The sequence below is a fragment of the Emys orbicularis genome, chromosome 18 (genome assembly GCF_028017835.1).
Source record: "Emys orbicularis isolate rEmyOrb1 chromosome 18, rEmyOrb1.hap1, whole genome shotgun sequence".
NCBI lineage: Eukaryota > Metazoa > Chordata > Testudines > Emydidae > Emys > Emys orbicularis.
The window spans coordinates 23693261-23834071 of record NC_088700.1 but is presented as its reverse complement, the minus strand read 5'-3'; the positions used below and the strand labels follow the sequence as shown (position 1 = coordinate 23834071).

General features: G+C 52.1%; 4 protein-coding genes and 1 long non-coding RNA gene across 8 annotated transcripts; 2 read left to right on the top strand and 3 right to left on the bottom strand.

The window, feature by feature from the left end:
- The first annotated feature begins 38827 nt into the window (after positions 1 to 38827).
- Positions 38828 to 60098, top strand: BSPRY (B-box and SPRY domain containing). The gene is made up of 6 exons (XM_065418920.1): positions 38828 to 39094; positions 41487 to 41585; positions 43128 to 43358; positions 49832 to 49857; positions 53298 to 53422; positions 59572 to 60098. Exons 1-6 carry the CDS (start codon positions 38828 to 38830, stop codon positions 60096 to 60098), a joined length of 1275 nt encoding a protein of 424 aa, XP_065274992.1.
- A 4305-nt stretch (positions 60099 to 64403) lies between these two features.
- Positions 64404 to 70087, bottom strand: HDHD3 (haloacid dehalogenase like hydrolase domain containing 3). The gene is made up of 2 exons (XM_065418918.1): positions 70056 to 70087; positions 64404 to 65406 (listed from the first exon to the last, which is right to left on the bottom strand). Exon 2 carries the CDS (start codon positions 65373 to 65375, stop codon positions 64653 to 64655), a length of 723 nt encoding a protein of 240 aa, XP_065274990.1. The 5' UTR covers positions 65376 to 65406; positions 70056 to 70087; the 3' UTR covers positions 64404 to 64652.
- Positions 70088 to 71982: 1895 nt separating this feature from the next.
- Positions 71983 to 105619, bottom strand: ALAD (aminolevulinate dehydratase). Its single transcript, XM_065418592.1, has 13 exons — positions 105572 to 105619; positions 103800 to 103951; positions 92390 to 92527; positions 90257 to 90307; positions 88432 to 88528; positions 84839 to 84974; positions 84063 to 84146; positions 83584 to 83672; positions 83148 to 83203; positions 79057 to 79144; positions 77685 to 77771; positions 76857 to 76986; positions 71983 to 74694 (listed from the first exon to the last, which is right to left on the bottom strand). The coding sequence occupies exons 3-13, from the start codon at positions 92500 to 92502 to the stop codon at positions 74627 to 74629; spliced, it is 999 nt and encodes a 332-aa protein (XP_065274664.1). The 5' UTR covers positions 92503 to 92527; positions 103800 to 103951; positions 105572 to 105619; the 3' UTR covers positions 71983 to 74626.
- Positions 105620 to 121240: 15621 nt separating this feature from the next.
- On the bottom strand, positions 121241 to 128922 carry POLE3 (DNA polymerase epsilon 3, accessory subunit). Of its 3 annotated transcripts, none has more exons than XM_065418664.1 (5): positions 128880 to 128922; positions 127893 to 127974; positions 124917 to 125002; positions 123424 to 123542; positions 121241 to 122914 (listed from the first exon to the last, which is right to left on the bottom strand). In XM_065418664.1, exons 2-5 carry the CDS (start codon positions 127956 to 127958, stop codon positions 122754 to 122756), a joined length of 432 nt encoding a protein of 143 aa, XP_065274736.1. In that variant the 5' UTR covers positions 127959 to 127974; positions 128880 to 128922; the 3' UTR covers positions 121241 to 122753. The 3 variants fall into 3 exon arrangements, with proteins under 3 accessions (XP_065274736.1, XP_065274737.1, XP_065274735.1); XM_065418665.1 differs by having other exon boundaries at positions 128802 to 128884; XM_065418663.1 differs by lacking the exon at positions 128880 to 128922 and having other exon boundaries at positions 127893 to 127994.
- A 15-nt stretch (positions 128923 to 128937) lies between these two features.
- LOC135891177 (uncharacterized) lies at positions 128938 to 137202 on the top strand. 2 transcript variants are annotated; one of them, XR_010562259.1, is made up of 4 exons: positions 128939 to 129031; positions 132219 to 132447; positions 134823 to 135003; positions 137105 to 137202. It is a non-coding gene; the product is annotated as an uncharacterized LOC135891177 (long non-coding RNA). The 2 variants fall into 2 exon arrangements; XR_010562258.1 differs by lacking the exon at positions 137105 to 137202 and having other exon boundaries at positions 128938 to 129031; positions 134823 to 136066.
- The last annotated feature ends 3609 nt before the right edge of the window (positions 137203 to 140811 follow it).

Here is a 140811-nt window from a genome sequence, read left to right as displayed (position 1 = left end):
TGTAAACCCAAAATTATACCGTCTTGCGCTGCACAGGAAACTACAGTATAAACTCATTAAATTCGCCCCCTCCCTCAGTGTGGAGAGAGATATGCAACAGCTTTCTGCCCCAAGTTATAAATTCCACACACTGGTTTTAGACAAAACAAAAACAAGTTTATTAACTACAAAAGATTTTAAGTGATTATAAGTGATAGCAAACAGATCAGAGCAGATTACCTTAGTAAATAAACAAAACCAGAAACTGATCTTAACACACTAGATAGGTAGGATATGAATTAGCAAATTCTCACCCTGAGTGATAAGCAGGCTGGCAGATTCTTAAGGCACAAGCTGCCTTGGCTTTCCCAGGTTTTTATACACAGGCTAAAAATCCCTCTAACCTGGGACCATCACTTCCTACAGTTCAGTCCTTGACCCTCAAGTGTTTCCAGGTGTGGTGTTGCAGGGAGAGTGAGGTCCCATCATGATGTCATTGTCCCTTTTTATATCTTCTTCGCACTTGCTGGAAAACTCTTTTGCAGTAATCTGGGTCAAACAGTTCCCATTGTGTAGTGCTATCTCGGCGAGGTTTCTATTGTACACAGTTCCTGGGGTAATCCTGGTGCATGTGTGCATTTCCTCCATAAGCCATTAACATTGTTTGGCCTTTTTGTTGTTGTACCTGAAAGGCTGCTTGTGTGTGTTTTCAACCTCACAACATGTTTCAGTAACATATACATAGCCAAACTTCATAACTTCACACACGAGGATAGCACATACAGTCCAATGAGATATTAATGTCTAGCAGATCCAGACTTTAGAATGAAACCTCACAAGACATACTTTGTACAAAACATATCCTAATTACATGATAGTGGTGAATATTGGGGTGCCAGGGTGTCACACACCCCAGTTAGGACGGTGCAGGCAGATGCTCCCCTCTAGTGGCTGGCTGGCACCTGGGGAGATACACCTTGAGCGCAAGGAGTAGCAGCAGTTCACCTTTTTAGTTCAAACCCCACTGTCAGCCCAAGTGGGGCTCATTGTACATTATACAGGCCGACCCTCACTGTCCCCCATCTTAAACGTTGGTGCGAGGAGGGAGGCTCTTCTGTGGGTGGGTGCTGTTGTTGACTGGGGTGCAGCAGCTGCTGGTTGGATAGTTCTAGTGCTGGCGTCTGGGGCGGTGGCGGGGAGGGGCTGCTGAGTGGGCCTGTACAGACTCGCCAGGATGATTTCAGCTCCTCATGTCCCCGGCCCATTCTGCAGCCATTCTCCATGCTGGACAGTTTGGACTCCTCAGGTCTCTTACAGGGCTGGCTCAGCCCACTGCCCTTGTGGATCTTGTCAGCTCCTCTACCGCAATGGCTATGCCCCAGGAACTTGCCTGTTTGGTGCACATGGTGGTGCTTGTGCTGTGAAGCCCCTAAGCCAGGAAATTCCTGGCCCAGGAATCTACCAGCTCTGCCAGCAAATCAAGTAGAGCTTCCAAATGTCAGGAGAAGAATAGTTGGGGAGGGGCAGGTGGGGGAATCATTAAACTCCCATGCTCCTGCTCCCCATGTCTGCTGAGGAGTGAATGGGCAGGCATCTTGCTGCTCCCGTTCTCTGCATCTCACAGTTCTTCAAAGCTCTTCCCCAAGAGAAGTAATGATGTGAAGAGTGAGCAGAGGGAACAATGGGCTGCCAGGTCCTTAGCACGAGGGGGGAGGTTTCTGATGTCCTCTAAGAAACGTGAGGCGGGTGTTTGAAGAGCATCAGGGGGTGTCCTCACCTTGGAACCATCCAGTAGGTGGGGAAAGGTGGTGGATTCCACGGCAATGCCTGCTGGCCAGAAGCATTGGCCTGGGGATGAGCCGTCTCTGGCAGAGGAGAGTTAGTGATGCCCAGAGAAAGGGCAACTCCATCCAAAAGAGGGAAACCACCACGACCCTCCAGGTAACTGGATGGCAGAGGGTGATGCTGAAATACACCAGAACACCACAGTGTTCCCAGCAGGAGGGAAGACTGGATTCAAACAGCCTGTACAAATGTCAGTTAGGAGAGATGGGCCGCAGTAGAAACTGGACTCCACAGCTCCAGCTGTGGGAGGTCAATGCTGCCCAAAGGGCCCTGTCTTTGGGTGCCTCAACAAACGGCTCAGTAGCCCCCCAAACCCTCTGGCTGGCCCCCAACCAGTGGGCAGAATTTGGCCCTCTGCAAAGGGCTGGAGCAAGGGCTGTGCACCAATGAAGGCCCTAAGTCCTGTTTGGAAGGGTTAAGTGGGAGCCAAGTGCTGCCAGGCCTTGGGGTGCATGGGCCTCATGCTACCTGCACAGGGGTGAATTTCATGCAGGCGAGTGGACTTGGTGATGTGTTGGCAGGAGGCAGAGGACATGGTCTCCCAGAGCTACTAGGCTGCTGCAGAGGCTGGCACCCAAGATTTGGGCTTCTCCATGGAGCAGCATCTGGCAAAGTCAGTGACTTCCAGAAAGGCTGAATTCATATGTGAGGCAGAGATGAGCAGAGATGCGTCTGAGTTCGCTCCTTTGGGCTGGGATGCAGAACACCCAGTGTAAGATAAGGTTCCTGGAGCGGGTTTTGTCTGAACCTCTTTAATTTGGTGATCTCCAGTCCTCACCAGGCCCTGCCAAGCTCCCTGAACAGCCAAGGAAAGGGAAGAACAAGGCGAGGCCCATTTTCCTTTCACTGCCACCTGGAAAAGATTCCCTGGAATTTTCCAGCTTGAACACAGTGCAAATGTCCAGTGGGGCTTAAACCAAGCTGTCCTCCCTCTGCCCCCTGCTTCCCCTTGGGAACTGAAGAGACCGTCCTCTGTGCATTGGGTATGAGAACATTCACTGCGGTGTGATTAGAAACACCACCTCAGCTGATGCCAACAATAACTCTCTTATCTCCATGGTTGCACAACCTGTGAGTGGCAGATTGGTGGGTGGGTGAGCAGAGAGGGGCTGACTCTGACACCTGCTTTGGTTCTATAAAGCCAAGAGTTCCAAAGGAGTTGGTATCTTCCTTGGAGATCTTGCCACATTTCCCAGTCTTTGCTGAGACACGAGAGGGGACGACTGCAAGATGAAGGCTGTGATGCTGAGCCTGGGACTGCCCCTACTCTACTTGATTCATGCTGAAGCCCAGGACACATTGATCAAGGAGCAAGAGAAGGTAACATACATAGTTCCGGGGACGGGAAGGTAGCACTCACTAAGGTCTGATTGTTCTGGCTAAGCATAGAGCAAGCATCATTGCACCCCACCCAGGTGCTGGGGAGAGGATGGAGATGTATGCAGTCCCTAATGGCAAATACACCCTTGATTCATCTGCAGCCCCAGCTGAAAAGCCATCCAAGCAGCACACTATACAATGGCTTCCTTTAACACTCTCAGCTTATTCCTGCCTTTGGTCCCAGAGCTGGATCCTTGTGCTCAATAGGAGGATCATAGAATCATAGAATATCAGGGTTGGAAGGGACCTCAAGCGGTCATCTAGTCCAACCCCCTGCTCAAAGCAGGACCAATCCCCAACTAAATCATCCCAGCCAGGGCTTTGTCAAGCCGGGCCTTAAAAACCTCTAAGGAAGGAGATTCTACCACCTCCCTAGGTAACGCATTCCAGTGCTTCACCACCCTCCTAGTGAAAAAGTTTTTCCTAATGCAACCTAAACCTCCTCACTGCAACTTGAGACCATTACTCCTTGTTCTGTCATCTGACAAGACTGAGAACAGTCTAGATCCATCCCCTTTCAGATAGTTGAAAGCAGCTATCAAATCCCTCCTCATTCATAGAATACCAGGGTTGGAAGGGAACCTCAGGAGGTCATCTAGTCCAACCCCCTGCTCAAAGCAGTACCAATCCCCAAACAGATTTCTGACCCAGATCCCTAATTGGCCCCCCTCAAGGATTGAATTTATAACCCTGGGTTTAGCAGGCCAATGCTCAAACCACTGAGCTATCCCTCCCTCCCCATTCCTCTTGTCTGCAGACTGAATAATCCCAGTTCCCTCAGCCTCTCCTCATAAGTCATGTGCTCCAGACCCCTAATAATTTTTGTTGCCCTCTGCTGGACTCTTTCCAATTTTTCCACATCCTTCTTGTAGTGTGGGGCCCAAAACTGGACACAGTACTCCAGATGAGGCCTCACCAATGTCGAACAGAGGGGAATGATCACGTCCCTCAATCTGCTGGCAATGCTCCTACTTATACAGCCCAAAATGCCATTAGCCTTCTTGGGCTGTATAAATAGGGGCATGGGGATGGGGTGGGTGAGGCACGGAGGCTCCATTTAATCATGGTGGCTCAGCTAGAGAAAGAGTATTTGCAACTGTGGAGCCAGCAGGGGGCGCATTCACATTGTTTCTGTCTGCCCCTTTGAAAAGGGGCTTTAGCTCCTGATTTCTCTGCGCTGAAAGGCAATAAATGTTCAGTAATGTTCAGGGATAGGTTAGCAGATCTTAAAAGTAATGTGGGGAGAACTCCCCTTGTGGCCTTAGAGTGTTTGTTTCTTGACACACGGCTGGGTTGAGTGTACAGCAAACTCAGCCAGGCTCTGCCACTCTCTGGGGGTTTCTGGAGCTGTTCTGAAAGCAACCCGGTTTTGATCCATGTTCTTCGCATGAGGAACAGGAGAGGGTGCCGCTGCTGCTCTATGAAATATGGACCTAGACTTGCCATTTCAAATGTGACCTGGGATTTCGGGTGCCCAGTTTGAGGCACCTTCAGAGGGCCTGGTTTTCAGAGGGCAGGCGCTCTTTAAGTTGAGCATCCAACCCCTCCCGTCACTCGTGAAACTGCAGGCCCAGAGTCACAAAGAACCACTGTGTGTAGCTTGTAGGGAAGTGGCACATCATTGCTATCACCTCGGACTGTGAATGGCTTTAACAGAAGACGCTAAAGATGACGGCCATCACCATCTCCCTTATGGAGGACGGGGAGCTGAGGATCTCCATGGCCATCCCTACGTAAGTGCTGAGCATATGCCCCCTCCGCTATCGTTCACTTGCTTGAAACCCTGAACCAATGTAGTGGGACTAGAGATCCCACTGGAGATCTGCACCCAGAAGCCACAATGATGGGCAATTTTATGAACGCCTAGTTAGTTAGAATTCTAGATACAGACCTTTCTGCAGAACAGGAACCAACAGCAACTGGGAGCTGGATTGGCTAGCATGGTGCCAGGGAGTATGACTGTCAGACCTTTCCTCCCAGGCTGTGGCCCGGAGTGGACAAGGTTCCAAGGGAGCAGTCTCCTAGAATCCCAGACATTAGAGAGGACACAGGGCAGTTGGAATGGTCTCTTCCATTCACTTGCCAATAGAAGATTGATCCCTACAGGCAGCACATATCCTTTGCCCACTCGGGTCCCCTCTTTTAGGAGGATGCTGGTGACAAAGCAGCATCTTGAAGGAGAGACATTTTAAACACCCATCCCCAACCAGCAGCTACCTCAGAGAGTCAGACTCTGCTTGTCCTGTCCGGCTTGTCTGGGGCCGTCTTGTCCAAGGCTCACATGTCTGGGGCCATCTTGTCCAAGGCCATCTTGTCTGGCATGTCAGGGGCCAGGGCCGGCTTTTCCAGGGCCGGATTGGCTGGGGATGGCTTAGCCTGTTTCTCCAGGGCCAGATTGGCTGGGGCCAGTGGGGTCAGCCGGGCTGTGGCTAGATGGCAGTGGCCGGGGCTGGCTTGGCCAGGGCAGTCTTCAGCGGGGCCCAGTTTGGGCTGGGAACAGGGTTGGTGCCAGGGCCTGCTTGGCCGGGGTTGACTTTTCCAGCTTGGCTGGGGCTGGTTTTGTCCGCTTGGCTGGGGCTGGCATGGCCGCGGCCAGATTGGATGGCTTGACTGGTGCTGGCTTGGCCAGCTGGGCCAGCTTGGCCGGGTCAAACTTGGCTGGGGCCGGCGATTGGCTTGGCCAGATTGTATGGGGTCGGCATGGCCGGGGATAGCTTGACCTGCTTGTCTGGGGCCGGGGCTGATGGGGCTGGACAGGCTTGGTCGGCTTCGCCACTGCCAGCTTGGCTGGGGGTGGTGGTGCTGGTTTCATCGAAGCTGGTTGGACAGCTTGGTCGGGGCCGGCCTTACTGGTTTGGCCTGGGCTGGCTGGGCCAGGGCTGGCTTTGCTGGGGCTGTCCTGGCGAGGACCAGCTTGGCCGGGGTCGGGGTCGGGGTTGGGGTTGGATTGGCCGGGGCCGTCTTGTGTGGCTTGGCTGTGGCCGGCTTGCCAGGCTTGGCCGGAGCTGGCTTGGCCGGGGCCTGCTTGGTGGTTTTGGCCAGGGTGGCAGGTGAGGACTAGGGGCTGGTTTGGCCTGGGCCAGCTTGGCCCGGGCTGGTTTGGGACGACTTGTTCAGAGCCGGCTTGGCCTTGCCAGCTTGGGCCAAGGCCAGTTAGGGCCAGCTTGTCCATGGCCTGCTTGGGCCTCCTTATCCAGGGTGGCTTGTCTGGGGAAGGCTTGGCTGGAACTGGTTTGGCAGTGTTGGCTGGCTTGGGCCAGGGCTGATTTGGCTGTTTTGGGCCAACTTGGCTGATTTGGGCCGGGGTTGGCTTGGGCCAGCTGGGTTGGCTTGTATGGGGCCGGCTTGGCCAGGTCTGGCTTGACCTGCTTGTCTGGGGCCAGGGCTGATGGGGCCAGAGCAATTTTGGATGGCTTGGCTGCAGCCAGCTTGACTGGGGCCGGCGGGGCCAGTTTCGTTGGAGCCGGCTTGGCCGGTGATGTCTAGATGGCTTGGTTGGGGCCGGCCAGGCCAGGGCCAGCTTGGTTGGGGCTGGGGCCACATTGGCCCGGGCCAGAGCCAGCTTGGCAGCTGCTGGCTTCACCTTCTTGTCCGGCCAAGGGCCAGCTTGGCTGAGGCCAGGGGTGGCTTGGCTAGCTTGGCTGAGGCCAGCTTTGCGGTCATGTCCGGGGCTGCTTGGCTGGGGCCGGCTCAACAGGTTCGCCGGCTTGGCTGGGGCCTGCTTGGCCGGTGCTGGTTTCGCCAGCCAGGCCGGGGCTGTCTTCAGTGGGACCCAGTTTGGGCTGGGAATGGGGCCGGGGCAGGGCCATCTTAGGGCCGTCTTGGCCGATGCCAGGGCCTGCTTGGCCGTCTCGGGCTGGGGCTGGCTTGGGCCGGTTTGTTCAGGGCTGCCTTAGGCCCATTTGGCTGGGGCCAGCTTTGTTGGCTTGGCTAGAGCTACCATGGCCACGGCGAGATTGGATGCCTTGACTGGTGCTGCCTTGGCCAGTTTGTCCAGCTTGGCCAGGTCAAACTTGGCTGGGGCCGTGGCTGGCTTGGCCAGCTTGTATGGGGTCAGCTTGGCCGGGGATAGCTTGACCTGCTTGTCTGTGGCTTGCTTGGGCCTCCTTATCCGGGGTGGCTGCCCCAGGGCTGGCAGGGACACAGGAGCGTAGGGAGGAGGCGGGGGCCATGCCACGGGGTAGCCCAGTTGTCTGTGGCGCGCGGCCAGGCAGCAACCAGAAACCCGCCAGGCCTGCCGCTGAGCCTCCCCTGCCCCTCCCACCACCAAGTGATACGAGCCTCTGGAGGGAGGAGGTGGGGCGGGCCGGAGCGGCACCACAGTGGCTAGGGTTACCATCCGTCCGTATTTCCCCGGACATGTCCGGCTTTTGCGTCTCTAAATAGCCGTCCGGGAGGAATTGGTAACAAGGTTAAAATGTCCGGGGGTTTTTTCTCCCTCGCCTCCCTCCCTCCCTTCCATGCAGAGTGCGGCTGCTGATTGGTCGGCTGGGCCGATTGAGCCGCTCCCATTGGCCTCCAGCAGCCAGAGCCCTCCCCTGCTCCCCCCTCCCTCTGTCTGCAGCCCTGTGTAACACCCAAACCGACCCACCGGGCAGCGTGTTTTGCCTACACGTGGAGCCAGAATGGTAAGGGGAGTCCGGGGGGGGCAGTCAGGGAGCAGGGGAGTGTTGGATGGGTCCCCGGCCTCCACCTGCCACCCCCCCTCCACACGTCCCCGTCCCCCCCGTGGGGTCCCCCCTCCCTGCCTGCCTCTCCCTTGCCTGCTTGTACTGCCAGAGCCAGCAGCAACTGCTGTCTGCTGCCCCCGGGTCCTAGCGTCCCCCATCCACTAATGGGAAGACAGGCTGCCCTTACCCTGCCCTTCCACCCTAGCCCTGAGCCTCTCCAATGCCCCAAACCCCTCAGGCCCAGCCCTCATCCCCCCGCATCCTAATCCTCTGCCCCAGCCCTGAGCCTGCACCCAGCACCCAAACTCTATCCCAGAGCCTGCACCCTGCACCCCTCCTGCACCCTAATCCCCAGCCCAGGACCTGCACCCCAGACCTCCTCCCCCCACCCAACCCCCCTCCCAGAGCCTTAGGCAGGTGTGGGGGGGGGTTCTGGGCACCACCAAAATTTCTACAACCCTGCCACCCATGCGAGTGGATAAGGGTCGGGGCAGTCGGGGGACAGGTAGGGTCCTGGGGGGCTGTTAGGGTGGGGGGTTCTCAGCAGGGGGCAGTCAGGGGACAAGAAGCAGGGAGGGTTGGGGTTCTGAGGGGGGCAGTCAGGGGGTGGGAAGTGGGAGGGAGGGGATGGGGCGGGGCGGGGGCGGGGCTCCCCCCCCCCAGTGTCCTCTTTTTTGATTGTGGAAATATGGTAACCCTAACAGTGGCTGAGGGCTTCTCTCCGCCCCCCACTGGCAGGAGCCCTCAGCTGGTGACCGGCTGGTGGAGAGGAGCACGTGGGCGGGGAAGAGGCAGCCCTGGGCCCGCCGGCCGAGAGCAGCCGGGGGGAGGGACTGGGCCAGAGAGGAACCTGGCTAGTTCCCATCCATGCCGTAAACTCTGTTCGGCACTACATATCTGACTTAACTGCATGAAGTGGTTTGGTTGAGGTGAAGACACCACAGCCCAGATTTCTTCACTAGCCCTCTGAAGGGGCCCCTATGCATTGAACAAGAGCAGTGAGAAAAGGGAGCGTTGTGAAGACCCATCTGAATAGCCCTAAGGACAGAAGAAGTCTAGTACCACTGTTTGCTACCTCTGAGATAGAAAGGAGTAGAGCCACAGACAATTTTGTTTAGGACTGCTAGGGCCTGAGGCTGTGTTAACTGCACTTCATGGACAATGGTACTGGTCTAGGCACAAGCCCAGCAAGCAGGTGCTTGGGGCGGCCAACGGAGAGGGGCAGCACATCCAGCTCTTCGGCAGCAATTCGGTGACGGGTCCCTCAGTCCCTCTCGGAGCGAAGGACCTGCTGCCGAATTGCCGCCAAAGACTGAAGCGGCGGCGGTAGAGCTGATCGCGATCGCGGCTTCTTTTTTTTTTGCTGCTTGGGGCGGCAAAATCCCTGGAGCCGGCCCTGCTACTGGAGGCAGCTGGCAGAGCTAAAAGAATCAGCTGATTTTCATCTGCATCCAAATGACCATATCCCTTCCCCAGGACTTTGAGGGTTTTCTGGTGAAAGCAAAGGAATTCTCCCTTCAGTCAGACTCAGAGCGAGACTGTTAAAACAAGCAGCACTGGCAGAATCTCCTGCCAAAGGCCACCGGCTTCCAGGAACGGTCACCAAATGCTCCAGCTTAACCAGGTGCTAGATGCAGGAGTCCCTGGGTGAAGTTCTCTGGCCTGTGTTATACAGAACATCAGAATGGTCCTTTCTGGCCTTAAAATCTATGAATCACTGCAAATCTCACCCAGTGCCCTAACTAGCCTCAAATCTCTCAGACACCATCAGCTGCCCCTGCAGCCATTAATGACACAATATTCCTCCAACTGCAGGTAAGTGCCTGCAGCAGCTGCTGCCTCTGCCAAATTCCACCAGCTGCCACCAGCTACCACCAATTCTCATCAGAGACAGCAGAAACTCACTTTGAATAGGGGGCAGAGGTGCTCTGAGGGGGGTGCAGGGGAGTTGGGGTGTCAGGGGTAGGAGAGGGCACGGGATGGGTGCTCTGCCTCGGGGGTGGGGCAGTTGGGATGTTGAGTAGTAGATGGAGCAGGATGGGTGCTCTGTGTGGGAAATGGGGGACAGTTTGGGTGTCGGGAATGGGAAGGGGAGTGGGGTGGGTCCTGCGTGTGGTGAGCAGGGGAGTCAGGGGCAGAGGGGATGTTGGGGTGTCAGGGACGTGAAGGGGAGCAGGGTGGGTGCTGTGCATAGGGAATGGGGGACAGCCAGGGACGTGAAGGGGAGCAGGGTGGGTGCTGTGCATAGGGAATGGGGGACAGTCAGGGACGTGAAGGGGAGCAGGGTGGGTGCTGTGCATAGGGAATGGGGGACAGTCAGGGACGTGAAGGGGAGCAGGGTGGGTGCTGTGCAGGGGAATGGGGGACAGTCAGGGATGTGAAGGGGAGTAGGGTGGGTGCTTTGCATGGGGAGCATGGGACAGTCAGGGTGTAAGGGAGAGGAGGGTGAGTGGTTCTTACCTGATCCCAGACCCAATTCCAGCCTCCCGGGACCCGCTCTTGCTTCCGCCTGCCATGCACATATGCAGTTTACAGGAAATGACAGATGGGGCAGAAACACAGATCATCCCCCACAATATTTCCATGGCAGGGGTGCTAGACCCAACTGTGCTCCTGTCTCCCATCGCTCCAGTTCTCATCAGCTTCCAGGAAGTGCCACCAGATCTCTACAACTGCCATTAACTGCCACCTGCCTGTATCAAGCATCAAGTGCTAATTGCCACAAACCACTAGCCACTGCGCTTAATGGCTAGTAACTGCTACTAAATGAGGTTAGCGACTACTACTGCCAATACACATCACCAGTTGTAACCAAGCCAAACAGCTTTCACGTTCTCCTTAACTGCCAACAATAACTCCCATCACCACCTTCTCAGCACCATTTGGGGAAGTTATAGGACCATTTTCACACTTGACCATGTTGCTCAGACCATTACCTCTGAGGTAAGAGTCTCCCAACATTGGGCGAGTCCAGACTAGCAGCTACCATGTGCAATTCCAGTTACCTTGAAAGGCAAATTTACTGATTGGCACTAAGCTGAGCTCACTTATTAAGCCAGATGAAAACCTTCCATTTTAGAAAGCTCTTAGGCTGCTCAGAGCTTCAGGAACTTGCTCTGGCAATTTGTGTGTCATGTCTCAACAAGGTCTCTGTCCTTCCTGTCTCCCTGGATGCTGTAGATCCCCAGAAATGAAGAATTGCCCAGGGAGGTTTCAGAGTGGTAGCCATGTTAGTCTGTATCAGCAAAAAGGAGGAGTACTTCCCTTCCTTCTCTTCTGGTAAATATTTGTAACTATTGGAGCAGGAAATGAAACAAGAATATCAATTTGCATTTAATAAAAGATTTTCTGGCTCCGTTCCATTGACTAAATTTGACCATCAGCGTACTGCATACAAATTCCTTAGCATGTTGGTTTCTTCACATCTCTTGCAAGAGGATGTCTCATTAGCATGCGAACAGATAAGCTGTTTCCAGGAGTGGTCTGGAATTATACAGCATAACTGCCACACCTGCAGATACTAACATTTATTTAAAAATCAGAAGAAGAATTAACAGCCAGAACAGTACAAATCAATCACATAACTTCCAGACTACTAAATATTAACCTCATCTGTTTCTACATAGCGTAATTCATATTGGATTGTGGATTCTATACAGGGGGTTGGTTTCTGTGGCTCGGGGTATTTAGGTCAATTCACTCTCTTGCTCTGCCACTGATGTGCTTTTTAAGATCTGCATCTTGTAACTTTCCTTCAGTCTCATCAGCTGCCCCTTCTCATTCTTGAGTTAACTAACTGTACTGCCTTATTAGCCTCCTGATATACCTGCAGCTGACCAATCTAGCCATTTGCCAGCTGTCATAACTATAAAGGGAAGGGTAACAGCTCTCCTGTGTACAGTACTAAAATCCCTTCTGGCCAGAGACTCCAAAATCCTTTTACCTGTAAAGGGTTAAGAAGCTCGGGTAACCTGGCTGACACCTGACCCAAAGGACCAATAAGGGGACAAGATACTTTCAAATCTTGGGGGGGGGAAGGCTTTTGTGTGTGCTCTTTGTTTTAAGGGGTTGTTCGCTCTTGGGACTGAGAGGGACCAGACATCAATCCAGGTTCTCCCCATCTTTCTACACAAGTCTCTCTTATTTTCAAAATTGTAAGTAAAAGCCAGGCAAGGCGTCTTAGATTTACTTTGTTTTCTCAACTTGTAAATGTATCTTTTACTAGAGTGTTTATCTTTGTTTGCTATACTTTGAACCTAAGACAGAGGGGGGTCCTTTGAGCTCTTTAAGTTTGATTACCCTGTAAAGTTATTTTCCATACTGATTTTACAGAGATGATTTTTACCTTTTTCTTTAATTAAAAGCCTTCTTTTTAAGAACCTGATTGATTTCTCCTTGTTTTAAGATCCAAGGGGGTTTGGATCTGTATTCACCAGGAGTTGGTGAAAGGAAGGAGGGGGGAAGGGTCAATTTCTCCTTGTTTAAGATCCAAGGAGTTTGGATCTGTATTCACCAGGGAATTGGTGAGAGGTTTTCTAAAAGCTTCCCAGGGTAGGGAATGGTGGCAGCGGACCAGAACTAAGCTGGTAGTTAAGCTTAGAAGTCCTCATGCAGGCCCCTACATTTGTACCCTAAAGTTCAAAGTGGGGATACAGCCTTGACACCAGCACTATGCATCCTGTCACTTCTACCCTCCATACAACTGATTTCTCACTTTCTGAATCACTGTGTAATTACTTGCACCTCATTTTATAGCTGCATAATTAATTTTGCTTTCTTTTGATTCTGTGCACAATTCATTTCTTTCCCATTTGATCTGTTGCATAATTATTCTGGAATTTGATTGTTGAAATAAGAACATAAGAAAGGCCGTACTGGGTCAGACCAAAGGTCCATCTAGCCCAGTATCTGTCTACCGACAGTGGCCAATGCCAGGTGCCCCAGAGGGAGTGAACCTAACAGGCAATGATCAAGTGATCTCTCTCCTGCCATCCATCTCCATCCTCTGACGAACAGAGGCTAGGGACACCATTCTTACCCATCCTGGCTAATAGCCATTTATGGACTTAGCCACCATGAATTTATCCAGTCCCCTTTTAAACATTGTTATAGTCCTAGCCTTCACAACCTCCTCAGGTAAGGAGTTCCACAAGTTGACTGTACTTGATTGTAGTCAATCAAGAGGGATGAAACATTGGAACCAAAGCTCAGAAGAAAGAAGGAGAAAGCAGCTGAGGTGCTGAGCTACTTTCTCTGCAATGAGGAGTAGCTGAGGAGAAGGGACTCCCAAAATGTACTGGAGATATAAACTAGTGATGCGGGAAAGGAGGATGTAGTGAAAGCCACTGGCAACTACAAATTGTTATGAAGAGAAACTTAGACCATTGCACATTAGGGAATCCTTAACCTATATTCCGTGAGGCCAGGTGTGACGTTATTGACATAATCTGTGACCGTATAGATCATTGTTGCAACCAGGGTCCTATGGTTGCACCAGTTCTTATACAGAGGAGGCCACGTGGGGTGTCTATGGGAAGGTTGTAGTTTGCTGGTTATGATTATGCTGTCGGTACGTGTGTATCATTTTTGTAGTTGAAGTTATGAATATTGGCTATGTATTTGTTTGATTCTAAGTAGACTCAGTGAAGCATTTGGTCAGCTTCTTGAGAAAGGATTATTCTCAGTAAGTGCCCAATCAAGAAATACTTAACTAACAATGGACGTTGGGAGACGCCAGTCCACATCTGAGCTTTCCTGGGAACATTCAAACTAACATGTAAACAATGGCATTGGCCTGCAAAAAGCTGAATCATTCATAGACATGTGACTTGCCCAGGTGACTGCAAAACTCCACCTTTTTGAGGGGATTTTACACAGAACAAAGGGGTTTCCACCCACAAGAGAAAGACTATATAAGGCCCTGGAAACCCCTCCATTTTGTCGTCAGCTGGCTCAAGAGATGGCCTCTCCACTCCAAAGAGATGCCTGAAAGAAACTGGAACAAAGGACAGTAACTACGGGGGTGTGAGTGATTGCTGGACCCAGACTAGGAAGGAGTCTAGTCTGTCAAAGAAGCTTATTGGAACATTTCTGAGAGTGAGATTTACCTGCATTTAGTTTCCTACTGTATTAGGCACATATTATAGTTGCCTCTATTGCTAAGATTGCCGGAGGCTTTCATTATCAATGGATATAGTCAGTAAACTGGACAAAAGATGCAGTTTTCAGTGTGAGGGTAATCAATCAATGCAACAGCTCACCAAGGGCTGTGGTGGATTCTCCAATCACTCGACATCTTTAAGCTTGGATGTCTTTTTAAAAGAGATGCTCTAGTTCAACCACAAGTCATTGAAATCCTAGGGTGAGGTTCTCTGGCCTGTGTTATACAGGAAATCATACTAGATGAGCAGTATTGTCCCTTCTGGCCTCAAACATTCTCTGAAACCCCCTTATTTTCACAATCCTATCATCTTCTGAAATATTTTCCCTGGGGCTAAAATGTTCTAGGTTTGGTCTCATGCCAGAGGTGTTTATTTTATTTTGGAAAGATTGAATAAAATCCCTTCAGATGGAAAGGGGGGAATATTTTTCCCAATTTAAAATTACTTTTACAAACCTTTTTCACTCCTGTATTACTCAAATTACTGACCTTTACCATCTAAAATGGCCAGGTAGGCTTGTCCTTACTGATGCTAAGCCTTTTAATCTTATTCGGGTGGGGTTTCAGGACTGAGTTATAGAACTATTTGCAGATTCAGTTTTGCACATTTGCAGCAGTAGCTGTTGCAAATGATAAGAACCAGTGTTTGAGCTGCAGCTGTAAGGAGAGCTATGGGTGCAGTGAAATCGGGGCTTGTGCATGAGTTCACAGAGTTTGTGTGCACGCAACTCAAGCGCACCCAAATGCACATGAGTTACATGCAGTAGGCAAGCAATGCATCAGCATTTTCTCATCTGTACGTCTAAAACTCCAATGTTTACAATGTGTAGGAACGTGTTTAAGGTCTTGTGGGAGCCATCTAATCCCTCCTTGTGTGCACTGGGATGACATAGATGGGAGGGATACTCTGCCCTTCTAGAGCCACTTTCATCTGAGGCTGTTAAAGAGCTTTGCAAACATTACAGCCCAGATTGCAGCTGGCCATTATATGGGCATGCGGGGAGGATGCAGCTAGGAGCTTCCTTTCCTTTCCCTTCCCTTCTGCACCCATGCAAGAGCCTATCACAATGCAAGGGGAACACAGAGGCTACACATAACTGGATACTGGGGGCCAAAATTGAAAGGTTCTGGGGGGGACACATGACCATCCCACATGTTGCCTCTCCTCCACTCCCAGACTCACTTCAGCAGGAGGTCTGCAAAGCAGGCAGCGGGAAGCACTGGGGCATCAGCAGCAGGGAAGGAGAAGGAGCCCTATGCAGCGGGGGAAGCTCAGCCCGACACCCTGCTGCAGGGACACATGGTGAGTGCTGCTGCCAGGAGAAGACGCTGCCTCCCGAGGAAGCTGGGGGTGCACGTGACTCCGTGTGACCCCGCTGAGTCACCTCTGGGGAAGCATGAGGCTTGCCTGCTCCAAGTACTCCAGGGGTAGACCCCATCCCATAGGGAGAAGGCAGGATGAAAGCAGTGGCTGTGAGCCCGCCCCACATCAGCCCAGGCAAGGCATGCCAGGCTGTGTGGGGAAGGGAAGCAGGATGAGAACAGTGGAGTTCTCAGCTGGTCTAGCCCTGGGAGCCCCAAACTGTGCACCTGGAATTAAAGAACAGACCTGTGGACTTTCCAGTGTGAGCATTCAGCTGGCTCATTAGCAGCCCCACTGCTCAGCAAGAAGTCTCCTCTTTGAACAGAGACCCAGGGCCGGCTCCAGGGTTTGGGCCGCCCCAAGCAGCCAAAAAAAAAAAAAAAAAAAAGCCGCGATCGCGATCTGCGGCGGCAATTCGGCGGGAGGTCCTTCGCTCCGAGCGGGAGTGAGGGACCGACCGCCGAATTGCCGCCGAATAGCTGGACGTGCCGCCCCTCTCCGGAGCGGCCGCCCCAAGCACCTGCTTGCCAGGCTGGTGCCTGGAGCCGGCCCTGCAGAGACCATAGTACTTAGTTATCATTTGTAAAGAGTAATTACTACCATGAAAATGAGTCCTGTGGCACCTTATAGACTAACAGACGTATTGGAGCATAAGCTTTCGTGGGTGAATATCCACTTCGTTCACCCACGAAAGCTCATGCTCCAATACGTCTGTTAGTCTTAAAGGTGCCACAGGACTCTCTGTTGCTTTTTACAGATCCAGACTAACACGGCTCCCCCTCTGATACTTGATACAATGAAAATGTGGGTTTGGGGGTTAGGAAATGCAAAGCCCCTAAGCACTGGCTGTAGTACCAGAACTACAGGTTCATACATTTCTCAATGATGGGAAAGTCTCTTCCTCTGAGACACAGCTCCTTGGCTCAGAGCTAATTACCTCCAGGAGAGTAATTGGCTGCCAGCTTCTTTCTTAAACACTGGGAAGGGACAATGAAAATGTCTGTAGTAAATAAGCTAGCATCATTTTTCTCCTCGTGCTTAAATAACAACACAGTCAAATAAGCCAAGAGATGCTAGAGAATTCAAACAAGGGGCCTGAGCTCAGTCTTTAGCGCCCCCTGCAGAGCTGAGGAATTGCTGCAAATATAAGCAATTAGAAGAAGTTGGTAACAGATATTCTCCAAAATTCATGTGGAATTTATGACCAATTAATTTCATGTGAATTCAGCCATCCCCACCTCCCTCATCAAATGCAATCAAATAACATTTCTCTCCATGGAATTTCTGGAGCTTGCTCACAAGAATCTCTTCACATGAAAGTGCAGCCCCCACCCCACTTCCTCTGGATGGGCCAGGTGGAGTTAGAGTGAGGGTTCCTATTGGCAGGGCTCCCTGCACTAGAGTGAGGGTTCCTATGGGTAAACCACTTGGAGTTAGGGTTAAGGTTCCTATGGGTAGCACTCTCCGCTGTAGGGTCAGGTTTCCTATGGGTAAACCACTTGGAGTTAGGGTTAAGGTTCCTATGGGTAGCACTCTCCGCTGTAGGGTCAGGGTTCCTATGGGTAAACCACTTGGAGTTAGGGTTAAGGTTCCTATGGGTAGCACTCTCCGCTGTAGGGTCAGGGTTCCTATGGGTAAACCACTTGGAGTTAGGGTTAAGGTTCCTATGGGTAGCACTCTCCGCTGTAGGGTCAGGGTTCCTATGGGTAGGGCACTTGTAGTTCGGCTTAGGGTTCCTAGGGATAGTGCTTTCCACCCTAGGGTTAAGACTGCTATGTGTACAGCACTTGGAGTTAGGGTTAGGGTTCCTAGGAATCCCCACCCCAGTTTTAGAGTTCCTCTGGGTACGGCTCCCTGCCCTAGGGTTGGGTTCCTATGGGTACGCCACTTAGAGTTTGGATTAGAGTTCCTATGTGTAGGGCACTTGGAGTTAGGGTTACAGTTTCTATGGGTAAGGCTCCTAAGGTGAGGGTTCCTAGGGGTAGGTCACTGGAGTGAGGGATAGGGTTCTTATGGGTATGCCACTTTTAGTTATTCTTAGGGTTCCTATGGGTAGGGCTCCCTGCCCTAGGATTATGGTTCCCATGAGCAGGCCACTTGGAATTACGGTTAGCGTTTGTATGGCTACGGCTTCCCGCCCTAGGGTGAGGGTTCCTATGTCTAGAGCTCTCTGCCCTAGTGTTATGGTTCCTATGGCAGGGCTCCCCACTCTCAGGTTAGGTTTCATAGAATAGCAGGGTTGGAAGGGACCTCAGGAGTCATCTAGTCCAACCCCCTGCTCAAAGCAGGACCAACCCCAATATGGGTTCCGATGGGTAGGCCACTTGGAGTTGGGGTTACTCTAGGGTTAGGATTCCTATGGGTACATAGCTAGGGACTGATCTAAATGAACGGGTTTGTACTTGTAATGTCTCTGAAAGGCTCCCTGTGCCCTTGGTTAGAACAGTGGAACATTTTCTGGAAATCTACATAGATAAATACAGAGTAACCGAGAAAAGAGTGAGTATTAACCCTACATTACAGTCCTGCAAAGGAAGAATGATACTGTCACGGACCCACAGAACAGAAATATTTATTGAACACGGCTGCCTTTTCCGCATTATTAACACATTTACTGTCTCCATCTAGTAATGGGCCTAGGCCATTGCTAAGATTGTTTTTGTTCCTAATATACTTAAACTGCTTATTGTCTTTAGCCCTGCCAGCCACCATAGTTCTACACCCCCCCCCCCCCATCCCACCCGTCAGGGCGGACTGGCCAAGCCCAGAAGGAGCGCTCCACTGAATAAAGCTGCTCCAGATTTCTGCTCCCGCGTAGGGGGCTGGGGCCTTTTTTGTTTGGACTAAATTAGTCTCCGTCTGGTTCTCTTGCACCTGTTCATAAAGCTTATTACTGAAGCCAACTTGGCCTACTTTTCATTAACATTTGTTATTATAGATTATTGTAACAGTTTATGAACTTTCATATACTTTTTATAATTGTGCTCACAATTAGAGTAAATTTGTAGGCCCAATTATCACAACACCTCCTAAGTCACTTAGGCGTTTTTTAAAATGTTACCCCTAGTCTATCTTCCAAGTTGCACTGGTTTAAATAAAGGTGTGATTTTGATGTGAAATCTCTGAAGTATTAAACTGATATAGCTAACCCCAGGCAACCCTCCAGTATGGACACTCTTAATTTGGTTGAAACTAGGCTTATGTTGATCCTTTTCTGAATGAAGGTAAATTGCTATAAACCAGGTTTAAACCAAATTGAGATTGTCCACAGTCTTTTGCACTAGTTTAACTGAACTGGTTTAAAATCACCCCTTTAGCTAACTGATACAGCTTTGAAAATAGACAAGGCCTAAATTCATGGTGTGATAAATAAAAGTCCAAAGAAAAACCTGGATTTCTGAGGAAGGGGAAGTTGTCATCGGCTCCAGCTCTTGCAGCAGCCAAGAGGCTACAAAGTGAAAGAGGACAAGAAGGAACAAGAAGAAGGACAATGGAAAGTCAAGAAGATCTGGCTAGAGAGCAGCAGAGGAGAGTTCATTAAGGGCATAACCCACAAGGAGAGGAATAAATGAGAAAGGCTAAAAAATTAAGAGTTAGTGGCTCAGAATAAGATTAAGTGCAGTAGCCACAGTTAGGGTTGCCAACTTTCTAATTGCTAAAACCGAACACCTCTGCCCTGCCCTGCCCCTTCTCTGAGGCCCCGCCCCCTCCCTCCAGCCTCCCTCCCTCCATCGCTCGCTCTCCCCCACCCTCACTCACCTTCACTGGCTGGGGCAAGGGGTTGGGGTGTGTGAGGGGGCTCCAGGCTGGATCAGGGGGTTGGGGTGCGGGAGGAGGTGAGGGCTCCAGCTGAGGGTGCAGGCTCTGGGGTGGGGCCAGGGATGAGGGGTTTGGGGTGCAGGAGCGGGCTCTAGACTGGGGCAAGGGTTTGGAGGTGGGAGCAGGCTCAGGGCTAGGGCATGAGGTTGGGGTGCAGGACAGGGTTTGGGATGCGGGCTCCAGGAGGGAGTTTGGGTGTGAGAGGGGGCTCAGGCCTGGGGCAGGGGTGCAGGAGGGGGAGCAGGGTGCAGGCTCTGGGAGGGAGTTTGGGTGTGAGAGGGGGCTCAGGCCTGGGGCAGGGGTGCAGGAGGGGGAGCAGGGTGCAGGCTCTGGGAGGGAGTTTGGGTGTGAGAGGGGGCTCAGGGCTGGGGCAGGGGTGCAGGAGGGGGGGCAGGGTGCAGGCTCTGGGAGGGAGTTTGGGTGCAAGAGGGGGTTCTGTCTGGGCAGCACTTATCTCAGGCGGCTCCCAGTCAGCGGCGCAGCGGGGCTAAGCTCCCTGCCTGCCCTGGCTCTGCATTGCTCCCGGAAGCAGCCAGCATGTCTGGTCCCTAGGCGGAGGTGCGGCCAGATGACTCTGCGTGGTGCATGCTGCCCACACCCACAGGTGCCGCCCCCTGCAGTTCCCGGCCAATGGGAGCTGCGGAGCCGGTGCTCGGGGCGGGGGCAGCACACGAAGCCTCCCTGCACCTAGGGGCCACAGAGTCTCCATGTCTCGCTTCTGGGAGCTGCATGGAGCCAGGGCAGACAGGGAGCCTGCTTTAGCCCCGCTGCGCCGCTGACTGGACTTTTAAAGGCCTGGTCAGCGGTGTGGACCAGAGCCGCCAGGGTCCCTTTTCAACCAGGTGTTCTGGTCGAAAACCGGACGCCTGGCAACCCTAGCCATGGTGTAAGGTCTGAGGCCTTTTTCTGCAGCCACATTAGGACAGCAGCAGCCATGAGCGAAAAAGCAGAACATCACATCCTCACATTCCAGCTAAATTACATTAAACCAATGACATATCAGGCTGTTAAGAAGCTGCTTCTGTCCTAATGGTACCCAGCACCACCAGACAAAGAAACAGATCTTAAGATGTTTAGCGAAAACTTTGTTTGATAAGTGATTCCTTGCAAGACAGTTGTGATTGTGAAATCTCTACTTCTTTATTGTTTTGCCTTTCTGGTCCCTACTTCTCTATTGTTTATCTGTATGGTTTCTGTCTGGTTCTTTGATTGTCTGTCTGTTGCATAACTGATTATGCAAGATTTAAATCAACTAAGGTGGTGGGTATGATTGGGTAAAGAATTGTTTTGCAACATGTTAGGATTGGTTAGAGAATTATTTTGTAACATTTTAAGAAAATGATTGGTTAAGGTACGCAGGACTCAAGTTTCACAAAATAAACTGGGGCCCAAGGAGGAGACCAGCCGGGAAAGAAAGGAAAAGGAAAAACGAAGAAGAAGAAGGAAAGACCTGGAAGAAGAAGAAGAAGAACTCACCTCCAAGACACAGCTCGAGAGCAGAGCTGCTAGAATCCTCCGCACGACCGTGACGTGCAGCAACCAGAATCCAGATGAGACCGACCTTGCCAGGCCAACAGGGAAAGTCCTCCTGCGTGATCAGGATTGGTGAGCAGAGCATTGTATGCTTAGGTGTGTAATCTGCTTGGTGATGGTTAATAAATAGAGGTTAAGGATATTACTGTGGAAGGCTTTTTCACCAGGAAGAGGCCCCACAATCCACAGAAGGTTACACCCTCAATCCTAGGAACTGGGTAAGGGTAGGTGCCTTTCACCTGGGTCCTTAGGAACTGGGAAAGGGTGGGGGTGCCTAAATTAACTGGGTTACACCTTAAACCCACGGAGGGATAAAGGTGGGTGCCCTAGAGTGTGCAGGTAACAACAGAAGGTAACAGGAAAAAGGGATTAGCTAGTTAACTTGAGGAAGCAAAGGAGGAAGTTAGACAAGCCTTGTTGTAGGGGAATTTGTGCTTCTAGGGCTCGTCTATACACAGAAAGTTGCATTGGTTTAAATGCAATCAGTTTAGTTAAACTGGTGCAAACCCCTGTGTGGAGATACTTATATCCATTTAAAACTGGTTTCTTGGCTTACTTGCACCTCTATATTTACCGATGTAAACCAGGTTTCAAATGATGTAAGAATGTCCACACCCAAGGCTGCCCAGCTTTCACTAACTCAGGTTCAAATCACACTCTGTGTGCAGGGCAGGCCTGAGACTGTAAAGTCACTGCAGAGCACATGAAGGTGAAACCCCTCCTGCCCCTGCCTGTGCCGCAGCTTGCGACTCCATGGCTTATGCCTGCACTTAGACCTGCACTGAGGTGTGTGCCCAACGTCTGCCCCAGACCCCTATGGAACTGCCAGGCTTCCGGACATTGGAGGACAAACAAGGATAAAAATGACCCTGCTCAGCAGGAGCACCTGAAGCTCAGTCCCATGAGATTCCTTGGGTTATGGACTTGACACCTGCTCACTTTAAAATAAAAATAGCAAACAAGAAACAGACAAACCCCTTGTGACCAAGTGCCTTGACAACACACTGGTCCCTCCTGCACATCGTCACTTGGGGCAGTAGCCAGCTGACTCATATGGTAAGGTCCCAGGGTAGCCCAAAGGAGAAACAGCGCCAACCTTCAGCTCCCACCCAGGAGAGAAAATGCACTACAGAAGTGGGATTTGAACCTGTGCCTATTAAAAGGCCAAGACCCACACCTTAACTGCTCAGCCCTCCTAATGAGGTCACCAAGGCTTTTGCAGCAAAACAGCAACATCTCGGGACATCTCCAGTGGCACAGCTCTGTTTGGGCTTATGCACATCCCGAGGTGACCATTGCAAGAACAGATCCCTGCTAGAAACACACCCACTCAGTGATGATTTCCCATTGACAATTACATTGAGACAGATCAGTTAACCAGGTTTTAATCCATTTGATGTGTGCCATGTTAATTAAACAGCATTCTAAGGTTTTTTAATAAAAATATTGTGTAGCACCAAGTCATACACCTTACAGAAGTCTATTACATCAACAGCATAGGTGGCGTGTAATGGAGGCTGGGGGAGGCTAAGTCAAATCTCATGCCATCGGGGGCAGGGGAGAGTGGTGGAGTTGGGTCCCCAGAAAAATCTCCCCCTGTCACAGCCCTGGGACTGGAGGAACTCTCGCTCCCCACCATGGCCCCAGGACCACGACAGGGGCACAGAGCTTTTCCGGTCCCAGGGCTGGGGTGGGGGAAAGAGGTGGAGTGGGAGTCCCCCCAGCCATGGCTCCAACTGAAGTCTCAGCCCTCCCCTGCCCCCAGCCAAGGCCGGCAGAGGGGGGGGGGGGTTGAGAGCAGCAAGCAGGAACATGGCATTGGCCAGAAGAGGTGGGGTATGGGGTTAGCCTCTCCAAGAGGAAGCTTCACCCGCCACCCATGATCAACAGTACTACGTCAGCTAAACTTCTAATCTCATTGGGAAAAAAAAGATATGAAGTTAGTTTGACAGGACCTATTTTCCATGAATCCATGTTAATTTACATTAATTACCCTCCTTTAGCAATTGAGTCCCATATCAGCCACTCTATTATCTCATCTGGGATTAATGTCAGACTAACAGGCCTATAACTACCCGCGTCATCCTATTTACCCTTTTGAATTGGGTTAGAAAGGACTGAAAATTGTTTTCATCAGACGGTGGCTTGTATGAAACAAATCTGGTGGGTCTCAGTCCAGATCCCAGCAGACAGGTGTCCCCATCACAAAGCCACCCCAACTGGCACTAGTTGGCAGCCTCAGCAGAGAGGTTAATGGCTGAAAGAGCCCAGGAGAGTGAGCCCCATGCTCTGCCCTAGATCAGAGTTAGGTACATGCTGGCAGCACAGTGTGTGAAAAGTTACTCAGCTGCTATCTGGGCTGTGTATCTCTGCCACGGACCCACAGAACAGAAATATTTATTGAACACAGCTGCCTTTTCCGCATTATTAACACATTTACTGTCTCCATCTAGTAATGGGCCTAGGCCATTGCTAAGATTGTTTCTGTTCCGAATATAGAATCATAGAATATCAGGGTTGGAGGGGACCTCAGGAGGTATCTAGTCCAACCCCCTGCTCAAAGCAGGACCAACTCCAACTAAATCATCCCAGCCAGGGCTTTGTCAAGCCTGACCTTAAAAACCTCTAAGCAGGGCCGGCTCTGGCTTTTTTGCTGCCCCAGGCGAAAAAGCCTCCTGCCGCCCCCTCCCCCAGGGGAGGGTGGCGAGCCCCGCCGGGGAGAGCGGACCCCCGGCGGCCAGAGCGCCGGGGGGAGGGCGGCGAGCCCCGCGGGGGTTCCGCTCTCCCCGGGGGCCAGAGCGCTGGGGGGAGGGCGGCGAGCGCGGCCGGGGCTCCGCTCTCCGCGGCGGCCAGAGGCTGCGCCGAGGGGAGGGCGGCGAGTCCGGCCGGGGCTCCGCTCTCCCCGGCGGCCAGAGGCAGCGCCGGGGGGAGGGCAGCGAGCCCAGTCGTGGCCCCGCTCTCGGGCCGGAGCGCCGCGCCGCCCCCCTCCAGGTGCCGCCCCAAGCACCAGCTTGGTGGGCTGGTGCCTGGAGCCGGCCCTGCCTCTAAGGAAGACGATTCCACCACCTCCCTAGGTAACCCATTCCAGTGCTTCACCACCCTCCTAGTGAAAAAGTTTTTCCTAATAGGCAACCTAGACCTCCCCCACAGCAACTTGAGACCATTATCTCTTGTTCTGTCATCTGCTACCACTGAGAACAGTCTAGATCCATCCTCTTTGGAACCCCCTTTCAAGTAGTTGAAAGCAGCTATCAAATCCCCTCATTCTTCTCTTCTGCAGACTAAACAATCCCAATTCCCTCAGCCTCTCCTCATAAGACATGTGCTCCAGCCCCCTAAACATTTTTGTTGCCCTCCGCTGGACTCTTTCCAATTTTTCCACATCCTTCTTGTAGTGTGGGGCCCAAAACTGGACACTTAAACTGCTTATTGTCTTTAGCCTCTGCACCACCGCCCCATCGCACCCGTCAGTGCAGACTGGCCAGGCCCAGAAGCAGTGCTCCACTGAATAAAGCTGCTCCAGAGTTCTGCTCCATGCAGAAATGATGACTTGATTTCCTCCCCCTCCGTGTCCATTCTTCAGGGACTAGCAGAGTGTTTCTCAAATGCAGCCACCAGGGGCTTTCCTTCCAGCCACAGCCTCCTGCAGGGTGATTGGGGGGCAGGGGAGCAGTGCCCCCCCCAAGTGCTCCCAGCAGGGGTTGGGCCTGCCCCACTCTGGAGACAAATGCTGGAGGAGCAGGCAGCCAGGGAGTTCCCCACCTTCCCAGAGGCAGTGGGGTCAGACTTCAGTCTTGGGGTGACAGGCAGCAGGCTCCAGGAGTCCCTGGGCTCACCACCCCCACCTCCCATCGCCCCTGACCCCTACTGCCTCCCTGCCCACCTCCTCATCCAGGGCTTAAATTGTCCCTGGAATTGCCAGGGCTGAGTAAATCTGCGGTGAAAAGTAATATTTGTGAATATCACTTGCTGGAAGGCTAGTGGGAGGCTATGAAAAGAGAGATTAATATACAAGTATCACTTTTCACAGCAGACTTACTAACTAGCAGGTCAAAAAAAAAAGTAGCAACCAAAAAAGCACAAGAAATAACAACAAAAAAGTCAAGAATGTGCAAAGCACCTTATTTGTGTTTCTATTCCGTTTAGCTCCAGTACATTATTTTGATTATTCAGGCTGTAAAAAAGCCCTACATAAATAAATGACAATGATTTGGATGTGGGTATGTGCACATTTATTTGTTTTTCCTAAAGTTAAGTATTTTAGGAAAAATTGTTAGCACAGCCACCAAAAAATGTGTCGTGAGAACCCCTAGTGCCCTCAGCAAGTATTCGCAGTGACAGTGACACCCCCAGGCAGCCTTTTCAGAACAGAGGAGGGTTTATTGGTCAATTGGAACGCAGCACTGGAAGTCCTTAGCATAAAAGAAAAGGTTAAAGCATAATCCACTCTGGTCAAGCCACAACGCACAAGCCAAGCTGCAGTGAACTCCATTCTCAGGCTCTGGCTGTCTCCCTCCGACTTCCTTCCTTCAGCCCAGGCGAGAGCCCCAAGCTTCTTCCAGAACCCACATTTATACTTTGCTGGACACGTCTGTCCTTTGTTTTCCGGGCAGAGCGATGCCGAGTTCACCACCCTGCTGGCCAGAGTTTCCCCACTGTTGAGTGTCGATTCATGAGTCACTGGAGCTTGCGCTGGTGGATCTGGGTCGGTTTCAGCCAGTTCTTTAACAACTCTATTTATGCCACCCAGTCAGTGAGGCAATCTCCCCCTCCCCCCCCCCCCCCCCGCCCCATGTCTCTGCCCTGAGAGCAAACTTAATCCTGCTGGGTAGCAGTGCAGCGTAACAAGCCCTGTGGATAGAGGGAAGCAGTATATATCTCAGCTTCACATGACCTACTTAAAAGGCAACTAGGGAAACACAGCCTAGACAAACTGCTAGAAGGTGAATGCACAACTGGCTGGAAATGCCTACTCAGAGTGAGCAGTAAGGTTAAGATGTTGTCACGGTAATGTCTAGTAAAAGCCCTGGACAGGTCATGGGCAATAGACAGAAATTCAAAGAAGCCCATGACTTGTCCGTGGCTTTTACTAACAATAAAGGAGGGTGACTGGGGAGGGAGGGGGGACTAACAGCTCCAGAGCCCCTGCTGCAGCTCAGGGTCAGCATCTTGGCGCTCTGGGGTCCCCGCAGCAGCTGACAGCTTTTGCCCCGCCACTCTAGGGCACAGGCAGAGCACGGAGCACAAGAGGTGCAACACCTCTGCAGTTAGATACACCCAGAGAAGATCCCACAATCCCTCCAGACCACGTGGGAGACCCCAGCACGTTTAAGCCTCTTGTACCTCTGCCAGTCCTCCCTGGCGGAGCAGCTCTGAGTTACATCAGGGTTGCATTGTGCCCTTTATCTTTGTGTCACACCGTGGATACAGGACTGGCAGTTGATGTTGTTAGTTGCTGGGACACAGAAGTGGCTGGTTGCTTTAACAGTGGTCACAGCTTTCCAAGGAGTAACAAGTACAGCAAAAGATAGTTCAGGTTCTGCACCGAGGTCCCTCTTGCAGCTTAGGCCATTCAAGTTTCTTATAATGTGGCTGCCACTGATGGGAATGATGGCTGGAGTCTTCGAGCGAGGAGAAGGGCTGCCAGGAACCAGCAGAGCTGATATGAAACCCACCCAAACCCTTAGCATGATTTAAAAACTGTAGCCAGTAACACAGGAACACAGGCAGAAGGCAAAGATAAATGGCCTTATTCAAATGCTTCCCCAGTTCAAAATCCCTTAAGATATCAGCTTTGCTAGAAATAAACTCTGTCCCAGGGTGTCTGAGCTCAGTCATTGACAGATGGGCAGGGGACCTGGGACCGTGTCGCTCTCCCTCACCAACAGCAGAATGATTGTGGGGAAAGCAGGCCTCCATCAGTACTGCCCACGGACTAATGTCTCAGTGATACTAGCTTTGCTGACCTGACATTTCAAGGAGTCCAAGGTCAGCTTGGAATACAGAGAAGAAGCAACATGATCAGGCTGCAGCTTATGAAAGCAGATAGGAGTCCCGACTGGTGTCCCACGCATCCAGAGCTGGGTCAGTAGGTCACTCCACCCCAATCTCAGGGAGGATGCCAGACAAATCTCTCACCCCTGAGCAGTGACCCATCACCAGGAACACCCATCCCAAACATCCCTCAGAAACCATTACACGCACATCACTCATCTTATGCTGGACGAAATATCAGATCCACTCCAGTGTCTGTGGTGATGCCGCGCTCTGGAGACTGGAGCACTCTTACAGTGATCAGGGGCTCTTTTCAGGTCAGCTGGGTGAACGTGTGTTTCTGGAGACAAAATTGCAGCGTTCTGCCCACTGTGTCACTATTTGGGATGAGTTGGGGGGGATTAATTAGTTGTGAGCACAGATTAATTTACTCTGGGGGAATTCTGCACCACTGCGCATGCATAGAATTTATGTCCCCCACTTATTTCTTTGGTTTCCCGCAGAAAAATTACTTTCCGATGGGGAAGCAAATTCAAGCCACAAGAGCAGTCATGCGACTCTCCCCAGCAGTATGTTTTGGGTGCCCAGGGCAGCCGGCAGAGAGGGCTGTGGGGCAGGGGCAGGACTGGGGAAGACATGACTGGTGGCTCCTACCCTACACCCGGGCTCAACTGCTAGTCCCAGCTAAGCAAGACAGGACTTCCTCTTCCCCTGCATGGCATCCGGAGCTGGGTCAGACCCACCCCCAGATTTCTCCCCCAGCTATAGGAAACTCTGCAAACTCCCCCCCCACACACACCATGCTTCCTGCATCCATTGCTCCTCAGCTGCAGGGAGGAGAAATCACTGTGCAGGGAGCTGCTCCCCCATCTGTCCAACCTCCATGCAGCCAGACCCCCTCATACACAAATCCTCCCAATGAGGCTTACTCCTCCTCACATCCAGACCCCCCTCCCCCTGCACCACCCCGATGACCCACCTACACCCACATCCCTCCCCATCGAGCCCCAACCTGGATCCCAACCCCACTGAGCCCCACTCCCCCAGCATCTGGATCCCCCCACTGCACCCCCCACACCCAGACCCCCCTGCTGAGCTCTATCCCCCACACACTCAGACCCCCCCTGCTGAGCCCCAACCACCTTCACCTGGACCCCCTCCCCTGCAGAGTCCCATTACCGTTGCACCCAGAACAGTGGACAAGAAGCTGGATATGAGTCAGCAGTGTGCCCTTGTTGCCAAGAAGGCTAACGGCATTTTGGGCTGTATAAGTAGGGGCATTGTCAGCAGATTGAGGGATGTGATCATTCTCCTCTATTTGGCATTGGTGAGGCCTCATCTGGAGTACTGTGTCCAGTTTTGGGGCCCACACTACAAGAAGGATGTGGAAAAATTGGAAAGAGTCCAGCGGAGGGCAACAAAAATGATTAGGGGGCTGGAGCACAAGACTTACGAGGAGAGGCTGAGGGAACTGGGATTGTTTAGTCTGCAGAAGAGAAGAATGAAAGCAGCTATCAAATCCCCTTTCAACTACCTGAAAGGGGGTTCCAAAGAGGATGGATCTAGACTGTTCTCAGTGGTACCATTGACAGAACAAGGAGCAATGGTCTCAAGTTGCAGTGGGGGCGGTTTAGGTTGGATATTAGGAAAAACTTTTTCACTAGGAGGGTGGTGAAGCACTGGAATGGGTTACCTAGGGAGGTGGTGGAATCTCCTTCCTTAGAGGTTTTTAAGGTCAGGCTTGACAAAGCCCTGGCTGGGATGATTTAGTTGGAGATTGGTCCTGCTTTGAGCAGGGGGTTGGACTAGATACCTCCTGAGGTCCCTTCCAACCCTGATATTCTAGGATTCTAGGATAAAGAAACATGAAACAGCCAAGATGACCAGTGTCAGGCAAACTTCCAAAGATTCAGATGTCAGTTTGATTCAACCAAGTGACCACACTTAGGAGCCACTGTGAACATTGGGTCTGCAAAGCAGCCTAGAAATCTCAGTGGGGCAGGCGCTCTCCCAGCACTTCCAGTAGGTTCCGGTTCCCGGCCGGCCAGAGCAGACATTGCCGGGACATTCCTGCTCTGCCCAGTTGTGCTGGAGACTCGCTGGCAGTGCAAAAGCACATTGGACACCAGGCCTGTCCACAGAGAGGGGTGTGGAAATGACAGTAATGGGGAGTAGCTAGTGAAACATTCAGTCCTCACAGAGATTCATCTGGAGTCAGTTCTAGAGGTGAGGTGAGGGGGCCAGTTTCCACTGGTCCCAAGAGAAGAGAAGGACTAAGGTGCAGCCAAGTCTGGCCCCCTGCAATCACCGCTCTCTGATCCCAAACAGCCTCTGCCCAGCCTTGCTCACTGCTCTAGAGACTGGCGTCCCCTTCCCACTCCCATGGACAGTCCCTGCTGTACATGCACTCGGGAAAATGTGTCCCTGCCCCAACACACCACCCACAAGAGGCAAAGGTGACTCCCCAGGGAGCACGGCAGCACTGTGATCCCAGCACCGGGCAAACCGCCCCCCCCCCCCCACCGGGACAGGCAGCCCCCACACCAGCAGCATTGACAAGGCTTGTACGTTTGTTAACCAATAACCAGCTTTCCATGCAAATGTGCCTTTTATCTGCTCGCCCCCTACCCACAGACTCACCTTCACACCCACACACATGGGGCCTGACTTGCCATTGCCCTGCGCCTTGTGCACTCATTCACAGCAGTGCAATGTGCTTTCAAACACACCCAGGTCCTCCCAACACACAGGCAAATGCCAGTCTGCTGTGTCTCCCTCTCACCCCCCATTCACCAGCATGTTTGGGGGGGGGAGGGAGCTCTCAGAGACAGGCCAGAGGAGAGGGGAAGCTGCTCCGAGACCCCTGTCCTGGGGGAGTGCCTGTGCCCAGGGATTGTTTCTGGCAAAGGGTGTGTGTAAAGATTAATGGAGGGGGGATCTCTTTGAAATTCAGAGATAGCTGCCAGTGAAACTGCAGCAGCCAGGAAGAGAGTGTGTGTGCACACATGTGCACACCCACAGGGCATGGGATGTGTGAGTGCAGGGCATTATGCTTCTGTTAATGTGTGTGTGCGTGCTAGACAGACATCTTCAAATCACCAGGGCCTGATGAAATGCATCCTAGAATACTCAAGGAGCTAACTGAGGAGATATCTGAGCCATTAGCTATTAATTTTGAAAAGTCATGGAAGACGGGAGAGATTCCAGAAGACTGGAAGAGGACAAATATAGTGCCCATCTATAAAAAGGGAAATAAGGACAACCCGGGGAATTACAGACCAGTCAGATTAACTTCTGTACCCGGAAAGATAATGGAGCAAATAATTAAGCAATCAATTTGCAAACACCTAGAAGAAAATAAGGTGATAAATGTCAGCCAGCATGGATTTGTCAAGAACAAATCATGTCTGTCATAACTATAAAGGGAAGGGTAACAAACCTCCTGTATACAATACTATAAAATCTCTCCTGGCCAGAGGCACCAAAATCCTTTTACCTGTAAAGGGTTAAGAAGCTCAGGTAACCTGGCTGACACCTGACCCAAAGGACCAATAAGGGGACAAGATACTTTCAAATCTGCGGGGGGGGGGGGGGCTTTTGTTTGTGCTCTTTCTTTTGGTGGAGTTCGCTCTTGGGACTAAGGGGGACCGGACATCAATCCATGCTCTCCAAATCGTTCTGAACAAGTCTCCCATATTTCAAACTTGTAAGTAACAGCCAGGCAAAGCGTGTTAGTTTATCTTTGTTTTCTCAACTTGTGAATGTTCCCTTTGCTAGAGGGAGGTTTAGCCCTGTTTTGTTGTAACTTTGAAACTAAGGCTAGGGGGGTTCCTCTGGGCTCTTTGAATCTGATTACCATGTAAAGTTATTTTCCATCCTGATTTTACAAAGATGATTTTTACCTTTTCTTTTTAATAAAATCCTTTTTTTAAGAACCTGACTGATTTTTCCATTGTCCAAAGACCCAGGGGTTTGGGTCTTTGATCACTTTGTAACCAGTTGGTTAGGATATTATTCTCAAGCCTCCCCAGGAAAGGGGGTGTAGGGGCTTGGGAGGATATTTTGGGGGAAGAGGAACTCCAAGTGGCCCTTTCCCTGTTTCTTGTTAAATCACTTGGTGGTGGCAGCGTACCAGGTTTTAACCTAAGCTGGTAGAAATAAGCTTAGGGGGCTTTCATGCTGGTCCCCACATCTGTACCCTAGAGTTCAGAGTGGGGAAGGAACCCTGACAATGTCAAACCGACCTGATAGCTTTCTTTGACAGGGTAACAAGCCTTGTGGATGGGGGGAAGCGGTAGATGTGGTATATCTTGACTTTAGTAAAGCTTTTGACACTGTCTCGCATGACCTTCTCATAAACAAACTAGGGAAATGCAACCTAGATGGAGCTACTATAAGGTGGATGCATAAATGGTTGGAAAATCGTTTCCAGGGAGTAGTTATCAGTGGTTCACAGTCATGCTGCAAGGGCACAATGAGTGGGGTCCCTCAGGGATCGGTTCTGTTCAATATCTTCATCAATGATTTAGATAATGGCATAGAGAGTACACTTATAAAGTTTGCGGACGATACCAAGCTGGGGGGGGTTGCAAGTACTTTGGAGGCTAGGATAAAAATTAAAAATGATCTGAACAAACTGGAGAAATGGACTGAAGTAAATAGTATGAAATTCAATAAGGACAAATACAAAGTACTCCACTTAGGAAGGAACAATCAGTTGCACACATACAAAATGGGAAATGACTGCCTAGAAAGGAGTACTGCAGAAAGGGATCTGGTGTCATAGTGTATCACAAGCTAAATATGAGTCAACAATGTAATGCTGTTGCAAAAAAAGCAAACATCATTCTGGGATGTATTAGCAGGAGTGTTGTAAGCAAGACACGAGAAGTAATTCTTCCGCTCTACTCTGCACTGATTAGGCCTCAACTGGAGTATTGTGCCCAGTTCTGGGCACCACATTTCAGAAAAGATGTGGACAAATTAGAGAAAGTCCAGAGAAGAGCAACAAAAATGATTAAAGGTCTAGAAAACATGAGCTATGAGGGAAGATTGAAAAAATTGGGTTTGTTTAGTCTGGAGAAGAGAAGACCGAGTGGGGACATCATAACAGTTTTCAAGTACATAAAAGGTTGTTACAAGGAGGAGGGAGAAAATTGTTCTTCTTAACCTCTGAGGATAGGACAAGAAGCAATGGGCTTAAATTGCAGCAAGGGCGGTTTAGGTTGGACATATTAGGAAAACCACTCTGACAGTTAGGAAGTTTAAGCACTGGAATAAATTGCCAGGGAGGTTGTGGAATCTCCATCATTGGGGATTTTTAAGAGCAGGTTGGACAAACACCTGTCAGGGATGGTCTAGATAATACTTAGTCCTGCCTTGAGTGCAGGGGACTGGATTAGATCTCTCCAGTTCCCTTCCAGTTCTACGATGCTATGTGCATGGCGGTGTGTGTTCAGGGCGGTGAGGGTGTGTGCAGCAGTCGGTGCATATGTTTGCATGTGCAGGACCGTGTAGGTGTGTGCAGGAGTCAGTGTGCGCAAAGTGCTCAGGACTGTGTGCGTGTTTGCATATGCAGGATGGTGTATGTGCACATGTGCAGCAGTGTCTGTGTGCGTGTGTGCGCGCAGGGCACTCTGTTGTGTGTCTGTGCACGTGTGCAGCAGTCAGTGTGTCTGTGCACGTGCACGCGCAGGGGCTGTGTATGTGCAGGGCTCTGTGTGCCGCAGTTGGGGTGTGTGTGTGCGCATCTGCGTGCAGAGCTCTGGTGTGTGTGTGCGCAGCAGTCAGGGTGTATGTGCAGGGCTGTGTGTGTGTAGAGGTCTATCTGTGTGCAGCAGTCAGGGTGTGTGTGTCTGCATGTGTGCAGCAGTCTGTGCGTGTGTGCAGGGCTGTGTGCGTGCAGCAGTTGGGGGGATGCATCCACAGGGCACTCTGTCTCTGTGTGCACGCACACGTACAGCAGTCTGTCTCTGTGTGTGTGCTCAGCAGTCGTGTTTCTGTGCCTATGTGCATGGCTCTGTGTGTGTGTGTGTACGGCTCCGTGTGTGTGCAGCAGTCGGTGTCTCTATGCCTGGGTGCAGGGCTGTGTGTGTACAGCGGTCAGTGTGTGTGCCTGCAACAGTCAGCGTCTGTGTGTGTGTGTGTCTATGTGTGCAGGACTGTATGTGTGCAGGGCACTGTGTGTGCAGCAGTCAGGGCATTTGTCTGTGCAAGACTGAGTGTGTGTGCACATGTGCAGCACTCGGGGTGTGTGTGCAGGGCTTAGTATGTGCAGCAGTCAGGCCTGGTCTACACTATGACTTTAATTCGGATTTAGCAGCGTTAAATCGAATTAACCCTGCACCCGTCCACACAACTAAGCCATTTATTTCGAAATAAAGGGCTCTTAAAATCGATTTCTGTACTCCTCCCCGACGAGTGGAGTAGCGCCAAAATCGATATTGTCATTTCGAATTAGGGTTAGTGTGGCCGCAATTCGATGGTATTGGCCTCCGGGAGCTGTCCCAGAGTGCACCATTGTGACCGCTCTGGACAGCAATCTGAACTCGCATGCACTGGCCAGGTAGACAGGAAAAGCCCCACGAACATTTGAATTTCATTTCCTGTTTGCCCAGCGTGGAGAGCACAGGTGACCACCGATGAGCTCAGCTCATCAGCACAGGTAACCATGCAGGCCGATAATCGAAAAAGAGCACCAGCATGGGCCGTACGGGAGGTACTGGATCTGATCGCTATATGGGGAGAGGATTCAGTGCTAGCAGAACTTCGTTCGAAAAGACGAAATGCCAAAACTTTTGAAAAAATCTCCCAGGGGATGATGGAGAGAGGCCACAATAGGGTCTCAGATCAGTGCTGCGTGAAAGTCAAGGAGCTCAGACAAGCCTATCAAAAAACAAAGGAGGCAAACGGTCGCTCCGGGTCAGAGCCGCGGACATGCCCCTTCTACGCCGAGCTGCATGCAATTCTAGGGGGGGCCGCCACCACTACCCCACCTGTGACCGTGGATTCCGGGGCAGGGATAATCTCATCAGCTACACCTGAGGATTCTGCGGATGGGGAAGAGGAGGAGGAGGACGAGCTTGCGGAGAGCACCCAGCACTCCGTTCTCCCCAACAGCCAGGATCTTTTTCTCAGCCTGACTGAAGTACCCTCCCAACCCAGTAGCCAAGACCATGACCCCATGGAAGGGACCTCAGGTGAGTTTACCTTTTAAAATATAAAACTTGTTTTAAAAGCAAGCGTTTTTTAATGATTACTTTGCCCTGAGGACTTGGGATGCATTCGCGGCCAGTACAGCTACTGGAAAAGTCTGTTAACGTGTCTGGGGATGGAGCGGAAATCCTCCAGGGACATCTCCATGAAGCTCTCCTGGAGGTACTCCAAAAGCCTTGCCACAAGGTTTCTGGGCAGTGCAGCCTTATTCCGTCCTCCATGGTAGGACACTTGACCACGCCATGCTTGCAGCAAGTAATCTGGTATCATTGCCTGACAAAGCCTGGCAGCGTATGGTCCCGGTGTTTGCTGGCATTCAAGCAACATCCGTTCTTTATCTCGCTGTGTAATCCTCAGGAGAGTGATATCGCTCATGGTAACCTGGTTGAAATACGGGAACTTAATTAAGGGGACAGAGGTGGCCGTTCCTACTGGGCTGTTTGCCTGTGGCTGAAAAGAAATCCTTCCCTGCAGTTAGCCAAGCGCAGGGTGGGGGGAATTGGCCCTGAGCTTTTCGCGTTTGGCTAGCAGGGATCTTCCCTGTTACCAGCCACGCGGTGGGGGGAGGGGTACAGCGATCATCCCAGATAATTCATGGCGGGAGGGGGAGGCGGGGGGGTTAGTTTGGTTTCTGCAGGGATCTTCCCTGATACCTGCCACGCGGTGGGGGGAGGGATAAAGCGATCATCCCAGAGAATTGGATGGGGGGGGGGTTAGTTTGTTTTCTGCTGCTGAAGGTTAACAGGAAAACCGCAGCAGTCAACGGGCTTTGCTTGGTATGTGGGAAAGGAGGGCGCAGAAGCCGAAAGACAATGGCTTACCATGGCTGCATGCAAGCTGAATTCTGTTGCCCGGACCTGCGTCTGTGATCTCTAAAACCAAAGCCACAGGCACTCAATATTAAGATGGAAAATGCGACCTTGTACTGAAATCACATGTGCTATGTAATGTGAATAGTGTTGTTCACCGTGAAAGAGTATAAGCATTGTTCTGTAAAATGTATCATTTTAAAAACTTCTCTCCTTTTTTTCAACCCTCCCTCCAGCAGCTGCAAATTTTTCAAGCCTCCCTCCTCCGTCCCGAAGGCTATCTCAGATAAGGCAGCGTAGAAAGAGGACGCGAGACGACATGTTCACGGAAATAATGGAATGCACCCGCAATGAAAGAGCTCATTTGAATGAGTGGAAGGACACGATATCTAAATTTAGGAAAGATGCCAGTGAACGTGAGGTCATGAGGGACGCTCGAGATGAGAGGTGGCAGGCTGCAACGCTGGGGCTGCTGCGTGATCAAACGGACATGCTCCGGCGTATGGTGGAGCTGGCAGCAGGATAACAGACTGCCGCTGCAGCCGCTGTATAACCTCCCTCCCCCCTCACCATGTTCCATATCCTCCTCACCCAGACGTGTAAGAACGCGGGGCGGGAGGCTCCGTGCACCCTCCCACTCCACCCCAGTGGACAGCCCAACCAAAAGGCTGTCATTATATTGAATTTTTTCAGTGGCCTTTTACTTCCCTCCTATCCTCCTCCCAAACCTCACCCAGATTACCTTGTTGGTTCTCTCCCTATGTTTATAATCACTTAATAAAGAATACATGATTTTTAAACGATAGTGACTTTATTTCCTTTGAAAGCAAGCTGGGGGAACGGGGAGGGTGGGTTCCTTACAGAGAATGAGTCAATAAAGGGGGCGGGTTTTCATGAAAGAGAAACAAACAGAAATTTCACACGGTAGCCTGGCCAGTCATGAAACTGGTTTTCAAAGCTTCTCTGATGCACAGCGCTTCCTGGTGTGTTCTTCTAATCGCCCTGGTGTCTGGCTGCGCGTAATCAGCAGCCAGGCGATTTGCCTCAGCCTCCCACCCTGCCATAAAGGTCTCCCCCTTACTTTCACAGAGATTGTGGAGCACACAGCAAGCAGAAATAACAATGGGGAGATTGGTTTGGCTGAGGTCTGAGCGAGTCAGTAGCGATCGCCAGCGACCTTTTAAACGGCCAAATGCACATTCTACCACCATTCTGCACTTGCTCAGCCTGTAGTTGAACAGCTCCTGACTCCTGTCCAGGCTGCCTGCGTATGGCTTCATGAGCCATGACATTAAGGGGTAGGCTGGGTCCCCAAGAATAACTATTGGCATTTCAACATCCCCAACGGTTATTTTCTGGTCCGGGAAGTAAGTCCCTTGCTGCAGCCCTTTAAACAGAGTAGTGTTCCTGAAGACGCGAGCATCATGAACCCTTCCCGGCCAGCCCACGTTGATGTTGGTGAAACGTCCCTTGTGATCCACAAGTGCTTGCAGCACCATTGAAAAGTAACCCTTGCGGTTTATGTACTGGGTACCCTGGTGCTCCGGTGCCAAGATAGGGATGTGGGTTCCATCTATCGCCCCACCACAGTTAGGGAATCCCATTGCAGCAAAGCCATCCACTATGACCTGCACATCTCCCAGAGTCACTAGCTTTCGTAGCAGCACCTCAGTGATTGCTTTGGCTACTTGCATCACAGCAGCCCCCACAGTAGATTTGCCCACTCCAAATTGATTCCCGACTGACCGGTAGCTGTCTGGCGTTGCAAGCTTCCACAGGGCTATCGCCACTCGCTTCTCAACTGTGAGGGCTGCTCTCATCTTGGTATTCTGGCGCTTCAGGGCAGGGGAAAGCAAGTCACAAAGTTCCAAGAAAGTGCCCTTACGCATGCGAAAGTTTCGCAGCCACTGGGAATCGTCCCACACCTGCAACACTATGCGGTCCCACCAGTCTGTGCTTGTTTCCCAGGCCCAGAATCGGCGTTCCACGGCTATAACCTGCCCCATTAACAGCATGATCTCCAAAGCACCGGGTCCCGCGGTTCGATAGAATTCCATGTCCATATCCTCATCACTCTCGCCGCCGCGCTGCCGTAGCCTGCTCCTCACCGCCTGGTTTTGCAGGTTCTGGTTCAGCATAAACTACACGATAAGGCGCAAGGTATTTACAATGTTCATGACTGCTGTCTTGAGCTGAGCGGGCTCCATGCTTGCCGTGGTATGGCGTCTGCACTGTTCACCCAGGAAAAAGGCACGAAACGGTTGTCTGCCGTTGCTTCCCTGGAGAGGGGGGAGGATATACCCAGAACCACCCGCGACAATGTTTTTGGCCCCATCAGGCATTGGGATCTCAACCCAGAATTCCAATGGGCGGAGGAGACTGCGGGAATTATGGGATAGCTATGGGATAGCTACCCACAGTGCAACGCTCCAGAAATCGATGCTAGCCCCGGTACATGGACGCACACCGCCGAATTAATGTGCTTAGTGTGGCCGCATACATTCGACTTTATACAATCTGTTTCCCAAATTCGAATTATATAAATTCGGATTAATCCCGTAGTGTAGACATACCCTCAGTGTCTGCAGCAGTCAGGGTGTGCATGTGCAGGTCTGTGAGTGTGCAGCAGTTGGAGTGTGTGTGAAGGGCTGTGTGTTTGTGCAGTAGTTGGTGTACATGTGTATGTGTGTGCAGTGCTCTATATGTGCAGCAGGGCTGTGTGTGAGAGAGAGTGAGCGAGCAGGGCTGTGTGTGTGCGTGCGCATAAGCACGAGCAGGGCTGTGTGTGTGTGTGTGTGTGTGTGTGTGAGAGAGAGAGTGAGTGAGAGAGAGAGAGAGAGAAGCTGTCAGTGCCTGTATGTGTGAGAGAGCAAGCAGGGCTGGGTGTGTGTGTGTGTGTGTGTGTGTGTGTGAGTGAGAGAGAGAGAGAGAGCGCACGCGAGCGAGCAGGACTGTGTGTGTATATGAGAGAGCGAGCAGGGCTGGGTGTGTGTGAGCGCGAGCAGGGCTGTGTGTGTGTGTGAGAGAGCGAGCAGGGGTGTGTGTGTGTGTGTGACAGAGAGCGAGCAGGGGTGTGTGTGTGAGAGCGAGAGAGCGAGCAGGGCTGTGTGTGTGTGCACGTGTGAGAGAGAGAGAGCGCAAGCGAGCAGGGCTCTGTGTGTGTGTGTGTGTGAGAGAGAGAGAGAGAGAGCGCAAGCGAACAGGGCTGTGTGTGTGTGAGAGAGAACAAGCAGGGGTGTGTGTGTGTGTGTGTGAGAAAGAGAAGCTGTTGGTGCCTCTGTGTGTGTGAGATAGAGCAGGGCTGTGTGTGTGAGAGAGAGAGAAAGACAGAGCAAGCAGGGCTGTGTGTGTGTGTGTCTGTCTGTGAGAGAGAGAGAGAGAGAGCACAAACAGGGCTGTCTGTGTGTGTGTGAGAGAGAGAGAGAGAGAGAGAAGCTGTCGGTGCCTCTGTGTGTGTGAGAGAGCAGGGCTGTGTGTGTGTGTGTGTGAGAGAGAGAGAGAGAGAGAGAGAGAAGCTGTCGGTGCCTGTGTGTGACAGAGAGCGAGCAAGGCTGTGCGTGTGTATGTGACAGAGTGGGAGCAGGGTTCTGTGTGTGTGTGTGTGTGAGAGAGAGAGCGAGCAGGGCTGTGTTTGTGAGCGTGAGCAGGGCTGTGTGTGTGTGTGTGTGTGAGAGAGAGAGAGAGAGCGCAAGCGAACAGGGCTGTGTGTGTGTGAGAGAGAACAAGCAGGGCTGTGTGTGTGTGTGTGAGAGAGAGAGAGAAGCTGTTGGTGCCTCTGTGTGTGTGAGATAGAGCAGGGCTGTGTGTGTGTGAGAGAGAGAGAGAGTGAGAGAGAAGCTGTCGGTGCCTGTGTGTGACAGAGAGCGAGCAGGGCTGTGTGTGTGTGTGAGAGAGAGAGAGAGCGAGCAGGGCGGGTTCGCTCTAACTTTGCCGTCACCTCCGCCTGCAGCCCCGCCCGCCGGTCAGTTCCCCGCACCTGAGACAGGTGCCGCCCGCTCCCAGCAGCTCCCGTGTCCGCCCGGGAGCGGCTCCGGCTCCGTCCTGCCGCGAGCGCGGGCCCATGGCGCAGGAGGGGACGGGGCTACCGCCGCCCGTGGGCGCGGAGCCGGGGAGCCGGAGCCAGGCGGGGGCAGCCGGCGGCAGCGCCGGGCGGGCGGAGCCGGAGCGCGCTGCGGGGCTGGCCGGGGAGAGCTGCCCGGAGCACGGGCTGGAGCTGGGCTGGTTCTGCGCCGCTCACCGCCGGCTGGTCTGCGCCCAGTGCGCCAGGCTGGGCGGCTGCCGCGGCCACCGCGTGACGGCGCTGGAGGAGAAGGCTGCGGACCTGCGGGTAAGCGCGGGGCGCGGAGGCTGGGCTGCTCGCCCCAGCCCCGCCCGGCCCCCGGGGCTGGGCCGCCGGCTGCCTGGGGGCGCCCCACGCCCAGCATCGCCCGCTGGCCTGGATCCCCTCCGGGCGCTCCCCCCCAGGCAGCCCGCCGCGCCGTGTGGAGCAGCCGGAGCCGCTCCCCGGACGTGGGAAGGACTCGGGCCGGACGGTTGATAGGGAGAGTCCGGCGCTGGAGCCGGCGCTGCCCGTGAGCGCAGGGGGCTGCCGTGGGGCCGCTTCCCAGCCCTGGTGGGTGCCGTCCCTCGGGGCTCCGGCTGCGTGTGACTGTAGCGCAGAGAGCCCAGGTGAGGGCAGGGCCGGGGTGTGCCAGGCGCTGCGCAGACACGTGCTGGGAGACAGGTCCCCGGGGAGGCCGGGTCCCCCTTTGGCGCTGGGCTAGGGTGGGGGTCACTGCGAGCGCCCCGCCGAGGGAGATCAGCACGGGAAGGAGGGACAGCTCTGCGCAGGGATCGCTGCCTGAGCCGAGCCAGCCTGGCCAGCCCCCCCCGTGGCCTGGCCGCACTTGCTGAGCAGCTGCTGGGCACACGGGCCGGGGCTGACGGCTCACACACGGGGGTTACCGTCACCTCATTCGGTGGGTGCCGGGTGTGACTGTGACGCCTGACAGCGGCCAACACCAGCCAATCTCCCTCTAGAAACTGATCCTGGAAAGTGCCCGTCGCCACAATCTCCGGTTTAAAAAAGTTTCAGCCGTCCAATCCGAGAGCAGAAACAATACCGTGTGACTTAGGTGACCAATCACACATCTTCAGGAGTGAGTAATGGGAATAGGACAGCTTGTGAGCCCTCCCCCCCCCACCCCCCCCACTGACCTGTTCATATCACCCATTGGCAGAATCCTTCTGAGGAACAAGCAGGTGCGCAGGGATCTGGGCCTGGGTCCTCTCTGCGGTACCCTGGGAATTTCAGGCTAGATCAAAATAACACAAATAAAGTGTAAAGGCCTCCTTGTTCCTGTCGCTTGGTTTTTACATCTAAACCCAAATGACAGGTTTGGTTCCCAGCAATCACATAGGAATTGTCCTATTGCCAAGGGAAACGACAGATTTCAAAGGCAAAACTCTGGCTCAGAGTCTGTTCTGGCTAAACTGTGCTTGTTGCAGGAGGGGGCAAAGGCTGCTTTACACTCCATAGCTTGGGCTGCCCATTCATGGCATAAATTAGAGCAGCCCCAGGACTGCTCCAATTTATGTTTGGCTGCAACAGCCCTCCAGAGTCATCCCAGTTGAGAATAGCAGGAGCTATTTTGATCTGGCCACGCCTGCACCCTCCCCTTGTGCACACTCTATGCCAGTGGCTAGGGAGGTGGCTAAAGGCACTCTGGCAACTCTGCTGTGTGGAGAAAGCCCTTATGCCAGGGATAGTCCCAGAGGCCATTTCCACTGAGGTTCTGTCTCCTCACAATGCCAGAGTGATGTAAAGGAACCAGAACATGACAGAGAATCCAGCCTAGGTGATCTGCATGTAACCGTTTCTCCCTTCCTTCCACCTCTTCCTCTCGCCCAGATACTATCGCTGGCGATCAGGAGTCCAGGACAGGTCTTACCAATTAAAACCCACTAACTTTTAGGGATATTTTAGCTCATTTGTGACTTTTTCAGGCAAGGATCGGGTTTTATTACAAATCTGTGGTTTATTTCTTTGTGTAAAGCTGGGGTGTGCTTGCAGCTGACTGCAATGGAGCTGAGAGCCGGAAGCTCCCGGGGTCCCAGGGCCGGCTCTAGGCACCAGCAAAACAAGCTTGGGGCAGCACATTTTTAGGGGCGGCATGGCCGGCGCCAGAATGCCGCCCCTGCCGCTCCTAAAAATGTGCCCCGGCCGCCCTAGCTCACCTCCGCTGCTGCCGCCGCTCGCGCACCACTACCTGGGAGGGAGGGGGAGCAGCGGCGCGCGAATCAGCTGTTTCACGCGCCGCGGCCGCTCGGGATCTCCCCCTCCCTCCCAGGCTCTCAAACCTGGGAGGGAGGGGGAGATCCCGAGCGGCCGCGGCGCGCGAAACAGCTGATTCGTGCGCCGCTGCTCCCCCTCCCTCCCAGGCTTGAGAGCCTGGGGGGAGGAGGCAGGGCTGGGGATTTGGGGAAGGGGCGGAGTTGAGGCGGGGCCGGGGGGTGGGGTAAGAAAAAAACGGGGGGGGGGGGGGGCGGCCAAAATTGATTTTGCTTGGGGCGGCAAAAATCCTAGAGCCGGCCCTGCGGGGACCTCATGCAGCCTGTGCTCTAGTGAAGGGACGCTGTATGACTACAACCCTTCTGAAAGCTGAGCGCTCACGGTGCCCGATGGGCAGAGGATGCTCCGAGAGAGGCTGTGAATCCAGAGCTCTGATTCTATATTTCAGAATAAAATTGTGGATCAGTGTGAGAAGCTCCAGCTGCAGAGCGCGGCGATCACCAAATACATGGCCGAGGCGCTGCCAGGGAAGAACCAAAGTGCTCTGGTAATTCTCTTTTCTTTCCATGGCACGGTAATGTGGACCTGAGCTTGCTAGTGCAGCCTGCATCTCACAGGTGAACATACCCCCACTCAGCAATATTAGTGCCGGCTGCCCAGAGTTGCTGAGATGGCTTTACTCTTTGGTTACTGATTTTATTTAGGCCCTTCTCCCTATCTGACCATCCCCATAACGAACAGACAGTTTTGCTTGGTCTCCTGCAGTGTAAACCCCAACTCTACTCCAGGAGGCAACCAGCTGAGTGTATGCACTGTACACATTGCACTGCTTCCAACACCCTCTCTGCTGCCCCGTCCTCTTGTAGATGACCTTGGCCTGGGTTCTGGGGATGTGCTCGGGAGACGAACCCTGAAGTTTGCTCTTGAATTTGCTCGTCTCTCAGTTCAGGTGGTGCTGCTTCCCGTGCCTCCCTCAGGCAGTGCTTTCCTTTAAAGTGACCGTGTCAGGATAACAATACGAGGTCTATTTCTCCCTTTCGCCGAGGCCACGGTACACCTCTCTGGCAGCATCTGTTTCATCCTACACTGATTTTAAAGCCCATTTACACTGCGAGAGCAGGGAAAAGTGGCCGTAGTATAACTGAGAATCCGGACAGCTATTTCTGTGTAAATACTCTGTGGGTATGGCTATGCTTGTAATGCCACAGTGTAGACGTTATTCCCTATGCTTCTCCCATCGGCCTGGTTTATCCACCTCCCCAAGAATTCTTCCGTCGACCTAGCACTGTCTACACAGGACTTAGGTCGGTTTAACTACGCCACTTTGGGGGGTGGATTTTCCATATCTCGGTGATGTAGTTATGCCGACCTAATTTTCTAGTGTAGACCAGGCCTGTGTTAGCAATAATGGCTTTGAACACTTCAATGACCCTAACTTCTCCTGGTTCCCTGCTGGTGCCTGTGCTTCAATAAAAGGCTAGTCAGTTTCCGTTTTGTTTCAGGCAGTTCACTTCCAGCCTCTCCTGCCCTCCTGCAATGGCTGGACTGCAAAGACTGCACAGACGTGCTTCAGTTGGAGCAGACCCGCTGCTGAGTGAATGGTGGGCGGGGAGGGGGGAACGGCAGCTGTCAGGCCTAATCCTGCAAGCCCTCCCTAATGTGAGTTGAGTCCAGTGGGACTGCTGCAGGGAGCCAGAGCTGCTGTCCTGCACCAGGGGTTGCAGGCTGGGCCTTTGGCTCGTCAGCATGAGATCGTTTCCCTAATATTACATGGTGTAAAACTTGTTTTTTGTACGAAGCTGAAATTTGGGCCTTGCTGGGTGTCAAGTTGGCACTTAGTAGCCCTGGCGATACCAGCTAGTGCCTTAGAAACACCATAGCTGGTAGGTAGAGCGGCCTGGTTCCGATCTCACATTGGTTTACACCACTTTAATCCCGGTGATTTCAGGTGGATTGACTCAGCGTTAGAGTGCACTGAAAGCCAGCTCCGGTGGTAGCTTTCCAGCATGCCAGTGGTACTGCATGTAGTGCTTGCTGAGCTGAGGCGGGGCGCCTGACACCTCTCCCTCCCCTGTCCTTGCTGTGGCAGAGCGCGGCCAGCTGGGCCCGGGAAGTGGTGATCCAGAGACTGATCTTTGTGAGAAATGTGTGTGAGAACGAAGAGCAGCGACTGCTGGAGAAGGTGCACGCGGAGGAGGAGAGGACTCACCAGAGCATCCTGACCCAGCGAGCTCACTGGACCGAGTCCCTGCAGAAACTGGCTGCCCTCCGCACCTACCTAGTGGACATGATCACCAACCTGGATGACCACGGCCTGGTGGTAAGTACCACAGTCCTGTACTGAGGAACCGGTCTAGCCTGCAGCCAGGCTTCTCTCGCTGCAGCTGACGACTCTTGAGCGCAGCAGTTCAGCAGCTTGTTGCACTGACAACAAGGAGGCCAGAGTTCAAGAGAGACTCGGGTTTGCATTCCTGGGAAGCAGCTGTGGCTACCCAGGGAGTCACCTGGCTGGAATCACCAGAGAAATGTGGCTGCCCCGTAAGAGCTAGGAACAGGTGAGGGAGCTTCTGAAATGTTCCTGCTGGTCTTCCCCTTACTGCGGGTGATGGGAGAATATCAGAATTCTCTTCCAAGCTCGGGATGCACCATCCTTTGGATGCTGGCCTAGAGCAGCACTAACTGCTGCATTGCTTCCTCCTTGCCTGTTCTCCCTTGCAAGCAGATGGGACCACAAGGGCCCAAGCAGTGCCTCAGCATCTGAGGACTGGACTCGGGAGTCAGAGAGGGAGAAGGCCGGTACATGATTTTTCATGGGTTTTTCTAGTTCTTTGTTGATTTTAAACAACTCCGGGCAGGTCTACACTTAAAACGCTGCGCCGGTGCAACTGCACCGCTGTAGCGCTTTAATGAAGACGCTCTAAACCGATGGGAGAGAGCTTCTCCCGTCGACTAAATAGTTAATAGGCTCCATGAGAGGCAGTAGCTGTGTCGGTGGGAGAAGCTCTCCCGCTGACATAATGCTGTCTACACCGGCGCTTAAGTCGGTATAACTGGATCGCTCAGGAGCGTGGATCATTCACCCCCACCCCACCCCCAAGCGACTTGGTTATACTGAAGTGATTTTGTCGTGCAGAGCAGGGCTCGGTCTTTGGGACCCTGCCTTTCCCTGGAGAGATCTCCTGCAATCTAACAAACCTTGGTGTGAAGGAACTTCTCCTACTCAGTCTGCACGTTCCTTTGGCTGGTTCCTTCCCATTAGTTATTAAATCACCTTGGATCACCTTAACAATTCCTCTCCAGTCAGATGTTAGCAGGCAGTTATCCTGTTTCCCCGACCTTAAGCCATTGCTTAGCTTCATTTAACTTTAAGTGAGTGGCAGAAGCTTTGCTCTCTGGCTGGTCAGTGGAGTGAACCAGTGGTGATACGAATAACAGTGAATCTTTTATTCCGCCTTCTGGTACTGGCCAGTCAGACTTGTCCCACCAGAGAGACGGGAGGCTGGAGCACGAGATCTGTTAAATACCAGCCAGCAAGAGAGTAACAGGTGAAAAGGTCTGTCTGGCTCTTTGCTGCATAGCAGTGGTGGTGGGTGGGGGCGATGTGAGGCTTGTAAATGTTTCCACACTGGGTCAGAGGTTGGTCTCTGGCGGGAGCTGACACTTGATGTTAGTGTGACCAGCTGTCCCGATTTTATAGGGACAGTCCTCCCAACCCCTGTCCCGATTTTTCACACTTGCTGTCTGGTCACCCTACTTGATGTGTCAGAGGAAGGGTCTTGCAATGCTCTACTCAGGAGTGCTGCGTGTTTGTCTTTTCCTTCCTGGCTCTGTGGTGCTCAGACTATGGCCTGAAGCAGGAGAGATGAACACACTGACCGCACGTATAGCTACAAATATGATTGATCCTAGAATTGTCCGGCCCTGGAATAGGATTCTCTAACCCCCGCAATGGAAAATGCCACCAATTGACCACACACCGTGCAAAGAAATCTTCCTGAATTTACTTTGGCTAATTAATGCAGGCTCCATAATGAGAAAGCTGATACAAATGTGAGGTTTGGCTGATAACAGAATGATGTCTGGTTTGGAGCTGTCATCACCCCCAGGTTTTAGGCCTTTCCCTGAGGAGATGGGGACCTGGGACAGACTGTGGGGGCAAAGTACAATTGCAGTAAGCATCTGAGATGCCATGAGTCAGACAGCTGATGGGGGGGCTGTAATGACTGTGCTAAAGAGCTGCACTTCCTGTGGGTTTAAATGCACTGAGGCGTCACTGCTGTGTAGTTGCCAATATGTTAAACGGTAGTTCTCAATCGATAGATTGTGGTTGTGCAGAAGGCACTGCGTGTTCTGGAGCTCCCGGCCTGCGGAAATGGCTGGGCTGGTCCATCTGCCCCACAGAAATAGATTTCTGTTAATGGTGTCTTCTCACTACTGCTCGGGCTGCCTTTGAGCGAGCCCAGGATGTCCTTTCCGTGTGGAAGCGGGGGAGGGACACCACTGACAAGTGCAAGTGGCGGGGTCCCACACCGAGGTGCCGAGGGAACGATGCAGCAGGAATAGGCTCCTGGGTGCAGCGGGAGACCCCGGAGCACCGAGGAGTTTGGATCCAGAGTTGCCCTCACACCCTGACCGAGGTCTCCCACGTGTTTCCCTCACACCAGACAAGCCAGCTCTGCTTTTGAGAGCAGCGGTGCCAGCCCGTGGCTCATGCACACAGCACCGCAGTGTCCAGCCACCAGCAGCTCCCTATGCCCTGCCCACACTGTGCTGGGTCTGAGCGCACAGAGCCCTGATGGCACTGTGGGAAATGGAGCCCAAGAGGCACTGGAGGATGTGCCCCACCCCAGCCTGAGCCAGGAAGAGGGAGATGGGGCTGCTCTCCCACAGGGCCCAGGAAGGGCAGTTGTGCTTCCCACAACCCAGGCCAGCAGGAGAGAGGGGAAACCTCTGAAGTGCTGCAACAAAGCCTTCTGGGATGGATGTGGGGCTGGGGAGCTGGAGGACTCCTGCTGCAGATGGCCTGACTGCAAGGTGCCTGCACTGAGGGGTCTCGGACGCCATTGTGGGAGGCATGTTAGATAACAGGCCACAGAGCAGCTGGTAGAACAAGCACCAGGGCGGGTCTCAGGAGACGGAGCCATCAGGGACGGGAGCGAGAGGATCCTTGGCTACCTGTGGCAGGCGGATTTTCCTGCTGCATGAACTTATTCAATTCACCTGCTTCGGGCATCGCCAGCGGCACAGGCTCAATCCCCAGGAGGCAGCTTTAGCCATTTTCAGGGAGGGTGAGGGGTTCGCTGTTCGCTGTGACACTGTCTGTGCCGGGGCGGGCTCGGTGAGGGGGATGGAGGACTTGGGAAGACATCCAAACCCACTGAGACCTTTGCATAAGTGCCCAGGGAGAGATTTTATTGTGTGAGAACAATGACAATCAACGGCACCCGGTAATACCAGGGTACAAAATATAAAATATAGAATGACAGGGTAAGTCACACTGGTCGGGGGTTGACACTCTGTGGGAAAGCATAGGGCCAAATATAGTACAACTCTAAATTAATCAAACTGTGCCATAGAATCACCATGCATACAAATTCCATGCTTGAATAATAAGAGTATATAGCTGCAGGAATATAGTACCGACCACCTGACCAGGATGGTGATGGTGACTGTGAAATGCTCCACGAGATTAGAGAGGCTACAAAAATAGAAAACATAATAATATGGGAGATTTCAACTATCTCCATATTGACTGGGGACGTGTCACCTCAGGACAGGATGCAGAGATGAAGTTTCCAGACACCATTAATGACTGCTTCTTGGAGCAGCTAGTCCTGGAACCCACAAGGGAAGAGGCAATTCTCAATTTAGTCCTGAGTGGGGCACAGGATCTGGTCCCAGAGGTGAATAGTGCTGACCCGTTCAGTAATAACAACCATAATGTAATTCCATTTAACATCCATGCAGGGGGAAAGTACCAAAGAAACCCAACACAGTAGCATTTAACTTTAAAGAAGGGGAACTACACAAAAATGAGGCTAGTCAAATGGAAATTAAAAGGAACAGTCACACGAGTGAAATGCCTAGTAAACTGCACAGAAACTACTTTAAAATACCGTAATAGAGGCTCAAACTAAATATGTACCCCCAATCAAAACAAAACAAAACAATAAGCCCAAACAAATGCTATCATGGTTAAACAGCAGCGTCAAAGGGGGTTCGAGGCAAAAAGGCAACATTTAAAAATTGGAAGACAAATCCTAGGGAGGAAACTAGAAAGAAGCATGAACTCTGGCAAGTCGAGTGCAGGCCAAAAAAGAATTTGAAGAGCAACTAGCAAAAGACACAAAAGCTAACAGCCTGTCAAAGGCTGTGGCTACACTATGCAGTTTTTAGTGACACAGCTGTTCTGCTAAAAGCCGCGCAGTGTAGCTGCTGTTTGTCGGCAGGAGAGAGCTCTCCTACTGACAAAAAACTTCCACCTCCCATGAGCGGCAGCGGCTTCGTCGGCAGGAGAGCACTGTTCACACTGGTGCTTTTCATCAGTAAAACTTTTGTGGTTTGGGGGGGGTGGGGGGTGTTTTTTAACATGCCTGAATGACAAAAGTTTTGCTGACGAAGTGCCAGTGTAGACAAACCCAAATAGTCAGTGAGGCCTTTGAACGATCGAGGTGCTAAAGGAGCACTCAAGGAAGACAAGGCCATTGTGGAGAAGCTAAATAAATTATTTTCATTGGTCTTCATTGCAGAGGATGTGAGGGAGATTCCCACACCTGAGCCATTCTTTTTAGGTGACAAATCTGAGGAACTGTCCCAGATTCAGGTGTTAATAGAGGAGGTTTTGGAACAGATTGATAAATTAAACAGTAATAAGGCATCAGGACCTGATGGTATTCACCCAAGAGTTCTGCGAGAACTCAAATATGACATTACAGAACTACTACTTGTGGTATGTGACCTACTGCTGAAACCAGCCTCCATGCCAAATGGAGGATAGGTAATATAATGTCAATTAAAAAAAAAAAAAAAAGGCTCCAGAAGAGACCCGGTAAGCCTAGCTTCAGTACTAGGCAAATTGGTTGAAACTAATAGAAAACAGAATTCTCAGACATATCGATGAACATGACATGTTAGGAAAGAGTCAACACAGCTTTTGTAAAGGGAAATCATGCCTCACTAATCTATTATAATTCTCTGAGGTTGTCAACAAGCATGTGGATACGGGTGATCCAGTGGACATAGTGTACTTGGACTTTCAGAAAGTCTTTGACAAGGTCCATCACCAAAGACTCTAAAGCAAAGTAACCAGTCATGGGATAAGAGGGAAGGTTCTCTGATGGATCATTAATTGATTGAAAGATAGGGAACAAAGGGTAGGAATAAATGGTCAGTTTTCACAATGGAAAGTGGTAAATAGTGGTGTCCTCCCGGGATCTGTACTGGCACCAGTGCTGTTCAATACATTCTTAAAGGATCTGGAAAAAGGGAACGATGAGGCGGCAAAGTTTGCAGATGATACAAAATTATTCAAGATCAGTCCAAAGCTGATTGCGAAGAGTTACACGGGGATCTCATAAAACGGGATGATTGGGCAAGAAAACATTTATAAATGTAAATTAATGCACATTGGAAAACATAATCCCAACTATACATACAAAATGATGGGGTCTGAATTAGCTATGACCACTCAAGAAAGATCTTGGCGTAATCGTGGAAAGTCCTTTGAAAACATCTGCTCAATGTGCAGTGGCAGTCAAAAAAGCTAACAATATTAGGAACCATTAGGAAAGGGATAGATAATAAGACAGAAAATATAATAATGCCTCTATATAAATCCATGGTACACAGAAACCTTCAATGTTGCATGCAGTTCCGGTTGCCTCATCTCAAAAAAGATAGATTAGAATTGGAAAAGGTACAGAGAAGGGCAGCAAAAATGAAAAGGAGACTTCTGAGACTATTGATTGCCACAATCTCAGGTTTCATTAAAAAATACATTATTTTCTAGCTGTAATGGTTGCAGAGGGAAGCTTTTAAATGGGACCAGAATGTTCCTTAAAAGCTCAGAAACCAGAAGGCAATAAAATGATCACACTTTTGATTATTTTTCGGAATCATGTGACTTCTAAGCTAATCTCCTGATTTGGAGGCTGAACTCATGATTTCTGAGTGTTTGCGGTTGGTGAGGCTGAAACAGAAATGATTCCATGACCTCAAGAAAATATGAGAAAATAAAAAGACTGGGGCTGTTCAGCTTAGATAAGAGATGACTAAGGAGGGATCTGATAGAGCCTAATCATGACTGGTGTGGAGAAAGTGAATAGGGAAGTGTTATTTACTCTTCACATAACACAAGAACCAGGGGTCACCCAGTGAAATTAACAGGCAGCAGGTTTAAAACAAACATAAGGAAACATTTCTTCACACAACGCACAGTCAACCTGTGGCACTCATTGCCAGAGGATGTTGTGAAGGCCAAAACTATAACTGGGTTAAAAAAAGAATTAAGTAAGTTCTTGGAGAATAGGTCCATCAACGGCTATTAACAAAGATAGTCAGGGATGCAACCCTATGCTCTGGATATCCATAGCCTCTGACTGCCAGAAGCTGGGACTGGACAACAGGGGCTGGGTCACTCAGCGACTGCCTGTTTTGTTCATTCCCTCTGAAGCACCTAGCACTGGCCACTGTCAGAAGACAGGACACTGGACTAGATGGACCATTGGTCTGACCCAGTCTGGATGTTCTTATGAGAATTTCAGCTTTTATGATTGTCTCTCTCCTTGTCCCCAGCACGTGGAGCAGGAGATCTTCGAGAGGTGAGTAATCAAATGTTCACGGCCCCTCCTGACTCACTCTCCCCATTCTGTGAGCCCAGCATCTCACACCACGGCTCGTGTGCAGCATAGAGCAGCATGTCATTGCCAGACAGCAGGGGACTGACGGGTGCTGCTTTTGGTCAGGGCATAGTGCCAGGGGGCTGAGAAGTTGCATGCATATAAAATGCCCCTTGCCCAAAATGTCCCACTGTGGCTTTACCTCACATGCTGCACTATGGCTCAGACGTGGGGACCTAAATTCTTATGTTTGGCACCTAGAAATCCTGGTGGCCAGGACACACCCAGTGGATCTAGATGTAGTAAAGCTGATTTCCACAGATGCCCGGGACATGCTCGCACAAGTGTGCTGCACACATAAGCACACCCTTTTTCACTTTCAGCAGATGATGATTTGGGGCTTTATCTAGCTCCCATTAGAGCCTATGGAAAAGCTCCCCTTGTCTCCCATAGGAAAGTGCTGGGGACTGCCTGTCCACAGAGCCTGCAGTGCTCCTTACCTGCGGATGGGCCCAGTACAGCATTGCACAGAGGGGTAACAATTTAAAGCTGTCTTCAGCCTTCCTAGTTGAGGGCTCTGCATTCACGCAGCCTCCTTATTAAATAGACAAGTGAGGTGCAGAGTGAGAGCCTGGCAGTGCTGCCACTGGTACCAAGCACCCATTGCTCTGTCTGTGCCCGTCACTGCTCCTGAGAAGGGGAACCTGACGTGGCCTAAGGCGATGATTTTACAACTAGGATTGAAATTGGGCTGTCCTTCACTGGGTGGGCATTGGGTGCTTTGAGTGCCCCCTAGGGGTAGTTCTAATTATAGTACTTCTTAGCACTACCTGGAATCCTGATTATTTACTCCTGAGGGCATTCTGCACCAAAAAAATAAAAATTCTGTGCACAATATTTTAAAATTCTGCAAATTTTATTTGTCAAATCAATGTGGAGGCTCCAGCCTGGCATTGGGGAGCACAGGCCACTGGCTGCACAGAGGTGGGAGATCACTGTGCAGCTGCACCCTGGAATACAGACTCAGCAGTGAGGCTGTACCCAACCCTGACACAGCGCAAGGACCGGGCCTGCCCTAGAGACACCCCAAAGCCCTTCCCCTCCATGCCAGGTGCACCAGGTGTGGGCAGGCAGGCTCAGCAAGGCAGAATCCAAGTGTGGAAGGCTTCCTATGGGGGGATCCAGATGTGGGTTGAGAGGGTTCTGTGTGGGGCAATCTGGGTGTGGGCAGCTCAGTGGGGGATCCAGGTGCGGGGGGCGGATCTGGATGCACAGGAGCTTGTTGGGGGGTTCTGGGTTCAATGGTAATGGGACTCTGCAGGGGGTCCAGGTGAAGGTGGTTAGGGCTCAGCGGGGGTGTGTGTCTGGGCATGGGGCGGGGGGGATAGAGCTCGGCGGGGGGTCTGGGTGTGGGGGGTGCAGTAGGTGGGTCCAGATGCTGGGGGAATGGGGGATCAGTGGGGTGGGGATCTGGGTGCGGGTGGCTCGTTGGGGTGGTCCAGGTGCAGGGGGAGCGGGGCTCATCAGGGGGTTCTGAATGTGGGGGGGTGAGGCTTGGCAGGAGGGTCAGGTATGAAGGGGCCTGGATGTATGGGGGTTGGATGGATGGGGGAGCAGCTCCCTGTAGAAGGATCCCTCCCCCTGAAGCTGAGGAACGATGGGTGTAGGAAGCGGGGCAGGGGAGGAGTTTGCAGAGCTTCCTACAGCTGGGGGAGAAATCTGGGGGTGGGTCTAACCCGGCCCCAGATGCTGTGTAAGGGAAGAGGAAGCCCCATCCTCTCCAGCCCAGCCAGGACTAGCAGCTGAGCCTGGCGCAGGGTAGGAGCCACCAGCCATGTCTTCCCCAGTCCCACCCCCTGCCTCACATTGATTTACCTCTCTGCTGGCTGCCCTGGGTACCAGAAACATACTGCTGGGGAGGGTCACATGACTGCTCTTGTGGCTTCCCTTTGCTTCCCTGTGAGAAAGTCAGTTTTCTGTGGGAAAGCGAAGAAATCTGTGGGGGACATAAATTCTGTGCATGTGCAGTGGCGCAGAATTTCACCAGGAGTAATTGTTGCACATTTCCACCTTCTGCCTGAGCAATAAAGCATGGCAGGTGATTAGCAGCAAACTTCAGGGCCTCAGCCTTTCCTTACGAGCCCAATAAACACCATGTGTGTGCCACTTACTGTCTGGATTTGTCTCCTTTCCATGCTATGTCAGATCCTTCAGGAGTCTCTCTCAGCATGTTACTTTGCTGGCTGTCCCTACCCCATAGCAATGCGGCTTTGTCTGTAAAAGGCCTTACAGGAAAATCTGATTGGCCCACCTTAGCACGTTCATTGTACACCCCCATTCTGTGGAGATGTCTCAGACCGATTTGCTCTGTGTCAACTGGAGCTGTGGGAAGCTGAATGACTCGCTGGTATTGGGGTTTGTCTGTTTGTAACTGCCTGGAGTCAAACCCACCTGAAACCAGCACTGGGGATTCTAGATGAAGAGACGTAGGGTTACCATATTTAAAAAATAAAAAAAGAGGACACTCCACGGGCCCTGGCCCCGCCCCTTTCCCACCCCCGGCCCAACTCCGCCCCAACTCTGCCCATTCCCCGCCCCTTCCCCAAAGTCCCCGCCCTAACTCTCCATCCTCCCTCCCAGCCACGCGAAAAGGGCTGCCCGAGCGCTACCGGCTTCATGGTTTGCCGGGCAGCCTCCAGACCTTGCGCCCCCGGCCGGCGCTTCCCCAGCGCAGCTGGAGCCCGGGAGGGGAAGCGCCTAGCCGGGGGTGCAGGGTCTGGAGGCTGCCTGGCAAACCGTGAAGCCGGTAGCGCTCGGGCTTCGGGCAGCCCCCATGCCTCCGGACCCTGCGCCCCCGGCCGGGCACTTCCCCTCCCGGGCTCCGGCTGCTGTGCTCCTCCCCTGACTCTTCGGCTCTGTTTAAGAGCCGAGCTGCCCGAGCGCTACCGGCTTCGGGTAGCCCCCATGCCTCTGGACCCTGCGCCCCCGGAGCCCGGGAGGGGAAGTGCCCGGCCGGTGGCGCAGGGTCCAGGGAAATGGGGGCTGCCCGAAGCCGGTAGCGCTCGGGCAGCTCGGCTCTTAAACAGAGCCGAAGAGTCAGGGGAGGAGCAGAGCAGCCGCGGGAGGGGAAGTGCCCAGCCGGCGGTATTTTTCCCGGACATGTTCGGCTTTTTGGCAATTCCCCCCGGACGGGGGTTTGATTACCAAAAAGCCGGACATGTCCGGGAAAAACCGGACGTATGGTAACCCTAAGAGATGCCTCGTCCCTGGTGTCACTTCGCTGCATTCAATCGTACCCCAGGGATGAACCTGGCTCAGTATCGTTGAAGTAGTTCCTTGTGACTCTAGGTTGTGTGTGTATCTTCCAGCACCTGACACTAAATCAATCCATTTCCTAATAAACCCTCTCGTTCACTTCCTAGGACAGAGGCAGCGGAGGGAATCCTGGAGCCGCAGGAATCCGAGAAGTTAAACTTTAATCAGAAATGTGTTCAGAGTCCATTACTGCACCAGCTGTGGGCCTCTGCTGTTCTCAGCTGTGCCACAGGTCAGTGTCTTGCTCACAGCCGCACATTCCTCTGGGGACTCCTGGCAAGTTGATTCATTCTGTGCCTAAGCAAACATCCTGGCTGCATGACGTTCCTGCTCCCCAGGTTTGTGTGCGTGGAAGCAAGTGGGTGTTGAGAGTCAATCTGTAACTTCAAAGCATGCTTCAGATTCACTGCATGCACTAGTGCACTTTACGCCAGAGAGATGTTTGTTAGTGGGAATTCCTCCCCCACCGGTCACGATTCTCTCAGCAGCAGCGATCACTAAAGAGAACAGAGCTGATCCTTGTTTGCTTCAGCAGGGAGATGCTAAAGAGAAATGACCTAAAGTACAAAAGTGAAGCCAGCTCCTTCAAACAGCACTGGCCCAGAGCAGAGGCCCAGGCCTAGCTTTAAAAGACCTCATGTTAATAGCAGTGTTGCCAAATCTCACCACTTCATTGCAAGGCTTGTGGATAGCTGCTATTTTACTTAGAAACCCAGCTCCTGGAGACTATTGATTATGTGACAATCTCAGCTTTCCTTGAAAAATAAATGAGTTTCTAGCCCTAATGGTTGCAGAGAGAAGCTTAAAAATGGGACCAGCATGCTCCTTAAAAGCTCAGATACCAGAAGGCAATACAAAGAACCTGCATTGGATTATGTTTAGGAATCATGTTGGTTTTTTAAAGCTAATCTCCTGATTTGGAGGCTGAGCTCAGGATATCTGAGCGTTTGGGGTTGGTGAGGCTGTAGCAGAAATGAGTGCATTTCGGGAGGTTGTGGAAGCTCCTTCACTGGAGGTTTTCAAAAGGAGGCCGGACAGCCATCGGCCTTGACTTGAATGGCTTAGTCACAACAAATTCTGCATCTGGCAGGGGGTTAGACTAGATCAGTGGTTCTCAACCAGGGGTCCGGGGCCCCCTGGGGGCCACGAGCAGGTTTCAGGGAGTCTGCCAAGCAGGGCCCGTGTTAGATTCGCTGGGTTCCAGGGTAGAAAGCTAAAGTCCCACCACATAGGGCGGAAGCCCAGGGCCCTGAGTCCCGCCACCCGGGGCTGAAGCCTAAGCAACTTAGCTTTGCCGGGCCCACTGTGGTGTGGGGGCCCCGGGCAGTTGGCCTGCTTGCTGCCCCTTAATGCCAGCCCTGGCTTTTATATGCAGAAAAACAGTTGGTGTGGTACAGCTGGCACGTGGAGTTTTTATAGCATGTTGGGGGGCTCAGAAAGAAGAAGGTTGAGAACTCCTGGACTAGCTGACCCTTGCAGTCCCTTCTAGCCCTACGGTTCTATGATTCTATGTAGGGTAGATCGACTAAAGAGGCCTCACAAAGCATAGCTCATCGATTCAGAGATTTTAAGGTTATGGGGACCGTTAAATCATCTGGTTTGATCTCCTGCAGAACACGGGCCATAGGAGTTCATCATGACGAAGGGCTGCTCAGCATGGGAAAGTTTACCAGCACAGTCGAATTACAGCAGTAGTTATACTGGTATAACTCCCTGGTATAAGTCTGGAATAAGAGCGTCCACACAGGGAGTTATGTTATACCAGTATAAATAAATCCCCCTCCGCAGACAAGCCCTAAAGCAGAGGCCCCAGCGTGCAATGCTGCTTGGACCCAGGTGTGCCTTCTGGGAGGGGTAGTCTCTGGGGGCTGCCCCTCTATATTAAAGGTGAGGGAGCCTGCATTCTGCTGAGGGTGATCAATTGTTCTCCTTATCCATTGAGGACAGGACAAGAAGCAAAGGGCTTAAATTGCAGCACAGGAGGTTTAGGTTGGACATTAGGAAAAGCTTCCTGTCAGGGTGGTTAAGCACCGGGACAAATGGTCTAGGGAGATTGTAAAATCTCTGTCATTGGAGGTGTTTAAGAACATGTTGGACAAACACCTGTCAGGAATGGACTAGTTATTATGTAGTCCTGCCTTTAGTGCAGGGGACTGGACTACACGACCTCTTGAGGTCCCTTCCAGTCCTATGATTCTAGTTCATCTGCTGCTAATTCACCCACCATTCCTGAGGGGGCTTGGAGACTTTTCCTAGATTCATCAATTGCAAGGCTAGAAGGGACCATCTAGTCTGACCTCCTCCATCACACAGGCCATGGAACTTCCCCATAATAATCCCTAGAGCAGATTGCTTAGGAGATAATCCAGTCTTGATTTAAAAATGGTCAGTGATGGAGAACCCACCACGACCTTGGTAAATTGTTCCAATGCGTAATTACCCACTATTAAAAATATACGGCTTAATTTTCCAATTTGTCTAGCTTCAACTTCCAGCCATTGGCTCCTGTTAGACCTTTGTCTGTTAGACTGAAGAGCTGTTCCCCACATAGGTACTAATTCCCCACACACAGTCACCCCTTAATAGACTGAGCTCCTTGAGCCTATCACTTTAAGGCAGGTTTTCTAACCCTTTCTGTTCCTGCTCCATCTGAAACCACGGCAGCAGGCTCAGGTCATTAGACTGCTGTGCTCTGAGTACCAGATGCTGGTTTGTTTCCGGGTCTTACAAAAGTGATCCTGCCAGGTGCAGGACATCAGTGCAGCTGAGGGTGCTCAGGACCTGGCAGGATTAAGCCCAAGATGAGGTGAGCATGCTATTCCCCTCCAGCCCCGCCCCAGCCCTGCATGTCTGCCTGGGAGGAGGTGACTCACTTGCTCCCAGCCTTATCTTTATGATGATGTCTTAAGACACAAAGCAAGTGAAATGGGGGAAGGGCAAGGAGAGGACCCAGCAGATAGAGCCCCCTGCCTGGCAGGGAGCAGGACCAGGTGACTGAGCAGAGGCGGCTGCAGCCCCAGCTCTGTACTAGAGGATTTGAAAAGCAAATCGGCAGGGACTTGGGCAGCCGCACAAACAGCAGATCTGGAGGGTGACGGGGTGATGCTGAGCCAGGTATCCCAGTGCCGCCCAGCCCAGCCCTGCATGTCTGCGTGGGAGGAGGTGACTCGCTGTATCCCAGTGCAGATCAGCTGAGGATGGGCTGCGTGGAGGGAACATCCTGCACTGGAGCTGGGGGGAGGGATATGGTGCCGGATACCCCAGGCAGGGCAGGATCATCAGCAAGGGTGTTGGAGCCTTCCCAAAAGTGGAAAGGCCAGGGGCCCCTGCCCCTGAGGCCCCTCTCCTTCCCCCCGTGGGCCCGCCCCCCACTCCTCTTCCCCTGGAGACTCCGCCCCCGGCCAAGCCAGAAGCAGAGCCTGTCTCCCCGCATCCCAACCTGGTTGAGGTGGGGCCGAAAGCACCCCCCTGCCCATGTTCCTGCCCCCCAGGTCTCCCGCCCAGCACAGGGGGAGGGACCCAGGCTCACCACAGCTGCCTGCGCGGCTCTCCCTGACCCGGCTCCGGGCGGTCCTAGGGTTGCCAGGTGTCCGGTTTTTGACCAGAACACCTGGCCGAAAAGGGATCTTGGCGGCTCTTGTCAGCACCGCTGACTGGGCTGTTAAAAATGTGATTGGCGGGGCTGGCAAGCTCCTTACCCGGCTCCATGCAGCTCCCCGGAAGCGGCGACATATCCCTCGGCTGCTAGGCGGAGGGATGGCCATGGGGGCTCTGCATGCTGCCCGCGCCCCAAGCACCGGCTCTGCAGCTCCCATTGGCCGGGAACCATGGCCAATGGGAACTGCGGGGGTGGTGCCTGCGGGCGGAGGCAATGAGTGCACACCACACAGAGCCGCCTGGCCGTGGCTCTGCCTAGGAGTGGGAGGAACATGTCGCCACTTCCTGTGAGCCCCCCGAGATAAGTGCCGCCCGCACCCCAACCCCCTGCCCCAGCCCTGATCCCCCTCCTGCACCCAAACTCCCCCATGGAGCCCGCATCCCCTCTGACAACCCAACCTCCTGCCCCAGGCCTGAGCCCCCTCCTGCACCCAAACCCTTCTTTCCCGGCCCCACCCCAGAGCCTGCACCCACAGCCAGAGCCTCACCCTCTCCTGCACCCCAACCCCCTGCTCCAGTCTAGAGCCCCCGCCCACACCCAAACTCCCTCCTGCACCCCTGCCCTGAGCCCCATCCTGCACCCAAACTCCTTCCCGGACCCCACACCCCCCTTGCACCCCAACCCTCTGCCTCAGCCCGGAGCCTCCTCCCGCACCCTAAACCCCTCATTTCTGGCCCCAACCTGGAGCCCACACCCCCAGCCGGAGCCCTCACTCCCTCCCGCACCCCAACCCCCGACCCAGCCTGGTGAAAATGAGCAAGTGAGGGAGGGTGGGGGAGAGTCAGCGACGGGGATGGGGGATAGAGTGAGCGGGGGCAGGGACTCGGCGAAGCGGGGGGCAGGGCAGGGGCAGGCCAAGGGTGCTCGGTTTTGTGCTATTAGAAATTTGGCAACCCTGGCAGGGCCTCAGAGCTGCAGGCCAGCCATAATTGCCGCACGGGCAGCTGGGAAAGCTGCAGCAGATGATCCGCCTGCCCGCGGCCTGTGTCTCTGCCCCCCGGACGCCTCGCCGAGGGCAGGTAGAGGGTCTGCGTGGCTCCCACAACTGCCCGGGCTCCATGCTGGCCTGGCCGGGAAGTGGGGCCTCGGGGAGGAGAGGAGGGGAAGGAGGCGGGGTCTGCCCTGGCCAGGCCCGTCCACTTTCAGAAAGGGGGGCGGGGGGAAGGCTATGGCCTGAGTTGCCTGTAAGCTGCGCGGCCGCACCCCCCTGCACCGCAACTCTCTGCCCCAGCCCTGAGCCCCCTCCTACACTCTGAACCCCTCAGCCCCACCCCCACCACATGAATTTTTGTATGTGCCCCAAGATGAAGGTGATGTGTCACACATCACCTCCATATTGGAGCACATAAAATTCATTCCGCACATGGGTGGGAAAAATTAGAGGGAACACTGGCTATGGCCCCCTAGCCCGCCCACCCCCCCCGGTTCTGGCGCCACTGATCATCATCCATGGTGACAGGTAGAGAGATCCCAGCCAGAAGGGACCCAGGATTGCAGCAGTGGGGGAGTCCACACCAACGGGGTGGCTGGCTGGGCTAGGAATGGACTCCTGCACACTGGGAGTAGGGCCAAGATCCCCCCCGTGCCCCTTGCCTCCCCTCCATCAGAGCTGAGTACTTGTCTGGTTTGCTAATCTTCCCGCCACTGGGCCCAAATCAACCATTCATCCCCCACTGCATTCTGGGCTGCCAAGAGCCAGGGCAGGGAACTGTTTGGGAGAGATGAGACGTCTCCTGCGCCTACATCTGGATCTGCACCAAGTCGAAACCAGCGCTTCCAGAACTGGGTGGGGAAAGTGTGTCCTCAGGGCCACATGTAGCCCCTGCCTTCATCTTGGGGAGCCCAGTGGCCAGGAGCCTAGTCACAAGTGGGCTTGGGGGGAACCTCAGGCGTTGGATATGTTCTGCATATTACACTTCTTGTTTGAAAGGGGAAGGAGGCTGCCCTGGCACCAGCCCAGCCAGGAAGCCCACTCAAACAGCTGGATCTTCTGCATCAGGTTGGGAGGGGGGTCAGATGGAAGCCAGGTGGTAGCTGTGGATGGGTGGTGGCCTGTGAATGCACCTGCCTCCTCCCTGCTTGGAAAGAGGTTTGGCCAAAGCTGCCAGCCCTGTGGCCGTGGTGGCCTGGTCCCCACTGAGTACTACCCCTGGGACCAAGGCAGAGGTCTCTCATGCCTTGCCCTGCCCCTGCTCCATCTGCAATGTGCTGAGAGCCTGAGGTGTCCTGCTCACCAGCCACCCTCAGCACAGAGCCACTCCAACCTCTGGGCCAGCTTCTCCCTGCCCTGCCGTGTCCCGGCAGCAGGGTGGGCGAGCACTGCGGAGGGGAGATGGCTCATGATGGATGGGATGGAGGGAGCCAGTCGGGACCTACTGCAGGCTACAGCTGGGAGACCCCAGGAGCCAGTGCCCAGTGGGACTAGCTGGGGTACATCCAACTTGTGCAGGCAGAGTCCAGTCTGAGCTCAGCCCCTTCCCCAGCATGCAGGGAGCCCCCTCCCCAGGGAGCTGGCCTGCCGGCCCTGGAAGGTGCTGCTGCTGGGCGCCAGAGGAAGCCGCGTGGCCACTTCACAGGGCTACTGCCTAGGAAGGCCTATAAAAAGGGGAAACGTGGACATGAGCCCAGCTCCCTCCCTGGCCCAGTGCTGCTGGGGGAGACAGGCTGATCCTGGCCGAGGTCCCGCTGCTCAGCCTGTACTGATTGTTTGGCTTCCCTCGCAGGTTTGGAAGAGGTTCACGTAGATGAGAAAACTGTCAGCCCCCTGCTGGCCCTGTCTGAAGACAAGAAAACCTTGGCATTCAGCCCCAAGAAGACAAAGCCCTATCCAGACTGCCCCGAGCGCTTCGATCACTGGCCCAACGCCTTGGGCAATAAGGCCTTCCACAAAGGGACCCACGCCTGGAGGATCAGCGTGGACAAAAGCTGCGCGTACAAATTGGGCATTTCTTATGGCTCCTTGCAGCGCAAAGGGCCTGGCAACGCAGCTCGGCTGGGCTACAACCCCTTCTCCTGGGTGTTCTCGCGCTATGATAAGGAGTTCCGCTTCTCGCACAACAGCCATCATCAGGCGGTGGAGTTAGTCAAGTGCCCCGCGCAGGTGGGTGTCCTGGTCGACTTGGATGGGGGGGAAGTGCTGTTCTACGACCCTACTGCCTGTGTCATCCTCCACTCGCACCGTGAAGCCTTTACTGCACCCATCTACCCCGTGTTTGCCGTGGCTGACCAGAGCATCTCCCTCGTTCAGTGAACAAGGCCTGGCACAGGGGCAGCAGCTCACCCACCAGCTGTGTGCGGAAAAGGGGGAGCTTTCTGCAGAGACGCACAATTTGGCACGCCACCTGCTGGATCTTCAGTCACTCCAAGCAGCCAGGATGGGGCTGGCAGCCTGAATGCACTGACACCTTATGTCCAGGGTGCCAGGGGGACCACACTGAGATTGCTCAATCAGGGCAAACTGCAACAAATGGGGCAGACGATCCCCCAAACTGGAGGTTATTTCTAATAATTAGATTCACCAATCCAGCAACAAAACAGCGTCTATAACATCGTCCTGGTTCCTCAGAAGCCACAAACACATCCAGCCCTGGGCTCCCACCCAGACAGCCCAGTCAAAGATGATGAGGATCACTGAAAATCTTATTCATCATATAAAAAGTTCTACCAAGCCCAAACGATTGGACACATTACCTGCCAAGTCAATGAATATTTCAGGTCTTACCCAAGTACCTGCTTACAGCCAATTCTTATTAACTAAACTAAGATTTATTAAAAAAGAAAAGAGAGAGTATAGGTTCAAAGAGCATTATACATACAGATATAAATAAAATTCTTAGTTTCATAGTAGAGATTATAAGCTTTAAAGTTGCAAAGAGTTCTTTCAGAATTATTTCCATAGGTTATAATTAAGGCTACGATTTAGTCATGGGTATTTTTTAATAAAAGTCACGGACAGGTCATGGGCAATAACCCATGTTATTGTGACCTGTCCGTGACTTTTACTAAAAATACTCCTAACTAAATCTTAGGTGCTGGGGGGTGGAGCGCTCCAGCAGACGTTGCTGCTCATGGGCGTGGGGGCAGCCGCTGCAGCTGCAGAAATCATGGAGGTCCCGGAAAGTCACGGAAGCCGTGAAAGACTCGCAGCCTTAGTTATAATACAATGTCCAATATCAGGGTGAGCCAGACTGGAGCTGGAGCCCTCAGTCCTGTGACTCAAACTTCCCCTGATGAAGCTTAAGCAGATCTGAGATAACAGGATCAGGGCCCAAGAGTTCTTGTTATAGATCCCTGGCAGGTATTCCTTGGGTGAACAATAATGGCTTTGAAGTAGAACCTCCTATTTCCTAAGCACCACTGGTGATTAGCTGCATCAATTAACATAAGGCAACTGTCCCTCTCCCACCATTTACAGGCAGTTTACTATATACACCACAGAGAAATAAAGACAATGATATTATTACAGTCACGGTTCATCTCAATGAATTAACAGAATACAGTGACAGACAGAAACCGTTTGGGTACATTGTCAGCCTCTAACAATATATATGTAAACACACACACAATCATTATCTGCTAAGATGTCTCTAAAGGTTGAATCTGGGTTAGTTAGCCTGCTAGTGCTAAACCCCTTCTGGCTCAGTGTCACATACCTAAATAGGCTCAGGCTTTAGCCCAGGTGACTGCTCTGAGCTTGTTTCTTAAGAGCAGTAGCCCCTTAGAATTCTTTCTAGGCAATCTGGTTGGACTTGCCCTACAGGATCGGCTCACTGGCCCGTCTTGTCGCATAGTCAGCCTCTGTCTGTAGCCAAGCCCTGAAGCTTCAGAAGTGGAAACTGCCCATAATGCATCTGGCCAACTGCACAACACTGCACTTAGAGGGGAATAATCCATCCTTCCTGACCCTTGCAAGAAATCATCTTGTGCCTTGAAGCATGAGAGCTGATGACCCTGAGCTTAGTCTGCAAAACTGCAACCGTTTATTGGTCACAGAGTTATGCAGTTCTTTAACACTCCAGGATTTGCCATCTTGTCCTGCTGTCTGAACTGCATCAAATTTTGCTTTGGCCTAATCCCTTTGACAACGCTCCATTGACAGTGTTGTCAGTTGTTGGCTGTGTGTGTGTTCTCTCAGCATGCTGCACCAGATCTGGCCAGGGAGCTGATACAGCAGACCTTGATTGAAGTGCCCAAGACCACCACAGACTTGGTTCGGTGGCAAAGGCACTCGGCCAGGTTTATTGTTAATGAAGCATGGTCCTAGTGGCTGGTAGACTCTATGAGGACACACACGTATGCCTATTGTAATGGACTCAGCTCAGTGAGTGGTGGGACCTTCTACTCCCCCGAGGCCGGATAAAACACTGCTCCTGCAACCCCTCTTTTATACACCGACACAAACAAGTTACATATTGCCCCCCTGACATGGTTAGTTACCACCCTTTACCTTGTACCTGCTGGTTCAAACAAAACATTTTCATCTGTCAGCCTAAGCCTGTCCTTCCGTCCTTGTTTCACTTGGGGTCGGTGTGTTCCTGTTTCATCTCCCAGCATTATGTTTACGTCTGGAATGTGCGTACATCGATACCCTGTGCCTAGTACTTCTTGGGCGTGCCTGTGTGTTTTGCCAAGGTCGTGTATCGGACAGTTAACCTGCAAACAGGCATCTGCTGTGTAACAGGGCCTGCCTTTTGCTCATAGCCTGATGCTTGCCAACTTTGCTTTATAGCAGCAGGGCCTGACTTTTGCTCACTTCAGTTCAGGCCTTAGGCCTTGTATCAGGCCCCATGCTTTGGGCTCTCTTTCTACTACATACAGCAGTTATCTCTACTGAGAGCCAAAGCCTTATATACAGTGCGGCTGCTGCAGCTAATGTGGCCATGGGGCTCCAGGAACATCTGGCTACTTGCGGGGGCTAGTTATACCGGACAGAAAAGAGGTGCCCTACACTGAAGCCTCAATTTCCACCACTAGCCTGGAGGGAGAAACTCAACACTGGCATGTGCAATCTGCTCAGCCTTGATGGGAACGTGCAGTGGTTACAGCCCTAGCCGGAAATGTGGGCAAGCCATGTGATTCTGACTGTGCGACACACTGGGATGAGTCCCGTAATAGCTCTGTGCCTCAGTTTCCCCTCTGTAACATGGGGTTGCCCTGCCAGACCTCAGAGGGGAGTGGCGAGGCTAAATTCATGGCTGCGCAAGAGGTGCGCAGAGTCTACCAAACTGAGCGCCATAGAAAAGCCTGTAGATAATACTACACGTACAATCTGGTTCATTTGTTGGGGTGGGTTCAGTGACAAGGGGCTTTAGAAATGAGGGCGTGACCCAGGTTAGAAGTAGGGACCCTGGCCTGGGCTGGTTTCTCCCCTTTTTAAACATAAGCATCTTGATTTTTAACCCCCTGAATGTTGCACGCTCCGGTCTTGTCTAGACGACCACTTAGTTTGCAGCAAGCTGGGCTGTGCGTTTAGTTTGCCATGCACTAAAGTGCACTTTGATCTGCTCCTGTTTCAAAATGGATCAGCAACAGGGTCTACATGGCCAGTTAGTGCGTGGCAGGGTAGCGCGGGGTAAACTTACAGCCCAGCCTGCTGCACACTAGCTGTCTAGGCAAGCTCTTGGGCTGCTTTTCACAGCACTCTGCTGGGGCACTGCCACACAGCTGCAAGTCCAGGCACTGGGAGCAGTGCAGCGATCACTGCGCAGCACTGCAAAAGGCACCTGCTGAGGTTTGGGCAGCGAAAGGGCCATTGGCTAGTTTCTCTTGCCAGCCAAGCTCCCATCAGCCTCTGGGAAGCAGTGAGTGCCCGAGTGCTGGGCTGCTCTGGTTTCCAATGCTCCCTCTATGCTGCCCACCAGTGGGTTCTGCTAAAATCCTGACTTGGAGCAGAGTCGTCAGCATCCCCAGGCCCAGTCTTTGCATAATGGCAAGGGGGGAAATCCCCTGGGATCCCCTGCCAGCATCAGGGCCCCTAGTGATGTGCCAGCTTCTACAAGAGCAGACCCTGGCAAAGGTCCCCTGCAGAGAGAGGCTGCAGGGGTGGGCAATGGCTGCCTTACAGGCCAGAGCAAGAGCAACCCAAGAAGGGGGGGGTGCTGGCTGGGAAAAGGCTATTGTCAGGTCAAGGGGATCCACTGAAGTCAGCACAGCACCAGTGTTCCTCGCTGGCAGAACCACACAGTGCAGCAGGCCCAGGCTGGCAGGGAGCTAGGCCAGCCAGTTGTACCAGTGCAGGGAATGAACCTGGCCCAGAGAAGGGATTTCTGCTTCTGGCTTTGCTCATTCAAGTGTGCAAGCAATGCTGTCTTTCCTTGCACTAGGAGGGGTTAATGCCTGGGCTCAGAGCTGCAATGGACAGGACACTAGGGGACACTCTGGAGATGCAAGTTCTGGTCTCCACTCTGACGTGCTGGGTGACCTTAGCCGTCATCCCTCGGTCCCCCCTGTAAAATGACGATAATGGCACTAATCCCCCCTCTGTTAGGTGCTTTGAGAGCTATGGAAGAAAGGGGAAGAGAAGTGCTGAGTATCTGTAGCAGTTTATTGTATTGGATGACTAATGTGCTGTTGTGGATGGTGCTAGCAAGTACTTCTCACTGAGTTCAGCGGGGTTTGCTTTCCCCCCCTCTCTATAGCAGGACGTGCAGATACTCTTTAGAACCTGATTCACCTGGTGGAGAACCAAATCCTCTCCCTTCCCCTCCTCCCCCCCCCAGCACAACTGGTCCCTCTTTTTAGCGACGAGGTGTAAGGAATCTGTTTTGTCCCTGGTGATCTCTGCGGAGAGGCGAGGGATTCACCGTTAACCCTTCTCGATAACAGACAGCAAGTGGGTAAGTGAAGGCAGGACGTGCTGCTTTGGTACCTGTAGCTCCCAATTGTTTGCACGCCCAGCCCTCGTGAGCAGGAAGCTGTGCATGCCCACATCTCTGGCTGCCCTATAATCCTTCACATAATTGTCCCCCACGTGAGCTGCCTGATGTGGGGCTACCCCAGAAATGTGCAGCGCCTTCTGAAAGATCCGCTGGTCTGGCTTGGCAAAGCCAGCCTCCTCCGAGGTCAAGACAAATTCAAAATGGTGCCTGAGGTTGCAGTGAGACAGAATCTTCTCGAGCCTCTTGTCGAAGTTGGAGATTACGGCCATACGGATGCCCAGCTGGTGGCACTGCCTCAGAGTCTCCCTGGCACCTGGTAACAACTCCCAGTTCTGTGCACTGCAGAACTCCTGATAGAGACTTTCTGCAATGGTGGCGAGGAGCCTGTCTTCATGGACACCAGCGAGTCTGAAAGTCTGTTTGACAACATCAGCCCACCACTGCTTGGAGCTTAGCCCCTGGCTCAGGCCATAGTTGGGGAAGTGCTTGCTCTGGGCTTTGTATGCCTGATGGAAAGACTTATTGAGAGCCTCAGGCTGTACATGAACTTCGTGAACTCGGGCCGCAGCAGAGTAATTCTCTCCTACTGGGTGCCGGAGCCGGAGCAACGTGTCCTTCACGTCCCACGTTAAGAGCCGGAGCCGAAGCATTGCTTCATTGAGGCTGAGGAGCGAGGAGAACCTAGAACACCAAATAAAGGGATAAGGATCAGACAAGCCGTAGACCCAACCCTCTTATAGGTCCAATGCCAACAGAACACTTCGCGTGGGGCAGTGAGTGACTCAAGCGATTGATAATGGCACTGGAGCTTTTCAACCTGGGGTAGCTTCACAGCACCTGTGGCTCATGGGTTCAAATTCCTCCCGGGCCTGCAGTGAATGAAAATGGTTTCTATCTGATGGCTGTTCTGTAGCTTCTTTGACTTGAATTGCTGGGTCTCAGGCCAGTTCCTGCCAGATCTGTATCCATGTCACAAACCCACCATTAGCACTGACGGGCCCTTCTCAGCCACAGAAGTGGTCCCCCCAGATTTCAGTAGAGGCACAATGGCAGAGCAGAGCAGGAAAGCTTGCCCTCATAGTTGCTATGCTGTGGATACAGAGAGGCCCTCACTGCCACCGTAGTGAAGTCAGTACCGGCACCAGTACTTCAGTCACTCAAAACTGTACAAACCCCTCATGTCTAAAATGATTTACTTCATTACATTACCATGTTAGATACAGGTTGTCAGTGAAGACCCTGTAGATCCTAGAATGCAGGACTTTGCACCTCTCTGTTTGCAGGAGAAACTGAAACTGCCAATCTTATACCATTTGTATTTGACTTTCATTTGCATTTCTTAACATGAAATGACAAAGTTGACCAGTATCCACAGACACTGGGTAGGGAAATTAATGCAAGAGAAATAAATGGGGAGCAAGATAACCTATTTAAGACTACCAGCCTTCTGTAATGAATTAGAACTCTCCTGCTCTTAAATAGGTTACAATTCAGATTTACACCTGGGGGAATTCTGCGCCAAAAAATTAAAAATTCTTCACCAAAAATAAAAAATTCTGCGCACAATATTTTAAAATTCTGCATATAATCTGCAATATAATCACACCAGTTTCAATTATTTTAATAATTTATTTAAACTACAATACAAAAGATGGAGAATGGGAGTGGGCAGCATTGGAGAAAATCCCCAACCCCCCTCTGTCTAATAGTAATGTAGCTAGTTAATAGTCAACAAATATATGCAGCCGTATGCTCACGTTACATCATAGGCAACTGAAGAGCAAGTGAGGGCTGGGGAGTCAAAGTCACAATTTATATTGGCTACTGAGCATCTCCAGAAAGGTCAGGAGCAAACAGTTCATGGAGCACATTGTGATAGGAAAATTTTTCAGCCCAAAAATTTAGATCAGTTCTAATCACTGAAGCACCATAAGCATTTATAAGCCATACTGTCCTTTACAGCACTCTGACAATGTAAAGAGCCTTACAACTTTAACACCTGTTTTATACTCCTGGGAAAATTCACTAAGCAGGCAGGCTGCTACGTTCTGCTCTGCCTGAGGGGACAGAGCCTGCCCCATGCCTACCTCCACAGAAACACCTCGAAGCCCTGCCCTTCCACGCTGGGTGGGCCATAATAGCTAGTGAGAGAGACAGAGTCTCTCTCTCGCACACACGTCCAGCCCCTCCACGGCAGCTCCAGTCGCCCAAACCAAGGTGCCTGTGCTGCCAGGGAGGGGCGCGTGACCAGTCTTGCGGCTTTCCTTTGCTTCCCCATCAGAAGTCATTTTTCCATGGGGAAACAAAGAAATCTGTGGGGGACATGAATTCTGCATGTGCACAGTGGCACAGAATTCCCCCAGAAGCAAAGTCTGTAATTTTGCAGTATAACAGAATGATATAATAAAACAATGGGTTTCTCTATAACGACATGAACTATTGTGCAATTAGCCTGTATGTGAGGTGGCAGGATTATTCAGCACCAAAATAATACTCTGGAAGAAACAGCCAGACCAGTTTAGCAGGAAACTGAAATCAGAGTTAGTGGCTAGGAATTCTCTCAACCTCAGACAAAATGCACACCCACACAGCAGCTGTCATGGAGAGAGTCATGCAGTCTCTGCACTGAAGCCTGACTACAATTTAAGGGCAGAGTAACACACACTTGGGATAAGAATCCATTTCCTTCTGCTGTATCAAGTGAGCAGTCTCAGAGGAGGAGGATGCACTGACAACTCTGATGAAGTCCTCTTGGCATGAGGCAGGTACATGCAAAGGCAGCAGCAGTGGGAGTTCAGTGCTGGTCTCTCTGCTGAGGCTAGTGCCTAAGGCCTGTGTCCAGAGGTACTGGAACAATTTGTACAGTGGGGATGCTGAGAGCCATTGAACCAAACTGGAAACCCTGGAAACCCCTTCAAGCCAGGGGTGCGAAAGCACCCCCAGTACCTCTAGTTCCAGCACCTATGGCTGTGTCATAAAAACAGCCATACAGGGTTAGACCAAGGTCCACCTAGTCCAGTATCCTGTCTTCCGTCAGTGGACAATGCCAGGTGCCCCAGAGGGAATGAACAGAGCAAGTAATCATCAAGTGATCCATCCCCTGTCACCCATTCCCAGCTTCTGACAAACAGAGGCTAGGGACACCATCCGTACCCGTCCTGGCTAATAGCCATTGATGGACCTATCCTCCATGAATTTATCTAGCTCTTTTTTTAACCTTGTTATAGTCGTAGCCTTCACAACATCCTCTGGCAAGGAGTTCCACAGATTGACTGTGCGTTGTATGAAGAAATACTGCCTTTTGTTTGTTTTAAACCTGCTGCCTATTAATATCATTTGGTGACTCCTAGTTCTTGTGTTATGAGAAGGAGTAAATAACATTTCCTTATTTATTTTCTCCACGCCATTCATGATTTTGTAGACCTCTATCATACCCCCCTTAATCGCCTCTTTTCCAAGCTGAAAAGTCCCAGTCTTATTAATCTCTCCTCATATGGAAGCTGTTCCATACCCTGAATAATTTTTGTTGCCCTTCTCTGAATCTTTTCCAATTCCAATATATCTTTTTTGAGATGGGGCAACCACATTCAAGATGTGGGCGCACCATGGATTTATATAGAGGCAATATGATATTTTCTGTCTTCTTATTTATCCCTTTCTTAATGATTCCCAACATTCTGTTTGCTTTTTTGACTACCGCTGCACATTGAGTGGATGTTTTCAGAGAACTATCCACACTGACGCCACGCTTTCTTTCTTGAGTGGTAACAGCTAATTTAGGACCCCATCATTTTATATGTATAGTTGGGATTATGTTTTCCAGTATGCATCACTTTGCATTTATCAACATTTCATCTGCCATTTTGTTGCCCAGTCACCCAGTTTTGTGAGATCCTTGGGTTCTTTATGAATACTTAAGCCCCTTCATTTTCAGTTTAAACTGATTTTTACCAAAAAAAATCCTGGGTTCTACAAAAAATATTATTATTTTTTTTCTGATTTCACCCTACTTTTGTAACATTCAAATATATAAAAATACCTTGTTTTATTAGGAAAATACAATACATTGCATGAGATATATGTATTATGATCATACATTAGTCTGTATATGCAAAGCTACCTGTTGAAGGAAGGCTATGTATTAGTCTAGAGATACACACAATAAACCAACAGACAGGCTTGCAAACTCTGAAGTGCATGTGCATCTGAACGTACTGATGAATCTCACACCGACCACATACACATTTCAAAGCTGTAAGCAGATAATGGTTTAAAGATTTGACACACTAAAATGGGAAGAAAACAAAAATCTGCATCAGAATACATTTCAGAACCCAAGGCAGTAGTTGAAAGTTAAAAAAACAAAAACCAGCAGGATAGTTCTAAGTCTACAACAGTAAAGTGTCCATTCAAATGAAAAGTTTTATTTGGGGATTAGAGATCTATTGTTTTCTTAAACTCAGAGGTGGCCTGTTTTGGTTTCTGTTTTAGTTCTGCAGCAAACCACACTGATGAAGGGAATTCAAACCATTAATCTACTGAATACTTCCCCACCCCCCTCTTTCCGGCCACAAAAATAAACCCGGATATTTATCCAGAAAAATTATATTTTTTGCACTGATTTTCACCTGTTTTTGTTGTGGTGGTTATAAACACTGATAAATTCCCAGGAAAATCAAATCCAATCTGAAAAGGCCGGGCCCTGAATAGGTAGCTAGAGCGTGCGAGCCAGCTGGAGGGGGGTAGTTTTTTGGGGCGCTGTCCCGAGTCTCCCAGCTCATGTCACAGAGGGCACCAAACAGCCATCGGTGGGCAAAGGGGTTTGGCTCGCTCCGCTCCTGATTCGGTTTAGATTTGACCAGCGCTAATGCCCGTTACCCGGCCCCCAACCCCCGTTTCCATTGACCGGCGTGTTTGGGTTGAAAGCAAAGGGACAAGAATTTCCCCCTTTGTCAAACTCCTCTGGGTTCCCGGGACCAGGCGGCGGGAAGTGCCCGGGGGCTCCGGGCTGCCGTGAGCACAGCGCTGCCCAGAACCGGGCCCGCAGCGCACTGGGGGTCGGGGCCGGTCCCGACCGGGCCGGGGGGTTCGCCGGGCCGGGGCCGGGGCCGGTCCCGCTCTCGGACCCCGGCTGCGCAGCGCCCTGCGGGGAGCGGGGGGAGCGGCAGGGCCTGGCCGGAGCAGGGGCCGACGCGGCCCGGCGAAGCGGGGCCCGCGGGCAGGGCGGGAGCTGGCCGGGAGCCCCGCCACAGGAGGCGGCGCCGTGCCCCGATCGCTCCGGAGGAGTCGCCAGCCAGAGCCAGGCCGGGCCCGGCCCGTCTGCGACTTACCTTGTGCTGCCGAGCTGAGACCTGCCGGGAGCGGCGCCAGCTCGGGCCGCCGCAGCAGCTTCCCGCCCCAGCCCGCCTCACCCCCATCGGCCATGGGGTGCAGCCCCCCCGGCCCCGCCTCCTGTAGGGTACAGCCCCCCCCATCGGCCATGGGGTACAGCCCCACCGACCCCCCCATCGGCCATGGGGTGCAGCCCCCCCGCCCCCGCCTGCTGTAGGGTACAGCCCCCCCGACCTCCCATCGGCCATGGGGTGCAGCCCCCCCGCCCCCGCCTACTGTAGGGTACAGCCCCCCCGACCCCGCCTGCTGTAGGGTACAGCCCCCCCGACCTCCCATCGGCCATGGGGTGCAGCCCCCCCGCCCCCGCCTACTGTAGGGTACAGCCCCCCCGACCCCACCTGCTGTAGGGTACAGCCCCCCCCATCGGCCATGGGGTACAGCCCCACCGACCCCCCATCGACCATGGGGTGCAGCCCCCACCCCGGCCCCGCCTGCTGTAGGGTACAGCCCCCCCCATCGGCCATGGGGTGCAGCCTCCCCGCCCCCGCCTGCTGTAGGGTACAGCCCTCCCGACCCCCCCATCGGCCATGGGGTGCAGCCCCCCCGCCCCCGCCTGCTGTAGGGTACAGCCCCCCCCCATCGGCCATGGGGAACAGCCCCCCCCGCCCCCGCCTGCTGTAGGGTACAGCCCCCCCGACCCCCCATCGGCCATGGGGTGCAGCCCCCACCCCGGCCCCGCCTGCTGTAGGGTACAGCCCCCCCCCATCGGCCATGGGGTGCAGCCCCCACCCCCGCCTGCTGTAGGGTACAGCCCCCCCCATCGGCCATGGGGTGCAGCCCCCACCCCCGCCTGCTATAGGGTACAGCCCCCCCGACCTCCCACCGGCCATGGGGTGCAGCCCCCACCCCAGCCCCGCCTGCTGTAGGGTACAGCCCCCCCATCGGCCATGGGGTGCAGCCCCCACCCCGGCCCCGCCTGCTGTAGGGTACAGCCCCCCCCATCGGCCATGGGGTGCAGCCCCCACCCCGGCCCCGCCTGCTGTAGGGTACAGCCCCCCCCATCGGCCATGGGGTGCAGCCCCCCCCAGCCCCGCCTGCTGTAGGGTACAGCCTCCCCCACCCCCATCGGCCATGGGGTGCCCCCCCCCTCCCCCGCCTGCTCTAGGGTACAGCCTCCCCCACCCCCATCGGCCATGGGGTGCAGCCCCCCCGCCCCTGCCTGCTGTAGGGTACAGCCTCCCCCACCCCCATCGGCCATGGGGTGCAGCCCCCCCGCCCCCTGTAGGGTACAGCCCCCCCGACCCCCCATCGGGTATGGGGTGCAGCCCCCCCGCCCCCTGTAGGGTACAGCCCCCCCGACCCCCTATCGGCCATGGGGTGCAGCCCCCACCCCAGCCCCGCCTGCTGTAGGGTACAGCCCCCCCCCATCGGCCATGGGGAACAGCCCCCCCCGGCCCCACCTGCTGTAGGGTACAGTCCCCCCGAGCCCCCCATCGGCCATGGGGTGCAGCCCCCCCGCCCCCGCCTGCTGTAGGGTGCAGCCCCCCACACCCTGACCTCCCACCAGCTGTAGGGTACAGCCCACCCCCAGATCCCCCAACCGGCTATGGGCTACAGCCCCCCATCTCCCACCAGCTGTGGGGTACAACCCCATGGATTGATATTCACTTATGCAGCCGATGGGTCTAACTCTTTATTAAGGCAAAACACTCAGCAAGCAGTGATCTGTTGAGGGAGATGCTCATCCGGACCATCTCATCAGTCACCTCCAGCACCAGGCAATACTGCTTTAACCTCCCTTGGTTACACAAACGTACCTGTAACTTTGTGTTATCTGCTCTCATACCCATGGATTAGTCTCCCATCTCCAGCTTAGCTCTCCTCCAGCCACTACAGCTCTCGCGGTAGTTCAAACCAGTCTCTTCCAGCTTTTCAGTGACTTTTATTTTTCTCACAGACATGGTTATTCCGCAGTGTTGTATACACACACACACACACACACACTGTTCTCCTGTTAAACGTGATCAGAACAGACCCCTAAAATTCACAGCAGGATTCTATGAGGCCTAAATATGACTTCATCCCATAGACCATGGGGTACAGTCCCCGTCCCCGTCCCCCCAAGCCATGAGGTAGAGCTCTCGCCCCCTCACAAGCTGTGGGGCATTGGGAAGATTGGCCTGCAGCAGTGAAAGTAGCAGACTACCATAATCCCTTAGAAAGTGTAATCCTCCGAGTGACCAATCTATAGGGCTCCCCCATAGCAACTGAGCGTCTCACCCACACCAGTGTATTCACCCTTACAAAACTGGGGTGCTCAACTCTGAAACAGGAATGGCGACTTCTTTCCCAGGACTTCAGGTGACCAGGTGTCCCATTTTTAAAGGGACAATTCCATTTTTGGGGACTTTTTCTTCTATAGGCACCTATTACCTCCCACCCCCGTCCTGTTTTTTCACAGTTGCTATCTGGTCACCCTACCAGGACTCTACTTTTTATCCTTGAACAAGTTCCCTTTCCCTCCAGAGGGCATTGCTGCTCTGCCCTCCCACTGCTCTTGCCCCTTTCCCTTCTTCCTATCATTAGGGTTGGCCTTGTCTTCCTCTAGTTGCTCATCTGTGCAAACCATCAAGGGGAAGAGAGGCTTGTAAGGTAAACTACACCCAATCTGCCAGCAACACCCTATGTTTCTTTGTAGTCTGTAAACTCAGCTGAGGACGGGCCTGTCCTTTTCTTGGAAAGGATACAATCTGTCAAGCTAACAGGATGAGGGGCTGACAGACCTGCTTCATGAGTCAGAGGAACAGGGAATGCCGTTGGTGTGACTGTACCTCCAGGGAAGATCACAGATCTGCACATACTAGCACAGCTTCTACAGAGGAGCCAGGCTCTTCCCCACCCCCAAAATTATGGCAATGCAGCTTGAAAAGAAATCCCTCTGTTGCCCAGAGGAGAGTGCTGGCCACTTCAAGAAGGTGCAGTGGAGTTCCCTCCACCCTCTTCCTTACCAACATCATCAAGTTACCCGGGTTGTAGACTTGTGGGGTTTTTTTTTTTTTATTTTCAGCTGAACTCACTCCAGGCATTGAAGAATAGCAGAGGCTGCTGCTAAGACTACCAAAGCAGAGTAGCTCTAGCAATAATCTAAAACATCTAGACTTCATAATAGCATGATCAACTTAAGAACCATGGTACAAATTAAAGTTCTCAGCTATGTTATTAACACCGCGTTAGACTGTTAGGGTGAAGTAATTTTAACGTGTGCATTGGACAGCAGAGCCAGTCGGGCGACTTTCACTGCCTGGCTCTGCCTGCTGCAATGCTGAGTTTGAAACACGGCACAGGAACAAGCAGTGGGTTAAAACAATTATTTTCATTGGAATTTTTAAAATAGGGAAACATTTCTAGTGCTCTTGGGTTTTAGAGAAAGATTATTTTGACAATACTTCTGTATAAGGTGACAGCATCCTATTAGGGAATCAAAGGCCAGAGCTGAACTGCGAGTTGACAGAGCCAATGTGAGTGCTAGGAGCTGGTCTTCTGAGTGCTGAGGGCTAAAAGAACTCCTAGTAATGTTGGGCGGATGTGCAATGGCCCACTAGCAATCAGGACATTATACTTCTGAAGCCCTTATACTGCCTAGCCCCACATGCCCTGTCGCCCTCGAGACAGCAGGGCCACAGCTCAGAACCAGGCCAATATTCTCTATTCTATGCAATGACAACAGGTTTAAGGCACAAGCGCGTGTGGAGGGGAACCCCCCCTCCCTGAGGGCTCTGAAGCATCTTGGGGTATTTCTCCATATTAAAAAGTTTGAAACAGCGTGTTCACCAGAGGAAAGTGTTAGAGTGTCAGCGCAGTGTCTGGCTGACCAGCAAGGGAAGCCCTGCCTGCCTCTGCTGCTTCCATGTTTGTGACCCAGACAGCGTTTCTGTGCAGAAAGCCCAACCAGGGGAGAGCAACGCTCTGCTGGGGGCTGTAGCAAAGGAATTATGTCACTAGTGCGCTGCAGGGAGAACATCTGCAGTGAACGTTTGAGACACCCCCAATGAACTAGCACTCCTGTGATCAATGTGCAGGTGAACTGCCCCACATCAGCCTTCCCCTGTGTTACCAACACCCCAGCTAGACCGAGAAGGACATTGGGGTAGAGGAATGGGCGGGAATGGGCGCTTCCTTTATGAAGAATCTCATAAAAATCGCCCATCTGGTGTCACACAGCGACACATTAAAAGAAACCATCACATTAAGAAGGTGCCTCTCCAAGGGGGGTCGCTGGGGAGATCAGTTCTGGTCCTAAGGCATTTTGCTGCCAGAGGAGGGTCTCAGCATTAAGCCCAGTTCTAAAATAACACTTTTTAAAAATTGCTCTCCTTTGGCTTCTTTGTGCTAAAGTCAGCTCTAGTGTAGGCAGGTGCAGCACCCCTGCAGCCAGTGGTGCTGGACCTGTTTACACTGGGGCTGGATTCAGCCTTGTATCTCTAAGGCCCCATAAAAATCCTCATTTTGCATTTCAGTCCTTTCCGGTCCTCGCAGGTTTCCTTCTGTGTGTTGCCTTCACTCAGGCACTTCACGCCTGTTCCTCCTTCAGCCACTTCAGGAGCTGGGGCACGTAGTAGGTAATGATGATATCAGCTCCTGGAATGCAGCAGCAAGGAACACGTGAGGAGCTGCTAGACACCGTATCAAGCCAGCATTCCCATGCTCCACAAAGGGAGACAGTCCCACTCCATGCCAAGGAGCTGAGCCTGCAGACAGCCTGGAACAATGATTCTGAGGTACAACTCCCATGGCCCCGCATCACCGTGGGGAGCTTACAGTTCTGAGTGTATACCTCAACCCATGGACCAACATTACAGGCAAGAACTCGCCCCTCTCCTCTGAGGGTTTTGGACACCTGCTCTGACATATTCTTTAACAAGCACCAGCCAGTGGGGAATTCCAGCTCCAAGAGGGGAGCCTGGTCTTGTGTCAGATCACAGAATGCAGCTGGGAGGACGGGGGATTCCACAGAGTCACAGCGGGACTGGACCTGGGTTCGTTGTCTCTCAGCTAAAGGAGCTGGAGCCTGGGCTCTAAAACAGGAATCAGCCCAGGCAAAGGGCTGCTGAGCTTGGGCCGTGTTTTCCTAGGAGGATACTGTGACGTTGCACTCTATATGATTTTATGAAAGTATGCTGATGAGTATGAATATAATGTAACTGGAATATGCTTCATGCAAAAGGTCTCTTGTAAGGTATCATTACAAAGCTTATCTACTGAGTGTCGTCATCCTATTTGTATAAATGTACCACTCTTGTATCTGAAACTAGAAATATGAAATATAACTCTGAGTCCTATTGTAATTATGCAAAGTGTGGGCCATTAATGGTGGTTTGGAATCTTGATGGCTCCCATCAACCAGGACAATTGTCTGTAGATGGCTCTGTTTTACTTGTAAGTCTCCCTGTATACAAGTCTTACAGTGACATGTGATCATGTCACCTGAACTGGAATCCATCTTTAACCTGGTGCTTTTCCATTGAAAAGGAGGGGGTGGGAACCCAGAGAGGGACAAAGGATTCCCACCTTATGCAAAAGATATATAAGTGGGTGGAACAGAACAAAAGGGGAGCCATCATGAGACATCCCCTAGCTACCACCTGAGCTGGAACAAGGGCTGTACCAGGGGAAAGGATTGTGCCCAGACTAGGAAGGTGTCCAGTCTGTGAAAGAAACTTATTGAAACAACTCTGAGGGTGAGATCTTATCTATATTCAGTTTTGTTACTGTATTAGACTCAGACTTGCGTGTTTTATTTTATTTTACTTAGTAATTCACTTTGTTCTGTCTGTTATTACTTGGAACCACTTAAATCCTACTTTCTGTATTTAATAAAATCACTTTTTACTTATTAATTAACCCAGAGTATGTATTAATACCTGGGGGGTGGGAAGGGGCAAACAACTGTGCATCTCTATCAGTGTTATAGAGGGCAAATAATTTATGAGTTTACCCTGTATAAGCTTTATACAGGATAAAACGGATTTATTTGGGTTTGGACCCCATTGGGAGTTGGGCATCTGAGGGTTAAAGACAGGAACACTTCTTAAGTTGCTTTCAGTTAAGTCTGCCGCTTTGGGGCACGTGGTTCAGACCCTGGGTCTGTGTTGGAGCAGACTGGGGTGTCTGGCTCAACAAGACAGGGTGCTGGAGTCCCAAGCTGGCAGGGAAAGCAGGGGTAGAAGTAGTCTTGGCACATCAGTTGGCAGTTCCCAAGGGGGTTTCTGTGATCCAACCCGTCACAGATACATTCAGAAATAAGCCCCAGTGAATAGATTCCTATACAGCCCCTTTCATCCAATGGGCTCCCTGTAGCCTGGGGAAGGCGGAGACCCCTTTGCTAGACGAGGAGCCAGGAAATGGCTGAGCTGGAGTAGAACCCAGGAGTCCAGGCTCCCAGGCCCCCTGTGTAACCACACTTCATGTTTCCTAAGGAGCCAGACAGAACTCTACTTGGATTGCTACCGAGCTGGCTGGAAAAGCACAGGCCGGGTGGGGCAGCGCTTGGTGCTTTAGAAATCGGCTTTGGTTAAAGGATTGAGGTGTTCGGAGTTGCACTAGGCCTGGCTCTGCATTCCAGGGTCAGCCTCCAGCACAGTCATGACGGTGACTGGTCCCGTAGTCTTGGGGGACTCCCAAGGTTCAGGCTGCCACACCACCGCAGTGGGCCCAGAGGGGAAGAGAATCCAGGGCCCCAGTTCCTCCAGCAGCTTGGGGCCTTGCTAGTCATGACGCTGACCCTGCCCAACCTCACTCACCTGCTCGCCTGAACCCGGTCATCACCTCCATGACGGCAGCCTTTAGGTTAAAGGCCCCTGCCTGTGCTCCGTGCCACAGCATGGCAAACTCCCCCGACACGTGGTAAACAGCCAGCGGGTGGGTGGGATGCTGAAAACAGCAGCAGGAAGGTCAGTGAGACAACCCTGACCCCCAAGCTGCATGGCCCAGCTCTGCCGAGTCCTGCAATGCTGACAGCAAAGCAGGGGCTCTGGGCAGGTTGTTCTCTAGCCACCGACTCTCCAGGCCTTGGGAATGACGGAGGGAACAGTGTCTGCAGTGTGCCCTTAGCAACCCCACCCACAAGATCAGAATCTTTGGGGGGACGGCGGGTGCCACCACTTCATGGGCCGGTTGTCGGTGTTTGAATGGCTCGGGTTAGAAACACACAGCTCCAGGAACTGGGAGGATTCAGGGCAGAGCTTCCAAGCAGCAAGGCTCCCCCACACATGGGCACGCTAACAAAACACCGGGCTCTAAGCAGCCTACCATTATCCCAGCCAGAGCAAGACGTTCCCCCTCCCCCAACTCACTGTATTGGTGGGAGCTACAGCAGCAGGCCCAGGGGTAGCAGTGCCAAGGAGCCTCCCCCAGGGTCAATCCCTGGAAAGTGCTCCAGGGACTAGGCCTGCTGCAGCTTGTACACACACTGCACTCCCAGCTCAGGGCCTTCTCTGCCCTCTGCCAGGCCCAGGGGACCGTCCCCCTCGGCTTCAGTCTCCTGGGCGAGCCCAAGGCCCACTCTACAGCCACCCACTCTGTGCCCCATCTCCAGAGACAGTCCCTGCCGAACAGGGAACAGGGCTCACTTTGGCCTTGACATCTCTCACGAGGTCGAGGTAGGGCATCCCCGGCTTCACCATCAGCATGTCTGCTCCCTCCCGCACATCCCGGTCCTGCAAGGAGAGAACAGGTCGGGGCGGGGGCCTGTGAGAACAGCACAGGGACTTGGGGATGGGGGGACCAGCGAGTCAGCCTGATGGCTGCAGCCCAGGTCCTGGCCCAGTGGGAGGGGAGAGTCTGGTCCTCCTAGCACCCTTTGTGCTCCGCCCGGCCCTAGCAACAAACAGAACCCAGCTACGGGCAGGCCAGCAGGAGCCATCCTGCAGCCAGCCCCCCTCCCACGCAGGAAGGGAGACGGGGGGGGGGGGGGGCAGCAGACGATCCCCGAGGCTGTGATGTGAAAGGGATGACAGCGGGTCTGCGTTTCACGGAGGAAGCCCGTGAGGGGAATGGTGTGCTTGCCCAGGCCAGCCGCCAGAGGCTGAGGCTCCTTCATGTTAGACCCAAACACAACACCCCATCCCCTGCCCCGCAGAGCTGGTGTTGGCTCAGCCATTCCCTGCTCTGTGTGACTGACAAACGTGAGCCACCGCAGGCTGGGTCGGAGGGGCTGAAAGGCTGAGCTGGGCCCATGGCCTCTGCAGGCCCTAGGATCTCTGGGCAGGCAGGGGCTGGGGCAGGAGATGGAGAAGCGTACTCAGCTCTTTGCTAGAGGATGGGTTTGCCCGGGAATGGCGGATGTGCACGGAGATCGTGGTTGTGACACAAAGAGCAACAGCAACATGCATAAGGCCAACGCGACGGGAAGCGGAGTCACACCCAAATCGACAGCTACCGACAGCATCCTCTGCTGCGCTGAATCCTCAGGCCCACATGCCAAGTGAAGCCAGGAGAGGACCAGGTGCTTGGCACTGCTGAGCTGGACAACCCCCGGGGTTAGCAATCCCCCAGCTCGCTGCAGGAGATCCTCAGCTGTTCCAGCCAGTGCCACTCCTGGCTGCTCCCACCTCACAGTACCGTGGGACTGCTTCCCTGGGCCCTGACTGCCCCCCCCCGGGGGCGACCCTCCAGGTGAGGTGGGGGTCTAACCGGTGGGACAAGCTTGCTCTGCCGCTGCCCAGGTTGTGCCAGGGCAGGTACAACAGGCCTGGGGTCCCAAGGATCTGCCACACTGCGACACCCATTCCTGTCATGGAAAGAGGTCAGGTCTCGGAGAGGAGGACAGACCCACCTCCCCACTCAGCCCCCGGATCAGCCTGGAGGAGAGGGCGGCTCTTGGCACCTAGCCATGCAGGTTTCACTCTGCTGCAGGACATTACTGTGACACCAACACCTACTGCCTAGGGCAGCTGGGCTGTGGGCCCATGGGTGGTGCCCCCTGTGGGCAGGCTCACTCACCACAGCTCGCAGGGCCAGGCCTCGGGCACCCGGGGGAAGCTGGTAACATCGTCGGTCTCCGAATGCAGGTTTGGACAGCGCAGCATCTCTGGTAACACGAAGGAGACACCAGGCAGTAAAACAGCAGTCTGGCCTCAGAGAATTCCCAGGAACCAGCGCCCCCCTCCCAGGAGAGCCCAGGCACCAGGCGACCTGCCGTAGTGACCCCTTGCTGGGGTGGAGCAAAGCAGGGGGAAGGAGGGGCCTTAGTAGCATCCCATCCTTCTCCCAATTCAGGAGGCAGCGGTCGCTGAGCCGCCCCGAGAGCCACGAGCCCACCAGTGAGAACTCTGCCCCCAGTGAGGCCTGGCGGCCTGTGACAAAGTGGGAACGTTTGTAATATGTTTATGTAGCCTGTGTGTGCATCAGTTTCCCTCGTATTTCGCAAGGCTGCCCAGTTGAGGAGGGTGGGGAGCAGTTTGCTCTCACGGCAGGCTAAGAGACATAGGTGTGAATATCGCCTGGCTGGCTGATGCTCTGTCTGCACTACAGCTTATGTTGGCAAAACGTACATCACTCAGGGCTTGTCTACACTACCTGCGGGATCGGCAGGCAGCGATCGATCCAGCGGGGGTCGATTTATCGCGTCTAGTCTAGACACGATAAATCGACCCCCAAACGCTCTCCCGTCGACTCTGGTACTCTACCGGAGTGAGAGGCGCAGGCGGCGGCGACGGGGGAGCGGCAGCAGTCGACTCACTGCAGTGAAGACACCGCGGTGAGTAGATCTAAGTACGTCGACTTCAGCTACGTTATTAGTTGTGTAACTTAGATCGATCCCCCTCCAGTGTAGAACAGGCCTCAGGGATGTGAATAAACCACCCCACAGAGCAACATAAGTTACACCGACAGACGCGCGGGTGTGGACAGAGCTATGTCGGTGGGAGAGCGGCTCTTACTGCTCGCGGGGCTGGAGTAGTTAAGCGAGGGAAGAGCTCTCGCCCGTCGATTGAAAGCAGCTACCTTAGAGAGCGTAGAGTGGTGCAGCTGCACGGCTGTGAACTCTCAGGCCACGTCTACGCTAGCACTTATGTCGGCAAAACGTCTGTCGCTCAGGGGTGTGAAAAATGCATCCCCCGAGTGACATACGTTTTGCTGGCATAAGCGCTCGTTTGCACAGCGCTGTCGGTGGGAAAGCCTCTCCTGACGACACAGTAGAGCTGCCACTCATTGACAGGAGAGCTCTCTCCCATCGGCATAACGAGGCTACTGGAGTGATCTTACAGCAGCATGGGTCATTAAAAAGGACTGGCCTGAGGACAATGGCAAATCCAATCAACAGGACTGACACCTAGCAGGGAGGTAGATTTTCCCTCCCTCAGCTGGAGAACAAAGGACTGGGAGGTGGGGGATAAGAGTTGGCTGCTGGAAGGAGTCCAGGCTCACACCTGGGAACTGACCAAGGAAGTTGGATGGAGACAGACAGAGCTTGGGCAGTGGGGTTCACTACAGCTTGGCTGGGCTCTGGGCTGACCAGAATGGTCTGTGCTTTAACCTTCAGTTCTCTCTGCCAACCTAAGGACTTCCCATGCTGAGTTCCAGCTGACTAATAAACCCGACTGATTTGACAGCGCTGTCTGAGGTCTGGTCTACACTACAGATCGATATCGGTATAACTGAAAAATCCATCCTCTGAGCGGCATAATACCACCGACGTAACCCCCCGTGTAGCCAGCGCTATGTCGGTGGGAGAACTTCTCCTGGTGACGTAGCTATCGCCTCTAGGGGAGGTGGATTAACTAAGCCAATGGGAAATCTCTCTCCCATCAGCGTAGAGCGTCTTCATGAAAGCACTACAGCAGTGCAGCTGCGCCAAAGCAGCGTTTTAAGTGTAGCCGTGCCCTGAGTGTGCCTGCAAACACTCGCAGAGGTGCGTGAATCCCTGCAGAGCGTGCCACGAGTCTGTCTCAGCTGGACTCACTGGCAGAGCTCCCGCTGTGAAGCAGGGGAGCGGACGGCTCAGAGGTCCAGTCTAAGGAGGTGGTGAGGCCATGTGGCCTACCCTGGAGGAAGAGTGAGACCCCAGCAGGGCTGGCACACTGCAGGGGTTCCTCCTAGAGACTGTTCCAAAGCTGGAGCATGGCACTGATCCTGTGGATCTGTGACACAGCCCCACCCCAGCGAGCACACAGGCGGCAATGACACAGCCCCTCACCCCAGCTCCCCTAGGGCAGTGGTCCCCAAACTTTTTACCTCACACTCCCCGGGGCTGGGAGCAGGGCCACAGCTCCGGGGGGGGGGTCCAGACAAGGGTAAAGGAGCCTTGGCCAGGGGCTGAGGATGGCAGCTGGGGCCAGGGCCAGAAGTGGAGCTGGATGGCACTTGCTCCCCACCCCCCAAGGGGCCCAGGCCCCAGCCACGCCCTGCCCCAAATGTTCCTCCGTGCCCCTCTAGGGGGGCATGCCCCACAGTTTGGGGACCTCTGCTCTAGGGTCTGGCATGAGTTAGTTCAGAGCCCACTGTGATGTTGCACACCTTATGTTTTATGGAAATATGATAATGAGTGTAAATATAATGTAACTGGAATATGCTTTATGCAAAAGGTCTCTTGTAAGGTATCATTACAAAGTGTATAATCTACTGTGTGTGGTCATCCTATTTGTATGAATGTATCATTCTTGTATCTGAAACTAGGAATATGTAGCATAACTACTATAATTATGCAAATCTCGCAGGACATGTGAACATGTCACATGATAGTGGAATCCATCTTAAACCTGGTGCTTTTCCATTTAGAATGAGGGGTGGGAAACCAGAGAGACACAAAGGATTCTTGCCTTGTGCCAAACCTATAAAAAGGGGGTGGAACAGAACAAAGGGGGCTGCCAGTCATGAGAATTCCCCTAGTTACCACCTGAGCTGGAACTAACAAGGACTGTACCAGGGAAAGGATAGGGCCCAGACTAGGAAGGAGTCTAGTCTCTGAAAGAAGCTTACTGGAACATCTCTGAGGGTGAGATTTACCTGTAATCGGCTTCTTAATGTACTAGGCTTAGACGTGTGTGTTTTGTTTTATTTTGCTTGGTAACTTACTTTGTTCTGTCTGTTATTACTTGGAACCACTTAAATCCTACTTTTTATACTTAATAAAATCACTTTTGTTTATTGATAAACCCAGAGTAAGTGATTAATATCTGGGGGAGCAAACAGCTGTGCATCTCTCTCTAGCAGTGTTATAGAGGGTGGACAATTTATGAGTTTACCCTGTATAAGCTTTATACAGAGTTAAACGGATTTATTTGGGGTTTGGATCCCATTGGGAACTGGGTGTCTGGGTGCTGGAGATAGGTGACCTGCTGAGCAGTTTTTGGTTAAAGTCTGCAGCTTTGGGGGCATGGACCAGACCTGGGCCTGTGTTTGCAGCTGGCTAGCGTGTCTGGCTCAACAAGACAGGGTTCTGGAGTCTCAAGCTAGCAGGGAAAATGGGCTCAGAGGTAGTCTCAGCACATCAGGTGACAGTCCCAAGGGGGTCTCTGTGACCGAATCCATCACACCCACCTCTCCCCACTTTTCTGAGCCAGAGCTCAGTCCATGCAATAGACCTGCCAGCCCAGGGGGTTTGGGACCATACCCAACACTCCCTCTCTGGGGTGAGAAGGGCTCTGTGCAGTTCCACAGCAGTTCCAGTCGACTCCACACTCCCCCTCCTGCCCCAGGTGGCCCTGCTTGAGAAGAAGCTTGCAGGGCTGAGAGCACTGACAAGAAACAGAGCTGAAGCCAGGTGGGAGCAGAAGTCATCTCCAAGCTTGGCAGGAGGAAGAGTGAATCTCTGCAGAGCTATACTTGGAGGGACAGATGAAAATTCCTGTGTGGGAGCAAATACTACCCTGCCTTCCCCATCCCTTTCCTGGAGAAGGAGCTATATTCTCCATTTTACAGATGAGGAAACTGAGGCACAAAGCTCAGTGCAAGTTAGTGAGAGTCCCAGACCCAGAGCTCGGTGCTCCGGAGTCCTACGTTCGAATTGCTCAGCTCTGCACGCCAAGCACGAACCCTTTGGGGTAAGACACAGAGCCTGGCTCACGCTCACCCCTGCCCTGGGAGACACTCACCTGAAAGGGCCATAGAAACAGGAAGCAAACTTGGCGCTGTAGCTCATCACAGAGACCTGCAGGGGGCGGGAGAGACATGGCAGGGAGATCAGTTGCCTCCCGGCCCAGCATGGAGGTGGGGGAGAAATTCTCTGCTGCGATCCCCTTGTACTATATTTTCCAACCCCCCCAGTCAGGAGCCTTGGCATTACCCCTCCTCCCCATCCACGGGCACGCCCTTCCCATCCACACCTGCTGGGGCCTGGAAGCCCCTCCCTGTGGCCCCATGGAAGCTACCATCGGACCCCCTGGCCTACCACTGTGGGAAGCAGGGAGCTCCCTTCTCCGCAGGCCCTGTTCCCCATCATCTCCCCTCCACCATGCATACAGCTCCAGCTGTGACACAGCTCCATACTGAGCCCAGACTGACCACAGCGCGTGTGCTGCCCCTGCCCACCTTGTTGCCCATGTTATTGGAGATCAGAGCCTCTTTCATGGCTGCGACGCGTCCGTCCATCATGTCCGAGGGGGCCACGATGTGGCATCCTGCAGGGAGAGAGCACGGGCGCTGAAGAACTGCAAGGAACAGTCCCTGCCCCCGGAGCCACTCCCGGCCTGGGGGGACTCAAAATTGATGTCCCAGCAGCCAGGAGTGCCGGGACCTGGCTGGGGAGTAGAGCCACTGAGCCTCTGCTCAGTTTGGCTGGGGACCGCATGTCAGAACCTGCTGGAGGAGAGCAACTGGGTCAGACACCCCAGTGTCCCACAAGCTGCAGGCAGAGCCAGCGGAGATGGGATGGGCCCACAGCCCCTCAAGGAGAGGCCAGCGGCTGCTGCCCCCCTCAGCATTGCTCAGATATGTTCCTGGTAGGGCCAACAAGCAGGGCAAAGTCAGGCAGCCAGCAAGAACCTGCTGCTGCTAGGAACCCCTCTCACCTGCCTTGGCATAGACTAGTGACACTTCTGCCAGCCGCTGGCAGCTGGCCTCGTTCTGGATGGTGCCATCCTTCCGCAGGATACCTGCAAGGCAAGCCCAGGGTTAGACTGGGAGCACAGAGTCACAGAGCACCAGCCAGAACTGCCCAGCGCCCCTCCCCACAGGAGCCCAGCCCAGCAGCAGGGGGTGCTGGAGAGGGGAGGCAGCCTGCACACCACATCCAGCTGTGCAGGGTTGCAGGGGGTGACTAGGCGGGGGGAGCAGGTTCCTGGAGATGGCTGAAATCTGGTGGGGGGTTCAGCACAGCCTGGGAGTGAGACCAAGGCCCTGCTGGCTGGAGGTGGTGCGTCCATCCCAACCGCTGAGGGAGCAGGGTTAGGACAAAGGAGGGGGCCAGTGGTCGTGCTGGGGGGGGAGGGCCCTGGCAGGCAGAGCCCAGGGATCTAACTCTCACAGCTGGCTGTGGGACCACGTATGAGGCGAATGGAGCGGCCGGCCGTGCATCGCTCAGTCACTGCAGCCTTTGATCTAATTCTGCCTTCCCCCCTAAGGTCCCTGAGCCCCATGCAGGCTGGCCTTCACGCTCAGTGCCCTGAGCCGGCACATCGCACCACGGAGTTACGTGCGGCCAGGGGGCAGGGCACAACCCCAGCAAAGAGCCCACTAGCTGAGCACACGCCAGCGAGGCACTTCCTCCGCTCCCAGCCGGCAGCCTGGCTCCTCTCGTGGCCGTCGATTAATGCAGAGGAGGGTGGGTGGCTGCCCTGGTCCTCACCGCAGTGCCCGTGAGAGGTATAGGGGCACAGGCAGACGTCACAGGCGATCAGCAGCTCTGGGAAGGAGGAACGGATCTTCTTTATGGCCTGGATGGCTGGGGTGTTCTCAACATCGGCAGCCGAGCCCCTTTCATCCTGCAGGGGGAAGAGATGCTCCCCGGTAAATCCACAGGGCCAACGGGCACCCTGCGTCCCAAAGAACCTCACCTCTCGGCAGGGTCCCCTCGCCCAGCACAGACCCGCAGGGGCACAAAGGCGCAGCCGCTCTGCACACAGCTGAGGGGGTAGGAAGGAGGTGGCACATCCTGTTGAAACTGGAGCCTGGAAAGGGCTCAGGGAGTTTTTGGAACAGCAAGGGATCAGATGTGGATTTACATCTCATCCCAACGACAGCAGCTCCCCCAGCCCCTTGGGGGGGTCAGCAGTGACTGACGGAGAGCATGCGCCCCATTAAGCCATCCACCCTGCTCCCCACAGCACAGTACTGCCCCCTAGTGCCACCCAGGGGTCAACACTGACTACGGGTGAGCGCCCCCTCCTGAGTCACCTGCACCTCCCCCTGCAGCGCAGCACCTCTAGCGCCATGCTGGGCACCGGGGTCAGCACTGACCAAGGGCACCGGGCTCCACAGCCACCCATATCACTTGGGATGGTCCGTGGAGGTCTCCCATCCAAGTGCTGTCCTCTCTCCACCCTGCTTAGCAGCCAGGGCCCAAGATCTCAGAGAACAAGTGAAAATGCAGCTGAAGGACAAAGCTGGTGACTATGAACTTCCCACCTGATCTGCCCCCGCCCCGTTCTACCTGTGCCTCTGCATTAAACACCCCACAACCCTTCACCCCACCCCCAGTTCTACCTGTGCCTCTGCATTAAACACCCCACAACCCTTCACCCCACCCCCAGTTCTACCTGTGCCTCTGCATTAAACACCCCACAACCCTTCACCCCACCCCCAGTTCTACCTGTGCCTCTGCATTAAACACCCCACAACCCTTCACCCCACCCCCAGTTCTACCTGTGCCTCTGCATTAAACACCCCACAACCCGTCACCCCACCCCCAGTTCTACCTGTGCCTCTGTATTAAACACCCCATAACCCGTCACCCCACCCCCAGTTCTACCTGTGCCTCTGCATTAAACACCCCATAACCCTTCACCCCACCCCCAGTTCTACCTGTGCCTCTGTATTAAACACCCCATAACCCGTCACCCCACCCCCAGTTCTACCTGTGCCTCTGCATTAAACACCCCACAACCCGTCACCCCACCCCCAGTTCTACCTGTGCCTCTGCATTAAACACCCCACAACCCGTCACCCCACCCCCAGTTCTACCTGTGCCACTGCATTAAACACCCCATAACCCTTCACCCCACCCCCAGTTCTACCTGTGCCTCTGCATTAAACACCCCACAACCCGTCACCCCACCCCCAGTTCTACCTGTGCCTCTGCATTAAACACCCCACAAACCGTCACCCCACCCCCAGTTCTACCTGTGCCTCTGCATTAAACACCCCACAACCCTTCAACCCCAACCCCCAGTTCTACCTGTGCCTCTGCATTAAACACCCCATAACCCTTCACCCCACCCCCAGTTCTACCTGTGCCACTGCATTAAACACCCCATAACCCTTCACCCCACGCCCCAGTTCTACCTGTGCCTCTGCATTAAACACCCCACAACCCTTCACCCCACCCCCAGTTCTACCTGTGCCTCTGCATTAAACACCCCACAACCCTTCACCCCACCCCCCAGTTCTACCTGTGCCTCTGCATTAAACACCCCATAACCCTTCACCCCCAACCCCCAGTTCTATCTGTGCCTCTGCATTAAACACCCCATAACCCTTCACCCCACCCCCAGTTCTACCTGTGCCTCTGCATTAAACACCCCACAACCCTTCACCCCCAACCCCCAGTTCTACCTGTGCCTCTGCATTAAACACCCCACAACCCTTCACCCCACCCCCAGTTCTACCTGTGCCTCTGCATTAAACACCCCACAACCCTTCACCCCCAACCCCCAGTTCTACCTGTGCCTCTGCATTAAACACCCCACAACCCTTCACCCCACCCCCAGTTCTACCTGTGCCACTGCATTAAACACCCCACAACCCTTCACCCCCAACCCCCAGTTCTACCTGTGCCTCTGCATTAAACACCCCATAACCCTTCACCCCACCCCCAGTTCTACCTGTGCCTCTGCATTAAACACCCCACAACCCTTCACCCCACCCCAAGTTCTACCTGTGCCTCTGCATTAAACACCCCATAACCCTTCACCCCACCCCCAGTTCTACCTGTGCCTCTGCATTAAACACCCCATAACCCTTCACCCCCAACCCCCAGTTCTACCTGTGCCTCTGCATTAAACACCCCACAACCCTTCACCCCACCCCCCAGTTCTACCTGTGCCTCTGCATTAAACACCCCACAACCCTTCACCCCCAACCCCCAGTTCTACCTGTGCCTCTGCATTAAACACCCCACAACCCTTCACCCCACCCCCAGTTCTACCTGTGCCTCTGTATTAAACACCCCACAACCCTTCACCCCCAACCCCCAGTTCTACCTGTGCCTCTGCATTAAACACCCCACAACCCTTCACCCCACCCCCAGTTCTACCTGTGCCACTGCATTAAACACCCCACAACCCTTCACCCCCAACCCCCAGTTCTACCTGTGCCTCTGCATTAAACACCCCACAACCCTTCACCCCACCCCCAGTTCTACCTGTGCCTCTGCATTAAACACCCCACAACCCTTCACCCCCAACCCCCAGTTCTACCTGTGCCTCTGCATTAAACACCCCACAACCCTTCACCCCCAACCCCCAGTTCTACCTGTGCCTCTGCATTAAACACCCCATAACCCTTCACCCCACCCCCAGTTCTACCTGTGCCTCTGCATTAAACACCCCACAACCCTTCACCCCCAACCCCCAGTTCTACCTGTGCCTCTGCATTAAACACCCCACAACCCTTCACCCCCAACCCCCAGTTCTACCTGTGCCTCTGCATTAAACACCCCACAACCCTTCACCCCCAACCCCCAGTTCTACCTGTGCCACTGCATTAAACACCCCATAACCCTTCACCCCACCCCCAGTTCTACCTGTGCCTCTGCATTAAACACCCCACAACCCTTCACCCCCAACCCCCAGTTCTACCTGTGCCTCTGCATTAAACACCCCACAACCCTTCACCCCACCCCCAGTTCTACCTGTGCCACTGCATTAAACACCCCACAACCCTTCACCCCCAGCCCCCAGTTCTACCTGTGCCTCTGCATTAAACACCCCACAACCCTTCACCCCACCCCCAGTTCTACCTGTGCCTCTGCATTAAACACCCCACAACCCTTCACCCCCAACCCCCAGTTCTACCTGTGCCTCTGCATTAAACACCCCACAACCCTTCACCCCCAACCCCCAGTTCTACCTGTGCCTCTGCATTAAACACCCCATAACCCTTCACCCCACCCCCAGTTCTACCTGTGCCTCTGCATTAAACACCCCACAACCCTTCACCCCAACCCCCAGTTCTCCCTGTGCCTCTGCATTAAACACCCCATAACCCTTCACCCCCACCAACCTTGGGGACTTTAGTGGGGACGCCAAAGATCAACACGCACTTCAGCCCCTCGTCCACCAGGGGGCGGAGCATCCCCTCCAGCTTGTTGACTCCATACCTAGAAGAACACAGGTGTGGGGGTGGTGCTGGAGGCCACCCCAGTGCCCCCCCCCTCCAAAATCAGCCAGGGCTCTGAGCTGGGTCAGTGCATGCAGCCCCTCGGCAGGCCAGGCACTGCTTTGCAGGCTGGCTACCCACAGGCTGCCCGGGTGCCAGACCAGTGTCCCCGAGCAGGGCGTTCCCGGGGTAGCGCAGCTGTCAAGCAACAAGGATCCCTGAGAAGGAGCCCCCACATGGCCCAGGGGGCTGCGACTAGCCGGGCGTGGCCCTGCCCATCATTAACCCTCCTCAATGCCAAGGCCAAGTCCCCCGTCTCCCGGGAAGGCCTGTGTAGCTAACCCTCCGGCACTGCCGGGGACTGGGCCTCTCCCCACGCCACCCAACAGGGAACTCCTGGCACCCAGCACAGGGAGAGCCGCGGTTCTCCTCCCTGCCCACAGAGCCCCAAGCAGGCTCCAGGGAAGCACAGAGGGTCGTGCAGGCAGCTCAGTGCTGACTCTCCCATCCTAGGGGGGTTTACCCCTTTCACTGCCATGGCCGTTCCTGCCCAGCCCGTGCTATTGCGTGGAGGTGCCTGGATTGGGGGGGGTCCCAGGTGAAAGCGCCATGCCCCCTCCCCCCGGCACCGGCCTGGCCAGGGGACAAGGCCAACACTCAGGGACTTTTACCCTGTCCTTGCTTCCTGAACGGGGGCAGGGCAGGTTTCCGTCCCAGGCAGCTGAGCATTCAGCCAGAGCAGATGCCTGCTGGAGATCCTGGAAGCACCCGTGGGAGGAGCAACCTGGCGCCTTATCTGGGGTCCCCAAGGGGCAGTGGGCAAGGCTGGCTGGCGTTCTATCTGCTGCCTGGGGACGAGCCCATGGCCCTGATAGGCTCAGCCCGGCCCAGTCACCTCAGCAGGGCGAGGGCTCTGCCCTTGGACACGCCATTATCTCCCCGTTCATTAGAAGGCCCTGCCCAGCCTCACATTTGCGGCTCAGCTCTACACGGCTTCGGCTGTGGAGGCAGGACCAGCGGTGCCAGGAAATGCAAGGAGGGCGTCTGTGGGAGCCACCACCCCACAGAGGGGGGGATCGCAGAGGGTCGCTCTCCGCCCTGACAGTGAGCGGGACCAATTCCCCAAGCCCAGCAGCAGGCCCAGGAGCATCGCTGCTGGCAGCAAGGCCCTGGGCATGACGGGGCAGAAGGCACTGCCCTTGTTCAGACCCAGACCCCCCAGACTTAAACGGGCAGGGATTTTATTCTAAAAACCCACCCCAGCTCCCGCCTCCCACTGCCCATTTCTCAGGCATGACATCTCCCTCCACAAGGGCCAGGGAAGCCAGGCCAGTGCGCTGCTGACAACAATGGCAGCCTGTAGCCTGGTGAGATCCACGGCCCAGCCAGGGCCAATGAAAGGGGACGCCTGCTGCTGCTGGAATTAACTGGTGCATTATGGGAATGCCTGGTAGCTATCCCATAGTGCCCCAGTGCGTGCTCACAGTTGGAGGCATATTCTCAGTTCACCCTCTCCTATGTCCCCATGCGCATCCCCAGCCTGGAGGCAGTGGGGGCTCCGCTGTCCTTGGCTAGAACAAGATGGAGGACACAGAATGGCCAATAAGAGCTCCCCACCCTGACCCCAGCAGCCTGGAGCCGGGCAGTCCCAGGCCCCGTCCCTTGAGATAAGGAACACGGCAGGGAGCCCCGTCCGGATTGCAGGGCACCGCTAGCCACAGACTCCTACCTGGCCTGTCCGGGGAGGCTGGCGATCGGCTCCACCGCATCGGGGCTGTCACTGGGGAGTCAAACAGGACAAACAGCCGGTGAGAGTTCGGCTCCCCACGAAGCGAGGCTGCGAGCAGGGAGAGCCCCGTGACCAGACACGTCGGCTGTGTGTAAAGCCGGGCGGCTGAGCGAGTGAGCCAGAGATCGGGCTCATTCCCTGCACAGCTCTCAGTCCCTAGAAACACAGCGACCGAGGCCCATGAGCAGCAGGAACAGGCATCCCACCCCCTTGCCAGTCAAGTCCCAGAGCGGGAGCTCTGCAGTGAGCCGAAGCGTGGCCCGTCTGGGGGACCGCAGCTTAGACCTCGACGCTGCAGTGCAGAGCCACCGGGAGCTCAGCAGAGAGCAGAACAAGGCCATGCAGCAGGTTACAAAGGGAGCTCTCCGGCTCGCTAGGGGTTAAGGTCTCAACTTCCTGAGCCTGATCCACCGGGTCCCATGCTGCTCTTGGGGGGACGGAGGTGGGGAGAAGAGAGGGGGAAGCCCCGCCCCCGTCTCTCCTTTAGGTGGCCGCACACACTGCATTTCCCTTGCGGCTGGGAGGGCCAGCAAGCTTCGTCCAAAGTGTCACCCTAAGAGTCAGCGCAGCGAGCAGAGACCAGCGGTTGGCCAGTTCTGCCTCCAGTGCTAGCTACAGAGGATCATCTGCATGGGCTCTTCCCACCGCAGGCAGAGAACGTCACCGCCCAGGAGAGCCCAGCCCTGAGAGCAGCCAGGCCAGGTTTACCCTGAGCCCCAGAAGCTGTGGCAGGTGTCACGCAGGGAGGAGCTCAGAATGAAGCAAGTTCACAGCCTGGTGAACCATCCAAGAGACCAGAGGTCACGGAGTCCCCGGGCGATGCTCTGGAACTGCTCCCTACGAAGCCAGTCAGGACTCTGGGGAGCCTCCTCTCTCGGAGCAGACTGTCTCCAGGGCAAGAAGTTTACACAGCTTCCACCTTCCTGGGTCTGACCTCGGAGCATACAGCTATGCGGCCCTAGAGAAGGAATGCCTGGCCATGGAGTGGGCTCCTAAAGGCTGCAGCCGGATCTATTTGCGTGGCGCTTCACTGTGTACATGGCTCACGTGCCCTGCTGTGGCTGCACCAGATGAGGACTCGCTGCGGGAAGCCAGAGGGCCCTGCCCCCTGACTCTCAGCCAGCCGGTAAAACAGAAGGTTTATTAGTTGACAGGAACACAGCGTAGACAGAACTTGTTAGCACAGAAATCAGAGGCTTTCAGCAAAGTCCATCTTGGGGACATGGGAGCCCAGAGCCAGGGCTCTGGTTCTCCCCCAACGCAGCATATGTGCAGGCAGCTGGAGCAACCCCCACAAAAGTCACACACCCTTATTCCCACCACCTAGACACTGGCGCAATACACAGGGAAACTGAGGCACACACAGCATTCATGCAGAACAGTAAGACTCACATACAACATAACAAGGGAAAATCACCACTTTGTCAGACCAGATTCCACAGGGCTCACGGCCTCATTCAAACACAGCCCGCTCAGGAGGGGATGTACAGCTCTAAGCCCGCCAGCATCCCATAGGCCACATCAGAAACCGCCCCAGCTGGGCAGTGCACGCAGACTGGCTCCGCCGCCCCAGGACGGACACCTCAGCTCAGCAGCCCTGGCGTTTCTGGGAGGGTTAGCAAACCGCCCCAGGGGAGGCGCCAGGCTGGTCACAAACGACAAGCTGATTCAGATCCAGGGAAGGGTGGCAGTGAGCAGCTTCCCCTCCACGTACAGAGGTTACTACGGGGTGACATGCCCATGGCTACTTCCGCAGCGATGGGGATTCAGAGCAGCGGGGCAGGAGCCCTGCCCTTCCCCACCCAGTGCACACTCAGCCAAAGGCAGGACGCTGCTGTAGAGGGACCATGGCTCTGCTCAGGATGGCAGCTCCCACGTCCCTAAGCGGGTGGCCTCCAGACTCAGGGGTTGCACACCAGCCGGGAGCCGCTGCCCCTTTGTGTGACCTCCTCCGAAGCAAGGAAGCTGCTTCACAGAGGTCTGTCTGCACATTCCCCGAGAGATCTCCTCTCGCCTCCCCAGCTGGGAGCACAGCCTCAGCCTGGGGCTGGACAGGCTCCAGCCCTCACTTACGTGACAAAGATGGGGTAGATGAGGTTAGAGGCATCGAAGGCCGTGGCCGAGGTCTGCCAGGAGCGCAGCACAGGGTGGAAGTAGCCGCTGTGGAGCACAGACTGGGCCTGCATCCTGGAAACTCAGCAACGGGAGAGCCTGAAACACACACGGCGAAACAGCAGTTTAGAGGCTGCATCCCAGGGAGAGTCACTGAAGCTAGTGCCTCAAGCCCTGCTCCAGGCAGCGCCCCGTGGGAACACACGAGCACGGCACGCGGGCTAAGCAAGGGGCTTCCACTGCTTCCCTCGAGAGACGATTCCACAGTTCAGTCAACAGCAACTGATACTCAAGTCAAGCTTTCCTTTGATTTGCCATGTGGACAGGGCACTGGGCTGGTAGCCAGGAGACCTGGGTTCTAGAGAGACTCCGTGCCTCAGTTTCCCATCTGTAAAACGTGGATGATACTTACCTGCCTCTGCAAAGCACTCAAAGATCTATGGGTGAAAAGGCGAATTATTCAATTCATCCACATCTGTCACCACCAACCACCCCTGGCTGGCTGCCACAGCAACACCACACCGTGTCCCCATGCCTTGAACTCTGCAGCTAGCACTTGGGGGCACCTCCCACTTGATACCAGACACCTTTGTGTTCTTGGGGAACCAGGGTGCAGTATCCAGCCTGACTCATGAAAGACACCCCCCGCCCCCAGCCTCTGCTTAAACCAAAACCCATCAGAGAAAAGACTTGCAGAGAGCAGTGAAGGGTGCTGGGAGACACACCTAGACCCCTCCTGACAAGGGTGACAAGATTAAGACATCTCCATTAGCATACAGAATGGAGAGCAGAGACAACTCCCCTTGGGACAACTCTTCCTGCATGAAAGATGGGACAGGAAGACATCTCAATTTACATACAGAATGGAGAACAGAGAACCACACTGAATTCTGGGACCAGAAAAAGCAGGGAAGCACTGCATCATGGGAATTTCTGCTCCAGATGTTAATGAACCTATGCCTGCACACACCCAGCTCAGCAATTATCAGACCAATTCTAGTCATAAATCCTTTATTGATATCCAAATACTGAAGCAGCCTAGTTGCATTGTGAGCTCCCTGGAAGAAAACACCACCCATAGCCAAGAGTGATCAGCTCCTATTGTCTAGTCTAAAGAAAACCCTTGAGTCATCAGCTTACCTATAAACAAATCTAGTGTTCTCCCTTCAACCATTGTATTTTCTCTACAAAAATCCCTACTCACCCTCTAGTCAGGGTTCTGATGCTTAGATCCAAACTAGGCATCAGTTCCACTGGGAATCCATCTTCTCCTGACTGATCGTGCTGGGGACTCTGCCTGTCTCTTGCCCTCAGGACCCTCAGCTACCACCATCATCTGGGAACCCCGACCAGTTCAAGCTTCAGGGAGCGGTGAGACCCCCCCTCTTTCTCTCTCTCTCTTCGTTTTCCTGTTTACCTTAGGTATTAACCTTTAATCATGTATGTTATGTTGGTTTAGTCCTTGTGTAGTTATCACTATTATTCAATAAATAACTTCTATGGTTAAGTTGGTTGCTTCTCTCTCTCTTGCTGAACTTTACTCGTTTGTGTTTTAGCTTCCCCCATTCACTCTACAGCAACGCTTCTTTTACCTAAGCTAAAGATCCCTGCAGCGCCCAAAATACTGTCGGGTTTGCTCATCAAGTAGGTTACTGCCAGTACAATTGTGATGTGAGAGTGGGGACAGGGACGTGCTGAATCTGGGACGCATAAGGGTAACAGCTTGAAAGTGCTGCTTGACCCAGTCCATGGAGCCCAGGGGCATATAAGGAGAGAGAGCTTGAAAGTGCTGCTTCATCCAGCCCAGTGAGTCCAGAGACATATAAGGGGTCAGCTTGACAGTGCTGATTGACCCGGTCCGCTCAGACTTGCTCTGTTAATGTATGTATGTATGTATGTGTGTGTGTGTGTTCGTTCGTTCATCTGGTTCTGGGGCTGGAGTAACCCAGCCCTGGGGAACCTAGGTCCTGCAGGATAGCTCCATTGGGAGGGGACTTGCAGAAGGGAGAAGTCAAGCTCCATATGAAAACACAAGTGACACAAGCAGTACATTGGTAGGATTACAGAATCCCCTTCCCCAGAAAAGTAACCCGAATAAATGAGCATACTCCAAAGTAATGGGCAAATCTGGTAACACACTTGAAAGGTGCTTTGCAAAGCCCGTCTGAGTCTGGAGAAGCTGGGTCAAAGAATCCAGCTGTAATGGTCTAGCCCAAATACTTAACCCTTCAGGGACTGGGAACATCTCCCCAGACCAGCACCACTCATGCACCAGTGATGCTAATTCCTGTATCCGTTAGTTACCCAATCCCAGGTAACAGAGACAACAGGAACTGAACTGCCTGCTCGCAGGACCAAGACCCATGCACTGCTCCGGAGGTATCCGCACACCAGTCCCACCAAATGCTTTCAGCTCTGGTTAGTTCGGTGATTTAGGTCGTGCAGATCACGTTCTCCCCATGGCCACCTGGCTTCGCTCCTACAGCAATCACAACAGGGCTTCGGCAGCTGATCGGCCCCAGAGCGCTAGAGCTGCAGGAGGCAGAACGGTCACGTCTAGCTCTACACGTTCTTGAGAGCGTGGCTGACAACATCAAGTGATGACTGAAGGAGGAAGTAAAGAGCATGAGGATCCAATCAGCAGCATTATGGTCCGAAATCTGGCAAGTCACTACAGCTAGACAGCAACCTCCCCGGGAATCCCCTTCCCAAGGTTCTCTACCAGCCCTGCCGTCCAACCTTCACATGGTCACTGGTCCCTTGGCCTAGCAGTGCTTCCTGGCCATCCCAGCGGGGTTCTCAGTGACAGACCCTCCTGCAAAGGCTGCATTTGCATCTGGAAGGAAAAGCAGAGGCACCCCCTCAAGCGGACACGTGGATACTGCAGCCCGGATATTCCCGTGAGAAGAGGGGGCTCAGAATGGCGGCGGGGGTCCCCGAAGGAGCCAGGAGAGGCAGGCTGCAATGCAGTGACTGCCACACACAGGACACCTGGACAACGACCCCTGGTTTGCTCAGCCTTGCGGTGGAGGCAGCTGCGGGCTCTGAACAGCTATCCAACAGGCAGACTCCATAGCTGCCAGCGCTGGTGAGCTGCAATGGGCCAGGCAGACACCACATCCCCTCTCCTCCCGTCACTGCCATGGTGGGAACTCCCCAGTCCACGTCCGTTAACGCAGCGCCGGACACTGAGCCACACTGCTCCAGGGAGAGGCTACGTCCCTCACAACCCTTGGCCCCAAGAGAACCCCGAGATGCAGCAAGAATGAGGCTGCCAGCGTCCAGCTGTGCACAGGCCAGCCCCTCAAGCTCCAGGGGGACCTGCCCGAGCCCCCTCAATCCTCCACCTCCCCGCACAGCCGCAGAGGGCAGCTGTGCACAAAGGGCCTTCTGCTGCCAGTCGAAGTGATCTTTGTAGCCTCCAGCACCCAGGGTAAAACAGAGCCTTGGGTAAGTGCCAGGAGCAGAGAGACTGAGCGTCTGTTAGAGAAGCTGGAGCCCAGCTAGTAAAAGAAAGAAGCAGACGTGAAAACCAGAGACCAGGCACTGACAGTCGAATCTATCTATCTGGATTGCTCGCTTTGCAATCCAGCTCTACCGTGTGCGTCTCTGCAGAGGGAAGATACAGTCCTGTTCCCGGGACTGCCTGGGAACCTGGGCGGAGCGGTGTGAGGCAGGGACAGCCAGAGCACCCAGCACAAGAGGAGCAGAGAGGCATTGCCACCAGGCAGCAGGACACAGAGCCGAGCAATGCTGTGTGTAGAGCACTGAGCAGAGCACACGCAGTAAGGCAGAGCCCAGACCCACCGCCTGGGGTCCAAGTCCACACAGCTCAGACACCGTGACATTACATGGCCTCCGGGGGGTAGCGTCCTGGACAACGGCCACCAGACAGGAGGGTTAACACTGGGAGCTACACGGGGCTTTCTGGGGGTATCAGAACCTTCCCTGAATTCTGAGCAGCAGCTTGACCCTCCCCTCCCCCCCAGGCTAGCGCTGGCAGACAGCTTCCATCACCACCCTCTGAACCTCCCCCAAACCTCGAACCAGAGCACCGGCTCCGACCCCCACGAGGGCTTTGGGGAGGGTTAGGTCCATGTCTGCCCTCTGACTCCACGGGCCCTTCTCGGAGATTGGCTCTAGTTCGGTCACAAGCAGGGCCGGCTCTAGGTTTTTTGCTGCCCCATGCATAAAATTTTTTGGCTGCCCCCCCCCCCCTCCAGCCCAGGGGTCTCTCTCTCCCCCCACCCCCCAACTGCACCTTCCTGCAGCCCCAGCCCTGGGGGTCACTGGTAACTCGCTCCCAGGGCGGGTCATTCAGCAGGAATTTTGGATGTGCACAGAACACAGACAGGATTGGTTCCCATATGGTTACAGAACTGCAGTAAAGTGAAACAATTTTCAGCTTGTGTGACTGGAGGATATCTGGATGCATAGTATAAGACTGTCCTACATAAATGAGGAAAAGTTGAGGTGCCTTTATTATTCTTTTGAGTGGGATCCACATACCTGCCTTGCTAGGCTTCAGATAGAGAGGTGCACTGTCCATTTAGTCCACCTAATTCTTTCTTTGGGGGAGAGCCCAGGGCTGGGGCAGCAGGAGGTGCGGGGGGTGGGGGGGGGAGCCCAGGGCTGGGGCAGCAGGGGGGTGCAGGTGGGGGCCAGAGCTGGGGCAGCTGGGTGTGTGGGCGGGGGAGAGTCCAGGGCTGGGGCAGCAGGAGGTGCAGGTGGGGAGAAGAGCCCAGGGCTGGGGTGGCAGGAGATGCGGGTGGGGGGAGAGCTCAGGGCTGGGGCAGCAGGGGGGTGCAGGTGGGGGCCAGAGCTGGGGCAGCAGGGGGTGTGGGCGGGGGAGAGTCCAGGGCTGGGGCAACACGGTGGTGCGGGGGGAGCCCAGGGCTGGGGTGGGGGGCGGCAAAAAACCTAGAGCTGGCTCTGTCCCTACCATTCACAGCAAGCTGCAACATGAGGTTTCAGTTCCACACTCCTTCCCCCTCCCTTTCCTGTTAATTGCGGCCAATGGAATGCTGGGAAATGTAGTTCTTTCCCTGCTCCAGGGCCAGCTCTATAGGCAGGGAGCTAACCAAGGAACTACAGCTCCCAGGGCCCCCTGTTGGTTCTCAGCTCCCATGTTGGATTCTTGCGCCTCTGCAAATTTGCCGGCCAAAGCAACTGCTTGCTTTGCTGGTGCCTAGAGCCAGTCCTGGTCACAAGACACGGGCCGGATGCAGGCATCACTGGGGGATCCTCTGCCCTGCGGTATACAGCAAGTCAGACTAGACTATCTAAAGCTCCCTTCTGGTCTTAAAACGTCGGGATCTAAATGGGTCAAAGGCACAAGCCTAAATCCAAGCATCACCCAGTCAGATCCAAGCTCTGGCACTCAGGTTTGTCTCTATTTTTGGCTGAAAATGCGTCACAAGTGCAGCCAAGGGCACATGACCAGATCTCCCTCTAGCAGCAGCCCACATCAAGGCAAACAGCCTGCCACTCCCTCCTTCAGCTCATGTGGCAGGGGCCTGTATGCCTGGTGCGGAAGGGCGTCGGGCCCGTCCTGCTTGGTGTCCTGACAGGACTCACTCTGTGACACCTCTGCAAAGCTCCCTGGAGAGCGTGGGGTTGATCTGAGATGCTGCTGCGGGGCGTCTCACTCAGTCTAACTTCAAAAACAGTAGGGTTACCATACGTCCGGATTTTCCCGGACATGTCCGGCTTTTTGGTCCTCAAATCCCCGCGCGCTCTGCCAGGGCCGGGGCCGGGCTGGAGCCGGGGGCGGAACCAGGGCCCGAGCCGAGCTGGCCGGAGCCGCTGGGACCGGGGCTGCTCGGCCACCGGCCGATGCCGCTCGCCCAGGGCCGGGGTCGGGCCGGAGCTGCTCGGCCAGAGCTGCTGGGACCGGGGCTGTTCGGCCGCCGGCCGGCGCCGCTGGCCCAGGGCCGGGGCCAGCGCGCTCGCCCGGAACCGGGGCCGGCGCCCCAGGGCCCGAGCCAAGCCAAGCCGGAGACGCTGGGGCCAGAGCCTCTTGGCCGGGGCCAGCCGCCGGAGGGAGCCGCTCGGCTGGGGGGGCGGACTGGGCGGCGCCTCCTCGCGCCCCCTCCCCCCTGTCAGCCCCAGCTTACCTGCTGCCTGCCTGCTTCAGGCTTCCCGCAAATCAAATGTTCGCAGGAAGCAGGGGAGGGGGAGGAGCAGGGGGGCGAAGCGTTCAGGGGAGGGGGCGGAGTTGGGGCGGGGACTTTGGGGAAGGGGCGGAGTTGGGGCGGGGCTGGGGGCAGAGCCGGGGCCCCGTGGAGTGTCCTCTTTTTGGACACTTAAAATATGGTAACCCTAAAAACAGCCACTTCAGCTCTGCTTCTGGGTGAGACCTTCACACCCCAGAGGCAGATTCCAGCCCATGCTGCGATTGCTCCGGCTCCTGCCTGCCTGCAGCCCCCAGGGCCAATGCTAGCTCCAGTGCACGCAGAGGGGAAGCTGACCCGACTGTCACACCACAGCAGCGAAACGAGAGACCAACCAGGAAGGGAAGCAACCCGGCTCCCCTTTCACTTCAACAACAGCCTGGTTCTGCCCCATGGCAGCAGGGAGGAGAGTTGGACTCAACCCCCCATGGCTCTATCCCCAAGACCTCAGGAAAGGCTCCTAGGGGCCGGCCTGGGAAGTGAACAGGGCAGATATCCAGCCTCTTCACCAAGCCCGACTTCTGCAGGCAGGGGCGTGGTAATAACTGGGCCTGATCGGAAGTTCAGCTGTGAGACACCTCTGAGGGCCAAACGCTGGGAATGAATCACTCAGTGACTGCCTGTTCTGTTCATTCCCCCTGGGGCACCTGGCACTGGCCACTGTCAGCAGACAGGACACGGGCTAGACGGACCCTTGGTCTGACCCAGGCTGGCCGTTCTTATCAAAGTTCATAAAGTGTCACAATAACCTATAACAACAAATGCTGATGGGAAAAGGTACAACAGTGAGACAAAGACTGAATTAGTCCAAACACAAAGGCCCACTGATGTAACTCAAGGACTGTGCTGAGATCATGCCTGGTAAACAAGTGAAGTGTGGGACTGGAAATCAATGGACCAAAATTGGGTTGAAAATTAGGTCTAATTGGTGACCACATGTAAACTATTCCACCCATTGCTCCCTTTGGGGGTCATTAAAAAGATCCTTTTGTGGGGGAAATGAAGAAAAAGAAAACTCAACAACTGCTAACTGAAAGCAGGGGAAGGAGTGAGTTTTACCATCATGGCTGCCGGCCGCACCGTCTCCTGGGACCCTCCAGAACACGGCTAAGCCTTTGTCCTCTTAATCCCGAGAAAAGTCCTGAGCAGATTGGGCCAGAAAAGAGGGACGCAGGTGATACTGTCAAGTCCCCTGCTCTGGCTAAATGCCAACCATCACCTGGGATGTGTCCCCATCCCCCCATGTGTCCTTTCCTTTCTCCACCTTATTTCATCTCTTTCCTATTCCTCTCCTATTTCCTTTTGTTGTAAAGCCTGGCTTAGCAAACCAAGGTTGCCCATTTGTGCCCAGAAAGGCTAATGAAAGCAATCCCCTAAGCAGCTTGATGCTGTTGCAATGTGCCAGTTCTGACAATGGCTAGTGAGACCATGGGCCATGCCTGTGGTTTTCCAGCAGGGAGGTTGCAAACAAATGAAAGTCAACACCAGAGACAGAAACTGCATCTTTAAAACTCTGCTGTTCTTTTCTCTTCCCTCTCTTGTGGCTCAGGGTGTGGCAGTGAGTGGCTGATTTAGCAGGTCATGCTCTTCCCTTGTCAGTACCAAGCAACATGGGACTAGGTGGTGGGATCTGTCAGAGGAAATATACATTTAGCACCCTGTCCCTTCGGAGTAGGTAAAGATCCCCATGGTATTTTACTTGTATGGGAAACATTAGGGACACTGGCCAGGACCCCAGTCGTTAATTTTAGCCCAGATCATCATATTCTGTCCCAGTTTCAAATGGAAACAGAAGGGGCGGAAAGCTACTAGGGGAGAGGCTGTTCTAGATTTAACTTGGCAAATAGGGAGGAATTGGGTGAGAATTTGAAAGTGGAGGGAAGCTTGGATGAAAGTGATCATGAAATGAGAGAGTTCATGATTCTAAGGCTTCTAAGGAATAAGAGGGGAAACAGCACAATAAAGCTAATGGATTTCAAGAAGGCAGACTTTAGCAAACTCAGGGAGTTGGTAGGTAAGATCCCATGGGAAGCAAGTCTAAGGGGAAAAACAGTTTAAGAGAGTTGGAAGGTTTTCCAAAAGACATTTTTAAGGGCACAAGAGCAAACTATCCCACTGAGTAGGAAAGACAGGAACGATGGCAAGAGACCACCCTGGCTTAACCAGGAGATCTTCAATGATCTGAAACTCAAAAAGAGAGTACTCAAAAAGTAGAAAATAGGTCAAATTACAAAGGATGAATATAAACAAACAACACAAGTATGTAGGGATAAACTGGAGAAATGGTCTGAAGTAAATAGGATGAAATTCAATAAGGACAAATGCAAAGTCCTCCACTTAGGAAGGAGCAATCAGTTGCACATGTACAAAATGGGCAATGACTGCCTAGGAAGGAGTACTGCGGAAAGGGAGCTGGGGTCATAGTGGATCACAAGGTAAATATGAGTCAATAGTGTAACACTGTTGCAAAAAAAGTGAACATCATTCTGGGATGTATTAGCAGGAGCGTTGTAAGCAAGACACGAGTAGTAATTCTTCTGCGCTAATTAGGCCTCAACTGGAGTATTGTGTCCAGTTCTGGGCACCACATTTCAGGAAAGATGTGGACAAATTGGAGAAAGTCCAGAGAAGAGCAACAAAAATGATTAAAGGTCTAGAAAACATGAGCTATGAGGGAAGATTGAAAAAAATGGTTTGTTTAGTCTGGAGAAGAGAAGACTGAGAGGGGACATGATAACAGTTTTCAAGCACATAAAATGTTATTACAAGGAGGAGGGAGAAAAATAGTTCTCCTTAACCTCTGAGGATAGGCCAAGAAGCAATGGGCTTAAATTGCAGCAAGGGCAGTTTAGGTTGGACATTAGGAAAAACTTCCTGTCAGTGGTTAAGCACTGGAACAAATTGCCTAGGGAGCTTGTGGAATCTCCATCATTGTCTAACCTGCTCTTAAAAATCTCCAGTCACCTGTCAGGGATGGTCTAGATCAGGGGTGGGCAACTTTTTGGCCTGAGGGCCACATCTGGGAATAGAAATTGTATGGCGGGCCATGGATGCTCACAAAATTGGGGTTGGAGCACATAGGAGCCGCAGTGGGGCCATGCGTCTGCTTCCAGGAGCCACGTGGTGCGGCCTCCGACCCAGCACCCCGGCTGGAGCGGGGCAAGCCCCAGACCCAGCACCCCGGCTGGAGCTCGCAGGCCAGCTTAAAACACCCCATGGCCCGTAGTTTGCCTACCCCTGGTCTAGATAATACTTAGTCCTGCCATGAGTGCAGGGGACAGGACTAGATGACCTCTCGAGGTCCCTTCCAGTCCTACGATTCTCCCTTCGTTCGCTTTCCTAAGCCAGTATGGAGTGTGGCTGTCGTTCCACCCCCGAGACAGCTGGGGATTAGATTCCCACGTGCTTTGGAGTGAGCAATCCAGCTCCATCATGTGCATCTCTGTAGAGAGACGATCCAGTAGATACTTTGGGAAGGCGGCCCTATAGAAGTGTTATAAATGGCCGGTATTCTGATGGAGCATCATCCATTTATTTGGGACTACAGGGGTGGGGGTGGGGAATAATGGAGTCATTTGGTACATACGCTAACAGGGGTAATAGTTATCTTAGCATTGAGAAGTTGGCTGCCAGCACCCCAAAGTGCTTGTGGAAGGATACTGTGTGGGAAGATCATGGACTCTCTCATAAACCTCAAGGACAAGAGGGCTGCAGATCCACAATACCATCCATGTGAGGCAAAGGGACTATGGCCAGGACCTGAAAATGTTACCAGGTGCCTACTAGCCAGGAGCCTGAGGGCCAGGCTACACTAGAAGCGATAGCTGGGCTGATGCAGCTGCGCCGCTGTAGCACGTCTGGTGAAGACGCTCTATGCCGACGTGAGAGCAGCTCTCCCTCTGACATAGCGGTGTCCACACTGAGGCTTAGGAGGGTGCAACTTACGTCCCTCAGGGGTGTGTGTGTCTTATTCACACTCCTGAGTGACATAAGTGGTAGTGTGTACAAGCCCTAAACCCACAAGCCAGGGAGATACAAATTCCACGGGAATGGAGGCTCCACCAGCAAAACCCAAGAGCAGCCCGTCTTGGAGAAGGGCCCAGCCCCTGCCAAAACAGCATGGAAAGGCCAAGGATGCTGTCTGGGAACTCTATGCAGGGCTCTGCTTTTCGTACCAGCCTCTACCACCCTCATCTAGATGCCATTAGGAGGAAGGAGCTTTCTGACTGTCTCCCTACTCCTGAGCCTTCTGACTGCTGCAAGAGTGGACTGCCTCCCCCACTCTGCCCGTCAGCCTGTTTTATGGGTCCTTCCCAGGACTAAGATCAGTGCCTGCCTCTGTCTTGTCAAAAGTTTCTTGGAAGCATTGTGAAATTGACATGACTGTTGTAGGTGTCACTGTTGCCCACAAGGATCTGAAGAGCAGCCTGAAACTGACCAGTCTTGTCCCTTTTGTTAACCTGCTGCTGCTCTGGAAAAGCCCTAGCCTGGGCAGAGCAGTGGTGCACTCAGACCAACACCACCGCACTGGTCGCATTTCGGTGCTTCTCTGTGTAACTATACGGCTAGAAACAGGATTAGACCTAGATTGTTAAAAATGTTGCAGAAATTGATAGCTGAGACCCTCACACCCCCTAGGGAAAACTTCCCACTCTCACACAGATGCAAGCACTGCTCACTGGGCCGTCCAGTTATCCGGGTAGATACCCAGGAGAGCTCTAGGGGGATCTGATGGTACCCATCCATGCTGCTGGCTTTAGTCAAGGACATGCGCACGTACCTCAAGCAGGAGTCTGTTCTTCTGGTGAAATGTTTACTGTCTATGGTGTTCCTAAAGCACCTGGACTGTGGTACCAAAGCACTGCAGTAAGCGTACGAGTAGGGCATAAGCCTGTCTTTCAGATCATCTGTGGGGAGCTATTTTTACTGAACCCATTGTAAGGATTAGGAATAGTGAATGAGCCTGTTCTTTAAAGTCACCCTAAGGTCATGACCTTAGGACTGTTACTGGATAGTTATGAGGAGTCATTAACTGAGGAGGGACTGGCCAGTCCACAATAGCATGCTACTCTATTACACCTATGACAGAGGGACCAGCAAGATACCACTTTGCTCTGGGTAATCTATGCAAAGAGGTTTGGTGATAGTGCAAACACATGTAACCATCCCCCACAGATAACCACCCCCATCCCGCACACTTGCAGTGGTAGAAGTCAGATGGAGGGAACTGGCTGGGCAATCATCACGAGAACAGATGTCTTTATCTGCCATAGAGATACCAACTGCCCAAGACATCAGGTTAGTCAAGAAGCAACAAATTTCTCTGGGCCATGAGGCAGCTGCTGGTGCCCTGCAAGAAGAGGGTTAAATGCTGGAATGTTGTAATCTCCTTACCCACCGATGTAAAAGTGATTTAAGGTTTGTGCCCACTGAGCACCCAGCACACCATAGGCATCAAATCACCCCACCCATCCCTGCAGGGGGAACAGTCTCTGTTCACAGATGACAGTCAAAAGTCCTGCAAGCGCAGAACCAGCAGCTCATTCCCAGTCATTCTAGGCCCACAGGATAAGGAAAAGGGGGTGGGGGAAGCTTGACCAGGAGGAGGGTGGGGGTTGGGAAGTGGATAGGACCGAAGTCAGGAGACCCTGGCTTGTTTCAGCTGAACTGATTCACAGAGATCCGCTTATAGTTCAAAATGCTACATAAATCTAAAGCCAGGCCAGGAGGGAGGGCTTCCCAGCACCCCCATGTACAACAGCAGGATTAGCAGTGCCCGAGGATGTTAATTACTTATAAGAAAAATCTGCTGCTTTTCTAAACTCAAAAATACACTGGGTTTGTCCAATACACTCCTGACCCTCTGCCTGCCTTGGCTGGTAGCCCTGTTTGCTCAGCAGAAGCTTCAGTAAATTCTGCTATTTTGACCCAGACTCTGACAAACATTAACTATTGCAGCTTGCACGAGATATCCCCTTCTAGCTGTTTGTTATTTCATATCACTGCCAGTGCCTTCAGCTCTGGGAACTGACAACGCCTAGACAGTGCTTGTACAGGACACAGCAGTCCTTGTCTATGTGCCCTGCACACAGGCTAGGGATGTGTGAGATATCACAGGCCCACACAGCACCGGCTGTGGTTCTCAGACCGAGCAGCGTGCCGTGCCCGAGGAGGTAGCCTGCTGGAGTGCCCATTTGAAAACTGCAATTTGCATGTTTTAAATGGGGAAATGCCAACAGTTAAATCACCAGGACCAGCTTGTGGCAGCAGATCACATAGGGGGGCAAGGGGGAGACTCTGGACTTGGTTTCATGCTCCTCGTGATACAGGCACCCGCAGGTCTGATAGTCTCCTGCCCAAGAAACCATCTGCCCAGCTGCTGAGTAGCTAGAAGGGGAACATCCAGAAAGAACAAGCTTCTGCCTCACACGGCGACTTTCTCCTGCTCAGCCCGTGTCCACACTGAGGCAGCGCTCCAGGCAGGGGGCAGGACACCCCCACCCCCATCAACTCTGCGTCCCCTGCCCTCCCGGGAGCAGCGCGGGCTCTGGAGCCATCCTCCCCAGGAGGGGGGTTACAGCAGCTCAGGGCCTGCACCGCTCCCTCCTCTGCTGCTGGGCGAAGGCCCTAGCCGGCCACAGGGCTCCGAGCTGCCAGAGGAACCTCTGGGCTCTCCTGGGCCCAGCAGAGCCTGCCAGGGCAGGAGCATCAGCTGAATTAGGAAGGCGCCACCCCCCAGCTCCACTGCACCAGCGAGTCCCCTGGCTCGGTCCCCCCGGGCTGCAGGCGGGGACCGGGACAGTCGGAGGGGCGAGCTCCAAGCCGAGCCCCGCGAGCCGGACTAGTCCGGGGCGGGCTCGGCGCGCTGCCCACCCAGCCTCGTGCAAAGCCCCGCCCCGCACAGCCCGGCGGGGACCCGCCGGAGCAACGGGCCAGAGGCCGTGCGGGGCCCGGGCCACCCCCGGCTCACCTGGGCCTCGCTGCCGCCGCGCGCTGTCCTGGCTCCGCTCCGCACCGCGTGGTGGGCCCCGCCCCCCGGAACCAACTGGGCCCCGCCCCGCACAGCCCGCCCCCGCCCCCCGCCAGCCGGGCGCGGCGCCCCCGGGCGGCAGCCAGCGGGATTGTAGCGCCCTGCGCCCGTCTCCTGGCCGGGACCCCACAGCCTGACCCCCCATCTCAGCTGCTGCCCGGGACTCTGCACCCCCCAGGGCCACCCTGGCTCCTGTCCCAGATCCTGCTCCCCTCAGCCCCCCCACAAGGCCATTCCTCCACCCCCAAAAATGTTTAAAGAACGGGCCAGGATCTGGGTTTGCAGACGCAGAGTTTCCTGCATCTCCCACTTTCCCCTCACCCCAGCCATAGGCTCCCTTGCTTTGCCCGGGTGCTGAGCTATCCCCTGCAGTGCAAACCAGCCAGGAGCAGGGTGACTCGAGCTAGGGGAGCCTCCCAAGGGATCCCACAGCTAAAGCAGCCCTGGATAGATGGCTCGGCCTGTGGGGAAGCTCTGCCCAGGCCCCGGCTACAGGGGGCGATCAGACAAGTGAAGGTGACTGAACCAAAGGGATGATGTTAGAGTCTCTAGCCCTGCAGGAATGTTCTCATTCAGGAGGAAAGTGATCTTAGTTCACTATAGCTCAGAAGTTCTCAAACTATGGTGGTCCGCGAGCTCCATTCAGGGCGTCCACGGATAGTTCCCTCTAAGGTGCACGCCTGGGCGGCCGCACACGAGAGAATGAAGGGCGCAGGTGTGGCTCCACTAATAGGTGCCTGGACCCTGGAGAAGGTGCACATGTAGGGTGAGGTGTTGGCCTTGGGGGGAATAAGGGGTAGGTGGGACTGGGAGGGGGCAGTGGGGTGAGAAGGGGGGGGATTTGGGATGTGCAGGGTTGCAGTGGCCAGAGAAAGAGGCAACTTTCCCCGGCTCCAGGGCTGCAGCTGCTGGGGAGAGACACCCCCCCTCCTTCCCAGCCCCAGCTCAGGGGCTGCCGTGGCAGGGGAGAGAGGGCACATCCATCGCGTTAGAAAGGTAAGACGACTGATATTAAAATATGAGTTGTGTGCTTTTATTTGTAGAACAAAAAAATTAATTATTAATTTTTTTTTAATATAGTGCTTTTATCCCAAATGCGTTACAATAGTTAGGTATCGGTACAAACAACATTTGGAAAGATCATTAAGTGGTCTGCCAAGACTCAGCAATTTTCAAGTGGTCCACGAAAAAAAAAGTTTGAGAACGACTGCTTTATCTAAAACCCTCCTCCAGCTGCTCTTCCCCAGGCCCTGCTGCAGGTGGGTGGGGCGCAGAGGGGAAGGCCTGGAGCAGCAGGAGGGAAGGACAATTAAATAAACATTAATTTTTTATTTTAATTATAATTGCAATCTGATTTTTCAAATAAACAATTTATTGTAATTCTTGGTAACGGATACATTTCTGTCATTGATCAAAATTATACAAAGAAAAGAGAATGATTTAAAAGTCTTTTTAAAAAGCTTTGAGTGAGAGAGAACTGATTTTTTCTTAAAAAATAAATATTGAAGGCTGGTAAATGTCACTCCAGCAAGCAGGGAGTTCTAGAGAGCACTGCTGGGGAGAGGGTTTTTTCAGCAGGTAGCAAGGGGAGGGATAGCTCAGTTCTACGAGATAGGTATATCTCCAAGGTGCTTCGTGGTGTGAAGAGATTCTTATAGGTAAAGATCTTGGCAGGTCACTTAAGTCTTTTTTGAAAAATAATTGGAAAACTTGATCCATAGCTAGAGTGCACTGAGTTATTTGGATGTTCATTGTTCCTGTTCCATCTCCATTGTACTGAAGGGGAATATGGGGCAAGTTGGGAAAGGAGGGGGGGAGAGAGTCAACTCAAGACAATAATAGGTAGACCCCTACCAAATTCACAGTCCATTTTGATCAATTTCATGGCCAGAGGGTTTTTTAATTGGTCAATTTCACCTTTTCAGCTGTTTACATATGTAATTTCATGGTGTTATAACCCTTGGGGTCCCAACCCAAAAGGTACCTGAGGTGGGTCTGATCTTCCCGCTCGCCAGAACAGCCGCGCAGGGGGAAGGACAAGTCCTGTCCCTCCTAAGCCCAGTGGGGGACTCACAGCCAAGAGCCCCCAACTGTGGCGCTTCCATCAGCAGGGGGAGATCGACCCACCTCCACAAACCTTCTTCAGCTGCAGGAACCTCTGGGGCTGCCCAGCTCCAGAGCTTCAGGAGGGGGCAGTCGGAGGTGGGTCTGGTCTCCCCCTGAAAGAGGCTGTGCAGGGGAAGGACAAGTCCTGTCCCTCCCCAGCCCGGCTGGGGCTGGGGACTCACAGCTAGGAGCCCCTGGCTGGAGAGCGCCCAGCAGCAAGGGTGAGATCAGATTTCACGGGGAAGGGCTTATTTCACAGTCCATGACATGTTTTTCACGGCAATGAAATTGGTAGGCCCCTACTAATAGGCGATGGCTGGCAGTTCCCCATCTCAGGGGTGCGTGCGTGGAGTCAACATCTGAGCAGCCTGCAAGAGACACCAATTTTGTGTGTATTAAATGTTGGCTTTTCACCCTGAAAGTGTCACCCACACATTGACACTGGAGTAGAGGGGAAGAAAGTGAAAAGACCAACTGAAAAACACGATCTGATTTTTGTTAACAATCTCATGATTTTGGTTCTCTTAAGGTTGGCGGTTCTGGAGACGCTACCCAGCTTCCCCACAGCATGTGTGAGCACAGTGAGCTCACATGCAAACTGAATGGGCTGGGGGCTGAGTCTGCTGCCTTATGTACCAAAGAAGCCATGGGAGATCCTGAATCACTGTCACGGAGTCCCCGGGCAATGCTCTGGAACTGCTCCCCACAAAGCCAGTCAGGACTTTGGGGAGCCTCCTCTCCCATGGAGCAGACTGTCTTCAGGGCAAGAAGCTCAAACGGCTTCACCTCCTGGGTCTGACCTTGGAGCATTCAGCATATGCCCCTCCGTGCGCTTCCCACAGCGAGTCCGCCCAGGCGGGGTCCTGGGGAAGCCAGAGGGTCCTGCACGCACCCCCACTTCGCAGTCAGACGTGACTCTCAGCCAGCCAGTAAAACAGAGGTTTATTAGATGACAGGAACATGGTCTAAAACAGAGCCTGTAGGTCCAGAGAACCAGATCCCTCAGCCGGGTCCATTCTGGGGCCCAGCGAGCCAGACACCCCGTCTGCCCTCACTCCTAGTCCCCAGCCAGCTCCAAACTGAAACCCCCTCCAGCCCCTCCTTCTCTGCTGAGTTCCTTTCCCGGGCCAGGAGGTCACCTGACCTCTTTGTCCTCCCACACCTTTAGCATCCCCTTGCAGGGGGGAAGGGCCTGGCCATTGGTTGCTAGGCGACAGAGTGTCGGTCAGAAACTGAGGCACCCACACAGTATTCAGAGGAAACATTAAGAACAGTCCCACTTCGTCACATCTCTCCCCCCTTCAAGACCGAACTGAGCGAGGTCACTTTAGCCGGTGACCTGGGGAAGTTCCCACGGATGCCCCATCATCTCTCCCATTCCTTGGTGGGAGTTACACCAGGCCCTTCCAGTTTCACACCCTCCCGTGGGTCTGTTGTGCTTGATGGCGCTTGCAGGCTGCATGTGGGAAGGTTTATGCGGCCTGTGCCCTTTTGCCACCCCAATCAGGGCCAGCTCTGGCTTTCTGGCCGCCCCAAGCAAAAATAAAAAAAAATAAAAACCTGCGGCGCGGCTGGAGCCAGGGTGCAGGGGGACTCCCTGCCCTGCAGATGTGCCCCGGCTAGCGGGGGGGAGGGGGAGGGAGCAGGGGAGAGAGAGAGAAGGGGGGCGGCCAGGGCTTCAGCGGGGCGCTGCCACGCGGCCCCTCCCGCCGTGCCCCCTGCCGGGAGGGCTCCGCACCACTCCGGTCGGCTGGGAGGGAAGGACGCGGGCTGCCCTGCCGGGCTTGCTGCAGGGCGCTCCCGTCCTCCACGCCGCCGCCCCCTACAGGGCGGCCGGAGCAGAACAACAACAACAACTACAACAAAAAAGCGGCCGTGCCGCCCTAGGATTGGGCGGAATGCCGCCTCCTACAAGCTGCCGCCCCAAGCACCAGCTTGCCCGGCTGGTGCCTGGAGCTGGCCCTGACCCCAATACCCCTGGGGTTTAAACTGAGATTCACCCCAATACCCCTGGGGTTTAAACTGGGATTGGGTCTTTTCCCAGCGCTCCAGTTTGGAGGGCTGCAATTCGGGCTCTCTTGGTTAAGAGCCCCCATCTTGACCTTGGCCACCCTCTGAACAGGTGTCTCTCTCCCCAGCAGCTCGGCCTCACTACCTTGCATTTGACGCTGCCACGTCGGAAGAGAGTGGTCAGTATGCACAGTAAAGCGCCGCCCAAATAGATACAGCTGCAGCTTTCTAAGGGCCTGCACCATGGCCGGGCATTTCTTCTCTGAGGCCGCATAGTTCTGCTCCCGGGGCAGCAGTTTCTTGCTCCGGTACCTGATGGGGTGTCTCCCCCCCTTAGCATCGGCTTGCATCAGCACCGTGCCCAGCCCTGCGTCTGAGGCGTCGGTGAACACTGCAAGAGGCTTGGCAAAGCCTGGGTTTACCAGATTTACCAGGCCCTCGATTAGAGTCTCCTTCAGTATACAGAGAGTCCTCTGGCACTGCTTAGTCCAGACCACCTCGTCTGGCTTACCCCTCTCACATAGCTCACGGATGGGGGCAGCTAGGGGGCTAACGTGGGGTACAAACCTCCAGTAGCACCCCGCCATCCTGATAAAGGCCTGGACTTGTTTCTTGGTCTGGGGAATGGGCCAATCTGTGATCATCTCCACCTTGCACTTTTCGGCTTTTACTGTCAATCCTGCCTCCTTGAGGCAGCCCAGCACCCTCTTCACCTGGGACACATGTTCCTCCCAGGTCTAGCTAAAGACACACATGTCATCGATGTACGCCAGGGCCAAGTCCTCTATCCCCCTCAGCTTGTCTAGAATCTCCCCAGGCCTAGGCGTGGGGTAGGCATTGGACACGGTGATGGCTTTAAGCTTCTGATAGTCCCCACAGAACCAGATCATCCCATCTTTCTTGGGGACCAGCCCCATGGGTGAGGCCCATGGGCTGTTGAACGGCTGGATCCCATCTAAAGCCAGCATGTCCTTGACCTCTCTCTCCAGGTTCTGGGCTGCTTTCCCAGTGACTCTGAACGGGGAACACCTGATGGGGAGATTGGCTCCCACCTCAGGGAAGAGATCCACCAGGGGGTCCTCCCCCTTCTCCTTCCAATCCTCCCCTTCCAGGTCCAGGGGTCCCCTCACTTTCCTCCCATACAGCAGCTTGAAAGGGAAGAACCCTGTGGATTCCTGGGGCACCACCAGCTGCCTCCCGATTCCCCACAGTTCTGCTTCCCCTTGGGGAGCCCATTCCCGGTACAGGAATCCCTTCTCCCACAGGACTCTGTCCCTGCAGCCTTCCCCACGAGGGTTTGCAGCGCTGTGGCCAGCAAGTTCCCTCAGCTTGTCCAAGGAGGGATCCTTCCGCAGCTCGGTCTGGAAATCAGCTGCTGGGGAAGGGAGTGGGACCTGTTCCCTCTCGCTGGCTGGGCCTGAGGTCACAGCCCCCCTGAGCCCTGTCCCTGGTAGCTCCCTCCCTGCTGTGTAATCACTTCCCAGCAGCATGTCTGGACCAGGCAAGCCTGGTTGGCAGCCGACCTGCCCTGCCTGGGTGTCCCCCCACTCAGCTGGGGTCTCAGCTCCCACTGTGCTCCGTGCTGCCCTTGCTGTCCCAGTGGAGCCAGGCAGCTAGCTCCCTGCTCTGGTTATAGCATCAGAGCCAGCATGAGCCCCCTCTCAGGTGTGCAGGGGGGCGGGTTCTCCGACACACTCAGCCCCAGGGGTCTGGTTACAACCTATCCTGAAAGATGATCCTTTACTCTCACAGATCTTGGGAGACAGACCTGTCCTCGCTTACAGACAACCCCCCAACCTAAAGCAAATACTCACCAGCAACCACACATCACTGAACAAAAACACTGACCCAGGAACCTATCCTTGTAACAAAGCCCGATGCCAACTCTGTCCACATATCTATTCAAGTGACACCATCATAGGGCCTAATCACATCAGCCATACCATCTGTGGCTCGTTCACCTGCACATCTACCAATGTGATATATGCCATCATGTGCCAGCAATGCCCCTCTGCCATGTACATTGGCCAAACCGGACAGTCTCTACGCAAAAGAATTAATGGACACAAATCTGACATCAGGAATCATAATACTCAAAAACCAGTGGGAGAACACTTTAACCTGTCTGGCCATTCTTTGACAGACCTGCGGGTGGCTATCTTAAAACAGAAAAACTTCAAAAACAGACTCCAACGAGAGACTGCTGAGCTGGAATTGATATGCAAACTAGACACAATCAACTCAGGGCTAAATAGGGATTGGGAATGGCTGAGCCATTACAAACATTGAATCTATCTCCCCTTGTAAGTATTTTCACACTTGCTTCTTATCAAACTGTCTGTACTGAGCCATCTTGATTATCACTTCAAAAGTTTTTTTCCTCTTACTTAATTGGCCTCTCAGAGTTGGTAAGACAACTCCCACCTGTTCATGCTCTCTGTATGTGTGTGTATATATATCTCCTCAATATATGGTTCACTCTATATGCATCCGAAGAAGTGGGTTGTAGCCCACGAAAGCTTATGCTCTAATAAATTTGTTAGTCTCTAAGGTGCCACAAGTACTCCTGTTATTTTTGTGGTTACAGGTAGGCAGGTATCCTGAGCTCAGCAGCTCCTCCCCCCTGCCAGCCAGGTCATTTGCATTTTCACTGACCATTTCCATCTTAGCCAATTGGTTCCCTGGATTCAAATTCAAATCCTTGGCCGTTACAGGAGCGGGAACTGGATCCTGTCCCAAAGAGACACAGTCACCCCCCAACCAGACCTCACAGCTGATATCCTGGAGAACCCCAATGACCAGCCAGCCCGACCCCTCCTGGGTCTGCACAGGGATCCGGGCCATAGGCAGGGTGAGGGGCTTCATCCCGGGGACCTTCACCCAGGTCCCACAGCCCCTCAGCATCTGCCGCTGCACCACCCTTGGCCTGACAACAGTTCTCTCTGTCCCAGGGTCTCACCACCCCAGGCATGTCCCGCCATTGACCCCCACCTTCCGCTCCCATTGGGGGTCCGAGGGGCCTGAGCCCAGGAGACTCCAAGCCGACATATAGGCTGGGGACAGGAGTGGGAGCCTGTTCACCACCCCACCCATCTGGCTGACAGCGTCTATGGCCTTGGGACCCAGCAAGGGAGCTAGATACCGGGGCTTTTCCGCAGGGTCCCCCTGGTTCAAATCACCAGCCTGCTTGAAGGCAGTACGGTGGGCATCCACATCCCCCCCTCCTTAACCACGGGCAGCAATTTAGTGTCGAGGCTCCCTGCGGAACTGGCAGCCCGGGGTCTATCCCCACTCACCCCTGGGGAGTCCCCTATGCCTCTCCGCTCCACCATCGCCAGTCCATGCTGCTGTTGCTTTTCCTGCAGCTTTTCCTCGGGCTCTTGCTCTCTCTCACGGTCCTCTCGCTCTCTCAGACTCAGCTCCAGTCCCATCTGTCTCCGATCCCCCGATGGGGAACCAGATCGTGAAGACCCCTGTCCGGTTGGGGACCAGACTCTCAGGGATGCCTGGCTACTGCTCCAGCTGCTCCCAGATCCTCTTGTAGCCCCATCTGGGTCAGGAATCTGCTCCTTAGAGCGGTCCTCGTCCTCCAGCTGCACGATTAACTGGGCCTTGGTGAACTTCCCAATGCGTAACCCTCTCTTTTTGCACAGGATTACAATGTCCTTCTTAAGGAGATGGTGATAGGCCATCACTCCACTGTTCCCAAGTTGCTTTGGACTCAGAGGCCCGTGTGCTCTCAGCTCCCCCATGGTTTCCAGGAAGAACCTCTAGTGTGCCAGCCCTTCTCGTGGTCACCACCTCTTTGCCAGGGTTGAGCTGCAGACTCCTCCGCCCCGGGACCGTTCGCTGCAATCCCCAGGGGAACCCTGTTACAGCAAAAGTCCTTCTCTCTCCCAGGGTCGAGCGGCAGGCTCCTCCGCCCCTGAGACTGCTCGCTGCAGTCCTCGGGGGACCCTGTTACTCCAACAGTCCTTCTCGCTGGTCACACACTCCCAGAGGTTAATCGCCCCCTGAAACCATCCCTCTCTGAGCCTTCAGCACGCCTGGTCCTCATTATCCCCCCTTTGTTTTACTGCTCCCCAGTCACTTACTGCAAGAAGCTCCATTCACGGGGTGCAGTAAATCCCACCACTGCCACCAGTTGTCACGGAGTCCCTGGGCGATGCTCTGGAACTGCTCCCCACAAAGCCAGTCAGGACTTTGGGGAGCCTCCTCTCCCATGGAGCAGACTGTCTTCAGGGCAAGAAGCTCACATGGCTTCACCTCCTGGGTCTAACCTTGGAGCATTCAGCATATGCCCCTCCGTGCACTTCCCACAGCGAGTCCGCCCGGGCGGGGTCCTGGGGAAGCCAGAGGGTCCTGCACGCACCCCCACTTCGCAGTCAGATGTGACTCTCAGCCAGCCAGTAAAACAGAGGTTTATTAGATGACAGGAACACAGTCTAAAACAGAGCCTGTAGGTCCAGAGAACTGGATCCCTCAGCCAGGTCCATTCTGGGGCCCAGCGAGCCAGACACCCCGTCTGCCCTCACTCCTAGTCCCCAGCCAGCTCCAAACTGAAACCCCCTCCAGCCCCTCCTTCTTTGCTGAGTTCCTTTCCCGGGCCAGGAGGTCACCTGACCTCTTTGTCCTCCCACACCTTTAGCATCCCCTTGCAGGGGGGAAGGGCCTGGCCATTGGTTGCTAGGCGACAGAGTGTCGGTCAGAAACTGAGGCACCCACACAGTATTCAGAGGAAACATTAAGAACAGTCCCACTTCGTCAGAATCACCAAAAATAGAGGGGGGCAGGGGAGAGTTCAAAGACTTGCCACTGAGAGGGAAGATGGTTTCCTCAGATTCACACAACCAAGGGCATCCACCCTGACGCTTTTAAATTAATTTGTTTGTCTGTCTTTTTCTCTTGCTTTTGTGTTTTTACTGCTATTGTCACTTACTGGAAATTCACCAGTCACCATCCCACTGTTGCCAGCACAGGGTGCCCGAGGCAAAGCAACAGCGAAGGTTCGTGGCCCGGTGTGCTTCGCGCCAATAAACACACCAGGTGGAGAAGCAAACAAAGTTTATTTGAGATCTCAAAGCGGTGCTAGGAGACAGGCACGTCTCAAATCCAGCACACTAACAGAAAAAACTTTCTTCCTTTATACCTTTTGCAGTCAAGCCTCATCCCCCCCCCCTTCCCCCACTACCCCTCCCTTCCTCCCCCCCATTCCTCTCTCTCTACCCCTCCCGTCCCTGGTAACAATTACTAAGCAAATAACGATTACATTTAAGCACTTAAGTCATTCTTGGCAGCTATAAGCCTAGCTTGTTAGTAACTTCTTTAAACCGTTATCTTGTCCTTTTTCCCTTCAGCCAGAAACATGCAGGCCTCATTATTACCGCTTGCTACCGGTAAGGGGGTTACCACTGATAGCAGGCTGCTTACACATTCCACTTGCACCTGGCTTTTGAGGTCGATTAGAGTTTAAACATGGAAGGAGTTTGGTTCAGGCCTAGTGCAGGAAGGCTTCATTGACACTTGTGATTTTCCACCCTCCTGAGTTACCTAGGGTGATGGTGATGCCTGGTGACGTCAACACCACCACTGTGTCATGGTTGAGGGCTAGCTGCACCTCTGCCGGCTCTCTCTGAGTGCACCCCTCCGGGTCTTAGGCCTCAAGGCTTCAGCCCTCTGGGACAGAATCTTGTGATTTTCCCCATGCAGACTGGGTCTTGGGTACCGCCTCTATGCACCAACCATGATCACTCAGCAGCCCCAACCAGATGTCCTGATTTTTTAGGGACAGTCCTGATTTTTGGGTCTTTTTCTTTTATAGGCTCCTATTACTTCCCACCCCCTGTCCCGATTGTTCACATTTGCTGTCTGGTCACCCTAGTCTCATCTGAAGGCTTAGGCAGGCCTATCTTAACCCCAAGAACCCCACTTTCAGTCTGGGTTCATCTCAGTTCCAAACTCTGTCTCCCCTGTTTAGGGAGTGTGACCCTTTATTGGACAGGCCGAGTCTTGTGTCTGCCTTAAGCCAGTTTATGGAGCCCATGAGGGGGACAGAGTTAGACTCTCCCAGTGAATAGTCCTGGGTGGTTGCTGTGGAGATTGTACCTGGGCTACTGTCTATCTTCATGCATACATTTCCCAACCAACCAGCTATTGAATTAACCCAGTATGAATAAAGTAAACACCTTTTCAATATTCAGACAAACAAACACAGCACATAGTATTCATAGATTACAGGAAGCTGGGCCGGCTCTAGGCACCAGCATTCCAAGCATGTGCTTGAGGCGGCCCTTTGGGGGCAGCACTTTTCAAGGGGCAGCACTCCGGCTTTTTTTTTTTTTTTGCTTGGGGCGGCAAAAAACCTGGAGCCGGCCCTGACAGGAAACTTCAAATCCATCACAGGCTACTATGTTTTTATCGACCTGCCGAGGATCACAATTAGGATCTGACTCCTAATCCCTTCCCCCATGTGTCCACTTCAGAGGCTGAGGCACCCTATGCATGTGGCTGCAGTAGTAAGCAACAGCAAGTTTTGCTCACCGCATTGCAGAGATGGGCACCCTGCTGGCACTGAGCAGCCTAGAAATGGGGCTATGTCTCAGGCCTAGCTAGAGAATTGGTGATGATGCACTTAGCAGCTGCAAATGAAACTTCAATAACCTATTGACAGTGAAAAGGGGATTGTAGATTTAGTTCTGTGCTAAAGGAAGCCTTGGAGTGAGACCATGCTGTCTTAGCATGCAGTATTCTCCACCGTCAGTGATTGCAGGATACACTGTAAGTGAAGGGCAAGGGTCTCTTCTATTGCTGCTAGAAGCCTGCCCTGTGTAACCCTCACCTTTCAGATCTACTCATGCCGGAATAAGTCTCCTCTTCACATTTACACCCTTCAGCCCCTCCGTTTGTATTAAACGCAAACTTTCTCCACGTGCTCAGTGTGTTAACGGTTAGAGACCCAGAGACCATTTAATGAGTTAGTAAAGTCAAGAGCTGGAGAATTTCATGGGGATTGTGGCAACGGCTAAAAGCCCCACTCACAATCTGGGCCCCACTGTGCGAAGTACTGTAGAAACGCAGCTGGAGAGATTGCTGCCTTCCACACATCAATGTATTTATAGTCTTTTTTCTCCTCAAATTCTGCTCTCAGCAGGAATGGGAAACGAGTGCAAGGGAGGAGTCAGTATTTACCTGTCCATCGTAGGGAACTCCAGCACAGAACGTGTTTGGATCAAAGAAGCAAGTTGAAGATCCGTCAAACATAAGGTTGCCAGGCATCCGGTTTTCGACCAGAACGCTTGGGTGAAAAGGGACCCTGGCGGCTCTGGTCAGCACAGCTGACCAGGCCACTAAAAGTCCAGTTGGCTACAGCGTCAGCAGGGAAGGCAGGCTCCGGGCCTGACTCCCGGGAAGTGGCTGGCATGTCCCTCCGGCTCCTAGGCGGAGGGGCGGCCACAGGGGCTCCGTGCGCTGCCCCCCGCCCGCAGGTGCTGCCCTGAGCACCGGCTCTACAGCTCCCATTGGCGGGGGCTTTTTATAAGAGCCTCCTTTGGGGAGGGAAGGAAGACTTCAAAGAAAGTTAGCTTCTCTCAGTCTCTCTTTAACGGGTTGTAACTGATTACCACTCTGGAATGCTGCAAGGATGATTATACTCAGCTACTAAGCCTGCGACTAGGGTGACCAGATGTCCCGATATTTAACCCTTTGTCCTGCGTCCCGATCGATGTAAGATCGGGACGCCATTTTTCCTGATATCCAGGTAAAATTTAAAACTTGGTACAGTAGAACGTCAGAGTTATGGACACTTCTGGAATGGAGATTGTCCATAACTCCAAAATGTCCACAAATCCAAACAAGATGTTATGGACTTCAGCTACTGTGGGGGGTAGGGGGGATTAGGGCTGCAGCCACGGGGAGGGGGTCAGGGCTCTGGGCTTCTGACCCTCGGGAGCACCAGAGCTCAGGGTTTTAGATCTGAGGTGAGCGCTGAGGCTCAAGGCTTCAGCCCCATAGATCTGCTCCCAGTTTCAGCCTCATTGGCTGCGCCAGGGCTTGGGGCTTCAGAAGCCCTGTAGCTCTGTTTCTGGCTTCAGCCCTGTGGGGGGCACTGGGGCTTTACTACGAGGGGAGCACTGTTTTTTCCCCTCCCCATAGCTAAAGCCCCGAGCCCTGACGCCTGCCCTCCCCCCCACTGAAACTGGGAGCAGAGCCGTGAGGAACCCCAAGCCCCACTTCAGTCCCACAGCTCCATTCCCAGCTTCTGCCGGGGGGAGGACGCCGCCAGGGGAGGGGCGCTTCACAGCTCCGCTCCTGGTTTCAGTGGGGTGGGGGGGACGGTAAATCACCCCCCCTCCACATGTCCTGATATTTTACTGTTCCAATCTGGTCACCCTACCTGTGACTGTACTGGGCCAGCCCCAAATGCAGCCATGAACTCAGAGTCCCTTGAGGGTGAGGAAACAGTAAGTGTGAGGTAACACAGACTCGGCCAGAGTGCTCAGGCCTGGGAAGGGAAGGGAAGGATAGGCCTTCCAAACACTACAGACAAGGTAGGTCAGTCAGAACATGATGGGTCGTAAAGCAAGAGACTCCCACTTGATCGTTAGCTTTCTGATTCATCTCGCTTTGGAGATGAAAGCAACTTTTGCCACTGCCATAGCCAGCCAGCCACACATCACACCAGCTCCCAGCACACACTGTCAGATAACCTGCCTTGCAAGGGTTCCCTGTTGCCATTTCTCAATCCACCCCCTAGGATCAGGGGATGCTAGTTTGATCATGTTCCTGTCCCAGATCTCTGCATGGTAACACTCTCTGCAGTGGCCAAGCCAGATCAGGGTTCCTGCACAACTTCAACTTCTAAATATTCAGGAACTTGCCAGGGTGGGCGTCAGAGAAGTGTTACGTAGCGACTCCTGAGACAGACACCCATTGATTCCGCAAAGGGAGACTGAGCCAACACCATCCTTGTTAGAACTCCACCAGGTCAATGGAGTTTTACACAAGGGATGAATTTGGCCCATTCATTTTAACTAGTTCATTCTTTGCCTCCTCACCCCCTTTTTGTTCTGTGATGCTTCCCGTGTTTAAATGAACTGAGTTAACTGCATGAGAAATAACAAAGTAACAGAGCCCAATGCATCACCAGAAACAAATGTGCCATGGATGCCCATTCTCTGGCTGGAGAGCGCCTCTTTCTGTGGAGGGGCAGAGGCCAGCTGTAGTCAAGGCTAGCTGTTAGTGATGTGCTTGGAACTTAAATTACATGGGTGCAAATTAACAGCAACCCAAAGCAACTGATCAATATCAGCCTGGAGCTCCCAGCAATCTGAGGAGAGAAGTTTGGTTAAACAGTTGAATGGCTCCCCACACCAGGCGGCTGAGGAAGGACATGGAGGAGCAGGAGGAAGGCTGCTTAGGCAATGCACAAACCAAACAAGAATTCTTTCTACTTTGGTATAGAAAATCAAGCAGTGAAATGAAGACCAGCTAGGAAGGCTGATGATCCATACACAGTAGATCTACATTTTAGTCAGGATTGGTGGAAAGGCAGAAACTCTCCAACACGCACATGGGAAAATCCAGCTCCTGGTTGCAATACTGCAGTACAGTCCCCGGAGCAGTGAACTGCCTGATTTCAGGGGGATGAGCACCATCTGCTGACAAGTCCAGGAACACCATGAATAAGCAGAGGGATAGTCCTTTCCCTACTGGTCTTACTAAAGAAACAGCCTAACAACTGTCTAGGCTCCCATGCCGAAGCAAGGAAGTGAATTCAAGGACACCAAAGCTGAAGCGGAGCTGGTGGTGGCCTGGGTATCTGCTCCCCCACTGAGGGAGTTTGTGCCCCCTTTGTTCCCCATTGAGGGGTTCTGTTGGACCCTTGGCTGCTTCAGGATTCCCAGACAGCAGCAGCTGTAGCTCTTCTGCAGCTGGGAAGTAGGTTGCAACCTTTCTCTCAGCCCTCGCTGCCATGATCCACCCCTTGGTCGCCCCCAGAGTGGATTCCTGCTAGACACTCTCCAGCGGGTTCCCTATGAGGAAGTCTCAGAAATAGCATCTGCACTTGGACTGGAAAGGTTCTGCACAGATCTCGACTCTTGCTGGAGCAAGTAACAGTCCTGGATGAGCCTCCAAGAAGGCCCCATCTCCTGCAAAGACAAGTTTCACCCTAGTGGTAGCATTGTGCCAATGGAGCAGAGTTGGTGAGAGCACTCATAGGCCCAGAGAATGACACAATCTCTTTAGGTATCCTACAACCAGATCATTAAATGTTTTGAAAATAAGGACCAAGACCTTGAACGTGATGCAGTATTCTATGGGAAGCCAGCATAGCAAGCAAAGGACAAGGATGATGTACTCCTAATACACTGTGTTGCTGAAGAGACACTGACACCTGTTGTACCAGCCAGTTCATACTTTCAAGCCCACAAAACTGAACTGCTGTAATCCATCTGGGAGGCAGCAGCTTGTCTGCTATCGAGGCTAGGTCAGCACCTAGAATGTTGGCCAGAAGACTGCACCCCAACCAGAGAGAGAATTAATCTGTTGCAGATGTGGATACAAGGGCTCTCAGCAACAGCAGAGTGTTGTAGTACTTCTGGCCAGCAGGCTGACTGGTTACATTGTGAGCAGGTGTCTTGGACTGGTGTAAACCACATTGTAGCTACTAGCTCTTTGAAACCTCACCTTCTTCCAGCAAGCACCACCTCAGCCTTAATAGGGGACTCAGTGAGCAAAGCAGTCTGGTGACAGAGATGCAGCCAGGTGAATGAAGACTGTAGGGCCACCCTCTACCTAACATCCCTTCACTTCCTTGCTTTAGTTCCATGGTTTGACTGAATCCAAACTGTGAAAGGTCTAGGACAGTGTTTCTCAACGACCTGTCCGTGGAGCAGCGCCCTGACAGTTTAGGAAGGCAACAAGCCAGTCTCTGGTCTCAAAAAGGTTGAGAAACATGGACTAGATTTTCTGCACAAGCTCAGTAAGATGAAAGGCCTCTCAAATGAGTGTCCTATCCACTGGACTATGGGATATTCTGATGAGGGTCTCACTCGCTCTTGTTGAAGCTATTCCACTTTAACAATCAATTGGGCCAAAACCAGAGTCACTCTATAGTCTAGAGCGCTCACCTGAGAAGTAGGTGATCCTTGTTCAAATCCCTTTGCATCAGGCAGAGAGGGGAATTGAACTGGGGTCTCCTACATCCTGCGGGAGTTCCCTGGCTACAAGTTATATGGAGTCTTCTTCCTCCTGATTTACTCCTTGCAACACGCCAAGTCCCTTTATGGATCCAAGCCCCCATGACTCGCTCACAGCAGAAGTCTGATGACGTGCCCAGTTAAAACCACTCTTCTTATCATCTACTCCTTCAGCAATTTTATGTGAGGCTGGCACCTGTCTTTGGCTACATGGGCAGTTTGTGGTTGTGTAACTGAAAATAGCTTCTATTATTACTGTCTGGAGGAAGTAAGCACCAGACCCATTTCCATAGAGAACTTGGCTTTTATTTAAATAAAATACTGTTCCTTCCCAAGAGGAGATGGAGCTCACGTATGTATTACAAGAGAAAAACAGAGCTGCGAGGATGATCTCCTTGTATAACTGAACACCTTTACAGAGACAGTCACAACTTCAGTTGTTTTAAATGTGGAGTCCTGCAGCAGCTGAAGAACAGATCTTTGCTGATTGTCAGATAGTGACTTCCTCCATCTGGGATCTGCATGTAGGAGTTATCACAGCTGTAGCAATGTGAGAGCAGCATAACTCCTGCAATGTTTGCTGTGTGTGTGTTGCTCCAGCAGAAGTGAAAAACAAAGTTGTACTGTTTCATACAAGCACTCACTCATGTTTTAACTGGTATATTAACAGAACTGGTGAATTTTTAACAATTTTTAACTTATTTCAAATTTTTCCAACTTTCCTTTGTCAGATTTTAGTTTAGGTAAAATAAGAGTTAAGTTTTTCTTTAAAGACTACACAGAACTGGGTTATTATTAAAGGATGAGCTCCTCACAGGAAGTACCTTCTCCAAATGTAAAAGGGGAAGGTGTTCAGGAGCAAGACCTCAAGTACAGAAAGACCAAAACTACTACAAGTAGGAAAAACAATTAGATTGGGATGACGCTTCCTTTAAACTTCCATGGGCCCGATCCACATTACTTTGGGAAATAGTTTGCCAGAAACTCAATCCAAACCTTCCCCCAGCATCACACTTGGGACACAGTTAAGCTTTCTTAGCAGTTACTTTTCTTTCAGGTATTTTTATAAAAACCCTGTCAGGCTCTCAGTATTTTTTAAAAACAAAAATAAGCACTTATGGTATTAAGTTATGTTACAGAAGCACAGTACAGTCCTTTGAATTTGACTGATCCTGGGCAGAAGAGTCAGTCCTGTGGAGACTGACAGTCCCAGTAGACAAGGATCAGCTCACTTTCGAAAGAGAAGGCACAATCAGAATGAAAGGATCCAGCTAAGACAACCTCAATCCCCACCTTATACAAAACCCTCATCTGCGCAGCATTCTAAACCATTAGGGCACCTCTCTAACATATTACATACACCCTAACTGCAGCAGGCCTAAAGCCTATTAAATTCAAACTCAGACCTAGTTAGCAAAAACAAACTTATTCAACACTTTTCTGCAGATTCTCCTGCACAGCTTTCTCTGTTGGAATCTCTGAAATTCCATTTTGCATTGCAGAACAAATCCAGTATTAAAGACCAGTCATTTATATCAATCAATGGCTTTTCAGAATCTGGAGACAGTGTGCCAAGTGCCCCATGCAATGGGGAAGACGTGGCCTTTCCACTCCAGAAGCTGTGTCAGTCTCCTCAGGGTGCCCGCCTACATCTGAGAATTAAAGCCAGGAGGGATGGGGCCCAGAGGAACAACATGAAGCTTTGCTGGAAACTGGAAAACAAGAGGACACAAGAAGGTTGATTTACAGTATTTATATCCCTAGGAAGAGAGCCCAGGCCCATGTGCATGTCTGTCTCTCCAGGAAGCTCAGTTATCCACTTCTTCATCATCATTTTGTTCCTCCTCCTCCATCCGTTCATCATCATCATCATTCTCCTCCTCCCTGCTCTTGTCTTGTTCTTCAGAGTCTGCCTTCTTATCTTTGTCTTTCCTTGCTTCTTTCTTGCCTTTTTGCTCACGCCTGTAAACTAACAGAACAAGAGAACTACAATTAGATACACGTATGTCATTGTATCCATTGTAGGGACAATCTAGACAACCGTTCCTGTGACCCAGGGTCTCCCCTTGCTCTCCAGGCTTACAACAAATGGAGCACTGACCCTCTTGATAGCAGATACCCAACCTGTTATTTGAGTTGTGGTGATAGACTCCACAGGAAGTTATGTTAAGTGCTGTTCAGCAGAAAGATGGCGAGAAGGATACAGGAGCTCATGTGCATTACGCAGAACACAAGACTTCCTCTACACAGAAGTGATGGGGGAGATAGATTAAATGAGTCACCTTTGTGAAATTACATCATATCAGTTCTATTAAACTACATGTTCATATGTCCCCATAAAAATTGCAATGTCTGGCTTAAAAAAAAAAAAAAAAAAAGATGATTCAGGGAACATAAGAGTTGGATGTCCAAACTTCTGTGTAAATAGGACTCAGTGTCATTAGGACTAATTTATTGTACAGTTAGAGAACACGTTACCTTCCAGGGATTCCTTTAAAGGGGCTATGAATCTCTGGAACTCCATTTCCTCCATGGCTGAGAGGACATCGCCAGCATTCAGTGTTTTCCTCTTCCCTTTCACTGCAAAGTTATTTGCACTAAAGAGAGGAAGAAGAATTAAATATCAAAGAGCAAACCAACCCCAACTACTGTCTGTTTAAAGGGAGAGAGCCAACTTAAAAAACAATCAGCAAAGAGTCTTGTGGCACCTTATAGACTAACAGAAGTATTGGAGCATGAGCTTTCTTGGGTGAATACCCACTTCGTCGGATGGGTATTCACCCACGAAAGCTCATGCTCCAATACGTCTGTTAGTCTATAAGGTGCCACAAGACTCTTTGCTGCTTTTACAGATCCAGACTAACACGGCTACCCCTCTGATTCTTAAAAAACAATCACAGCCCTCAGAAATGTTTAATCACTATTATAAGAAATACCTAGGATGACTGACCAAGAATCTAACTATAACAGAATAAAGAAAAAAACACCTTTGTTTACATTGTGCATTTATGTGTATATAGTCAGTTTCATTGTTTCCCTGTATAGTCAGGGAGTTTTCCATTTATGTGGGTTTTTCACACATGTAACAAGAAAGAAAATACATATTTAAATCTGGTTGTAAAACTATTAAAAGTGGCAGGGCGATTCAAGGACACTGTAACAAATATGTAGTTACTACAAGTGTAGTTGAATTCATTTTTTAAAAGTTGACTAGTATTCAAGTTGATGGTATACCTTTTAATTTTATTATTACATTTAAAGATGTTTGAATTTCTCCTGCTATAGATTTAAACAGAGAATTTAGGTGCAGGAGGAAGCTAAACCCTTTAAACCTGAATGAGTAATTTAACATACAGTATGAAACATGCCTAGTTAGTTCCTACACTACTTAGGTTAACACTCAGAAGGGAAGTCGTAAGGCTACAATGGGCTCACATACCCCAAGAACAAGGAGCCCTTATGTAAATTAATGTTTGCTATAAAAAGGCTCTATAATTTTATGATCAGGGTTTTCTGAAAAATGATAAAGCGCAGTGATAAAGGTAAATGAAATGTGACGGTTCAGGACACAAGGTGATCACTGAAGGCGACAGGAAGTAATCCACCACCACCTCTGTAGGCCCCCAGGATGTATATATTGGGCAAGTAACTGAGGGCATTATGAAGCAGCAAATACTGGCCACTGACACAGAAGCAAAGCATTTGCCCTGTTGATTTATCACTAGCCCCTCTTTGAAAGTTAGCATGGCAGCATGCTACTTAATCAAGAAACTAATTTTGAACATAAGATTATGTTACACAAAGGTCACATTACAAACTAAAACCAGATGAAACTTTATAATGCCTCATGTACATGAATGATAAACATGCCTTTCATTACAGCTACTGCAAAATTCCTCTCCAAGAGAGCCATCAAAAAGGCTAGCTGCAGATCAGATGGTCCATTGGATCAGGTCACCAGTGATGCTTACCATGATGTTGCATACAACACAAACACACTTGCAGCTCGAGATATTGCACTCCGAGCTTCTTTGGAAATGTTTACTCCATCAGGAAGCTGGGAAAAAAGAAATGTCATTTTATCAGACGAAATTCAAATCATATAGATCTGGAGGCTATCAAGTCCTGTCTGAAAGGACTGAAAGCCATCAGTTCAGTCAACAATAAATGTGAGAAAATGAATTTTCTATAGTATTTTAATGAATCCTAATGTGTGCCTCGGTTTCCCTCTGCACTTTGCCCTGTTACCCAGTGGAAGGAAAAGTATTAAGTCTGGGGCAGTGCAGAAGATCAGATGTGGGGGTCACCTTCTTGTTTGGGCTACAGTGAATAGGGTGACAGGAATTGTCTGGACCCTGCTGAAGGCGACGCCGTATCAATGCAGAATCCCAAAGAGACGATGGAAAAGCCCCAGTGACCAAAACAATGACACCTAGGAAACAGCAACAAAGAGAAAGAGGTTTCCCCTGCACCTCTCAGCAGGGAAGCTGAGCAGAGACCCCAGCTATAGAACAAAGGACTGACACATGACCAGCAGAGGATAAGGGTGGACTTCTGGTTCTGGAAGAGGCTGGCTGCTCTCTCCTGGGTCTCACTAAGGAGTCAAAGGGAGATAGATCCTGAAATGGAGTTCACTACACCTTGGCTGGTGAATTGCTCTGGTTTGACCAGAATGGACTATGCTTTAACCTTTTAATCTGTTTTGAAAATGCTACCTGGGTGTTAATGCAAATACTGGTGAGGTGCATTAGTCCCTGAAGAGTGTACAAGTCTCTAACCAGGAGTCTATGTCAGCTGGACTCGCTGGGCAGAGCTCACAGTGTGAAGCAGGGGTGCTGGAGCAGACACGCAGTCTAGGAGGTGGTGAAGCTGCATGGCTTACCCTGAAGGACGAGCGAGACCCCTTGGAGTCTGACACATTAAAGGGGTTCCTTCAAGAGCCTGTTTAAAAGCTGGAGCACAGCACAGATCTATGACATAAGGCTAGAAGAATGCTGCTGCATAGATAATTGTCCTAACCCATTGCTCTGACTATGTCACCCATCTCTTTGTATCCCTCCACTGGCTCCTCCTTCTCTAGTGTTTCAATCATAAGATACTTATATTCACTTTCAAGGCCCTTAACAATTCCGACCCTACCTATCATTTCTTAGTCACTACTGAGATGTTGACTCTCACCTCTGATGGGCCCACGATACCAGCCTCCATCATGCACTTGTTAAATTTTCAAATGAGCCCCTTTGGTGCTTTCTCCCCGCTGCCCCTCATGCCTGGGAGGAGGTCCCCGCTAAGTATCTGCAAAGCCACCTCATTATCCTCCTTCAAACCCCTCCTCAAAACTCTCCTTTGCCAGGTTGCCTACAAAAACCCTAACAAAGAGTGAACTTGTCACGATGCCCAATATTATCCTATTGTTTCCTTGTACTTCTCCATCTGCCTATATCCACCTCTTGTCTCAGGTTGTGAGCTCTTTGGGACAAGGACCTTCTTTTTGTTCTGTGTTTGAACAGCAACTAGCACAATGGGATCCTGGCCCATGACTTGGGCTCCGAGGTACCACAATAATACAAATAATAATAATAAATAATATTCCAGATACATCAAACATCTAAGTACAACAAGAAGATGGTTAACTGTGAACGGGCTTAGCCAGATCAGGAACATAGCCAGAAGACAGAGGGAAAGTAACTTTTGTAGTAGCAGTGGACTTGGCCTCTGCCTCAATCTTAGTCCATTTAATTGTTTCCAAATTCCTAACATAGAAGGATATTCTCATAACGTGCAGCATCCATCCATTGATCCTTCTTGGTCTTTTGGATAAGATCATGCCTAGCATCAATTTAATGACTGAGACATATTGTATCTCATTTGCTGGCAAGGAACTGGACTTGATCTAGTAGCTGTTTTCCTTCTTTACTCTGCTCTTATTTTGGGAGCTGGTTCAAGCATATACAATATTGTCAGTGCTCTGTAAATTATAAGAAATTTACAACTATCTATCTTAGGGTTTTCTATGATTTCCCATTACCATAGTATGTGGCTGTGCAGAATCGAAATGTTTTCCAGCACTCTGAATTATTTCAGGTTCATGGTAAATGTGGCAATGGATGAAATATTAGATCCTGGGGAAAGGGGGGAGGAAAGCAGCATGGGGGATAAGTAGGAAAAAATCCTTTTATCCAGTACAGTTTATCTGTCAGAAAACAGTCTCTCTTCCATCTCAATAGGTAGTCAACTTGTTCTTTTGCCAGCTCAGATAAAGTTTGCTTGGCATTAAATAGAACACATATCTTTAATTTAAATACAAAAATATTTTATGGCAGATTATTTAAACAAGTAGAACCACTGCACCCAGCAAATGACATATCTCTCACACCAGCTAAAGCTGAAAACGAAATGCAAGATTTTGCACTTGGGATAGTTGAAAACAACCCAGAATTTGCTATGTTGAGCTCCTTATAAAGCTACAACTTAAAAAAAAAAAAAAAAAAAAAAAAAAAAAAAAAATTTCCACCTGAAAATGTTTTACCTACTACTCTAAAAAATAATATATACAAGAAAGATTACAGAAAAGTATTTCTCTATTTTTCCCAATCTACCTTGAGCATTTGACAGCACTAAGCATAAAGAATTTCATTTTACCATGAATAGTCAGATTTCCCTGTTTGAGTAGGTCTCTCTCAAACCAACAAGGGGCAGAAAAAACGCTAAAAAAAAGGTGACCGTAAACCCACAAGAATTGTCAGGGCTTTTATTAGTAAATGATAAGAAATTCAAGTTGACAACTTTCCTGTTAAACTGTTCTATCATCTGCAACACAAAAGGAGATTAAAAAATTACACAGCATAGGGCCCAGTTTCTGTAGAACAGGCACATTTTACTTCTTTATGGTTTTCAGTCTTCACTTCAATCTTCTTGCACACTTCTAGATCTCTGATAATACTCACTGCTTCTTTAATTATCCGCGTGATGACAGCATTGGGCAAGTTCAAGTCCTCTGGTCTTTCCGCCATCTTTGAACACCTAGAACTGAAATGAGAACTAGTCATCAGATCGTTTTTCTGCTGAGCAGCTCTGCTTATAAAACAACTCTTGTCTCACTATTACAGTAGTTAGAAGTAGTTCTGCTATGTAAAGTGTACTCAGCAGCTCTGCCCCTGTATTTAGGCTGGCATCTGCCTACGAATGAGAAAATGTCTGTACCGCTCTTTATTCCTGTTATCTCTGCAGAACCAAGAGAACATTGACTCCCTGGATTTCTTTTTCTTAACTGCCTGTGCATAGTCAACAGAGATATTAAATCAATTTCAATCACTTAACCTGAGCAAAACCCGCCACCACAGTGGGGCTACTCAGCTGTCAGCAAGCGCAGGAGCTGCAGGATCTGGATGCCTGGGGAAGATGAAAAGGCAGGAAAGAGCCCGGCTTGGTTCTCAGACCCCAGAGGGAGTCTGCAGGGCTGGCGGTCAGCCAAGCCGCCTGCTGACTTGTCAGCTGGGCAGACCTGGAACCTCAGCGCGCCAGAGCCAGTAACAGCCCGTCTCACAGCACAGCTGCTCTTTCGGGCGGGCGTTACAGGGAAATATGTTGCGAGTTTCCCTCCGGCCCTAGGGGAGCTGCGCCCAGCCCAGCCGCCGTTGGGCACTGGGGCAGCGCGAGCCTTACCCGCCACCAGCCTATTAACGGACCCCCGGGGGGTGGGGGGTCAGTGGGAGTCACAGCCCAGCCCCGCCCGCGGGGCCGCACTACACCGCCGGGGACGGGCGGCCGTACGGCGGGGGCTCGCTCTGGGAGCGGACTGGCGGCGGCCCGGGGGGGGGTCCGACGGTGCCCGCTCCCTCGCGCCCCGCACTCACGGGGCAGGGCAGCCGCCGGCCGCGTGCAGACAAAAGGCCCCACGAACCGAACCGCGCGCCCAGCCCTTGACCTCTCACCTCTGACCCCTCCCAGCATGCAGTGCGCGGGCGACAGACTTCCCCCTTCCCGAGATGCGCCGCGGCCGCTTCCTTCTCCTCCCCTTCCCCGAGCGTCTGCTGTTGCCGGGTAACGTGCCCCAGCGGGCGACAGAGGCTGCGGCCGCGGGCAGGTGAGAGGCAGCCCCGGCCCGAGCGCAGCGCAGGGCGCTGTACGGGCAGGGTCGGCGGTGGTGGGAAGGAGCTGGGCAGGGGGCTGTGACTGGGCGGGGGTCAGGTCTGGGCGGGCGGGGACTGCACAGAGAGGCGGGGTGGTAGCCCAGGGCCGGCTTTAGGCCAATTCCCCCGGATCGGGCCCCGCGCGCAGTGGCAGGGCCGCCCAGAGTGGGGGCAAGTGGCAGAGAATCCCTTCCCTGGCTAGAGGCGCCTTTTTAATTCTTACTCACCCGGCAGCGCTCCGGGTCTTTGGTCCTTCAGTGCCGCCGAAGACCCGGAGCGAGTGAAGGACCCGCCGCCAAAGACTAGGAGCGCGGCCCGGTGAGTACAAGCCCCACGTTTTTTTTTACGTGTTTTTTTTAGTCATCCCTGCCGGGGCCCCGTCGAAACTGTTCGAATCAGGCCCCGCACTTCCTAAAGCCGGCCCTGGTGGTAGCAGGGGCAGAGTTGCGGGGGGTGGTGCTGCTGCAGCTTTGGGTTTCCTCAGTGCTGTCATGTTTTCTGGTTCCGCAGTTTCCCAGCGGTGCGTCTGTGGTGCGGCCCCTCCCCTCTACTTGCCCAGGCTGGTGGTGGGAGGGTGGAGGCTGGTGGAGAATATGGTTCTAATGCCTGAGCTCAGCCCCATCTGTGTTTACTCAGCGAGATGATCCAGTGCCTTCACACCCCACCCCATGTGCTTCTTTGCGTCTCTGGAATCCCCATCACATGGCAGTGTAAGAGCTGGGTGATGTGATGCTGCTGCACTGGAAGCTTTTTATTCCTGAACAGAACTGAGGATCCTCCCATTATCCGGTCGATTGCAAAAATACACATTCTGGAGAAGTGCTAGTCACAGAGTGCCCTTCACAAACACATCCCACTATCAAGCGGTACCAACACATCCCAGTATCAAGGATGGTACAAAAACATTACCCAAGGATAACAGGAACACACTGACCCCTCCTAAAAAATGAGGTCAGAATAACAGTACGTAATAGAGATGTTTTGATCAAACCAATATGTACAAGGTGATAGGTAATAATTAGCGATGTCAGGGGGCAGTACTAACTTGTTTGTATCGGGTTATAAAATGTATTTCAGAGGGAGTATCTTTGTCTAGCCTTAGAGAGGAACAGAAAGTCCTGCTGTTCACTGAGCTGGTCCATTGCTACGGGCATACATGTATTAGTGGTCTGGTAGAGTCTGCGGGATACTAGTACAATAAACCTAGCTGGATGCCTTCGTCCCTTAACAGATCTAGTGGTCATCGGATGGTTCGCTCAAGGTCTGCCGTACCAGCTGTCTGCGCAGGGCTGGGGCGGCACACATAGGGAACACACACACGCAGCCAAACATCTATCAACATTTAACCACACCCTTATAGTTCCCAAAGGCTATTGTCTCTATCTCAAGAGCAGCTTCCTGGGGTGCTGATTCTCTCCCCTGGTGTGATCACTAAACTGTCTCCTCCTCCGTTTGTCAGCTTGATGGCTTTGTTTACTGTATATGTAAATATACTTTCATTGTCCTCTGCCTGTAATCAAGCTGCTCATACAGGTAAATGCATGTTCCTTTGTCTAGGGCAGGCTGAGTTTATGCACTGCCTCCCAAGCACATTTTAATAACATATTTCTAGCACACATATATAACTCTTTGTACACAAACCATTCATGCATCATGCAATGATCTTCGGGACCAGCATGTTACCAGTGTACATGTGATACCTTACACAATACCTTTTAGATACATATTATGACAACAGTGTGTTGGGGATTGTGACGGGTTCGGTCACAGAGACCCCCTTGGGCCTGTCACCTGATGTGCTGAATTTACCTCTGAGCCCGTTTTCCCTGCCACTTTGGGACTCCAAAACCCTGTCTTATTGAGCCAGACACATTAGCTTCCTGCAACACAGACCCAGGTCTGGTCCACGCCCCCAAAGCTGCAGACTTTAACCAAAAACTGCTCAGCAGGTCACCTATTTCCAGCACCCAGACACCCAGTTCCCAACAGGATCCAAACCCCAATAAATCTGTTTTACTCTGTATAAAGCTTATACAGAGTAAACTCATAAATTGTCCACCCTCTATAACACTGATAGCGAGATATGCACAGCTGTTTGCTTCTCCAGGTATTAATCACTTACTCTGGGTTTATCAATAAACAAAAGTGATTTTATTAAGTACAAAAAGTAGGATTTAAGTGGTTCTAAGTAATAGCAGACAGAACAAAGTAAGTTACCAAGCAAAATAAAAATTCTAAGCCTAATACATTAAGAAACCGATTACAGGTAAATCTCACCCTCAAAGATGTTCCAATAAGCTTCTTTCACAGACTAGACTCCTTCCTAGTCTGGGCCCAATCCTTTCCCTGGTACAGTCCTTGTTAGTTCCAGCAGGCATCTTAGATGAAAAGCAGGGGCTTTCTCATGATTAGGACCCTCCTTGTCCTGCTCCATCCCCTTTTATAGCTTTGGCACACGGTGGGAATCCTTTGTCTCTCTGGGTCCCCACACCTCCTTCTAAATGGAAAAGCACCAGGTTTAAGATGGATTCCAGTATCAGGTGACATGGTCACATATCACTGTAGGACCTCATTTTTCATTACCCACGGGCTGGCCTACACATACACAGGCAAACTTGCAGGTAAACAGAGCCATTTACAGTCAATTGTCCTAGTCAATGGGAGCCATCAAGATTCTAAACCATCATTAATGGCCCACACTTTGCATAATTACAATAGGACCTCAGAGTTCTACTTAATATTTCTAGTTTCAGATACAAGAATGATACATTCATACAAATAGGATGAATATATCCAGTAGGTTATAATCTTTGTAATGATACCTTACAAGAGACCTTATGCATAATGCATATTCCAGTTACATCATATTCACATTCAGTGCAACGTCACAGGGGTAATGAGTGTGTCAGACCTGATGTGAGTTACAGTATGGTGAGCCCTCTGCCAGTTGGCATTGAGGGGCTCCCAGGGTCACAGTCGCCAAACTGTCCCAATCAGTCCCTAGAGTGGGTGCATATGAAGCCAACCCAGGATATAAGTGGGAAATTATGACCACGTCTCGTGCCGTTAGTTTATGGCAATCTAGATGATTCTTGTTCTTTTTAACATTTCTCACTGTGCTCAATTCTTCTGTTTTTGCAGAGTATTCAGACATACAGTATTGCCATTTTACTGCTATTCGTTAATGTCTGGATGGTTGCAAAGATGGTGACTGCAGATGACAGCCAGTGGGATGAAACCATCTGTGACATGGCTGTTTGCCAACACCCACAGTGCTGGGACACTATAAGGAGGATTGAACAGGGACATCCTCGGGTCCGTTTAAGAAACTTTGACTCACTCTGCAGGGCTTCTTCTTCGGAAAGCAAAGGTAAAACCAGTGACCACGGCCCTGTCTTTTCTAGGAGGAAAAAGATCTATTCTGAACTCGAGTTAGCCAACTTCAGGGACAGTCCTAGCGCAGTCAAGGCAGTTTGTAGTTTTCACACAAGTTAGGTCAAGTTAAAGACTATTCATCGTTTTTTTAAAGCTAGAAAAGATCATCTACTGTGTCCTCCTGCACAACACTTGCCAAAAAATTTCACCGTCATCCTTATGTTGAACCCAGTAACTTGTGTTTGACTAAAGCATATTTTCGAGAAAGGCATTTAAGTCGTGATTTGAAGACATCAAGATACAGAGATAGAGAATCCACGACTTCTCTTGGTATTTTGTTCCAATCACCCTCAATGTTAAATGAATGTGTCTAATTTCTAATTTGAATTTGTCTGATTTAAATTCACAGCCATTGGTTCTTGTTATGCCTTTCTCTGCTAGATTAAATAATCCTTTAGTACAGAGGTCCCCAAACTGTGGGGCATGCCCCCCTAGGGGTGTGTGGAGGAACGTTAGGGGGGCCCCTGGGGTGAATACAGACGGGGGCGGGCACAGCTGTTAAAAGTTTGAGGACCACTGCTTTCGTACCTGGTATTTTCTGTCTATGAAGGTACTTATACGCTGTAATCAAGTCACCTCTCAATCGTCTGTTTGGTAAACTAAACAGATTGAGCTCATTACGTTTCTCACTGCAAGGCATTTTTTCCAGCTCTCAGATTATTTTTGTGGCTCTTTTCTGCACACCAGTTTTTCAGCATCCTTTTAAAATGATGGATACCAGAACTTGGCACAGTATTCCAGTATTGGTGCCCCCGGTGCTGTATACAGAGGTAAAGTCACCTCCCTACTCCTACTCCCCTGTTTATTCATCTGAGGCTCACATTAGCTCTTTTTGCCATAGCATTGCACTGGGTGGTTATGTTGAGTTTTTTGTCCACACTGACCCCTAAATCCTTTTCAGAGTCATTCTTTTTCAGAATCACTCCTATCCAGGACACCCACAGTTCTGTAGATACGGCCTGCATCCTTCTTACATGTATGACTTTGCATTTGACTGTGTTAAAATACACTTTGTTTGAATGAGCCCATCTTACCAAGCGATCCAGATTGCTCTGTATGACTGCCCTGTTCATTTCACCAATATTTGTGTCATCTGCATATTTTACAGAGGGAGCTCAGTCTTTAACTCCACCTGCTAACTCATGTACAAACTGCCTTCTCGTCACTAGGATTTCATCTTGCGTTAGCTAGTGAGTTAAGAATACACATTTTTCCTAATGAAGGCACATTTCAAGAGATTCAGGCTATCCGCTCAGAAGGAAAACCCTCCAGTTCTTCTATCTTTCCTTGCATTGCCTGCCAGTTTTAAATATGTATATGAAATATATTCATACTTAGAATATATTATGAATATACTGAGGTTACTGATCCTGCTCAAGGTTCACATGTATAACTCACTTATTGTCCTTGTACCGCCCCCGCCCCCACCTGGAATTGACCTCAACTAGCTACACTGAGGTAACAACTACCTCCGCTTTGTCTCTGCTAGGATTTTACATTAGGGCAGCTATCTTGATGCAAAAACACACATTGTTTTTGCAATGAAGATAAAGCCACTAAGGTCAAAATCGTGTTTAACAGCATGCTAGTTAAAATGTGTTAGAAAACATGTTAACTAACATTGCATGCATGTTCCCAATTAGACAAGACTGGGTAAGAGACATCTAAAGCTTCAGGTGCAGCAGGAAGTGCTGTTGGATTCAGTGTTGGCGTTTTCCCCTTAGAGTCAGTACTGAGCCAGTACCCCACTATGGTTTTGGGGATTTCTATAATAATGTCTTTCACATGAGAGGTAAAACTGAGGTCTTGACCACTTGTGGTTATTAAAGATCCCCTGACTCTTTCTCTGTAAGAAGGAGATATTAAACTTGGCGTCTCGGCCAAATTCCAACGAAGCAATGAAATTCAACATCCCTAAAAGTTCTCCCTGCAATTGGATTTGTATTATTCTCCATATCCTGTAGTATTGCTGGGAAATAGCTGCAGAGGTGGCTGCACTTAGGTGGTGGGTTACGTTAGCGTGACATGTTCCTTACCTTTCTAGTCTGGGAGTTGGTGGGGTTGTGAAGCTTAATTAACTATTGCTTGTAATGTATTTTAAGATCCTCTGATAAAAAGCCCTAGGGAAGGCAGAGGATTCATTATATTATAATTAGTTACTAATAAACTGGGCTAACAGGACACTGACAAGGCTGTAATAATATCTAAAATGGACAATATATAGTTAGAGCTAAATGGTCCCCCCCTAACTGTAGAATTCTGTAACATCAGATCCTCAGTGTTCACAGTGTCTTTGCTTTTAATTTTTAGATGAATTACCAACACTGAAGATTATAAACTTCCCCAGCAATTGCTCTCCCCGAGGAAGGATCAGATGTTCCAATTGTAACAGAACTATTTCCACCTTCACTGCACTTGAGACCTCTTTCTCTCCTTCTTCTCTGTATGAAACTTCAGACTATGACTTCTCTGACCGAAATTCTGAAGTCAGGTGAATTGCTGCTGAGTTCCAATCTTTGGATGACTTTTGAAGGTTGTCAGTATTCCCAGGACTAAGAGTCTGTAGCAGAATGATGGCATCCTTGTTTTTCTGACAGAGGCTGAGAAGAATATTAGTGTTTTAGAGATTGCAATTGCCATGGGGCATGGAGCATGTCACCTTCTGCATTTTATACATTGCAGAGCAAACTGTTAGCACTTATGGCCCCCATTCTGCAAATAATTACACATATGCTGAACTTTACTCATGTGAGTGGACCCACTGATTTCAATGTTAAGCACATGCATTAGTTTGTACGATCAGGGCTTAAGAAATAAATGTATTTAAAAGACCAGATTGCTCTTCTAGAATATAGGATACATTGTTATTAAATATTCATATTGTTCATATCAGTGCCAGGTCCCCCTTGTGCGAGGCACTGCACAAATCCACAGAAAGACAGTCCCTACCACAAAGAACTTACAATGTAGATCAAAAAACCCAAAACAAATTAAAAGGTATGGAAAAGGGATACACATACAATCCAAGCCCTTGATCTGTACATGCTAAACTTTATGTACTGAGAGTAGTTCCCATTGACTTCAGTGGGACTACTTGACTGTGTAAAGTCAAGCATCTGGGTAACTACTCACAGGACCAATGCCCAAGACCCGGTTCTGTCACCTTTCCTCATGGTGAGTAGTACCTTACTCCACCATGAGTAGCAGTGGAGTAAGGTATCACTTTACACCCATTTCTGCCATCTCTGTTCATGTTAAGTGATTGTGGGCATGTGTCTCGTTAGTTCCATGTTGTGTCTATAACATGATGCCCCTTGGTAAGTTGTTAGTAGCAAGGTCAAACCTCTTGATCTAAAAGTCTGAGTCTCTGATGTGAGAGCTAAAGAGCCAGCTTTGCTAGCTCAAAGCCAGTGGCAAACTCCTAAATCTCTATGAGTGACCCAGCCACTCGAGGGGAATGGAGCTATTCTGTGTAAGTGTGGGTTACCTGCTGTTCATGATCTGTTAGCAGTATTTTTTAAAAAAAATACAATAAAGCCTCATCCTTGCCCCTATGCTCTGTTGTTCATCTTTGTTCTTGCTCATTTCCTTTTTGTTTTAATTACCGAAATAAGTATGATTTGTTCAAACTTGGTGACATCCCTTTTAAAATTGGAATTTTCACCCTTACCTTGGCATTTCCTAATTTTTTAATGCTTCCCCTCTCAAGCTCAGGGCAAGGTTACCCCTTATTTTTCCATGGATTTCCTTTTTTCCTTTTAGAAAGGAAAAAAAAAATACCCAGGAAGGAAGATAATTTCCAGTGTAATCTGCAAGTTTCTTGATCTGGAATGAGTTGGCTAGGCCCTCCTGAACACCATCCTCCTTAACTGAGGCCTTCTAAACTTAGGCCAACTGTGACCAAGGCCTCCAAATCCAGCTGTTTCAGCATCAAAGTTTAGATCACGTTAGCCACCAGAGTTTATATTAATCCAAAGCTTTAGTGCTTCTTAGAGCATCATGATAAACTGCTCTACCTGTTGAGAGGGATCGTAAAACCCTGAAATTCTACTGGATGGGTGGAATTTCCTGTGTGATATATGAAAGAGAACACAAGGCAGCTGCACCAAGACAGAGAGTTAAGGAGGAGCTGTCCACTGTAACTGAATTTCCTGAACATCTTGTGTGTGTGCATTGTTGCCATTGCATTAATCCGAGTTGTGTTAACAGTGCTTATAAAGTGATTTGAAGAGGAAAAGCTCAGTATAACAGATACTGTAAATAGATTCCAAGGCCAGAATGGACCATTGTGATCACTAGTCTGACCTCCTTTATAACACAGACCATAGAACTTCCCCAAAATAGTTCCTAGACCAGATCTTTCAGAAAAACCTCCAATCTTGATTTTAAAATTGTCAGTGATGGAGAATCTACCACTTGAGCCCTGCAAATCTGCTTTGTATCCGCGGACCATGTTTGCAGATCACATGCGATACAAATTTTGTATCCGCGCAGGGCTCTATCTACTACAACCTTAATAGCAGCTAGTGTCCTTTGCATGCTGTTAGTTTGTATTGGTCTCACTGTGATTTTGGTTTGTGCCTATATTTCAGTTCAGAAAGAACTCATTTCCCAGGACTGAATTCTGTGGTAGAGTCACACACGATCCCACAAACAGACATGAGCTTCACCTACTTGAATAGAGTTGGAAATGTGAGTGATTTAAATGGGGGAAAGTTGAGTGGTTGCAAGGATCTCCTTTTTATAGAACTCAGGGCTAACCTTTTAGCTTCTGGTAAGTTGCCAATGGGGCCCTCAGCTGGACACTATTTGGGCACTCTTGGGTTATGGAACAGAGAAAAGCAGCATCTCTCAGTGTGGCGGATATTTAGGTATATGTCTGTAAATGTCAATTTCACCGCACACAAGGAAAAAATATTTCTATCAATAATAACTGAAATTTACAGAAAAGGAAAGAAAGAAAATGCTGCTTGAGAACTTAGTTTGATTGAAGGATATTTATATTGTATATTTTGACATGTGATGTTGACATTTTGTGTTTTAATGGTTATAAATTCATAAATGATGTGGAAAATGGGGTAAACAGTGAGGTGGCAAAACTTGCAGGTGATACAAAACTACTCAAGATAATTAAGTCCCAGGCAGACTGCGAAGAGCTACAAAAGGATCTCACAAAACTAGGTGACTGGGCAACAAAATGGCAGATGAAATTCAGTGTTGATAAATGCAAAGTGATGCACATCGGAAAACATAATCCCAACTCTACATATAAAATGATGGGGTCTAAATTAGCTGTTACCACTCAAGAGATCTTGTCATCAGTGTGGATAGTTCTCTAAAAACATCCACTCAATGTGCAGCGGCAGGCAAAAAAGAGAACAGAATGTTGGGAATCATTAAGAAAGGGATAGATAATAAGACTGAAAATATCATATTGCCTCTATATAAATCCATGGTACACCCACATTTTGAATACTACATGCAGATGTGGTCGCCCCATCTCAAAAAAGATCTATTGGAATTGGAAAAGGTTCAGAAAAGGGCAACAAAAATTATTAGGGGTATGGAACGGCTGCAAAGATTAATAAGACTGGGACTTTTCATCTTGGAAAAGAGATGACTAAGGGGGGATATGATTGAGGTCTATAAAATCATGACTAGTGTGGAGAAAGTAAATAAGGAAGTGTTATTTACTCCTCATAACACAAGAACTAGGGGTCACCAAATGAAATTAATAGGCATCAGGTTTAAAACAAACAAAAGGAAGTTTTTGTTTTTTTTCCTTCACACAACGCACAGTCAACCTGTGGAACTCTTTGCTAGAGGATGTTGTAAAGGCCAAGACTATAACAGAGTTAAAAAAAGAACTAGATAAATTCATGGAGGATAGGTCCATCAATGGCTATTAGCCAGGATGGGTAGAGATGGTGTCCCTAGCCTCTGTTTGCCAGAAGCTGGGAATGGGCGACAGGGAATGGATCACTTGATGATTACCTGTTCTGTTCATTCCCTCTGGCCACTGTTGTAAAAACAGGATACTGGATTAAATGGACCCTTGGTCTGACCCATTCTTATGTTCTTATTTTCGAAAGCCTTAATTTTTTGAATATCAAAGTCTGTCATTAAATAATCATCTAACCCCACCTCCAATTGTCTCACCCTCCCATAATTTCCTCCAACTGTGAACATTTAAATCAATAAAAATAGATTTTTTTCTTAAAACCCATAATTTTATGCAGCTGTGAAAATTGAAATTGATACAAAATTTAAAAATGCTTAAATACCCATTGATATAACCCATCAACATTTTTTAAAATATTCTGCCAAGCCTACTGCTGTTCATTGCTTTACATCCAAGAATGGAAATTGATTCTGTGGCTTTTTTGGGGGAGAAGAGAGTTGGCGCAGTCTTTGCAATTATTCACTTTGAAATTATGCTCTGGGAAATCCAGCTAAGCAAACTCTCTTCCTTTAAAACAGCTCTGAACATTTCCAATGTATTGATTCCTGTCCTCATGTGGGAGGTGATGGCTGAGGCAAGGCTTTCAACGGAGGGCTGGGAAAGTGTTCTAATGTTCCTATCCAAATCTTGTTCTACAGCCCTCAAAAGGATTTTCCAGCAAAACCAGGGAGACTGTGATTTGATATTTTTTATATAAAAAACAAGCAGAGCTTTTAGCATGTTTTCTTTTTCAAAAGTTATGACATGCAATCATCAAGGAGAGCAAAAGGCATAAGTACTTTTCCTTTGCAGTTCCCCTTTAATATTGCCGAGAGAGCCTTACATTTACTTGATTCCTCTCATTCACGTTGCATCTGGCTAGCTGGTTTTTTAGGTTTAATAATAATTAAAACTTTTCATTTGCATAGTGCCTTTCATCCCAAAGCCACTTTGCAGACTTTAGAAGGATTATTCATCCGCTGCAGTCACCTCTTGGATGGAATGCAGCAACTGTTTTCCTCCAGCAATACTACCCAACAGATGGAGTTTTTAGGAGGGGAAATGAAGAATAATTTCTCATGGAGAAATGAAATTACAGGATGAATTTTAAGGCAGCAAAATATAATTATTTACCTTAGACTTTGACTAGGCCACCAGGATTAACATTCTGTCTCTTGTGACAAGTGCCTCAGAATCTTTAATGATCACAAGTGATTTGGGCATTTTTTTATAGTTCTCTCATGTGAAAGAAAACAACAATGTAATACTTGGCACCTGCAGTAGTCCAGTGACCCCACAGCACCATTGGCATTGGCTCAGTACTGGCTCAGGGAAGAGTACCTCTACAAGTGACTAATCATACCATGTCTATGTCGTAGCTCCATGTGGTGGATCTCAGTGAGGTTGCTGCTTCCAAGCAGGACTACCGTCCAGACAGTGGAAATTTGATTGTTAAATGGGTCCCAAATATACACAGAAAATCTCAGCGGCCTGAGGTGGAAGCAGTAACAGAGTAAGTACCATAGTGATAAATGCAATATACACTGGGAGAGTCCATCTCCTAAGAGGGATTAGGTGAAGGTCACATAGTTGCCCCTATTTTCCATAAAACAGAACACATGGCAGTCACCCTTACCCAGAGGTGTGGCCTGCAGAGGCTCCACATCCCTGTGTACAATGCACTCTGCTTGGCTCAAGATGGAGCATGTAGTCTTTGCTGGTCATACCCCTGTATTAAAGCTGGGATGAGTATTGTAGAAGTTCAGAAGCTGCACTTGGAACATCCAGGCCAGAGATGAGCAAAATGTGTCATTTGCATCAAAATCCCATGGATAGCAGGTTTCAGAAATAATCCAACCTCAGTGGTGTTGTAGCTCACAAACCTTAGCAGGCTGCAAATCTTGCTGCAGCCTCGGCTGTGAGACTGTGAAACTGATGGTATTTATGTGAACTGTGAAGGAAATGGGACAGAATTGTGTTAAAAATGAGTTTGAATCCTACTATTGGCAAACGAGACCCGATGTTAGAAGTTTGAGAAGCTGGGAAGAGCCCTCCAGGCACATGCTGTATGTGAGTGCCCCCCTCTGGCTTTTGCACTATACTCCATCCTTCTCCAGAAGTAAGTCTACATGAGTAAGTAAGGCTACCCCTCTGATACTCTACATGAGTCTCACTCATGCTTTTAGCCTCAATCACTTTTCCTCAGTTTCAGGCCATTCTCTCTCTTTAGCACAGAGGGGTAGGATCTAATACACAAGGGCTGAGTTTTCATAGTTGCCTAAGGGATTTGGATGCCCATTTCCCATTAAATGTAATGAGGACTGGGCATCTAAAGCCTTCAGGTGGCCTGGAAAATCT

Coding starts and splice junctions, on each gene's coding strand:
- BSPRY (XM_065418920.1), top strand. CDS start 38,828: ATGGCGCAGGAGGGGACGGGGCTACCGCCGCCCGTGGGCGCGGAGCCG. Junction 41,586..43,127: donor GGAAGAACCAAAGTGCTCTG/GTAATTCTCTTT, acceptor TTGCTGTGGCAG/AGCGCGGCCAGCTGGGCCCG. Junction 43,359..49,831: donor TGGATGACCACGGCCTGGTG/GTAAGTACCACA, acceptor CCTTGTCCCCAG/CACGTGGAGCAGGAGATCTT.
- ALAD (XM_065418592.1), bottom strand. CDS start 92,502: ATGCAGGCCCAGTCTGTGCTCCACAGCGGCTACTTCCACCCTGTGCTG. Junction 79,145..83,147: donor TGTTTCTATGGCCCTTTCAG/GTGAGTGTCTCC, acceptor TCGTGTTACCAG/AGATGCTGCGCTGTCCAAAC. Junction 76,987..77,684: donor TGAGAGATGTCAAGGCCAAA/GTGAGCCCTGTT, acceptor TGCTGTTTTCAG/CATCCCACCCACCCGCTGGC.
- POLE3 (XM_065418663.1), bottom strand. CDS start 127,994: ATGACTAGTTCTCATTTCAGTTCTAGGTGTTCAAAGATGGCGGAAAGA. Junction 125,003..127,892: donor CGCGGATAATTAAAGAAGCA/GTGAGTATTATC, acceptor CTTTTTTCCCAG/CTTCCTGATGGAGTAAACAT. Junction 123,543..124,916: donor GTGTTGTATGCAACATCATG/GTAAGCATCACT, acceptor TCCTCTCTTTAG/TGCAAATAACTTTGCAGTGA.
- HDHD3 (XM_065418918.1), bottom strand. CDS start 65,375: ATGCTTCGGCTCCGGCTCTTAACGTGGGACGTGAAGGACACGTTGCTC.